Genomic DNA, 133095 nt, shown 5'->3' with positions numbered 1-133095 from the left:
ATTAAATATAAAAAAGTCTCAAATTAATATTAAATTATACCAGTGTTTTATTTGTAACCTTTCATAAGGGTTGTGAGGAAACATATTAATATAGAGGATATTGCAACAATTCTTCTTACAATGATGGGCTTCATTAAAATATAATTGATTTCAGTAATTTCTGCAGTCCCTAGAATAAAAGAAATGGTATGTGATAGGTTAGGGCCCAATATCTGTTCATGTTCAAAAGAAACAGTCACATTATTATTAGAAAAACACATTAAAATAAAAAAAATATTGAACACATCCCCAAAAAACCTTCAAAGACAAAACAAAAGAAAAGCATTAACCTCAAACTAGATTGAACAACTGAAAACAGCTTGTGTGCTTTTGGAACAAATTGTTAAAAAAAAATTCAATCTGTCCTTTCAATATATGAGAGCATTTCTAGCACATATCAAACATATATCCACAAAATGAAATAGGATCATAAATTAGACATAACAATGCATGAACAGTAATCAAATTGGAAATGGTAGGTTGGCAAAAAACATACCTTATTCATAGAGCACCTCCCACAAATTATTCAGTTCATGGCAGAAATTAAGTATATTAAACTTCCGCATTTTATCTTGCTTGGGGTAATGATAAAGAAAGTACAGTCTGAAAACTAATTAAAGGGAAAGTCTAAATAACAGCAAAGCCTAATCAGTTTTAAGCAGTATTCACAGAGAAGTGTTGGGGGAATTTTTCAAAATTTTTAATTTAACATGTGGACAGTGAAACTTGCTCAAAGGAAATCTTGTGCCCAAACCAAAAATTGGATCTACATCCTCTAATACAGAAGCAGCAATAAATCACAGTAATTCCCTTTTTAGTTATTAGCTCTACAACTTACACTAGCAGTGACAATCCTAGCAAACACCTGAGCAGTACAAGTAGGGCTTATTGTATCACTCATACTGCAGCCATGCATCACATGCATCTCCTCCTCCAAATTTGAGTCTTAGATCCAGCTATTCCTGAATCCCTGATTAGACACATCAGGGGTGTAAGCTGGTTCTTTGAGACACTCTCCTTGAATAAAGCCAAAAGGTCAGAGCTTGATTTGTCTTGATAACAAAATATTGTAAAAATGCCTGTTGCTTTCCAACCTGGTCATGTTTTGAACTATGTTTAATCCTCTTAATGTAGAGGATTGTAGGAGGACCCCTAACAGTTATCTGAAGGAGCAGAACAGATAAAGGTTCAGATATGATGTTTCAGCTGTTTCCTGTGTCTATTCTTAACACCTGGAGGGAAGTTTCTTGATGCTGAAAAAGGACTTAGAAATGTCTCTTCTTCATTCTGAAGAGTGACATTAGTTTGTTTTCTTGCCCACTGCTCAAAAACTAAATCCTTATTGTATCAGGCAGTAAGATTCAAGTATCTCTTTCTTTCTTCAGAAAATGTCTGAAATATTATCCAGGAGGTTTTCTTCTCCTTGGGGTTTCAATACCCCAAGCAAAATGGAAACTTGGTATGAACCCAGGCTTCACTGCACGTCTTCGAGGTGGCTTTCATACCCACCATACCCAGCAGGAGTTTCTATCATATTCAGATGCAGAAAGCAAAGGCAGAGTGGGAGTGGAGGGCAGAAATGAACCTGTGGGTTCCAGTTTCCCTGTGCAGAAGAAGAAATGGCAGAAGTGAACTGGTACGGCTTAGTAATGGTTAAAAAAGAGTGCTTGTTGCTGCCAGAAATGTTAATGGAGAAAGATCAGGCATCAATATATGACTTTAGAGAGGAAGTTCAGGACTTTAAGTGATAAACCTTTGAGGTTACCCAGAGACAGACATAATCCCCAAGTATTTTTTTTATCTGTTTAACTCCTCATTTCCTGCTGTTGGCTGTTGTGGACCACCTTTTGAAACATTTATGTTGTTTGTATGTGGCTATCTAGCCACAATTAAGTGACTTCATCAGTGGATAAGGGAAGACCTATGGATGACTTTTACCTAAAACATCTGTAAGATCTTTGATATGCTCCCTCACAACAAAAAAATGAGGACTTATAAGAGAGCAGGTTCAGTGGGGGACCACAAAAATGATCAAAGGACCGGAACACCTCTCCTATGAGGAAAGATTGAGAGGTGATTCTGGGTAGATCTTATTGCAGCCTTTCAATACTTGATATGGTCTTATAAGAAAGACAGAGAGATACTTTATGCCAAGGACTGTAGTGAGAGGACAATGGGAATTATTTTAAATTGAAAGAGTTTACATTTAGATTTGATGTACGGAAGAAGTTTTTACAAGGAGGATGGTGAGACACTGGAACAAGTTTCCCCAAGAAGTCGATGCTACAACACTGGAAGTGTTCAAGCTCAGGTGTGGGTGAAGCAACCCTATGTAGTGAAGCATGTCCCTCCCCAGGGCAGAGGACATGATGAACTTTGAAGGTCCCTTTCAAACCAAAATATTCTATGATTCAATTACTATATTTTTATATGCAGAGATAAGGCCTGTATCCAGGGTCAGGTGGAATCTCTCCTGATAGCAGAGCATCTCAAACCAGGAAGTATCTGAAATGGACTACATATAGCCTTGATCTGCTAAATAAATACAGAAGAAGTTTATGAAATACAAATTTTTTCCTATTTCAGTTTTAATGTCTCCTACCATGAGTCACTAACTCAGTAATGCTCCCAAAGTTATCCAGAGACCATGTCTTGATGTCCCCAAAACTTTCCAGACAGATAAGCTAGTCCAGTGCTGCGTCTTTTCCAGGGAATCAAATTTCCCTTTGTACTGTTCAGCTGTGCATCAGCTGGATCTGCAGCCCTGGGAGTCTAATAGGACATAGAAGAAAAGCTATAACAAAATGCAAAACATCATTCAAGCACTCTTATGGTCTTTTTTTCGTTAGCTGAATGTCTGTTAGAATTTAGACTCTATGAAATTTTAATAACTTAGGTGTTATGATCAGAATGTATTTCTAACTAATGTAGAACAGAAATAATAGATACCTGTCCATCACTGTTCGCAACAATATTTTATTCTCCTACTGGTCTCATTCGTTATACCAATTCTGTGCTCTATTAATTTATAGGCTGTTGTCATAATTTTAATTCTTTGTACCAACCATATTTTAAATGTAGGATTTTAACTTTCATAGTGTGTCTTCAATTACTGAGTAATAATCTCATGATTAATTAAAATGTGTGACTATTATCATTTACAAGATCATCTGGAAAACATACTGCATTTAAAATGGAATTGTTTCTTGCCAATTTTGCATGATCCTGGATAACTGTTCTGTTCAAGTTTCTCAATAAAGTTTAATTATACTAGCTAAATATGTAATTTTCAAAAGCTTCATTTAACAAAGTGTCATGAATCACCTTTTTCCTGTTCAGTGCAAGAATAAAACTCAAAAAGCTCGGCAAGTGGAATCTTTCATATGACCATGTAGTTTGGTGTCATGGGTGGTTTCACAGAAGCATGTCACACCCTCTAACATAAACAAGTCTGACATATTTCAGCACTAAATTGTCCTAGTCATGCAGTCAAACAAGCGTATGGCTCCTTGATACAATATACTCCTTGACAAGAGGTTTTAATTTATTTGATTTTTACACATCTGCTAACTCTCGCTGTGGATGCTTTATTTTTTCTTCACCACCAGAAAACTACGCCTCTCTGGGTACTGAAAGTACAGTGTCCATCCAGGTAGCCAAATCACAAGTGGCTCTTTCAGTCAGACAACAAGATGTTGTTAATAGTTCCTCAATTGTCTGCTAAAAAGATTTACAGTAGCTTTACTGGGTGAACTGAAGAGAAATGTGAAACAGAAATGAAAAAATCGGTAAGGTTTTGTCTTGTCTCTTTTCTACAGCTCCATTTCCTTACAATATGAATCCTGGACTAGCTACTATAATTTCTCTCTTCTTCATCTGAATGGATATTAATATCAATACAATTAATTTCTTAAAATAAATCTTATCACTGATTTTTCTTTTCCAAATTAAGGTTTCAAAATGTTTTCCCTGTAATTTGTGAAATAATACATTCAGAATGTTTGCCTAACTGTTCTGTGGTTTTAACAGTCATTGTCAGGAATAGCAAGCAGAAATGTGTGTACTCTTATATGGAATTAGGATTAGGCTAAAGTTCGCTCCTATCATAGAGGGCAAAATAAATACAGCTCAGTTATTTATTTGTTTAAAAAGGTTTCAGTTGGCAGTGAGCAGAGATCTACCTGAATAAAAATCACTGTTTGCAGAGGATCAGCACAGGACATACACAACACTTAAATTCATGTCAAGACTTTAAATGGTTTTAATACAGATTTAGCACTGTAATTGAGAAATTTTTATTGGTTTTGACATTTTCCTTGTTTCTTCTTGTATCTTTTTATTTGTGCTGCTGAAAATGCAGTGTCTGTTTTGATATGCATGCTATACTGTATAATCACAAAGGCCACAATTGACAGAGGCAACAACAGTTAGATTATTTTGAATCTTATAACATATTTTGTACCACAGTCATCATAGTTGTAAAGTCGATCCATGTATATAATTTTTCCTTTTTAACGTAATGTAAAGTAAAGTAATGTTTGCTTGTTTGTTTGTTTGTTTGTTTGTTTTTTAATTTAGGAATCAGTTTTTGTTGGGTTTTGTTTGGTTTTGCCCAATAGATAATTTAACTAGGATTTGGCTAATTGACCTAGGAAAAGTAATTTCTAATATTTAATTCGTTTTGGGGTAATTACATTTAAAAATCTTTTTTTAGAAAATAAAAGAAAGAAGTATGTACAATAATCTATGACATTAGTTATACAGTGCTGGTATGATGTCTTTTTAAGTTCATCATAATGATGGAGCAGACTCAGTGGGAGAACATTGCTATCTAAATAATGAAAGGCTGGATCTGAAATCTAGTTTTGAAGGCCACCATAAATTATTGAGATGCTTGTCTGATAAGCACTTGCACACAGCAAAAATACTGGGATTGGCCTAAAAAGTGGTTGTAGACAGATTGATTCAAAGTCAACTCTGTGAAAACATTCCTGCAAAGGCTTTGCTAGTAGGCATGTAAGTGATCACACTGAGGGGATTACCTGGCATGACAAGTTCTTTGGTTTTATCTACCATCCATTTCCTTGGCACTGCTCATGTGCTTTAAAGCAGCCAAAACAGTTGCAGAAGGATTTGAAGAAGACAAATTTTGCATATATTTTCGCTGAAATAATTCACTGCAATTCTCCCAAGCTCCCCAAAGTTCGATGGTTGAGCTCCTCCTGTGGAAGAAACAATTCCAGTAATGTCTTTCTACTGCTCTGCATTACAAGGATAAATTAAATATGTAAAAATATTTGTGTGTATTTAAGAAATCAGTCACCTTTGAACCATATGCATAGGCATGTTCCTTGTTTGTCTACATGGACACTAAAGTCAAAAGAATACGCCCAGTTTAAACTTTAAAGACCATTTTTTTTAAATTGGTACAGGCCCAGTATATTGCACAAAATGTCAAGCACCTAAGTTGCTAATTCTATTTCAAACTGTGAAAATCTCTTTTTCTGACAATTTCTTCTTTCCTGGGAACAGCTGAAAAGTGAATTATAAGCAGTCAGTACCAGTTTGAAATAGGGACAGATGAGTGTGGGTGCTATAGTTTTGCTCCAGTTTTTATAGAGACAGAGACTAAGACATTCAAGTAGTATATTGCTTTTCCAATTCTTTTGCACAGTAAATAAGGAAAGATGTTTTTTATTTCAGTGCATTGTACAGTGTCCTAAACAGATGTCTTTTTTTCTTTTCTTTTTACCTGACTGTACTGTGTATTGCTGACGTGTTGTGAAATAACCTTGCTTCTGTATCATACTTACCTTTTCTAATAGCTCGATGATTCACTGGCTAATGGCTGGGTTACAAAACAATAGGCAAGAAGGGACATCAAAGAATTAGGCAGCCATCATCATCAAAGATATCTAAAACATCAAAGATATCTAAATTTTATAATCTAAAGCTATAAATTTAATCTGTAAAATTTGATAAGATTAATTATCCAAACTTTAAAATATATTGTTAAGGTATTTATGAGTACTCGCCTGATAACCACTGCTTAATCTACAACTTGAAACACATGCAGAAGCCAAGACCATTTTGTACCTGATGCACAGAAACATTTGCTTTTCAGTTCCAAATGTTGATAAAGAGTCTAATGTCACAAACAATAGAGTTGTAGGTTAAGAATATACAATTATACGTTACATCAAAAAAGAATAATCCCAAAAGTGTATATATAAGGAACTTACGAGAGACTTTTTAATTTTTTTCCCTATAAAGTTATAGAAAGAATTCAGAGAAGGAAAGGAATCATAATATCAAGTAAAAATCATAGAATCATAGAATCAGCCGGGTTGGAAAGGACTTCTGAGATCATCAAGTCCAACCCTTGATCCACTACCACAGTGGTTACCAGACCATGGCACTAAGTGCCACATCCAGTCTCATCTTAAAAACCTCCAGGGATGGAGAATCCACCACGTCCCTGGGCAGCCCATTCCAATCTTCATTATTGAATCTCACAAGCCCCAGAATTGCATAGGATGAGGTGTTTCTTCCCATTTGTCCTAGTAGTTGGTATTATAAAAAGTAGATCTGTAAGGGCTTGACAGTGAAGGTACTTCTTTACTGTGTAGTTTTTCTTTTTCTTCTGGAGAATACAGGCATAAAGCTAAGATACCAATTTTGGATAAGAATTTTTCATGTTTATTTTTTAGCAGCAGCATCTTGGCAGACAAGCAGTTTTGTTGGCAGCTCCATTCTTGTCCCTTGGTGTATCTATTTTAATGGGTTGAGTTATCCTTCAGTGATGAATCTTTTTCTTTCAGGGAACTTGCCATGTTTCCTTTTGTAGATCAACTTTCACAGAATTATCTCCGATATGGAAAAGGCCAGGAATGTCTAGAACTTTATGACCAGCTGGACTCATATAAAACCATTTAATCCCTATCACTTTATTAGCATACATTTCTGAACTTCTCTTTCTCTCTCACCTTCAAATCTCACATGAAAACAAATCCTTTTTGCTCTTCATATTATTTTAATGCTTTATCTCAAATTTTGTTAACAGGTTGTAAAGCATTTCATACAGAGCTTGCCTGAAAGAACTGCCATGAAATGTTTACATGTATTATAAAACTGCAGTCTAATTTTTTCCCATTCCACCTCAGTAGATGTTTTTATTTGCATCAGATTTCATGTTATTTAAATCCCTTTATACCTGCATGTTAATACATGAGGTACTTCTTGCTGTGCCATATTAATCAGGGAAGACTTTTTGGGTCTGACAACTTCTCTTTCTCTGAGTATTAATGCATAATTCATCTTGGAAAGTAAACAATCTCTGACCTTACTAACCTTTGACCTTACTAACCTTTGAAAATGAGAACAGTTAGAAATCCCACACAGGCCTGGGATCATGGTGAATATTTAATAACCACTAGATGATGGAACCAGGTGAGTTGAAATAGTCTGTTAGCCTCCCTTGCCACTGCTTAGCTACTGGAAAGAAGAGAAGGTGAAACTGCCACTTACTGGCAAGTTGTGTAAAGAAAAGTACAAAATCCATTTCTAAAACCTTGGGTTTAGTGGCAAGCATTTATTTAGTTGTAGAGAGATTAAGAAGTGAATAATGAATAAGATACAGATTGACCCTTTCCTGCTGAACAGATAAAATATTTATAAAATAAGAAGTTGCTAGCTTTCTCTTTTCAGTACCATGAGTGAACCTGTCATAGACACTTGGGAAAGCTCTCAGCAGTGGTTGGTGATCCAGAGAGGCAGGAAGAGAAAAACACATCTGTGCCTGTGTGTGTAAAAGATTAAGGAGATGGCAAGCCAGCTATGTCTAATAAATATCAGAAATATGAAATCTTTCTGCATGGTTGCATTCGCAAATCCCCAAAACCTACATATTGCACAAGAAAATAAAACACTATTTTCAGAGGAACCAAGAGTTCAATTTTTTAGAAGAATGCATTCAGTCAGTATGATTAATACTTATCATGTAATCACAAGTAAGCAAAAAAGGGAGTTTCCTCTAGCAACTTTACTGGCTTCATGAAAGAGAAGTCAGCCATCAGTGAGCATTATAAGACATGACTTAGGTGCTTCACTCTGGAGGGAAATTTGACTGTGAATCCCCATACTAAATAGTCATCTCTCACAGTATTTTAATTCAGGAGGAGAGAAATGGGAAGGTGTCTTGCAAGTGTTTAATTGTTGTAGAAAACACTGCAAATAAACATCAAATGGCTCACCTTGCAATTTTGTCACTCACAATTTAATTGCATGCATGTTGTTAAATAAACTGACAATTTCTATATGCACCTCTCATTGTTCTACATGCCTTTTGAAAAAACTATTCTTTCAGAGAAGGCATCTATTTTTCCTGATTTTCTGCAAGCTAAAGAAATGTCCATACTTGGTTCTATGCAAAAAAAAAAAAAAAAAGTAAAAAACCCTCAAAACCAAAACCCCACAAAACCCACCACCACCAGCAACATCAGCAACAACAACAAAAGTAAAAAAAATGTACATAATTCACAGACATGAAGAGACTCCAAGACTGTATTGCACACATCTAATCATATATCCCACTATTCCATAGGAAAATGGATTCTGCAAGCCTTTTTCCTCTTTTGGAAGGGCTTTCCTTTCTTTTCCACATTTACAGGAAAATAAGGCCCATAATTTGCACTCACTGCTGGAGCCCGGCTATTATTAGCAATGCCCAGGCAGGATTACAGGACACCTTGGCAAACCCCCCCAGCCCAGCCTGCTGTTTTTGTTTCTATCTCTGTCCAAGGACACTGACAGTGAAAGTTGTGTTTCAGTGTCAGCATAGATGAGGGCTTTGACAATGGCTTCATCTCAGCAAGATTCCCAGTGTGGCCAGGATTGAAAAGCATGCCTGTGTTCATCAGCACATAGCTGCACACAGTCCCCGAACTGTCCTCCAAGCAGGAGGGCAGGATTCAGCTGCTGAGGACATGTTTCTTGGGCCATGTGGGAGTCTATGGGGAGTAAAAGGAGTCTGCATGGCCTGGCAGACACAGCACAGGTCTTGCAGGTCTTTGATGTTGCCTGATGTTTGCTATGTTGATGACTAAATAGACAAAATCACACATATAAGCCACGTGAAATTGATAAAATTGCATGAAGAATGTTACACTGTTTTCTTTTTGTAATGTGTCACAACATCAGTACTTGAAAGTTTATAACTTCTTCAAGCTGGACTCTCAGAAATCTTTAGCAAAAGCCAAAGTGAATCACACATTCAAGAATATGCCATTTGTGTTTTGATAACCAATATCAAGACCTTTATATGCTCTTGGGTACACAAGAACAGATCTTTTTCATCATTGAAATCTGAGTATTCAGAGTTGAAGGACCTATATCACCTATTCCAAGTATAACACTTCTAAAATATCAGTCCAACCCCCTACTTTTTAATCAATTCTTCACTCCCTAAGTACAAGGCCTCTGAAATCTGTTACTGAAGACCAGGATTCTTAGATCTGCCTCAAGGCAAATGGAATAAAAATACTAAATGGTGATGCAGATGTTGAAAGAATCAGCACAACATTTGTAAACCCTCACATATTTACACACGACAGTTGAAGCTGGGCATTCACAAATACAAAAGCTTGCTCAGGATTGTGTCCAAACACACTACTTGTCTACCTCACACACCAAATTTACCATCCAAAGATTCTTTGCGGACTATGGCACTTGGTCACTTAATATAGTCCTATTCTTCCTGGGTTTTATTGATTAAGAATTAAATTATTTGTAGAAGGAAGTCTTCTGAATTTACACTTGGAAATGGCTGTCCTGGAGAAGCTTGCAGTTATTGCTTTAGACCAGATTTAGCAGCATCACGTGGATCAGTCACAGACACAGATGACTTATTGATTCATGAGAAAACAAACATTCTTGCCAGGGTCATGCAGGGGTTTGGCTGATTGATGACCTGCTGGCAAACACGGAGGATCAATTAAAGGTTATTAAGTTGACCATTACCATGGAGATCATAACAGCCTGTTTCTGTCTGCATAAGCATGTTACAGAGCCAAACTAAAAAAAACTCTGTATAATACACCATGCCATGCTTTCCCAGTTTTCACACTCTCTGTAGGCAGCCGTTTTTTTCACCACCTGAGGATAATGCTGGAGGACATTGGACAAAATGGATCCTACACAGCTGCACTGACATTCATCCATACACTTATTGAATCATCCCAAAAGACAAAGCACAACAAAACAAAATTATCTTTCCCTGTCATTCCTTTCTTTGCCTCACAATCATTCCAAATTCAATCTGAATTCCTTTATTCTAATTCCTTTTCCAAAGCTTTCAATAATAAGGACAGCCTCCCACACCCTCTTCCTTTTCCTTTCTTTCTGCCCTGGGGTGCTTTATCAGCCTTGAAAACACTTTGCTTTCATTTGTCAAAAACTAGGGAAAACATGGGATTTTTCCCTCCCTTCCAATCCAAAAGATTACAAGATACACTTCACTCAGTGCTCTCCTTTCCCAACCATCCTGCATAGATTGTTACTGTTCTACAAATCTGGATATTCTGCTAGTTAGCCATCTAGACTTCATGTTCTTTTATTCATTTGATAACCTTTTTTCCCAAAATAGGCAGGTATGTGTGGTGTCCAACAGTGAATAAATGGTTATGGCCCCTCACCAACGCCCACCTTGGGACCTGAATAGTACTGAACCATTTTTTTCCTTGCTTAGCCACATTGCTATGACCTAGGGCAGGTTAATAAAACAAATAAACCTGCAATGGTGACAGAGCAAAGCACAGCTGAAATCAAAATATGTCTTTATTGGATAAAGAGTGCTAAACTAAAAAATTGTAATGTTGAAGGCAAAAAATGGGAGATTTTCTGACCAACAGCAAAAGGGTCACGCAGGAAAATAACAATCATAGCAGTGAAATCTCTCGATAAATGAACAAGAAAGAGAAGCTATTAATAGAAATGACTGGTTACTAAAAATCTGTGGAATCGGAGATACAAACCTCTGGGGAGTTTTGTAAAACATAATGAAAAATGAGGATGTTTTACAATGTAGCTCAGGCAATGTATCTACTTTATCCAGAAGAGTTCTATTACCAGCAGACAGAGGTCCTCTGCACAAGGGTTACCAGGGTAGCTCTTGGATAAGTAGGGGAAGCAGGAGAGTTATCAAAAGTTTTGGCAGTGTCATAACGACACATTGCAATGCAGTGTTGAGGTTTCTGCCTATTCCTGAGCTTCCTTTTCTTGCAATCTCTATGATGGCCTTTATCATAGATATTGGCAGGAGGAAGGGGCCAATCTGTTCTGCAGTGCCTGTCAGCAAGTATTTCTTAGTTGTCTTTTACCACTGACTTGGTGGTGCCAGGACTGATGTCTTACCATTTGAAGAATTCAGGGCACAGAAAGCATGTCTTTACTAGTGCCTGGGAACTCACAATATCTGGTACTGTTGCACAAATAAACAGATAATGCCAAAATCCCCTTTATGAATATATCTGAAGATGTCAAAGCACCGGGCAAATGGTTTACAGTATTCTTACTTTTTTTTTTTTTTTGGCCTTGGCCCTGGAAAGACAGCAGTGCACCTGTGACTGCAGCTCCTTTGGGAATTTCTCCATAAACAAGGGCTTAGAAGATCAGCAGGAGGCAGATAAGTGATATGGTTGGGAATAACATAACGTACAAAGCTGGTAGGTTATTTGAAACTCTTTAAAATTACTTATCAATCAAATACGGTGTAATTTAAAGAAAAGGGGAGGGAAATAGACGTAAATACACTGCTAAAGCTTAACAGCACAATGGGCGAAGGAAAAATGCTAAATATAAAAATCTGTCTCTAAACTCATGCTCTGCATTTATGTAAATAAGATTTAGGCACGGAGAGTAAAACAGAGTTTTTCACCCAGCTGACAGTATGACCTCCTGCCCATGCCTGATCTGTTGGAGTAAGGTGCTTCTGACTGTTGGTGCTAGAACTTTTAAAACCTGCAATTTTCTGGGCTCATGGACAGGTCCTGCCCTTCCTCAGGGAAACCATGAGCAAAACACCACCAAACTGCTGGACAGAGGGAAAAGAAACAGGTAAACATCCTCGAGTGTGCTTGCCAGCATTTTCAGCCCTTTTTGCCCATGAGGAGGGTGAGACAAGGCATCCCCGTGAATAGATTTTTTTATACTAATATCATGACTTGCAACAAAACTACAGGAAATGGAACCTATAAATACATTTAGGAACAGATCGTAGAGTAAAATGCTGGTGCAACACCAAACTCATTTATGGAGAATCCAGCTTGTGACTGCCTATTGCCCTGACAAAAGATAGGCAGTCGCACTGGAATTGACTATATTTGTGAGAATTTTACTAAAATGTCTCAGGCTGACACTTAGAGAGTGAACAAAACAATTGGGAAAATCAGCACATGCCAGAGCAAATGGCATTTCATATCTCTTAATGGCAAATGCAGCTTTCACTGACACAGTGTGTACTGACGCTGTCAGGAAAAAACAATTATCCTTTTTCTTTAGTGAAGTTGAGTAAGTGAAGGAATTATACTTTTTTGCTTCTACAAAGGGCATTTCTATGTAAATTGTGGTGGAATGATGTGTGCCAACACAGAAATAAAGAAAGCTGGGAAATACAATTCACTAATGTCAAAATGAGATGGAATGTGTAAAATTGGCAGTGTCATGGTACAGATTATTGAGGCACCACAGGGAAATTTGGAGCGAGAAAAGACTATTTACAGAAAAATACACAGATCTTAAAGAGAAAGTCTTCTCAGATCCAATACTATCTCCTACCTGTTGATTTCACTTACTTTTTTTTTTTTTTAAATAGATTTTTATGCCAAACTCTTTCTGATATAAGGAAGTGGAAGTGTGCAAAATTTCCAGCAAATCATTTTGCCTTCAATAAAATACATCAGTATCTAAGACTAGTAAAACTAAAATCTGCGGTAATTTTAGCATTCATAATTCATCAGTCTTCATATATATCATCAAGCAATATAGAGGCAGGCTACAGCCCTAATAGACAACACAAACAGCACTCAGATATTGGATGCAATTTAACAAATCTAAGACAAGTCTGCTGGTTAGCAGTAGTACACAGTAGGAATGCTAGAGATACAGTGTACCTCTGTGATTATAAGCAGAAATGCTTGGACATAGCTGAACCTGTAAGGAAATCACTGACAAATGAGAAAATTCTGGATTGCTTTCTCAGACAGTAAAAATCAGGGTGCAGCAAACATTGTGCATCTGACCCATGAATTTAAAGAATTTTTTTTTTTAGATTATAATTGTTGTTTTATTTCTGCACAGAATGCACGACAAAGGAAAAACCTCAGTAGAGATATAGCCACCTTCATACGGTGTTGTTACAATCCTCATATCGTAGTTACTCTTTTCGCTAAAGTATAATCAGCTTGATATTTATCCAGCACTGTTTCAGCTGAGTGCTATTTAGAGCAGACTCATTTAAACCTCTTGCAGAAGTGGACTTCCTTTTGTTATCACCAATTTTTTTTTCTCCCCCCCTGATTCTCTGTTTACAGTATTTTTCCTCAGAAACATATCATGGAATCATAGAATGGCCTGGGTTGGAAGAGACATTAAAGATCATCTGATTCCAACCCCCTCATCATGGGCAGAGACACCTTCCAGTACTCCTGTGGAGTCTAACCAGAGCAGAGTAGAAGGGCAGAATCACTTGCTCAACTTGCTGCCCATGCTGCTTTTAATGCAGCCTAGGCTGTGGTTGGCTTTTTGGGCTACCAGTCCACATTGCTTTGTCATGTTGAGATTCTTGTTCGTCAAAAAAACACCCTTGAGTCCTCCTCATTGCTGCTCTCAATCCATTCCATTTATAACTATTTTATTTGACTACTTAATCAAATGCAATTCATACTGACCCCCCCAAACCAACCCAAACCAACCCCAAATCACTATACTTTCAAGAGCATCTTAATCCAAACTTTCAAATGGGTTTCAAAACCGATTATTTTCAAAGGGTGAATAAACTTCAATTTGCCTTTGGCAGTAGTAATTTTCAGACGTAAGAACCTACATGCAGAAGTCCAGAGAAGGGCTTTAGGGGCAAATGGAGCATGAATTGATGAGAAATTAGAAGTAGACCACATATTCAGGATGAAAAGCTCTTCACCATCTGATCTGAAATTATGTTCCTGAGTTTGGGCTTGTAGATTCTAAGTATTAATCCTGGTTCTGAAAAAAAATCCTAGCTGGGGAGAAGCTGATTCATCTGTTTCTTTATTTCATATAATTTGAAACCAGTGAGTTATGAAAACATTGTAAGGAAGCATCTTACAATGCTGCTTTCTATCTCATACATTTTATTGGAATAGTAAATAATACTTGATTTCTGTTCCTCAAAACCAAATAAGTCACATATATCAATCTTCTTGAATCTTAAAGTAACTACAGATGAGAAGATACTACATAAAAATATTTGATAAATTGCTTCTTTCTTCTCATTTGTTCTTAGGTGATCATTTCTTGTAAGTCCTTTGCTGTGCTTAGATTTAGAAGGAGGCTAAATACTTCCATCTGAATTATGCTGTGTTTAGTGCTGAAAGTACTGGCACTGTCAAAGATTAATATGAGGTTCCCTGAGTACAGAACTCTCCAAACATGTTTTTTAACATTATCGTAAACTCGAACACTGCCTTTTCTCCATGGAAACAGTTCTTTCTTTTTTATAACAGCAGCCACAAAAATTAGTAGAAGTGACTTATACAACAATTTTAGACACCCACACTAATCCCTTATTTCCCTAAAAGTACATCTTTCCAATGACCTTTACAAAAGTGTTTTCCATAGTAGCAAGACATGTATTAAGCAAATGTCACTATAAGGCTGTATGGAAAGAAGTTTGTCTAAGGCGAAATTTCAGCTTAATAAAGGCATGTTTGACCAAAACTTTGTTGTTGTAATAAAAGAAGTTATCTCATAAGAAAAACTCCAACAATACTTGGGAAGGGAGATAAGGTATCACATTCATGTAGTGTATTCATAGTTCCATTACCTTTTCAAAAAGCTGTGTATCAGAATGGTTCAGTCTCATTAAATTATTCTCAGGATTAATTTCTTTTTTATTTTTGCTTTTATGTCATTTTGATGGCGGAGCACTCACCATTTACTGTGCGCTGTAGCTACTAAGATATAACTCAAAACCAATCATTCAGATAGATTTTATCAAGCATTTGCTATATTGGTTTTATTACATTTGTAGCTTTTAGTTAGTGTTTTATGTTATTGTCAAATAACATAACATTCAAATACATCTACTTGCCTGTCTTCATTAAAATTGTTATTTAAGCAAAGAATAGGATTATTTTTGTTTGAGAAGACCCATTTTCAATATAAGAGTATCTGTTGAATTAAATATTTATCCTTCAAACTGTTTATTAAGTGATTTTTGCAAAATTGTCTTTATTATTTGTGTGGATTTCTGTAGCCCATCATTATTTAGATTATCCTCTTTCAGTGTGTGGTGATTTTTTGAGTGGTTTTTTGACTGGTTTTTTTTGGTTGGTTGGTTTTGTTTTGTTTTGTTTCTTTAAAGTCAACATATTTTTAGTATTTTCTTCTTTTTTTGGGGTAAGTCTCTTTAAAAGAACTTAGCTGCCAATTGCTCCAGCCCAGTGATTAAAGAAATATTTTTATTAGTTTCACAACAAAGTACATTTCCCAAGGATTACTGAACTTCATATCGCTGTGATATCAAATCATCCTCATTCATAAACACTTACAGGAGAAATAGCTAATTTTTTTTAAGCCTTGGCAACCTTTCCCTTTCTGTCTGATAAATAACAAGTTTCTTCTTGAACACGGTAAACTTCTAAACTCCTTCTCCCTATCTAGCTGTATAGGTTTAGCTCCAATTCTTAACTGCCTCAGCAACTTTCTTTATTACAGAACTCATCCTTGACAGTTGCCATTTGGCACCAGGTTTCTTATTGATTATACATTTGCCTTTAATTATATATTAAATTGTGATAAATTATACCATATTGTTTTTAAATTTCTGATTCAATTCACAGCTGACCAGAGATGGCTTATCACCAAAATTTCTTGATTTAATATTGAGAGGAGTTAGACTTCAACATACCTTGTAAAAGTTTTCAGCAGGCGCTTTACTTTGTTGTGTTAAGAATTTAGGAAAGTAAATCAGGAATTCAAAACTGAATCTATTTTTGAAGAAGATAATATGATCTGAAGGAGTGATTAAGCAGCTAAGACACAAAATAATCACTCAAACATCTGGAGAAAGTCATCCCAGGAATGCATATAGCTGATATCCTCACTTCCTTCTATACTGGTCTCATGAAGCTGCTTTAACTAGTAGCTGGCTGAGAGAAAGACTGCAATTTGTCATTACACAGTATTTAAGTACTTTAAAAGTGAATTAGAGACAAGGGAAAAACTAAATGACTATCCAAATTGATGATCTCTATATCTTAGTTAATGGAGTTAATAGGTGATTAAGAAAATGATATTATGGTTCAGTGGAGTTGCAGTGAAGGAATACTGGAGAATATCTACATTCTCCAGAATATTTTCCAGAATAAACTGTAGTTTTTGAACAAAAAATGTCTAAATTAGTGAAAAAAAAAAGATTGAAATTAGATGGATTAGAAAATGAAAGCAGGAGAAACAATCTATCTTCTTGACTTGCTGAAGGAATGGGGAAAATAAGAAAGAAGAATTAATATATACCTCTTCAAAGAAATGTTTATTGGAAATTTTATGGCTGCATTCTTTGTCATGCAAAGAACAGTGAGCAGAGTACCTGTTGGTCTCCGCAGAGCAATGATAATAAACTTCCTTAATTGTAGTCATACAGATAAGCTGTTACAGCTGGCTAGACTGAATAAAAGTCTGATTTATAATTCAGATAAGTATTGCTATTCCTTGATTGTAGTATGAAGATACAAAGGAAGCAGAATCCATAGAAACTGAGAGGAAGCTTTGGGATTATAAAATTGAGTGCTTGTTTTATGATGCTAGACTAGAAATTTCACTGGTGCGTGAAATCAGGCTGTTTCTTTTACAGTACAGAAAGATTATCAGTCTTGATTTAAACAAGAGGGGAGTAAATAAGATCACCACAAAAAAGAAGAATCGATATTCTGAATGTCCCAAAGTCATTTGAACTCAGCTCTATGAGTTTTGCTTCTGAGAAAGAAATCTACGAAGCTATGACAGTACAAAGCATCACAACACTTAATCCTTTCTTGGCATTTGATCTGGGACCTTCACAAAATTGTAGGGAGGCAATTATCAAGCTGTTTTAACAGTCTCTCAGACCAGGCCCTTGTATGTTCACAAGCTGTCTATTATTCTCATGATAATATTACCTCTTTCAGGTATAGGTATTTCTTTTTGCATTTTTATTTAAGGTGTCTCTCTAAGAATAACACAATTTGAATAAAATACTTTACCTTGAAATAAGCTGTGGAGTAAGTCTTTTATAAATATTCAGTATTGCTGCTTTTCCTGAGGAATCTTTTCGTAGGGTGTTAATGGGTAGAACGTCTTTCACTCTGGTAGCTGTGGCAGTTCCCCTGCAGGTATAAAAGCTGGAAATGCGATGAGAGATGTATCTGAGCAATTTATTGTGAGCTTTGTCCTGGCACGGAACTAGGTACCACAACTACATTTCCAATCTTTACACCTTATAATATGTTAAGCTTCTCTAGGAAGCAGGTAATATAATAGTCATTATTAATCCCTTCTTCTGCTTCCTATGTTCACAGGTAAATTGATAAAAGTCTTCCTATTTACCTTAGAAAAATAGAATTATTTCAATTATATAGAAAGAATTTTAAAACAATAAGTCCATACTGTGGAGTCGGAGGATTGAAATTTTTTCACCTCAAGGACTGGTGTAAAAATTTGCAAGCACTGTGAACAATTGCCCATGAGGATTTTTGTTCTTAAAAGAAAAATAAGAAAGCAAGAGGACCGGTGAGCAAGTGAAAGCAAGTGGAAGTGTCTACTACTAAAAAATCTTCCTTGCATTCCTGTCATTTTGTTAAAAACTCACAACTCCAAGGACATAAGCAGATAAGCAGATTGAAAGGATCAAAGAGCTGGACAACCTTTGGAAGGGTAGGTAGCACCTTGCATCCCTTGATGGGCCTGCAGAAGATCCTGAAGAAAAAGGAATAACCTTATTTACAAAGAATTTCCACTTCTGGAGGTACAAACTGGACTAAAATGGCTGCATAGACATGATCATTGCAGCCGGGATAGAATGGTCTGAAAGACGAACAAAGCTGAGTTCTTCCATTGAGTGGGAAAGCAGCTCAGAAGCCTAGAGAAAACCTTGGAAAACACATTCCTCCAAAATATATATTCCAGATTGGCAAGCATAATACACCCCAGATAGACTGCAAATTACAGAGCATATTAGCAGGCATGCAAGTCATTTTGAAAAGGAGAAAACCAAGACAGTGATGTCTTTATGTGACAATACAAGTTTCAGTCAGAAAAAAATTTAGTATTTGTGAATCAGATTAACACAGATACTGTAATGAATAACACTGTATTGTTTGTCAATTCATGTGTATTTTTGTACCATATAATTCCTATAATCTGAAGTGTGCGAATTGTGTTTTCAGTCAGATACACAAAATGTTCTTGAGGAATTTTGGAGTTTAGCGCTGTACCAATAAGGGAAGAAGGCTCAACAGACCCTTAAACATTGATAGTATCATATTATATAAATGAAAAAATCAGTAATTGCAGAACTGTGGTAAGCAGCGTTCGCTGGAAAGCACAGAAAGTCTCACAGATCACTGAGCCATCTCTGCTTCCTCTATAAGCTATTTATTATGCTGATCCTAAAATACACATAATATGCTACAAACTGAGTGTTGGTTCATGTCAGTTCATGCTTTATGCATTGCCTTGTAATGAAGCAGAACACTAAATCTAATGGCTCTGTTACTGTACATTCACACAGTGAATTTTCAGTAGACAACATACTACTGCTTTTATGCTCCAAGAACAACTACCATATAAGAATGTTGGCAGTCTATTGAGATAGAAATTTTAGCTATAATTTCAATAAAATGGAAGAAAATATTAATCATATATCATCATGATCTGGTCCTAGAAGACACTGAGGAAATGCACTAGAAACACACCAGCTATTTTAATTATCACTTTTAAAACTTCACTAGTTCTTTTATACTTTATGCTTAATAAGCTTTATAACAATTCTGTAGTATCGCCATATTAAATGTTTCTATTTTTTTCTAAAAGCTATGAAGTAACTAAAATATTTTGATTCCAATATACAAATATTTTTTAAAATAATTCTTACCATGGTATTGTTCATCTGGATAGCTAATAAACAAAAAGAACCTCTTCCACAAGACCAGTATTCCTAACTTAGTTATCTTCAGCTCTTGAATATAAATAAAAATTTGTTGATACTCTAAAATCCTGAGGAGTTCAGAGACCTTATGAGTTAATGCCTTGAGCAGGGATTGGGATACTGCAACTACTTCTAATATTCATCTGAGATGACATGAATGCTTCTATGCTTGGTAAAATTCCTCACATTGTTTTTATTTTACGTACTCTTTCCAATACCTGCTCAGCAACAACAGCGGAGCTTTGCAGCAGAGATTTTCTCAGAGGTATTCTGCTCTTTAAATGAGAATGTGCTTCAAAAATGTTAAAAAATTAAAATGTTAAGAGAGAATGCAAATGTGGCATATGTACTTTCAGGCAGACTTCTGTTTCAGGATTAGATAATAGGAAATTGCTAGTTTCTGAGAGTACTGCTTTTACAATTCATGATAGATCACAAGTAAATTTGTCAAAAATCCTGAGTTGGAAGGGACCCACAGGGATCATTGAGTCCAGCTCCCAGCCCTGCACAGGACAGCCCCAAGAATCACACTATGTGCCTGAGAGTGTTGTTCAAATGTTTCTTGAACTCTGTGAGCTTTGGTGCTGTGACCAGTTCCCTGGGGAGCCTGTTCCAGCGCCCAGCCACCCTCTGGGTGAAAAACTTTTCCCTAATATCCCTAATATCCTCCCTTGACTCAGCTTCATGCCAGTCCCTCAGGTCCTGTATCTGGTCATCAGAGAGAAGAGATTGGTACCTGGCCCTCCACTTCCCCTCATGTGGATGTTGAAGACTGCAGTGAAGTCTCTCCTCATAGAATCATAGAATCACAGAATCAGCCAGGTTGGAAAGGACCTCCGAGATCATCAAGCCCAACCCTTGATCCAATACCACCGCGGTTACTAGACCATGGCACTAAGTGCTCATCTTAAAAACCTCCAGGGATGGAGAATCCACCACTTCCCTGGGCAGCCCATTCCAATGCCTGATTACCCTCTCTGGAAAGAATTTCTTCCTGATATCTAACCTACACCTCCCCTAGCAAAGCTTAAGACCATGCCCTCTTGTCTTACTGAGATCTGACTAGGAGAAGAGACCAACCCCCACCTGGCTACAACCTTCTTTCAGGGAGTTGTAGAGAGTGATGAGGTCTCCCTTGAGCCTCCTCTTCTCCAGGCTAAACAACCCCAGCTCCCTCAACCTCTCCTCATAGGACTTGTGCTCAAGTCCCTTCATCAGCCTTGTTGCTCTTCTCTGGACCTGCTCCAGCACCTCAATATCCTTCCTGAACTGAGGGGCCCAGAGCTGGACACAGCACTCCAGGTGTGGCCTCACGAGCGCTGAGTACAGGGGAAGAATCTCTTCCCTGGTCCTGTTGGCCACACTGTTCCTTATCCAGGTCAGGATGCCCTTGGCCTTCTTGGTCACCTGGGCACACTGCTGGCTCATGTTCAGCTTCCTGTCAATCCAAACTCCCAGGTCCCTTTCTCCCCTTTCTTCCCTCAGCCTCTTCTTCTCCAGGCTGAACAAACCAAGTGACCTCAGCCACTCCTCATAAGGTTTCCCCTTCAGACCCTTCACCATCCTCATGGCCTTCCTTTGGATCCTTTGTAATAGGTTTAGATCTTTCCCATATTATAATGCCTAAAACTGCACACAATATTTAAGGTGAGGCTGCCCCAGTGCAGAGCAGAGTGGGACAATCCCCTTCCTGAACCAGCTGGCAATACTCTACCTGCTGCCCCTCAGGACACAGTTGGCCCTCCTGGCTGCCAGGGCACTGCTGACTCATATTGAACTGGCCATCAACCAGGACCTCCTGGTCCCACTCTGCAGCACTGCTTTCCAGTGTCTGTACATACATCTGGGGTTGCCCCATCCCAGGTGTAGAATCTGGCACTTGTTTTTGTTGAACTTCGTATGGTTGGTGATTGTTCAGCCCTTTCATTTGTCAAAGTTTCTCTGCAGGGCCTCCCTGCCTTGAAGGTGTCAGCAGCAAACTTATTTAGTATGCCTCTGAGTCCTGCACCCAAGTCATCTGTGAAGGTGTTGAAGAGCACATGCCCTGGAATGGAGCCTGCAGAACACCACTAGTGACAGATCATGAGTCTAATGTTACCCATTGACTATTACCCTCTGTGTCTGACCCATGAGCCAGTTGCACATCCATCACATGATGTGTTTATCCAGCTGAGTCCTGGACATTTTTCCAGAAGGACACTGTGAGAGACAGTACTGAAGCCTTTACTGAAATTCAAAAAGATGATTACATCAACTAGCTTCTCTTGATGAACAAGGTGGGGAACCTTGTCATGAAAGGAAATAAAGTTTGTCTAGCAGGACTTTCCCCTTGTGAATCTATGCTGGCTGTGACTGATGTCTGTGTAACATCACTTCCTTCAAAACTATTGATCAAGATTTATCCCATGTCACTGAGGTCAACAGTTAAGGTTTTAGTGAATTCCCAAAAGTATTCCTTGCCAAAATTATTTTCTGATCATTTCTTGTTATTATTTTATATTTTCTTAAAGCATCTGGCAAAATTAATATAATGCTATTTCTTATATATCATAAACACAGTCACAATGCATACCATATATGGATCTAAAACTTGAAGAACATTGAAATAAAATAATGCACATATCTGCCAGGTTCTTAGGCTTGCTAGAAGGCATCCAATTCTTCAAATGTCTTTACTGCTTACTATTACTACTTAGCCATTCAAAGTTTGGTGCTAAAAGTGACTTAGATGGTAACAACTGTATTTTGATCATTCCTAAAGATGGTAATAATCTAAGATCTTTCTCCCATCTAGAGTTGTTTAAGCTTCACAGACCATATCTTTCCGTCCTTATATGCAATGAATTTTATACTCCATTGGACATACTAGCTCATAATTAATATGTTTTGGTTTCACTGCGTAGCAAGAGAGCATTAATACTTTGATGAAGAACGCATATAGATGAGAAGGGTTTGCCTGTCTTCTGCGTATTAATGTAGAGGAGACTCACACAAGAAATGAAAGACTTCAATAATTGGCCTGATAATAGTCAGATTTCCCTATTTCCTAGGGATCCATGTGGGCGTTACAATCTAGTAATGACATTTGGAGCTGATTATAGACTACATTATGGGCCTATCAACAAACTTGCAACCGCAGACATTACTATGAATCCTATGGTAAAGGCAGCCAGGTAACTTCTGTCCCTTCTTCCACAACTCTTTTGTTCTACATTAGAAGCTTTTGCATAAAAACTAGAAATAACCAGAATTAAACCATGACTGAAAACAAATGTTAGGCTTTCTTTAGGATAGCTTCACGACACTGGTAGAAATGCAAGTATCTGCTTCAATTTTCTGTGGCATTTTTTACTTCTATCTTCATTCACCTGTTACATGAAGTCTGGACAGGAAGGTTTCTGTAGCACCCACCTATAGCATTACAATAAAGGCAAAATAGCCATAAAAATAAAAGTGATTCTGCATTATTTTGTTGGCAAATGCTATAATTCAGTCCTGTATAATCAGTAGTTTTATGGATAACATGTCATTTCGAATAACAAAATACTTTAAGGGCTTAAATCAGAGTGGGATGACATAGATTCTTCCCCTGTACTTGGCACTGGTGAGGCTGCACCTCAAGTACTGTGTCCAGTTCTGAGCCCCTCAATTTAGGAAGGATGTTGAGGTGCTGCAGTGTGCCCAGAGAAGGGCAGTGAAACTGGTGAATGGTCTTGAGCAAAAGACCTATGAGGAACAGCTGAGGGAGCTGGGAGTGCTTAGCCTGGATAGGAGGAGGCTCAGGGGAGACCTCATCACTCTCTACAACTACCTGAAAGCAGGTTGTAGCCAGGTGGATGTCAGTCTCTCAGGTAACAAGTGACAGGACAAGAGGACACAGTCTTAAGCTGTGCAAGAGAAGGTTTAGGTTAGATATTTCTTCACAATAAGAGTGATTGGCCATTGGAATGGGCTGCCCAGGGAGCTCGTGGAGTCATCATCTCTAGAGGTGTTTAAGAAAGAACTGGGTGTGGTACTTGGTGCCATGGTCTAGCTGACAAGGTGGTGCTGGGTCAAAGGTTGGACTTGATATCTCAAATGTCTTTTCCAACCTAATTGTTTCTGTGTGATTCCATGCAAATCTGGACTGATTTGTGTGTGCAAAGAGCACAGATCAGGCTCTCCACAAATTTCCATCGACTTCATTATCTTCTTTTCTACTTTTAAAATGTATCATTTTTCTAATTAAAAGAATATCTTAGCTAAAGCCCTGTCCCTGAGTTTGATGTTCAGAACTTTCCTGGTCTGCCTCAAAAATGAAATCATGTTCAAGAAATGCAAAGTACAAAATTCATTCAAATACACTGGAGTCCAAGACAATCTATTTTGGATCTACAAATTTTAGGTCCTTGGCCACTGTGACAGAAGTAAAAAACTGTAACATTGAACCTGTTATTTCTCCAACAGGGTCAGAATAAGATATAAAACAATTCATTAATAGTCTGTATGCTTTTTCCTATATGCAAATAGTATAAATGTGACCTAAGACTAGTTTACTCTTCCTTGATTATCACTAGCCGATATCACTGCAGTCAGAAACACACAGTTTTAAACTGTAACCCAGAGGACCAACAGCAAGGGGAGATTTGCATTAAAAGGCCCTCAAAAAGAGTAGTAATTATTTGGACTCATTAAATCTTTTTTTACTATCTTTCTCTCAGATGAAAGCTTTTAAAATCCATTTCTCTGAAAATGAATTTTCATGTAATTGAAATAACAGTCATAACTACCAGGAATGAATCCTTTATGTTATCTGTTTCTTTTTGATTTCTTTAACTCAAAAGGAAACAGATTGTCGTAGTCAAGGAACACATGTGCTACCTTTTTCATTTAATTGGATTATTCTTGTGATGAATAGAGCTGTCTGCAAAGCCTTTTTTGTGTCCACTGAGAAATGCAAACAGCAACAGTAAAGATGGCTCTTTAGTAAAAACAATAACTCAAACAAGATGAAGTATTTTACTAATGTTCAAACTGCCATTGTTTCAAAAATGATACTTCTTTTTCTGTTTTGAATCTTCTGCTCACTTTCATTTTGTTTCTATTATCTTATAAATAATAACACATAGAATGCAGAAATCAGAAAAAAATAACAATCACAATATGATCTGGATCTGCTTCTGAGAAATGTGTTTTAGTTTCTATCACAGTTTCATTTTGTAAGAAATATCTTCAATTCTGATACCAGAAGTTCCAGCTATACTTTCAGTCTTTCATGGTTCTTGTTTTTTCTCTGAACAAAAAAATTCACTTCCCATATATACATATATTATGTAGATAGATAGGTAGAGATAATATTGATGTGCGGACTGCTTAACTTCTTTCTTTCCTGGTGTTTGAGATTCTACCTCCTGGGTCATCCAGAAGAGGAAGGAAGGAGGGACATAGGCTTAGCAGCAAGTGGAGAGACTGCAGACTTTATGCTTGGAGCATATGGCTTCCAGCCTGCTGCACTGTTATCCTTGTCTGACATATGGTGCCATGAAACCTTCCCAATTTTTTGTTGTTTGATTTTGTTGTCAAGACACAAGTCAGTAATGCCACTGTGGAAAGTCTGGAATGATGAGGTGGCAATGGAGACCAAGGGAGATTACAGTATACACAAGTGGTACACTTTTCTCCACCTGAGTACAGTTACCTTGAAACCTGCAGCATCTTTGATGCTACACTTTCCTTCCTGGGGATTGGGACTATAAGAGTCAGCACACTGGAGCCACGTAGACCTGCAAATCCCCTTAGAAAGTACCTGGCAGTAACATTGTCTTCTTCTCTGGGAGCAGAGCTATTCAAGGGGTTGAAACAGATGTCTTCAAATGCTGTGCAAGGAGAGGATGGTGTGGTTCCCTGTAGCTGTACCTTTAAATGTGGAAATGTTAGGTTATGTGATAAAAACTTAACTGCACACCCACAGAGAAACAAAGCAGGTGTAGAAGCCCAAGAACACGCTGCCTTGCCTATTCCAGGCCCTTCACGGGACCCATCAGCATATCAAATGCCCATCTTCACAAGACCAGAGGCAAAAATACAAATGGAAACCCAGGGCAAGGACTCTGGTTTTGCTCCTCCCAAAGCTGTCCCAGGAGAGACACAGCTGCACGAAATTCTTTGTTGTCCAGGCACGAAACCCTTCAAGATAATCAGTTACAGAGAACCTTTCAGACTTCATGGCCACTGCCTGAGGGAAATGGGACACATTACACCATGCAGAAGAAGAGAATTTTGGCACAAGTCTGCTTATGAGATATGTAAGGCAGGAACCAAAGGTAGTAAAAGGGATGAATTTAAGTGATTTGGGAGAAACAAGAGTGAGAAAACAGAGAAATAAAGTGATAAAAAGGGTCAGTTATGTGTAAATAGCTTGCTAGGAGAAGTGCGGTAGGAAACCTACTGTATCACAGATGTTTACACGCAGATATATTAAAGGTTCAAAACAAGGTTCAAAACAAGATTAACAAAAATTACCATATATGATTGTAGTGGTTTGAGACCCCCAAAAATCCAATTCTTGAGTCCAAGTCCCCCTCCCACAACTCACCCCAGTGTGAGAGGGGTTTTCCAGACACAACACAAGACTCAGTATGGGGGAAAGGGAATTATATTACAACTATTATACAGATAAATATTATAATACATTATATACATAATCCTAACTCTCTCTCCTATGATAAAGCAGTATTTACATTCGATCAAATCTATTTTCCCTCCAATAAAAGTCCAGAAGGGAAGAAGGAAAGATCCTTTCCACGTTCAGGGCAGCAGTGTCTCTCTTCTTCCATGCAGCAGTCGTAGCTGAAGTTGTAGCTGGATCTCTTCCCATTACACACAAGGTGGTCTTCTCTCACCCCTCTCAGCCCCTCGTCTCCGAGCGAAGGTCTCTCTCCTGTGGACTGCGATAGCCAGGACAAAAGCTCGCCTCACCACGTCATATCATGGGGTGTAAGACCCCCATGAAGTTCCCTTCCTTGAGGGGTTGAGTTCCCTCGAGTCAGAACATTTAGGGCAGCTTTCAGTTCAGTCCTTTCCCTAAGTGTTCTATCAGAACTCCTTTGCTCTGTCTCAAAACTGCCAGCGTGGCAGCAGCGGGGCGGCAGGGGGGAACAAGGCCACTTCCCCCACATTCCATCCATCTGTCCCGGTCCAGCTTCCAGGATGTCTTGAGCTTTTCAGCCCCTCTCCCTCTGCTGCATGTTGCATTTTAGGACTTCCATCCAGTAGGAGACCCCTCTTAGGAGGGGTCTCAAAAGTGGTTTTGGGGGACTTGATTCAGTTCTTACCCCAAAACTGTCTCTGTTGAGCTTTCTCTGCTCTGTTGCCAGCTCTCTCTCTCTCCTTGCAGGATATCTCTCTGCATTGCTGCATGCCGTCTTTGCTGCTTGGTTTTTATCTTCTTGGCTTTCAGTCATAGCCTTCCACTCAGTGCTGCCTCTGCTGCCGCTCCTGCTGCCCACTCACAGTGGAGAAAGACTCCCCCAGCTCTTCAGTCACAGAACCCGGTCCAGTTTAACACTGGTTCCGAGTTTCTACGACCCCAGCCGGGGGGCTGGAGGTCGTGGCCCCCAGCGGGGCTCCTAGCTCCTCTCTCTCTCCTCGTGGTCTCAGAACATGGCTACTTCTCCTCCAACAACTACATCATCCTTCTTTTCTGATTTGGTGTGATATGTTTAAATTTTGCAGTGGCACTGATTGGGTCAACAGCAAGAGAGACATCACTCCCTTGGGCGTTACCATTTTTTTAACTCCCGGGGGGAAAAACAGGATAATATAAATATATATTTTCCTATAAAATGGGGGAGAGAGACTGTACTGGTCTTATGAGTTACTCTGTCTTGGACAGCAAATGCTGCTTCTATAATCCACCTCTTCCATTCACCACCTTGTATAAACAAGTGTCTCTTCTTTGCAGGGTTAACTAAGATGGTTAACTGGTTTCCCCTCTGAGCCACTTATCTTTTGATAAACTCTGCTTTGTGGATTCCATATTTATGGGAATATTTATGCAAAGAGAATGCAAGACCAAAGCAACAATTTCTAGAGCCTTCACTAAACTCCCACTGTGTTTCCAGGAGAGAGAGCTGTTTTTCCACAGTCTACGAACAAGAGATCAGGACAGCTCACTCTGTGGCACAAAAAACCAAGGAATACACCTTAGGAACAGCAAGAGGAAATTATAGTACCTGAGCTAATCTAACAGATTGCTGCTGCTGTAAAGGATGTTAGATTGGTTTAACCCATGTGGTGTAATTTTATCCCTGATGTAATACATATGCAGTAGCAATAAAACTGGCCAACTGTCTTCAGTCAAATCAATGCATCCAAATTTATAAGAGAAATGAGAGTCAGAGTGAATGGTATTTCTTACAATCCATAGCTTGACTTTGCTGAACTTTGTTCTAATACTTAAAAGAGACTGGTGGTTTCAAATTCATCAGTTTGCAGACACAAGTAAGACTGAGACTTTTTTTCATGTTAAGATATTATCCCATTTCCTTTCATGAAGAAATAGTTTGCTGACCAGATCTTAATACAGTCCCTTTGTGGGTTGCAGACCAAGCTCTGAAGCACACTTCAGGAGTTTTCATCATTTGTTCATTGTTAAACCCATAAAGACACATAGAAAAGCAAGAACCAAATGCCCAGAGCACTTAGCATTATTGTCTACCACTATGTAATTTTAGGCAGCACAAGGCTTTTCATATTAGATATGCTTATTGTGGATTTTGCAAGCTCTGTAAGCCACAATGATGTTTCAAAACTGAGTTTTATGGTAATATAAATATTAATTATTAAGGTAAACTTTACATTCTTGGGGACATTCTACATCTGCTTCTTCTTCTCTAGTTGTTCTTGTTCCATTAAGCTCAACATGATGGCACGAAGACATTACTTTTGCACTTCCAAGGACAAATCTGGTAAACTTTTGTGTGTATGCATTTATTACATCATACTGATTTGGATGATACCACAAATATCAGTAATATCTCATAGACCAATCACTTTCCTCACTTCATGACAAGAATGACCCAGATGCAGATGACCTAAATTCTCTAGTTTAAGCATTGCAAGTTGGTAAAGTCCCTGATGAGCCCAGGAAACACCATGCTGAGGGATTTAGAAGGAATTTAAGCTACATAAGACCAAGAAAATTTATTTTGTCTTGCAACTGTTGTTTTTAAAATCTTTTTGTTGGCACCTTCAGGGACTTCAAGATTTTGCTAAATTTGGGATTTTTTATAATATTTATGCTTCTCTTCACCTTTTTTCACTTGCAAATATATTACAATGGCTCTCCAGTCTACAGAGATATATTTATACTTCTACTATTTACTTGACATGCACTTCTTGATCAGGTACTTCTCAGTCCCTTACTCTTGCCTTCCTGGTTCCTGCTGTAGATATTCTTCAAACAATGTCAATTTTCCTAGAGATTTACTTAATTCTCAGGCAAGATGTGTTTTCAATATCAGATGTAATTTCCAAATGCAAGCTCTTGCATCACATGAAACCTCTCTTCCATCACACTGGTGTTTCCGCATCATTCAGATAAGCACTGGTGCAGGAAGTGAAAGAAGGAGAGAGACTTTCATTTCTTCTATACATCAATGTGGAAAGTCTTTTTCAGTCTGATATGAAACTGTGACTTCTCCTTTCATTGTCTTTTTCTTGTCTTGGAGAAGAACCAAAGAGGACAGAAGTGAAGTGAGTGGTGTGTCATGGGGAGAATGCATATGGAGATATTAACTTCAGCTGGGGAATGTACCCAGGCTGAAGGACTGCTCTGTTTTGAACAAAAATGTAGAGACAAGTGGCCTTGTAAGACTTTGCTTACAAGGGACATGCTTGCTAAAGTTGGAATAACTGCACTATGGTGCTGTAGACAATGCACAGATAATGAAGTATCTGTTAACAGCCAATATCATAAAAGGCTCCCTTTTTCATTGCACAAGGGGATTCTCCACTCTTGATTACGAAAGGAAGATAAAACTAAGAGGGAAAAATAATGTGATTAATTAACTGAGAAACACATCAAAATTTGTCACTACTTTATAAGTAATTAAAAATCCTGAAAGAAATATTATGTGAATTTCAGTATTTTTTATGTATATATGTTTATTTAATATATAGACATTTTTTCCAAAAGGTTACTGTTATATATATGTATCTATTTATCTGTGTATGTATATGTTCTAAACCTATGAAACGCAATAGGTGCAAGTGAACATTCCGGGTCAGTAAAGCAAGAAACTAATTCTATGTCAATTGGGAATTAACAAAATGTAGAACCTCTGGGCTAAAAATAAAAAAGAATTTTAAAAGTCTTCTCTTTGTAGAGAACTTAATCTGAAACAGACTAACATTAGCAGGAAGTCAATGGTTTTTCTAGTATGTCAGCTTCCTAAGATTAAAAAACATTAAATATCTTCTTAGCTATCCTGTGTGTACTATACAGACCTGTAACTCCCTAGCAGATGGGCAGGAGAAAAAGCAGACCTTAGAAACTCAGTCAAGTAGTCATGGATAAAAAGAACAAAGAAACAGTAGGCCACCCAAACACACAGACATGACTTAGTCCCATCATTATTTGCCATTATAAATGTACAGAAATAAAACTCTGTGCTTATAGGGAGTGATCATCTTCTGGTTCCCCCAAACTTCCATTTTTTCCTTGAAATATGAATGCTTTAGAGGTCTGTCAATTTAGGTTTTATCCCATTTCACTTTACCTCTAGTGCTATCCATACCCTCTATATCCAAAGTTAAGTTCTGGGACAAGCATACCAGCAGATTGTAGAACAGAATCCTTCCTGTCTAGATGGCCATTTCTCCTTATCACATTCCATATTTTAGAGTGTTATTTCTGAATTTTGAGAGTCTGTGAATTTGCAGAAATGGAACAGTCTCACTTTAGAAGTTAACACCTTTGGTTACAGGTCCCTGTACAAGGTCTCTGTTACAGTCCTAAGTTCATGCATGTACAACCAAAAGTTGAGCTGACAAAGTATAAATAGGATATCTGGTAACTGAAAACAGAAGTATCTTTGGAGTGAAAACTAAATGCTACTGGTTTCAAGTTTTTGTTTGTACTGTCTGCTTTTGAGCATATTTGCTGCCTATCTCTATGTGAATAAAATGCTACACTTTGTGAGGAAATAATGATCAAATGTAATTTGTTAAAGTTTCTGCACATTTGTTTCATTTTTTTTTTGTACTAGGTGAGGTCAAGGTGATGACGACCTCTTTCCGTTTTGCTGCAGATGTGTTAAGAGGGGTTGGAGACTTCAGAGAGAGTGTTTAGAAAGGCTTTTAGCCCTGTGAGGGTGAACATATTTCCTTTCTTACATATGCAGTTTGCAATGCTGTCGTTCATCTGAAGAAAAGTCCTTTCCCCTTCCATGTGTTTCGGCTTATGCACATACAAAATCCACACTAAGTCTGAAGGGAAGGGGAGCACTTCCACTCTATATTGCTACCTCTTCATTCCAAGGATGTTGTGTGATATAGCCCCTGCTGTAATTTTTTCCTTTCCTTGGCCTCTTAGAAACTCCATTTCTTCTGACATTGTAATCAGCCATGTTTAGTCCAGGTCAGAAGCACACACCAGCTGCTGATGCCAAATGGCTACTTTTCCTCCTAGCAGTGAGATGCAGGATCCCTTTTTTCCCCAAATAGCTTGTTCCCTTTAATCATACTTTGCCTTGTTTCTTAGGTCCCAGTGTTCATTACACCTTCCTAGCAGAAGTTCTAGTCAAATTTGTGCAAATCAACTAAACTGCAAATCATCAGTAGGAGCAAATATCAAGATTACCTGGTAATCCAACCAAGTGACCTCATCTGAGTACTCAGCTGAGAAAGTAATTTACTTTGCTGCAAAGCTAAACTAGTTACAAAAAAGCAAAAGAGAATTTATATTTCAGACACAACTTGAATTTTAATAAATCTTCTAAATATTACTGTTCAAGCCTTACTTTTTTTATGTAACTATTACTTCTCTGTTGTTGTAGCTAGTTAGTAAAATTGAGCTGAAGAATGGCTTATTCTTTTTTATATAGTCCTTGGGAAAGAAAGAAAAGATAGAGCCTGAACACATTCATCTTCCCCTTTAAAACACCATTCCTTGTCAGGAAGGTTTATTTAAAGAAAAACCAGACATACAAAAGTTAAAATAGGTTAACACAGGAAGAAGAATGAACGTAAGGAGATAGATCTGGAAGGGAAAGAATAAAAAAAAATTACCCAAGGAAAAAGAAAATTAAAAAATAGATACATGATCACAGACGATTCTTGCATGATATCACCTATATATCTGATCATACAAGAGGCAGTTATAGCTTCTTTAACTAGATCATCAGTTAAACAAAGAGCTTGTTGAGAAGAAAATAATTTTCTCTATATATTGGCAGAATATGTTTTTTTCAATTCATGGAATTATCTAGATAATAATAGCAAGACAAAGAGATGTCATTTTTAGAAGAATCTTTGTTTCTTAAAGTTCATACTATTATCTAAATACAGTTTTGTTCACAATTATTCCACAGAAAGAGGATCAAGTTAGAACACAAAATAATTTGTTAGAACAAAAAATAATTTGTTCTAACAAAAAGGAAATCTAAGTCCAAACTGTTTACTTTGTAAATATCATTTACCTTAAACTAAGGGCAAAAGAAGCAGCTTTTCTAGGTGAATTTTCCATTTCATTACTTTTGTGTGAGATGGAGAGAGAAGGAAGTAGGTCTGGGAGTGGGGAGAGGGGCAGAACATGAGGGAGAAAGGACCAGAGACAGGTGTGAGAGAGAGTAAGAGAGAGAAATAGAGAGGCAGCATGAAATGAGAAAAGGGTGAAAGAAAGAGGGAGGGACGGACAGATAAAAGGAAAATTGGGGGTGGGTAGAGAGAAAATGTGCATGAGGAAGAGAGAAGCACAAGGGACAATTCTCTTTTATTTTATTAGTAAGACTGAGAAGGATTTATGACATCTAATGAAATGTAGACATAACTTCTGAAGAAAATTAAACTTTGCTTTCCTGCCATAACTTTTTCTATTTTTCTGAATTGGATTTCATCTTCATTTTTAAAATCTCCCTCAAAAGCAAAACTATTCCACTTTTTGACATCAGTGCCAACCAGCCGTAATCCCAAACCTTACATCAACTCCAAGGTGTTGTCAAGGGACCTGATCTACCCTGAGATGGTAGATTTGTACTAGAGTACTGCAAAGCTGCAATATCAGATGAATTTTTTCAAAAATTCCTTTCTACAGGTAATCAGGTGAGGACTTGTATTGCTACTCCAGGCACTGTGATCTACTCAGCACAAAAGCAGTACCTCTGTAAAACACATCTGACGATCATTCAGTATTAAACTGGGATGACAAGAATCAGAAGTTTTATTGTAATTTGAACCCAGAGTACAGAAGCAAGAAGGAAAAAACCAAAAATCCTCACAGATAAAAGCCCAGACCAACCCCCATATGTCACCTGCCAAAGATTCAGTCTGAAAGAGGCAGTTCATTATATTCACTGTGCACACTAAAAAAAATAATCTCTTCTGATTAAAATGAAAACAGTGTTTTAATAAGATGTCATCAGCTGCAGCACTTCAGCTGGGCTATCGCTGCTGTCTCTGAAAGACTTTGATTTGCTTCATCACAGGCGTTTTTTCAGGATGTTAACTACAGACTCCAAGCAGAACATGTTCATCTCTGATGGTGCCTTGCCATATGCAGTGTGGAGTAATATGAATGAAGGCCTAAAAACTGTGACCAATATGGAATTGAAAGCCTCTGTCAGAACAACTGTACATTAGCAACAGAGATGTGAAGGGTTATTGAACACTTCCCGGTGAGTTGTCACAAGCTCTGAGCAAGTGACCCTAAATTAAATGCTCCTTCAATAATTTTATTCATGTGATTTGCATACTCTTTTCTAAAGGATTTCTCTGATTTCATCTTAAAATATTTGCAAGGCTGAAAGCAGAACAGACATGCAAGATGCCCTGAAAATGATAAAGAGATCATATTCTGCTTTAATCTAATCCTATGTCAAAACATGGTTAATAAAAATGAAAATGGGACAATTTCTCTGTCAGTGTTCATGTACACCTGCTTTCATCTTTGTAAGTGGATGCACAGGCTATTCTGGGAAAAAGTCTTCCCACGTACAACTCTGCTACTGCTCTCCATGTTGATACATCACAGCAGCCTCTGAAGAGGCAAGGATGCAAGAGACCCATGATGCTCAGGCAGTAAAGCTTGGTTTGCTGTCTGTGGTTTATCAGCTCAACACTGCTTGAACTTCCTCTTCTCTGTGCTAATGGTGGGGGAAAGGAAAAGGGTGTGGGGTTACAACAGGGGCTGTGCAGTATCTTATCACTTGGATCTTGCATCATGCTAACCCAAACAAACTTGAAGTCCAAAATAATCCCCACATGAGATTAATCTTCCAATTTTTTTTCTGTATACTATTTCAGACAAATTTCCAGTCAGGAGGAATGTAAATTTTTGAAAAACATTGATAAGAATTAAGTATTTTCTTGCAAGCAATAAGAAGCATCAAGTCATGATGCATTCCTATAATTCTTACTAGTAAGTATGGTTATTTTAAAAACTACAAGAATGCCTGTCATGTATAAACCTGACACATTCACCTACAAAGCACCATGTTAACCTGAGGGCATTTAATGTCATAAATGTTTAACCCAGAAGTCCACATCCAGGTACTTTTCAGAAGATATTAGGTCTCTCATGTTAGCAGTGCCAAGCGTTTTCCTATAAGTACATCCATGTCAAAAGCAATTCACACTGTAGGTAGAGAGATCAAGGATTTTTCTAGGATTTGCCCAGGCGGCTAGCTCTACAAAGATTTTACTTATAGCTATCTGTTATATTTGGGTGATATCAGAAAAAAAAAATAAAAATCAGGTGTTGAGTTTTCCATAGTGGTTCCCAGTTAGTTTATTGCAGATAGAGTGTGCACAGATGACAGGATTTCTTTTCTTGTAACAGTTCAGTGACTGGCAGGTCTCTCAAGGCCACTTCAGCTCAGCACAATTCTAATATTGTTGAAGGGCCACTCCACAGATAAGACAACACAGAGATGGACAAATACAACTTTACAGTTCATTGCTTTTATCACGCAAACTGAAGATACTTGAGCTACAGCCATCCCATTAAATTATGTACTTTTGAAAGTTATTGCCTTCTTAAAATTTGCATAAACATTCCATGCATATTTTATAGAAAAAACTGACAAAACACTTTTAAGGAGTAGCTGAATAGTTTGGGGAAAAAATACGCAGACAAATTATAATCACATTCACCTAATGATATAAGATAATGAGTTATAAAAGTGGTGATACAAATGTTATCTGCTTTTCAAGGACAAAGTATGAGAAACCCATTAAGTAGTTTTTTCTTTTTTTGTAAGACCTTCAGAATAAAAAAGTTACAATTTCCCTCAATGATAATTGTTTAAAATATATATGCCTTGTAAGGACTATATTTTTGCCTTTTCCTTGTGGGTTTGTATTGTTCCTTGAAAAACAATCAAACATGTACAGCTTTACCCCACTGTCTTCCCTTATTCATGTATAAAGTAAGGGTTTAGAATCATGTTTTTAATAAAACGCAAAATAACATACCTTCCACCCTCCACCTGCTTTTGATTATGCAGTTAAGTACTGGTTTGTTACTTCGTTCTTTAAATACTCAGAAAAATGAGAAGAATGTCAGAAAACATGACATTTCACAGGTCTTTAAAACCAAACTTTATTTTAAGCAGCACTTGAGTAACAAGCTCCCTCTCCATTGGATTTGAAGAATTTAATTAATTAGTCATTTGCTTTTTTGCATAACCTGTGCTAAAATATGAAAGAAAAAAACAGATTTTACCTAAAATATGCATTAACAGCCAGAATGTATGTCTACAATCCTAAAGTGGGGTTGTTTTACTTCCCCAGGAATGACTACTACAACAGCAGGAAGTGTTTTACATTCCTCCCAAAGATATCTCACTTTAAATATTGCTACCATCAACACACCTCTGTCAATGTGTGATTTGTATCTCTATTGGCAAAGTCTCTGTTACAACTCCTCTAGAAGGCAGATAGGAATGCAGGACTTGCATTTAATTGTCTAAATCCAAAAATCAGAAGACTCTCCACTCAAAACCCAACTCAAAACACCTTACCTTCCTACAGAAGGAAACAGTACAGAATCACACTGCTCAACAAACAGAACACACTGCTTAGGCAGATCTGGAGATGCTTTGTTCTACAGTTGAGCATATAGTGGGACAGCATGTCAAGGACAGCTTAAATAAATTGGATTGGCCAATTTTTGGTATCAATCTAAAAAAGAAGGGTAAAGGATTAGGGCAACTGAGGTCTTAAAGAGAGCCTCACTCAGGATGAAGCATGTCATTTTTAGACATTTCAGTGCATAAATTACAGTTACATAAGTGCTCAAGACTGCCTAGAATCATGTCATATTCTCACTTTATAAAAGGGCTCCCTTCACCAAAGCGGAGTTTGACTGCTGAAAAAACAAAGGATTCGGTGGTTCGTTCTGGGTCCTATGCTGTGACAGTATTCACATTTCTTTCCCCTATCATTGTTAAAAATAATGCCACCATCTCTTGTGCATGTTGTTTCCAAATATCAACTGCCTTTACATAGAAGTTTATTTATATTTTGCACACAAGCAGTACAAAATATACTCATATGTCTCTTCACACAGTAAAATAATTCTTTGTCAGCAATGGGATTCTACTTAGCAGATGTTAATTTCGTTTGATTACAGATATAAAAATAGATGAGTATACAGAATTTTCTGAGAACTTTTTATTCATCTACAGTTGCTTTGAACTAAAACTTTCATCAGTCTTTCTCTGTGGAAAATCATCTGAGGACATGACCATATGAAAGTTTGTTTGGCTCATATTTTCAGCTAAACAGAAGAAGCCTGCAGAAAATCAAGTTAATGAATTCTCCTTAGAGGCAGAAGATACTAATGGAGCAATGAATTTAAGCTAATGCAAGGTTTGAGGTTTAGGCTGAAATTTGACTTGGATTCTGTGCACTCAGAAAGTGGGTTGCAATGATGTAATTTCTAAAGGGTCTCTTACATTTGTTGCCTGTGTATTAGGGCAGTTATTCTCTTTGTGAAGCTTTTGCACATTACAAATTTAATCCCCTTGGTGCTGAAAGTTTTTAACCACTGTAGAAGATCTTGTAAAATATCAGTGCAGAGTAGTCACAGGAGTAAGACCACAGCAGCCGATGTTTCTCATGGAGCTCTCAAGATGAAAGAACTCAGCAAAGCTATTTGGAAAACATATTAACTGTCATTTTTCATTCTCATTTAAAAAAATGTGTAATGTTAATTTTTTTTATAACGGTGGTAATTTTTCTGAAACAAACTAGAGATTATGGTTACGTTATTCTAGGGTGTTCAGTGTGATGGATTTTGAAAAGTCTGTATTTTTCATCCGGAAATGACTCATTTATCAAATTCTGAAAAGCACAACTTTTGAAAACATTTCATCTTGAATATTAAACTTCTGTAACTGGTCAGTTTGGGAATATTTCACTTTGAATATCTTTCTACATGTGAGTTTAAACATCAAAAGTTTTCTTAATTTAGCAAAAACTATATACTATATGAGTGAAGTGGAATAGACTTTGCTAAGGCCTATGAGATTCTTCTAAACCTCATGAAAGTCTTATTATGATTGACATATTTTTCTTGGGAAAATAAATGTGATCATTCACTGTTCCAGACAAGCATACATGTGGAATGATAACACTTGAAAGAAAAGAGGAAACAAAAGAAAATACAGAATGCCAAGGATTATATGTAAAAATAAGTGCAACTTTACACCTGAAAGAAGGAAGACAAACAAGTTTTATGTTGTAGACACTTATTTTCAGCAAGTGATGAACAACTTTGCTGGTTTTCTCTGCTGACCATTTTAGTTTGATAACTACTAGAGAGAATTTGTTTTAAAAGAATGTTTTAATCCAAAAAAGGGAGACAACCATATATTTGGAGAATGCCAAAAAGGTTACAGTAACTTCTTACTTCCTAAAATTAGGAGCGAGATAAGCCTCCCATCATTATTTATTTCACATATATTTGACAGCTAAATAGCTTAACATATTGCTCTTTTACTGAAGAAATCATTTGTGTAGGCTTACAGTATTATGAATATAAGAAGCCTGAAAATCTAAGTCATTGACCAATTAATCCTTGTCTAATATCTGGGAAAGTCAAAAGGATCGATGAAGATTTTACTAACTTTTGAGCATTAAATGGTATCTTTGAAGAGATGTTCTATCTGCAACACAAATTTCATAGCAGTACTTTGCTAATTAGAGCTATTGTCTGAGACAACTTGTAAACCTGTCACATGTTTCCATGGCTCTTCTTTTCAGGATACAGTTACCTATGCCTTCTCTGATTTACCTCCCTGGCTGAAGCATTATTGGGCATGTGCATCTGGAACTTCATCACAGACCAGGTCAGACACCCATTAAAGACTGTTGGGCAATGGAAGTTACTCAAAAGCTCCAGTGCAGTAGCTTTAAAATATTAGTTCCCAATTTGCAGTAACTTTTGCACAATAGTAACACTAACAGTAACATCCCATGCTCTGTAGTAAATCCATCTTATACACATGTAAGCTCATGAGGATTTTTGGGAAGTTCCCTTAAATGAAAGGGCAAGAATTTGACCACTGAAATTCGACCACAGAATTGTCTGCCCATTTCTCCTTCGTAAGTCAGATATGATTGGGGAAAAAAAAAAGCAAACATCAAAACCCCCGCTTTATCCTCCTGTGTATACCTATGCAAATTAAGAGTAAATATTTGCATATGTATATGTACGCAAATTGAGTAAATATGCTTCCTGAACACTCTAAAATTCAATCTAAAATGGCATATTTCATGATGGTAAGTATTTTGCAAGTTCAAGATCATTTGTTCTCTTAACTGAAGACTAATACGACATAAGAAATGTTGTATTACATGTAAAAAATATTCATAAATGTCATAGCATCATTCACTCAGAAATTTTTCCTAATACAGATTTATTGGAAATTTACCATTAAATTAAAATGCTGTATTTCCTTCCCCTACCAAACTCACACTGAGTTCAACAAATACAGCTTTTAAAGGCACTCAGGTGACTTGTGTTTCTAGTTCTAAGATAAAATTTCAGAGGGGACTGAAAAAAAGTAGAAAGAGAAATCACTTCAATATTACGTCTGTAGTACTTTAGAGGTGGGATACAAGAGGCTGCTGTTAAGCTCATGGCCCACTCCTAGTCCTGTGAGTGACCATGTAGCCCAGTAAAATCCCATTGCCATTGGAGGTAATAGGCCATTTGTTTTGTATTGAGCCTGCAAGTCCTCAGCACTGTGACTGTGACTTTTCTCAGGCTTGCTCTGTTTGAGTTCTCTTGACCTGCCAGCAGCTTTTTTTTGCCTGCATTAGCTATGGCAGCAATTACTCCAGCTGACAAGCTGTCCATGGCTAATTTGTTCTAACTGTTGTTTTTCTTTGCATGGCACAGAAATATCTTTTATATTTATAGCAACTAGCAACAAGCAGTCATCTCGTGTACCATAAGATTCTATTCTGACATATTGCGCAGACCAGCACTGGTCTAGTACAGCAGGGAGTTGTAGAGAGTATGTTTAGATTAGATATTAGGAAGAAATTCTTTACTGTGAGTTCCTTTTCTGTGAAGGTGGTGAGACATTGGAATGAGTTGCCCAGAAGCTGTGGATGTCCCATTCCCAGAAGCTTTCAAGGTTAGGTTGGATGGGGCTTGGAGCAATCTGGTCTAGTGAAAAGTGGCCCGACCTACAGCAGAGAGGTTGGAACTGATGATCGTTAGGGTCCCTTCCAACCTGAAACATTCTACAAGCAGCAGAAGCTTTGCAAAGTGGAGGCCCAGGATCTGGCACAGTAGAGTTTGTTGAGAGATGAATCATTGGCTTGGCTCTGGAGACCACAACAAACATCTCACTTGTAGTCAGTTAAGAAATACAGACTTGAAACTGGAAATAAAATCTGATTTTAGGGAACAAAGAAATGGTGAGCAACATACACAAATGCATCCAAAGTATGTATATAGTAAGGTTGAGTGTAACATGGAGCTGAAAAATAACGAACGAAAGCAAGATGTAAAGATGTGTTAGCACATATAAAAATGACCCCAAGTGGATCCTTCAGTGAGAAAGAAATGACTAACATAATCAACACATTCCTCCTGGCAAAGGATACTGAATGCTGACTCCTATAACTTACCATGAACCTTGAGAATGAACACATTGACATTAACCCAAACGGAGCACAGAATGGACAACCATAGCACCAGAAAAAAAACCCCAAACAAACAGAAACTAAGTGTGTGTATTACAATTTAAAAGGTATTCTTACTTTTACTAAGGGTTTTTTTTACTGTTTTTTAAGTCTATTGTTATTATTATTCTGTAATAGAACTAGACTAATAACGGTTCTTGAATTACATTGTTCAGATTTTGGTGATACTAACCATAAACTCTTGGATTTATGTGCAAAGCATATTTCCTCTTTGCCCATACACAAGATTTGAAAGACCTTGTGCTATCATATCTCTCAGCTGGATGAAAATTCAGGAAATTCAACCAGCAGTAAAAGTTTCCCCCAAAGACTAGAAACATGAGAACAATGAAATCGGAACTACAGAGGCAAAAAAAGGCAAAAAAAAATAATTGTGAGAAGCCCCAATGATTGTGAAGACTTATTATTACATAAAGTTTTCTACTTTCAGATATACTCTGTTGATTTTCAATTTTATACTACCTATTAAGAAATATTTGACTTAATGTTAAAAGGGACATTCTTAGAGCTGGTAAACCAAAATTGCGTTCATCATATGTTCTAGTTATGAACAGTAACATTAGTTTTCTTTCTCCTCACACTCATGATCTGTTCCTAAGCTTACTTTCAGCACTGAAATGGCATTTTTTTTTCCTTTGAGAGTAAAGCAGACAAGCAAAATGGTCAAACAGTCACGACAATGTAATTCAGTGCTTTTTATACAGCACTGGCAAGTGACCTGGCTGACAAGCAGGAGATTTAACATGTTGGCTTCCCAAGCAGCTTAATGTGGACTGAAGTATGTTTTAGTGATCATTGCTTGGAAATGCTCTTTCCTTTTCAAGTGTGTTCAAATCTCTAGTCCACTAACTGTGTTGGGTTTTTTTTGTCTTTTTCTTTTTTTTTTCCCAACACTTATAGCAAAAAAAATGTTGTTGCCATCAGGCAAAAAATTTTTGTCACTGAACCAACCAGTCTCAGTATTTCACAATATTCAGGATCTGTTTAAAAAGTACATAAAGAAGTAAGGCTGCTTTTCCATCGCATCTATTTCCTGTCAGACTGCAATAGACATACAAACTGTCCTCAAGAATAATTTATTTTCATAGAATCATAGAATCATAGAATCGATTGGGTTGGAAAAGACCTCCGAGATCATCGAGTCCAACCCTTGGCCCAAATCCAGTCCATTTACTAGATCATGGCACTCAGTGCCACGTCCAATCTGCGTTTAAAAATCTCCAGGGATGGTGAATCCACCACCTCTCTGGGCAGCCCATTCCAATGCCTGATCACTCTCTCTGGAAAGAATTTTCTCCTGATATCCAACTTAAATTTCCCCTGGCGGAGCTTAAGCCCATGTCCCCTTGTCCTATTGCTGAGTGCCTGAGAGAAGAGACCAACCCCCACCTGGCTAGAACTTCCCTTCAGGTAGTTATAGACGGTGATGAGGTCACCTCTGAGCCTCCTCTTCTCCAGGCTAAACAACCCCAGCTCCCTCAGCCTCTCCCCATAGGACTTATGCTCCAGTCCCTTCACCAGCCTTGTTGCTCTTCTCTGGACCCGCTCCAGCACCTCAATATCCTTTCTGAACTGAGGGGCCCAGAACTGAACACAATACTCAAGGTGTGGCCTCACCAACGCAGAGTACAGGGGAAGGATCACTTCCCTGCTCCTGCTGGCCACGCTGTTTTTGATACAGGACAAGATCCCATTGGCCTTCTTGGCCACCTGGGCACACTGTTGGCTCATGTTGAGCTTCCTGTCAATTAGTACCCCCAGGTCCCTTTCTGCCTGGCTGCTCTCCAGTCACTCTGTGCCCAGCCTGTAGCGCTGCATGGGGTTGTTGTGGCCAAAGTGCAGGACCCGGCACTTGGCTTTATTGAACTTCATCCCATTGGAATCAGCCCATCTCTCCAGTCTATCCAGATCCCTCTGCAGAGCCCTCCTGCCTTCCAGCAGGTCGACACTCCCTCCCAGTTTGGTGTCATCAGCAAATTTGCTGATGATGGACTCAATCCCCTCATCTAAATCATCAATAAAGATGTTAAACAGGACTGGGCCCAACACTGATCCCTGGGGAACACCACTAGTGACCGGCCGCCAGCTGGATGCAGCTCCATTCACCAGCACTCTCTGGGCCCGACCCTCCAGCCAGCTCCTAATCTAGGAGAGGATACACTTGTCCAAGCCATGGGCTACCAGCTTTTCCAGGAGTATATTATGGGAGACAGTGTCAAAGGCCTTGCTGAAGTCTAGATAGACCACATCCACAGCCTTCCCCTCATCCACTTTACTTCTTTCCATCTCAAAGCTTTTGCCTGTATTCTGGTAATATAAACAGCTTCAGCATCATCTCCTGTTCTTCAAGTTTGTGTAAGAAACTTTATGTCATAGGCAGTGAACTGTTTCAGAGAGCATGCAACAGCAGAATTGCTTTTGGCTACCCATTTTCTGAATTATGTCTATACTGAGGTGTCGCTGGGTACCTGTCGAAAGGTCTCGGTCGGAAGGGGGAAGAATGACACACAACACACATGAGGGTAGTGAGACAAAGAGATGTCTGCCCGCCACGCTGAGCAGGCAACTTTTTATTTAGTGCTAAGTTCCACTTTCCCACACACACACACTACAAACATTTTCCTACAAAACATGCAACACCTGCAGTTTGTTAAACAGCTCGCCCTTGCACTGTCCAGCACTCAGGGCTGTTTCCATGGGAATGTGCAGTTATCTCTTACTTTTCTCAAGGGAACGGTCTTACTCCCTTTAACGCCTCAAGCTCTTCTACTTCCAGGGGGCCCGGGGGTTCCATGGGCCTGCCATCTCCCCCCACACTGAGGTCAATAACACTTCAGTATTTAGCAGTCATATTCCAGAAAACACCATGAGAAAGGGAGAAGACGACACAGAGGCAAAACCAATGATGCTTAAATTTAAAGGAGTTTTTCTTTCTTAAATTTAGAGGAGTTTTTATTTCTTAAATTTCAGTTGTGTGTACACCCTTGTCCAGAAGTGAACTAAAATTACTGTTGCTCAAAAGCTAATTTTCCCTGTCTAATAAATGTACAGCCACCGGCTCAATACAAAACAAAGAAGGGTAGGTAAAAGGGGCTAGGAGACATTTCCAAATAATACAGTTCCGTGGCCCTAAAGCAAACCTTTAAAGCTCACTTCTCTGGGGAGAGACCTCCACCTCTCTGAGGGGCAACAGCACAAAATGAAACACAAAAGTTCCATTTGAATATGAAGAAAAACTTCCTTACTTTGAGGGTGACATAACACTGGAACAGGCTGCACAGAGAGGTTGCAGAGACTCCATCTCTGGAGAGATTCCAAAGTTGCCTGGACACAATGCTGTGCAACCTGCTTGGGATAAACCTGCTTTAGCAAGAGGGCTTGACTAGAGGATCTCCAGTGGTCCTTTCCAACAAACCACTCTGTGATACTGTGCTGACTAACTACCTATGCAGTTGGCAAGCTCTGTTACCACCTGAGTACCGTAAAGGGACAACTAAACTGGAAGAGGAAATTACCTGCCTTTAGTGACAGTACTCCTTTTGGCAGTACTCCTTGGAGAAGCACTCTTGCTTGTTAATCAGGTTTCTCATGGCAGCGCTTGAATCCCATTAAATATCTTTGAAGTTTAGCAGTAAGAAAATGTTGAGAACATCTCATTGATTTATATTTGCATTTATTTTGGTACATAAAGAACCAGCAGAAGACAAAAAGGCATAAACTGAATACAGAAAGGAGAGGCTGCTGTCAAAGGCAGCAGGAGAAAGTATGGCTGAATACTGCCAGTGTGAGCAGGTCTTCATTACAGTGCAACAATTTTTCATGAACACAATTACTGCTCATCAATTATATGTTTATATTTTTGCTGTAGTAAGCAATCAAAGACTGCACTTTTCCAATAAAAGTGGATGGCAATTTAAAATAATCTAATTAATATTACAGAGCTATAAGCAGAATTCAGCAAAATCTGGCATCTTTTATGTCTGAGCCATGAAAAAGAACACAGCTCAGCAAAATATTGACTGTCATAGAATTTTCAAAGACACACAAGCTCCAACAGTGTGTGAAGACAGAAACTGCAAGTATAGATTAAAAATATCAAATTCATTATAGAAAAGGTTGGGGATGATGTTTTCTAGTTTCTATAACCAGAGTGGAGTTTCTAGTTTCTATAACCAGTGTGTATTTACTCTTGCACCATGGCTAGTAAAGGTTTAGAAATCTATTATTGATAAAATCATGATACCACTGGATTTAAATATATTTAAATAGGTTTTAAATATACTGTACAGTATTTGCAGTATTATGTATGATTTCTATGTTCTTTCAAGCAATTTTCAGGTGCACCCAGAGATGAAGCTGAGCACGTGTCCCTGTGACACACAGAGACACACACAGAGAGGACACCAACACAGCTGGACACTCACGCTGGCACTGAGGAAGCTCTGCCTCTGGGATCACCCCACAGAGGACTCACAACCACCGGGGCAGACAGCCCAGCCCCTTCCTCCTCCTGCGCTGGCAGGCGGAAGGCCCCCAGTATGGCACTCATGGAACACTCTCCAGGTCCCCCTGGGCACACCAGCACAGACCCTTTCCTCGTCTGAGACCCTGCCCCAATGCAGGGTCCCTGACTAGAAGTTTGCTGGCGATGACACACACACACATTCCAAGCACAACGGGTTTGGAGTGGGGGGAACACAAACACTCTCCCCCCAGCAACCAGCACCACACACATGGGCTGTGACCCGTGGTCCTGCTGCAGCCATCTGTACTGAGCCCTTGACTTCTTCACTTATGCTGGTGCTACTCAGCAGCTGGTTTTGGGAGCACCCAGCATTCCCCTCCCATGACAGGACGTTAAAGACCGCCATTTGCTCCAGCTGCTGGCACTGAATCATAAGGTTGGAAAAGACATTTAAGATTACTAAGAACAACTGTTAAACCAGCACTGCCAAGTCCATCACTGAACCATTTCTGTCAGCATCATATACACACATCTTTCAAATATTTCAAAGGATGGTGACTCCATCACTTTCCTAAGCAGGCTGTTCCAATGCCTAACGACCTTTTCAATGAAGAAATTTTCCCTAATATCCAATATAAACCTCCCCTGGCACTACCTGAGGCCATTTTCTCTTGTCCTGTCCCTTGTTATTGGGAAAGGAGGCCAAAATCCACATTGCAACCCCCCCCTTTCAGAGGGGAGTTGTAGAGGGTGACTGAGACCTCCACCACTTGAGTCCAGCAGCCAACACCACAAGCCAGTGGTATCCACATCCCTCATCCGACTAGCACAGCTGGCACCCACTCTTCTCCCAGCTACAGTCACCCACTGTCTGGTACTGAGTCCTTGCAGGATGCACATGCATGGGACAGACAGTGAGATTACACAGAGGAGGTAGTAAGAGAAGATTTAATAGGGAGTTAGGACAGACTGCAGCAATCAGTCTCAGGACTCTACCAGACAAGCATACTGAGCTGCCACGGTTTACACACAACCGGCCCCTTTTCTGTCTATTCCTCTTCTTTTCCTCCCCTACGCTTTGCCCCATCACTTTGTAAAGTCCCACTGCCTCCCCTCCAACATTCCAGACCCCCAGTCTGCATCCTTATCAGTCGCAGAGTTCTGTTTGTCCACAGTTTCCTGGTAGCTGTTCAGTGTGACTGATGAGGTTGGCTTCTTGTCCTTGTCTCCATTATGATTTGCTTGTCAGGTTTGGGTCTTCACATACATGGTTTCCCCCTTTTCCTTAGTATCCCATTTGACAAGGTCCTTGATCAGAAAATCTTACTGGAATAAAAAATCCTACATTGCACATACCCTTACCAATTTATGTGACTGATCAGTTTTGGTTCTCTTCTCTGCCTCTCTTATTTTTGGTCAGACAGATTTGAGTCCTTCTATTCATGTTTATGGCTTCCTTCTTTTCTTAATATCCCCTTTTGTGTTGAGAAAGTCCTTAATCAGACACCTTAAGGAGCAGACACTCTCCTTCCACATAACCTTACAAGTAGCACATGATTGAAAAAATTAACCAAAACTATGTTACAAAGGAATATTGAACAGAATATAGCAGAAAAAATGAAAAACCTTCTTTATTTTACAATTATACAAATAAAAAACAATCCCCATAGCCGTACTTGAAATAATATTAACAGTGTCAAACATGACGATTCTGACAGAATACATATCAATACTTTAAACTACACAAATTGTATTACATACACTCAGTAGCAATAGTACTGTGCAGGAATGAAGCTCTCTGTAAACGCTCTTCCTTTATTTTATCTACATTTATAACAATTGTGCTTTTCCCTACACAAAGTAACAGTGCTCTTAAAAATAAATAATGTGCAATTTCAGAGTTATATTCTGAAATATGCTGATCTAGATCCCCATCTAAATCCTGGACATGTCTCTCCCAGGAAAATCACTGCAAAAAATGCTCAGCACTTTGCTAGACCAAACACTAAAAAAAAAGTACTGAACCTACGCCTGATTTGCTTCAAATTGCAGTCAATTAGAGAAAAGGTACTGACCCCAAGCACACGTTGCTTATACTGTTAAACAACAGAATGATACAGTCTTTATTACACATCAGACTCTAAACCAGACAAGATTTGAAAGGTTCAGTAGATGTTATAACTGGAGAGTGGCTCAGAGCTGTGGGAGAGAACTGTCCCAAAGCTGAAAAGTTAACAATCAAACATTTATCTAATTTTTTAATGAAATATGAAAGACTCTGTCACGGAAACATTAACATGTATCTTAATAAACAATTTACATAAATTTATCTGAATGAAATCAAGTTGTTTAATGCAAAGCTGCCATAAGATTTGGAAAAATATACATGTTCTGCTGTATTGACGTAGTTCCCAGTTCTTATTTCTAACATACATTTAGGAACTATAGGTGTCAATCAATATGGCTGATGAGAGGATAAATCCAAGGAACACTGAACAAAACTGACTGGCATCTCTCAGTTGTTCCTCACCAGGGCAGCTATTACAATATTAGGGATACTTATTTTTATTTTACCTACTTTGTATTAGTTGTTGAATGAATATAAATCAACAGAAATCATCCAAGGCAACTATGGAGGCTTAAGTTGTTTATTGACTGCTGAAGGACCACAAGGTGAAATCTGTTCCACTCTGAAGTCTCTATACAGCAGCTAAGCCTTTGCTGCTATGGTCTGGGTCACCTTTAGGGAAAAAGTCACACAGTGGAAGTGCGTGACCATTCAGGACCTGAGGTGGCTCAACAGAAATGCGCCAGGAGCCCCAGGAGGTACAAGGGAAAGGTAAGAAAGGGTGTCTGCAATGACTCCACTGCTACAGCTTCCCAAGAGGGCAAGGGCTACCAACCAAGGCCATGTAACCTAACAGGGAAAGTCCTGGGCATTCCCACCTCAGGTCACCCTATACTAACCTGTAGTTGGTGATCACAAACCACCTCAAAACAGACAATTTGTAGCACAACACATACCAGGGAGCCTCCCAAGAGTGTTTGGGAGAACTCCACACGGAGTTCTTATGCAAGAACAGTAGAGTAAAATGACTCCTAGTCAGTATTTGTGAAAACCTGCACAGTCAGAGACCACAACTGCTACTTACCTCAGAGAATGGTCTGAAACTCACCACTCACTACATCACACCTCAGCTCAGGATACAGTGAGACAAGAGGTGTGTTGGTGAGGAGTTGTATGGTTTTGGTAGGGAGGCACACGTGGGTGCCTGTTTGAGGGAAGAGGGCTATGAGGATGAGTGTGGATGACGGTACAGAGCCGTGAGACCATGGCTCATGGTGCCAAAAGTGTGCAGTACTGAAGGTGGAAAACCTGCAGGACATGAGTTTAAGGCCCAGTTTTGAGAAGGTATAAGCAAACACTGTTGTCTTGGAAGTAGGTGCTATTGTCACGTCTTGAGCAACACCAAGTCAGAGAAACTTAATGGTAAAAATCTGGCCTCCATGGCTTGTGTATTGAAGTTAACTTTACTCACAGCGAATCAAATGTGAAGCTTGCAAAACAACTCACATCAAGTTTTTGTCTGCTGACTTCTAAAGACAGATTTTCTCACCAAACTTTCTAACTGCGTCATTCTTTTCATTTCTTCAATTACACAAATAAGTTTTTTTTACTGCCACAGGAATTAAGTGTCCCCACCTACTTTGCTGTCAGAAACATAATCAATTGGCATATTCAAACCTTCCCTGAGGCGAACAGAATCACCTGTCAGTTAATATAGTAGTCTCCTTGAACCTGCTTTTTGTTGATGGGCTGACACTACAGAGAAGAAGACATTTCCAGAAGAGAAAATAAATCTAAGCAGATGTTCCTCTGAGCTTCTGAGAGACTGGCAACTGTGAATTCTTTATTTAATAGAAATTCTGTCAATGTATATGAAATATGTTTTAGAAGATCAAAAGCAGCAAAACCCTAACAACAAGAACAGGAATATGCCCACCTTTCATCAAGGAAATAATCTTGTCTTAAAATGCAAGTGTACATAGTGAACAAATAACAACCTCTGGCTTATCAACAACAAATTACAAACATTCCTCTCTGTATGGCTGTTTAGTTCCTTGTGATACCTTGGTTTCAGTGAGTTTCATGATAGGACCATATCCAACATACTAGCATATGGCGAAAGTAAACTGTCCTGGGTAGGAGAGCCTGGTGAATAAGGAAACATGCTACTGTGTCTTAGACATAGCAGAACTGACTCTATTCCCCATAACTTTTGGTAAAACTGTCTGCCAGGCAGTGATTTAGCTACCAAATTTGCATAATCCCAGATCTCCAGTCATGCATGATAAAATACATGTGAATTTAAGAGGAGAAAATGAGTAATAAATGGCATTTTCAGCAAGTAAGTGTTTGTGAGTGTGGTGATACATATGAAATTGCTGAAGCTAATTCAAAATTCAGTAGAATATCATATTTGGAGATGAAGACCTAACATAGAGATGAAAGTATAACAAGAAAATACTCATACATTGTATCTGCATGCCTCCTCTTTAGCAAAGCATGACATGAAAGACATGGAACCATGGTGTTATTCATTTATGTGCTCCTTTAGCACTAAGACATACTACAGGCAGACAGGTTTTGTTTCTTGGTGTATGTTGTACTGGCACTAGACCCTCTCCTACCCTCCTCTAATTTCTTGTTCTCCTTTTTTTGAAGAAAAGGAAGTAAAAGTGAAGGAAGTGAAAGAACTCTTGGTTTTGTGGATAAACAACGATTATAAAAAGAAGACTGTGAGATAATGCAGCTCTGTGTTATTTCAGTCGATTACATATCAGAACATCAAGCTGATACAAAAGAGGTATATTAGATAAAGAGAGCATCCAACAGCATTAGAAATTTACGTTTTAAAAGAACTGTGTTATCTGCAGTCCTTTTATTTTCCATTTAATTGGCTGGTTTTTTTTCTTTAGATTTGTTGCCCTGTCACCTGAGTTTCTTTAGACTGTGTTTTCCTTTCTACTAGGAATAAAATCGTGTGTATTTACACATATATATTTGAATGTATGAAATAACTTCTTTACTTCTGCAGATTTTTATGAAGAATTCTATACGAGAAGTCAGTAAAGAGGCTTTTCTTTGAGATGCTTAAAAATGTAAATAAGACTTTGTTCCCTTGAGCAGCAAAGAAACATAAGACTAAATCTAATTCTATGGTTCTATGATCTACACAATTTCTTCAAGGTAAGGAAAAAATGTGTATAAGAGTAATCTTTGGCACCAAAAATAAGGGCACCTTCTTGTATGTCTTCAAATCTGTACACGAGAGAAAAATTCCTCTTTAAAAATGAATCAAAACGATCTCAGAGTGGTTCAGTGTAGTGGGTACTGACAGTGGTAGCTAGAAGAACACTTGGGATGTTAAGGGTTGTGTGACAGCAGGATACAACAAAATAGCACTAGATAAAATATTTGATGTTCCCCTCTACCCTCTCATGCTTATGAATCTTTTTTTCTTAAGACAATTCCAAACAGATATACTTTACTCATAACATCTTTAACATCCTGTAAGGGCTCCAATACTTAAAAGAAAAAAACTCCAACCAACAGCAGTAAGAAAAACAGCAACAAAAGCTGAGGTTATAATACAAGATCAGAAACAGTTCTCTGACTGAAGGCATTTACTGATTTGTTTGATCTTCCAGACTTCACTTTCTCTACTCAAATCCACCATGATCTTTTCTGCCAAAGCCTGGTTTATCTGCTCAAGAAAATGTTCCATCCACTAGGTATTTCTTCTGTGAGCTGTCTGACCACAGTTGCAAATCAGCAGGCTCATTTTATTTCTTCAATTCATGATGAATGTGTCACTGAATCCTGTAAACACTACTGAATATACATTCAAGCTTTGTTCTTAGTGAAAGTGGCACTTACTTGAACCCTTGCAGTCAAGATAGCTTAGTTATATAGCACTTTACAGGTATAATAGCTGGTTATGTACTTCTGATAAAATTCCTTTTTCCAATGGCTTAGTGGGTATTAAAACAAATCCCCACTGTGGTCCCATTGCCATTTCACATCATCTATATGATGAAGTGTGTATTCTGTATTTATTGTACTTTACATGTGCTTTATTGCTGTATGCATTTCCCTGTTGTTAATTTAAGTGCTCCTCTATTATGTAATACATACAGTGTTTTAAACTCTAATGGCATCCTATGAGGACTGGCATTAGAAAAATACCGATACTTCAGGTCATCGTAATAGTGATATTTGACCGGTTTTCCACGTAAATCCTTTGGGAATGGCCAAAATCCATATAGGTGAATTTCGTCACAAAATCTGGTGGCAAGTGTATACATGAGGAGACCAGTGCTGGGTCGTTTAATGTGGACCTTGTTTGTCAGCCAATAGCTGCAAAGAAAGAAAAAGTACATTAAGAAACTATCATAAAACCTCACATGAATAAATCCTGTGAACTTATTTTATCTACTATGCATTGATTTCACACTATGAAAGATGAAAATTTCATTCTTTTCTCTAAACCGTGATCGTAAATGATGAGACTGTCCTGGTGCACCTTTATTCCTCTTAGAAGAGGATAAGCGAGGCATTATTTAACATAGTGCTGAAGAAAAGCTGGCAAACTAAGGGTTTTAAGTTCAGTTTTAACCCTAAACAGAAGTCATGACGTCTGCAGATGCTAGAAAGCTGCAGTTGACCTTCTCAGTCAGACCAGGGAACAATCTCTTGCTACAAACTCCAATCCCTTGCGATATCCAATTCACCTGATCAAGTCAGCCCCACACTGAATATTTGATCAGCCTAGTGATTATTTCACAGATTGCTTGTCTAAGTAAAAAGCAAATGGAAATAATAAACATAACACTTTAAGAATGTAACTTTCACAAGTAAACAGAAGAGAAGTTTTAATTACTTGCTTGTGATTAAGCACATAAAGCTTCCTGGTTGCTACCAGCAGTCTTCAAAAAAGCAAAATCTTACACTAATGATTTTTAAAAGTCTTTGTTTTGCACTTAACAGGTCTGACTGAAGCTTCAGGACAGTTTCCCTGAGCCAGTAACAACATGTCTGGTTATTGGTTGAGAAGCAGCAGAATGTTTTCAAAGAGGAAAATGGGAACTTATCTGGATTGCATCATGTAGCTCACATTGGTACCTTCAAAATCTGCCACCAATACTGTTCTACATCCCTAACCTTCAAAAATAGAATCACATTAAAATAGTGTCAGCCTATTATTGGTAAAACACTTCTTCTAAGACTGATTCAATATAAAGTTTGTTTAGCATTTTTATAGAAATAAAAAAGGGTATTTAGATTCTTAAACACGGTCGTTCTGTTGGTTCAGACAAACAGCAGCCATGCACATGGTTGAACTGGTCAAACTGTGAGAATGTGCAATGCCAAGTAAGGGAGGTAAGCATTACACAGTGTTACCACACAAATGTAAAATTATTGCAATGTGTCACCACACTCTTAGTTGTGGGCTGTGAATGGCTTCTACCATAGTCTAGAAAGGGGGTCAAGGCAGATAAACCTCATCAGACCAGAGTTAGCCTTGCTTAAACAGGGTTACAATAGGTTGGAACTTAAAGTATACAAACACCTCCCCGCCCCCCTCCATGAGACAGGATAGCAAAACTATGTCTTTAATCAAAGTTTAAAGTGTCCTAAAAGCATCAGATAATGTGCAACAGTTAAATTAACCATCCAATTGAAACTGGCCTTTTTAGTCTCACTGTTTGCCAAAACCATAGCCTTGAACCACAGATACCTATGTATGTGAAAGCTAATTTATTTTTGAAAGCTAAGGGCCTCTGCAAGCAAACAGCAGTTCTAGGCTGAGTGATTGCTTCTCCAAAGTGAAGATAAAGAATGACTCAGAATTTTGCTCGGCTGTAAAAAACAGGATGGTAAAAAGCATATTTAAGGAACAAATGCAATTGGAAATGGTTAGGAAATGGAACATTTGTCACTGTCTTAAAAAAGACAAGTTTTCAGACACAGGATGCTAGGTAGTTTGCTTCTTACTCTGATAAACTGCAACACTGTAAAACAAGCCAAAGAAGAGACTCCAACCCTAGAAAATAAACGTTTACTTATGGAAAAGTTATTGAAGAAATCTGAACACTTTTAGCACTTCATATCACAGAAACAGCAAAACAGATTAAAAGTAAAAGCTAATGGTTGTGGCTGCTTTAACTAATGAGCACTTTTGTACCTGTTTTCAGTTTCTGGAGTCTTATTATAACTTCAGCTTAAAGCCTAAAGGTACTCTTCTGACTTATTTTTCTGGGATGAGCTCATTTTCTGTATAACTAAGATTACAACATGAAGGAAGCAATTTACCGTGGAACCACATGAGAATCTCTCTTTTGACCAATTCGTTGTTTTCCAGCAGGATAAAGAAATAAGCTTAATTGAAAAAGGAGTAGGTGCATCTTACCATATTAGAAAATGGGCATCACTGTGAAGACTATAACTAGAAGGCTGCAGCCACACAGCCAACCACTACAAGTGCTCACTTGTTCTCGACACTTTGTGCTAAAACAACTAATTTGTGGGGCCTGAAGGCTGAATTTATTGAAGATTTCCGAATTTATCAAAATGTGCCAGCGCATAAATACACTTCAATTCTATAATACTGGTGACTTGAGGTTGAATAGCTTGAAATCAAAGAGATTTCATTTCAAATTAATTTTAAATACATGGCTGATGGTAATGCAGTAGAAACACTGGCAATGTGTCATGACTTTCAGCTTAGTAGTAAAAAGTTAAAAACAAACCTCCAGGAGTAAGGGAAAAACACAGCAACCCAAAAAACATAAAAAAGCCCATGCAAGAATAGAGAGTATGTTGAACTATCTGCAATGAAAGGAAGGTCAGATCAGTACTTAAATAGGTCCATGTATTGGTTTTTTATAAAACTAGACTTGATATATATCATGTTTGGAACAGGTGACTAAAGAAACCCACATGGTAAGATTAAAGCTCACCCTGCTGACAGCAGGGGACTCCTAAAATTCTCTCTCTCATGAAAAGAAGGTATATTCAAACAGGTACTGGTTCTTCTAACAGTGTCCTTCTGCTTCTACTCTTTGTTTGGTTTTTTTTAACATCATTCTGTCTATTTTCACCTCAGCTCCTCATCCCAAACCCAAGCATCTTGTATCTCCAAAACGTTTTACTTGCCTCAGACATATTAGACTATGGCACACAGGTGAGACCTTCTCTTTCAACCAGTACAACATGGATCTCCTTTCTGTAATCTTTTCTTTTACGGGGTATACACACTTCAAATAGATTTCACATGATTTTAAAATCTGAACAGTGATCTCTTGCATGTTTCACTATGTTACAGACAAAAGGGAAATAATCAAAAGACAATGTTGGTATTTCTGGTAAGACTGCAGATAAGTACTGTCAATAATGGATTTGCACCGGCATTATTTTAACACCTTCTGGTGCTTCAGAAATAATATTTTTTTCCTTCCCTTTTAATGCTATCATCTTAATAAAGCCTAGCTCTTACATGCAGTTCCACACCATGAATAAAAGACTTAGACATTTTAAAATTCTTTATGTAAAAATGTAATTTTTTATGAAAGACTTCTTTGTCTCTACCAAATAATACCAAAATCTATAAAAGCTATATAACAAAAAAATTGATTTTAAATGGAGACATGGGTACCAAAACAAAACATCTCAGTAATAATGACTTTTACGAAAATCATGAGATCATTCCTATTGGAAGGGACATCAGCAGATCTCTAGCCCAACTTCTTTCTTAGAGTACTGTCCCTCAGCCCCTGCTGACTGGGCCTGTGCTCCAGCCCAACCTCCTTTGTAGTTCCCAGCTCAACTTGCTTCAGTTGGGCAATATCTTTCCTGCTTAGGGGGGCCCAAAATAGAGCAAATTTCTCCAGGTGTGGTCTAGCAAGTGCAGAGTAGAAGCACTTGACCAGCTACAGTCCTGCCAATACAGCTCCAGATGGTTTTGTCCCTTTGCTGACAAGGACCACTGATGGCTCATGTTCTTGCTGCCTGCCAAGATGTTCAGGTTTCTTCCAGCAGAGATGATTTCAGCCACTCAGTCAGCCCCCATCTGTAAGTCTGCATGGACTACTGCCTCCCAGCTGCAGAACTCCACATTTGTCCTTGTTGAGTTTTCTCCTGTTAGCCTATGTGTCCTGCCCCATTATCCAGCTAGACTCTGACATCTAATTGTCCAGTCATCCAGACCACAACATCCTAATTTGGATGCAAGAATACTGTGGGAAACAGTGCCAAAAGCCTCGATTACCACTGAGACATATGACAATCCATTATACTCTCCTACGCACAAAAAAATGGACACAATTTAACAAATAGAAAATCTAAGTTATGAAGAGAAGAGCCTGTCAAAGTTGGTAAAAACTTTTAAAGTGGTACTTGTTCAGAGACACATGCGGAGGTTAACGTTGGCAATTTCAGGTATTTGCATGCCAATTCCTGCTCTCCCAGAGCTTTAAGAAGGTCTTCCCTTTCAAGTAAAGAAGCAGAAAGCATAAAAATTCTCTCTGTCATGAACATCAACTCCTGTATTTGCTGTACCTCCATCAGAACCAATGGGATTACATTGGAAAGTAAGAACGTAAGAATTTGTTTCCGTTGATGTCTACAAATTCTCAGTCTACTTGAGCTTTGGAATTCTAAATATACATTTGAGTATTTTTTTTTTTAACATTTTTCTGTGTTTTCCAAAACTCACAAACATTCATCTTTTCTTAACTTCAGCTGACCTCACACTATTTAACTCAACCTTGCATGAAAGAAATTTTTAATAAAGTGAAACCAAATGAAAAACAGAGTGTTAACAGTATATAATAGAAAACATTCCTTCTCTGGTCAGCAGTAATCTTCTGGCAAAATCATTGTCCCCCATAACTAGTACAAGACCTCAATACTTGTAACCAACTCTTTGCCACTGGGGTCCAAAACAGTTACAGGTTTACAGATCAGGTGTCCTATGCACTGCTCTTAAGCCTTGTGTCAGCAGTAAAGTGGTATGTTTTGTAACAACCTGGAAAAATAAGAGGAACCACAAAGGGACAGAGCTTTAGGGGAAAACTCCTTCCACACCTGAAAATAAGCAATTAAGGTGTCAAAATCTGCCCTGATAAATATGAGATACATTTTTTAGAGCCATAAGCACTGTTAAAAGATTGCTTTGACACTTAAATTTGTCTTGGCGTTTACAGAATTTCAATATTCTGGCCTACAAAAGCACTGAACCTGCTTCTGCCAGATCAATATATCACCTGTGGTTTAATACTCAGTCAAATGCACCCTAATTTCACCTGTATCTAGCTAGATAACTTTACATTTATGAAAATGGAATGTTCTACTGTCAGCATGACTGCAGAAGAAATGTTAATTGAATAGCATGTTGCTACCTGATAATGACTTCCTGCAGTTATTGACAAAAATTAAATTCAAATAAAAAAATAAAAAGCAGACATCTGTTTTAAAAATAGTTAATGTTAAAATGATCTTCTGAGAAAACTCTAATACAATGACAAATACACACAACAATTTATGGTAATCATCATACCCAACTGGATACTGGGGAATTCAAATTATAATTGTTTACCCTGCTACTGGAATAGATGACTTCAGGCTAGATTAAAACATGAGATGTGCTCTCCCATTGCTGTACTCAAAGTGTCATCTCAGACAAGGAAAAACAGATATGATGGGTTACATTCAAATATCAGATATTTTACCACACTCAACATCTTTATTTGCCATATCTACAAATTCCATAAGATGTTTGTGCATAAATAGACAGAATCTGGTTGTGTATATTTCAATGGATTTTTAACTCCTTTCTCTGGACAAGGCTGAATCTGAGGAAAAATATATAACCCTGAATAGGTTCAAAAGATTATATACCAAGCTCTGTTCCTTGACTGGTAAGCTGATCTCCAAGTAAACCCTCTCAACACACTTACTTGTCACTCAAATTTTGTTCCTTTTACAGCCATTACACAAAGCAAACATTTTTTAAAAGAGCTTTCTGAGAAATCTTACATGATATTTGAGAAGTTAAAATATTAGCATTAAAAAGAAGGTAAGGGAAAAAAGATTTTGAGAAAGAAGACAAAACATTTCAGAGTTACTCAAGAGCATATGTGGAAGTGTAAGAAGCTAGAGGATATATACTCTCTTAATTACACTTTCTCAAAAGTTACTTTAGAACAGGACAAGACATGGAGTAAAGCAACACAGGTTATCAGAAGAATAAAGTGACTTCTGTATGAGGAGAGATTAAATAGAGTAGCTTGAAAAAGATACAACTAGGTGGGAAGATGGCAGAAGGCTCTAAAATTATGTAGTGTGCAAAGATGGGAAATAGGGATTTAATTACTACTTTAACACAAGCACTGTAACACAACAAACCATTGACCCAGTGAAGTCATTCATTGGTAGGTCTGAAATAAACAGATGAAAGCAATTTTTATACAACACAACTGGGAATTCATTGCAACAGGATGTTTTGGATGCCAACAGCGAACTGACTAAAAAGATACAAATCTTTAACGTTCACAAACACCCAGTGCTGGTGAACCTCCTTCTCAATGGTTTGCTAAACTGCTCGCCATGAGTGCATATATCAGAAGGTAAGCTCTTGAGAATTTCTCTGTTTCTAACTTTTCTTCTAAGCCTCTGTGTTGGCACCCACCACTAGTAAGACCACAGGCTAAAAAGGGATCTCTTTAAACAGTCACTTTTATGTACTAGGACTCAGCATCTGCTTTCTCTGGAAGGTGCTAGCGCAAATATCTTCTTCAAACGCAGGTAGAATAAAGCCTTTCCTTGTGCTTGCTTGTCTTCAATGGGATTAAAAACACCAATGATATGAAAAATTCTTCAACTGACACTCTAAATTTATGTCAATATTTTAATTAAAAATGCACTATTTGCCCTTTTCTTACTGAGACACGCTTTGGGCAGAATGCTACACAAGGAATCTAGAGTGTGAAAGAATTAAAGTGTGAAAAACAATACTGAGAATGTGATGGGCAGCACAGAAACACCAGTAAGTGTTTATGCAAGATCTACTTGATAGTTTTCAACACACAATATTTTGAAAGAGCATATACAAAAAACTCTTTTCTTTAAAGGAATAATGCCCTTTATGAAGAGCTGAACCACTCCCAAAAATTGTCATTTACTTTTTATCAAACTTAATTCACTACTTTCATGTTAAGTGTTGGTTTTTGTTTGTTCATTTTTCCTTTACCTCTTCACCTATACTGTCAAGTGAATTAAAATTCTTACTTATAAAGAAGATTTCAAGTACCACTTGAAAAATTGGTCTTCATCTGGCAATCTTTCTTCAAGAGAAAGAAAAGACCAGTGATATCAGTGGTAGATGCAGTCATGTTACATATTTTCCAGTGCCACAACTAAGTGAGAGCATGGCCAGTAGGCTGCTCTACACTGTCACTGCCATGGCAGACAATTTTAACCACTGTGAGCATAGCCTTTACTGGCTATGGAAAAATAATTAAGAATATATTAAAGCTCACTTTCACTTGTCTTAAAATTGTTTAGCTTCTCTGGTGTAGGAGACTACTCTGCTTTGCACCATTGTCCTGGGATGATCTGCTTCCAAAGGTGCTTTAGTCAACTTTTGGAAAATCACCTCTATAGGAAAACAATCCGCTAAATACAAAAAAGTATCAAAATAAACAAATATTGCTCTTAAGAAACACTTGCTAAAGTTTAAACTAATTAAGCTCATGAACTCTTCTAATACATAAAAAGGCTTTAGTCTTTAAATGTTATGCCCTACATAACATTTAAAAGGAATGGTAGAGTGAGGACTATATATGAAAGAGAAAGCCTTCAGAGCTAAGTAACAAGATATGTTTAAGTCTGGGAACAAGTCTCAATTTCTGTCCCACTTCTGCAATATTTCCAAACTATCAGAGTACTTTTATTTGAACCCACACCAGCTCCTTCTGTTTTCATCTAAACAAACAGAAATTATTGACCTAGGTTTAGAAGGAGAGAACAGGATGAATAAGTCTCTTTAAGTATTGGATAAAAGCATTCACCGAAAAGAAACGACCTATGCTTCAATCCTTGATAAACCAATGGCAACAGTTTTTTATGTTAAACCATCATTAATTTCAAAGCATAAGATAACCATGATCCAGTCCTAGATCCTTCCTTCATAAACACAGACTTTCAAAACTGTCCACATATTTTTTTTATTTTTTTATTTTAAAGTAGAAGCATCCCAGCAGGACAGATAGATGGCATCCCTTTCTCCAGAAAGGCCCCCAGCAGATACGAGGCACAATATTATGGCGGGAAATGCGGGGTTTGATCTGCTCAGGTGGGGAAGAGGACAAGTTTAAGACTGTGCAGGTGCTGTGTACTCTGTGCTGCAGTGCAAAAGTAGAATGAGTGCCATCATCTTCCATCTGCTGAAAGAAAACAGTAGTGCAACTGTGTGAAAACTGACTGGTAATGGGCACAGGGCCTCCTACAGAGCACACCTACAAGACCAAGCTCTTCTCTCAAGCTGTCCACACCTCTACAAAGCTTTGCTAGCAATGAGGTGCCTGGCATCCTGCTCACTGCCACCATGACCAAGGTATTGCAGAAGAACTGCACATTCTGTAAGAGTTAAACCATGTGACCAGAATTCCAAATTTTAGCAAAATTCAAGCTGTTTCCCTGAACACATATGGCCGTATGTAAACCAACTTGTGCACAATGTATTTCAGCTGAGGCCAGATCATTGTCTTCACTCAGCCATTAAACACTGGTAAATGCTCTTTTATTTTCACACTGTTATGAGGTACACTATATCTGTGAAATTGGCTAATGCCCACGTACCCGAAGGGATATAGAGCCATTCAAAACTAACTAAAATAAGTAGAGTGGTGACTCAGTCAAAAAGGAAAAAAATTCTAAAAGATGCACTGAAATTTCAAATAAATGTTAAGATTTTTACTAGAAGCACCCCAACTGTTTAAGAAGTTTAAGCCTTGCTTGGTTTGTCCCAGAAGCAGATAGTAAAGACCTGCAGAAGAGACTTTAAGCATCAGGAGTTGCAAACCTTACAAAACAAAAAAGAAATGAAAATGAAATAAAGTTTAAGCAATAAACAGTATACATTTATTCCTATTCAAAACAACACAATCCAACTAATTCTATAAAGATCAATTAGTCCACGTCCCCCCGTCATGGGCATGGACATATTTCGCTAGACCAGGTTGCTCAGAGCCCCATCCAACCTGGCCCTGAGCAATTCCAGCCATGGGGTACTCACAACTTCCCTGAGCAACCTGTTCCAGTGTCTCACTATCCTCATCGTAAAACATTTCTTCCTTCTGTCTAATCCAAACCTACTTTCTTTCAGTACAAAACTCCTTTCCTTTGTCCTATTTCTACAGACCCTGGTAAAAAAAGTCTTTTCCTCTCCAGCTTTCTTGTAGGGTCCCTTCAGATACTGGAAGGCCAGAACGAGGTCTTGCTGGGGGCTTTCTCTTCCACAGCAAATAGCCCTGACTGTCTCAGCCTTTCCTCACAGGAGAGGTGTTCCATCCCTCTGATAATTTCTGTGACCCGTCTCTGGGGGTAGATTTCTTTCCAGTGCTGTGGATCCCAGAGCTGGATGCAGCACTGCAGATGAGGTCTCACCAGAGCAGAGCAGAGCAGAGCAGAGCAGAGGGGCAGAATCACCTCCCTTAACCTGCTGCCCACATTGCTTTGGATGCAGCCCAGGATACACCTGGGCTTCTGGTCTGTGAACATATATTGCTGGCTCATACACACATGAAGATATGTTAATGTTTCATTCAGGTTAAAAAATTCTGACCTGCTCAAAAAACCCTTTTCTGTTAATCAATTTGTGGCCATAAACTAGAACTCATCAGTGATAAATAATAAAATTGCATCAATTTATTTTTCTTCTACTCTCCCCCATTATAAATTAATGAACTACTTTCACACTTATAAAAGGCAGTCTGTAAGTTCAAATCAATCTATTTCTGATTAATATACACTGAACCTGAATCAAATGAGTTATTTTTTTTGTTACGCATTTGTTAAAAGCTGCTAGCATTACTGGCCTTTTTTTTTTTTTTTACACTTTACACAGTCTCTTTACACTTCCAACAGTTAAATGACTATTGTTTCATATATTTTTGTCTTGCTTCACGGAAAAGTTTAAAAACGTGCAAATATTAAGGGCTAAGATAAAACCTTAAAAAACAGTGGAGAACACTTGAACAGTGTCACCTGTAGGTGTACGAATTGTGATCAGGAAGCATGCTTGTGAATTTATGAGAATTTGAAATGTAAGATGGCACATAAACAGTCAAATCTAAGCTAATATGAAACAAATGGCTGTAGCAAAGTACAGTAGCAATGATAACAAAACACAAGAGAAAGTATTTGATTAACTAGGAAGAAACAGAACCAAGTGGAATACCAACCCATGCAACTATTTGCCATAATTTTGTAGTCCTCCTTTTTCCTTTGTTTCATTCTTTCTGCATAAAATCTCAGAAGATAAACTATATATCTATGTCTATAGATATAAAGTATAGCTGTAATATAAAATAAGCTAAGAAAAAAACTTTGATAGGAAAAGTTGTATTGGATTTCCATTCTGGAAAGCACACTGAGCCCAATCCTAACAAAACAGTTAAAAATGCAGGCAAAAGAAAGCAATTGCATTTTAAGTACACAGGACTACAAATGAAGCATGTTTTAGAGGGAATCAATTGCTTTTTCTCCTCTAGTGTATGTTGTAAATATCACTTATTTTCTTCTCTAAAAAAAGGATACTGGCATTAGTTTGGATTAAACAGAAGCAATGAAGCAAAGGGATGAATCATGAACACACTGAAGATGGCACAAGAATACTTTATTGGCTTTAAAGACTAAATTTTCTACTCAGTAAAATAAGAATACTACCACTCTTCCATACACAGAATCATATGTAAAGGTGGGGGAAATAAGATTGGAAGTAGGAAAAAGTGTCACACACACACACACACAGAAAATGTGTACTGTACAGAAAATACCAGTATTTTCTAACAGCAACATGAGAAGGCAGTCATAGGAGATAGATATTTTACTTCACTGAGATTTTTCACTTTTTAGGACATTTATAGCCTAAGCTTATATTTTGACTCATGACCATGCTGTGTCTGTTTTTGAAGTAGACTCCTCCACTGAAAAAGAAGCTTTGCCCTGAGTGGTAACCATGGCTGGAAAGTTCTTTTCCTCTTCACTCATATTCTAGGGGATCCCTTTCCATTCAGGAGTGGCAAAAGAGACAGCATCACTGTTCCCTACTGCTGGAACATTTCATGGACCTACGGGTAGATCCAGACTAACTGTGATGGCTGGCTGGCTTCCTGGGCAGAAGTCTGGTCTGTGGCATCAGGAGGGCTGGTCAGAGGTCAATCTCCAGTCGAAAGACAGAAACACAAGCTCATTCTGGGACCCCCCTACTGCTGGAGCTAAACTGAGAAATCAGAACCCAAGAATGTACCAATTTCACGTGGCCCATAGGGGTAATTTTAACAGGTAGAGATCAGGCAGGGTGATAAATAGGTTCCTTGCTTTCTACCAGCCATACTCCCTTCCCGAAAGAGGCTTCATTTCTATTTCTCAGAGTAGCTATTTAGGCCCCAGAAAGACCACTGAAGGAGTCAATTCATAGGAAATTTGACAATGGCTTGAGTCAGCAAAGGTACTGCAGGCAAGAAACAAAGTTGACCCATGTTCTGCCAGTAATTTCGTTATATGTACCCAATATTCATGTTAATCTTGAAGTTCTGTGCTTTGTAAACTGTGCCCTGGGGTTCTGACTTTTTTCTGGGAATTAGTGAGGCCATGAAAAAATGTTCATTAAAGATTACCACATGCAAAGCTGTCTCCCATGTAAAAAATGGGCAAATGAAGTGAAAAAGGAATTTGGTTTGTAAAAAGAGTGGGTCTGATTGGATAACGCTCTTCAACTACATCAACCAAGGCTTCCCTGGAAAGCCCTGTTAAATTAGGAACAGGAAAAAATCTTCTGTTGGAATAAACAATTCAGTTGAAGGATAGTAAGCTAAAAAAAGAACTATGTAGTCTTACTACAAAGTTGTAATAGTAAGATGCATCAAACTGGGGACATTACTAAGTGCTTGAAACACGCAGGCAACTTTGGATTAAATTTATAAGATACCCCTTTCAAAAACCTACAGAATTCTTAATATTTTATGAAAGTATTACTATAATTTACAATTGATTAGCATTTTTACCATGAAAATTTCATTAGAATATTACTGGAGAGGTGTAATTAAAATTAGTAACTTGCCCTAATTCTAGCTTTTGCCATTAGATCTAGTCTTTCCTACTGATGTGAATATCTGTTCTTATGCTAATGCCCAGTAGATGTACTTCTGTAACAAAAAAACCTCTATCTAATTTTGTCTCTTTTCAAAACAATGCAAGTGAAGTCATGTTCAGAAAACAAAACAAGAAAAATCAAATATATGAGGAATAAGAATAAAATGCAGCGTGTCCACTATGCATATTAAGGAATTAGGAACACAATAATGGAAGGATCTACCCAAATTGCAAATTCTGCTTTAGTCACTTCAAAAAACCCTGTAATAATTCATTTGTTGCCCAGAACATCTATTCCATAGGTCTGTATTCTTCAGAGACCATTTTCTAACAACTTAAAAATCTTAAACCTACCCTAAAAGGACAAAAAAAAAGTGAAAACTACGGGAAATTCTGTTCCCTGCTATATATTATATGCTGTGTATGTGCAAGGGGGGAAATTTATAAAGATGATTCCAGGATGAGGACTATACCCTCTACTATGAAAGCATTTTATTAATGGCACTGATACTGAAGCTGATGTTGAAAAGTGCAACCTGTGAATCTGAGCATATGTTCAGGATGCTCCTTGCTTATTGGACTATAAGCACGTTAAAACTGCTTTCAGCTTGTGCCCGACTTCCCCTGATATCTGAAGTCAAAATGCCTAACATCAGCTCTGGATAGATATAGTAAAACAACATGTTCAGTGCTATGTTACTTGTTAGACTAAATTCAATAATATAGAAGAAAACTGGACCTCTTTTGATTTAATCAATACAATCTGAAGTTTCCTTTTTAGAGATTATTATAGAAAATATGCATTACAGGTCCTTAAATTTGATCAGTGTAATGAACCAGAGCAGATTAATCAGATATAAAAGCTATTGATTATACCTTAATAAATCCCACTGTTGTCACTGAACTACTCAACCAGAAGAGAGTCTTCAAGCAAATAAATGTAAACTACTTCAGTAAATTACGGAGGCAGAAGTTACTCCTCAGGATCAAGATTATACACAAAACCTTTAATCAGTCAAAAAGCATTCACTGAAGCATGTGCAAGCATGTGTTGAAGAACATGTTTGAAGAGAAACAATTTGCTTCATTACAACTTAATGTAGAGCTCAAAAGTGAGGATTGCCTCAGAAAATCCATTAAGTATGAAAAGCACACTTAAACAACACACTGGAGTCCACACATTGCCATGTCAAAGGACCAGCATCTTCAAAGAATGAATATTGCTCACTTTTCACATCCTATTAAGCTCTAGCTCCACTGCAAACAATGCCAACCAAAATGCCAATTAAGCAGCAGTGGGATGTGATTGGAGTTCTGCCAAGCCCACCAACTGGTTTCACAAATATATGCAATACACCAAGGAAAAAACTGTTTTCAGTCATGGCTACACTCAGTCAGAAACAAATATATGATATCTATGTGAAAGGCTGCATATCTCAGTACTGATTTTACAAGCAATAACTTCCCAAGAGAAATTTCTGTGGTTTTTAAGTAGGAAGATTAATGGATGTTTTTACTCCAAAACGATTTTCTGTCTTTAGCTTGCTTTCCTCCAAGATTTGCTGATGACAGCCTGTGCATCAATTTTTCTTTTTACTATGTATGTCAGAGAGGAGTATGGAGAAATATGACAAAAGACTGTCATTATTGGCTAGTATTTGCCAAAAAATTTAGAAATGTGTCCTCTCCATTGTACAACTTGCTTTATTTTCTTTTTGTGGGTTTCATGCAATTTAAAATTTATCAATAGAGGCATGTAGCAGGTAGGTGTGTACTATCTGTCTACTTTATTATTGCTGTTATAAATAAAATACAGAAAAAAAAGGAATTATGATTATGATAATCCCTAACACAATCAGTTACTTAGTTCACTAGACTGTAAGATTACAATAAAATAAAATCTTAAAAAAGAAAAGAAAAAGAAAAAAAAAAGACCTCGTAAATGCATTTAAAAATTATTTTTAAAGGAAAGGAAATAGTTGTCACTTTCTGAAGTAAAGCCTTTAAACAAAATCTCAACCGTCTTACTGTTATTTACTATTATGCTACCACAGTATTTTGCCAGTGGCTTTACTAAGTTACCATCAACCATGTAATTAACAGTAATTTGAAGTGAGATCTTCAGTCTGAATTCAAGCTACTCAACTTCAAGTCATCAATGGTATAGAAATAAAGTCTATTTACACATTGGCACATTTTCCAGATATTTGCATAACACAAACAAGTTTATAGGATTTGAACATGAACTCAGAAAGACAGATTTCCTCTTCTCTTTCACCTCTGCTTTAGAGGATGATCATACACCAAAACAGCAATGATGTCTCAGCAATCTCATGAGTTAAAGCAAGGAGATTCGATGCAAATGTTGTGCTCTTCCACAGTCTTTATGCACTATCTCCATTGGTGAGAATGTTCTCTAAACAGATTCAGTTGGAAAAGTCAGTTTGCTACTAACATCAGAGAGCAGACACTCACAAATGCATGAGTCAAATCCTCCACTGACATCCTCTCAGACCTGTTCTTCTCTCTCTCCTGAATTCATCCAGTTCACCTTCTACTGAACTCCAGAGCCAGTGAGCATCATCTCTCTGGATCTGCTCCCACCATGAAACATCCCTGGGGGAAACCCACTAACTACAGCAAATCAACTCCTCTATGCACACCCATGACAAACTGCTTGCAGGCAGCAGAAATCCTAATTGCCATCAGGGATCTATGGGTCAAGCCCTGCATTTTTCTTCCAGTGCCAGCTTACAGGTCTCCTCCTAGAGCAGGCCATGCTGCCCATCTCCTGGGCACACAGTCTCCCCAGCAGGGCTCACAGCTGTACTCATGAGGTCTCATGCAGCCACACAGGTCCTCATCAGGAGTGCACACCTTGCTGTTTAGAGGGAATGCACTACAGCATGGAGGGACTACTTTCCCCCTTGACCTCCTCTCTATCAGACCTCGGGGTTTCTCTTTAGTGATTGATTTATTGAGATTATTTTCTGAAAGCTCCTTGTCATTGAGAGCTATGTTCTGTAGACTACCTCCTTCTTATTCTATTTGCTGTGTTCTGACCCTTAAAGACCAGAAGGTGAAAAAGGCAAGGCCTCACCCATAAAGTTCATGCCACACATGACTCTTTCAAAGACAACTGCCCTCTCAGTCCTTTTAACGTATGTTCCATTTCATCTAAGGCTAAAGAATTTGATACAATCAGAAGCTGTACCACCTGCTGGTTTCAGTATGACTATGAAACACCCACTACTGCTTCCTCTCTGCCAACTCTTCTAGTAAGTGTGTCCACACTTGTACTGAAATGGAAAAAACCCCACAAATCAACAAATAAAATCCCCCTTGTGAGCCTCCAGAATGTTCTGAAACCAGGAGCTGCACTTGTTCTCAGTAGGCTCCTCTCTCACATCCTTTTATAGGTCTTCTTGATTACTCATTTACTTTGGAAAGTACCCTGTATCCCAAAGCTAGACAATGAAGTACAACTCAGTGTAAAATGAAAAAGCAAATCTAGAAATAACTTTCTCTAAGTCAATTTTCTTTGTCTACTTCACTAAATATATGCTTCAAAAATGCAAATTATGACACTTTCTCCCACTAAATACAGAATAGAAAACATCAAGAAGCTGTTTCTACAATGCTTATTAGGTATATCAACTGCATACAGAATATTGTTTGAAAATAAAAAAAAGTAGAAACAAAGGTTTACATATATATATATTTAGAAGTAGCTGTTATTCTCTTAATTTTTCCTGTGGCCTACTAATTCACTTGTTGAAGACTGAAGGCTGAACCTCAAAAAAGGATTTCAATACAGCAACCTTACAGTATTGAACTCATAATGTGAATCCACAAATCACACTAACCTCCCATACATGTACAGATACGTCCATATGTCTACAAATGAGCATAAGGACAGCAGGACACCTAAAACAGGATTCACTGGAACAACCTCTGCTGGAAGCAATGTGTAAAACAGAATGCAGAGGGACAGAGACTTCAGTTGCAAATGGGACAGAAATGAGTACTGGTGAGAGACTTAAATCTCAATCCACCCAAAACACAGACACTAGCATCTAACTCAACCACAGTGTGCCTTCCCAACACAAAAGAAGTAGAATCCAGACCTGTTACCTGAATAATCAGTTATTTTCTTTCAAAACACATTCTATGTTTAAAACATCACCAGGTATCCCAGCACTGACCTAACCCTCCCACAGGTCTGAAATACAGCAATGCTCACCCTTTTTCTCACTTTTTAATTCTCTGATGCAAACTGAAAAAGGCTAACAGGCTTCCCTTAGTCTCTGAAAAGCTTATACATGGCTGATGCAGCAAATAAACACATTCCTTCCCTCACATGGTAGTTTGACAGTGCCCAGATGCTTTCCCATTCCCCACCTCAGTGGGATGGGGAGAGAACAGGAAGGGCAAAACCAAGTAAACTTGAGGATCAAGATAAAGAGATAGACTACCTAGGTGAATGATGGCATGGCATGGCACAGTTCAGTTCAGATCAGCTGTGTCCCTTCCCAGATTTTGCCCACTACCAGCCTACTCTCTGGTTTCAGGGAGAGTGAGGGAAGTTTTGAAGCTGTGCAAGTGCCCTCCAGGCACAGCCAAAACACTAGTGTGCTACTAACACTGTATTACCCACAAACACAAAACACACCACCTTACATTTCAGCACAAGTGTTTGGGAGGAAAGTAGCCATAACCTTGGCATTTGGTAACTCCAGACAAAAAATGCTCAAATGCTACTCAGTGCTTCTGAAACATACCAACAAGAATTTGGAGACTTCAAACAAATCCATTAAAGCATTCTTGAAGAAACATTAAAAAGAAAGGCTACAGAAGATTCCAAGCCAAACTGCTCCTCCCTATACTGACACCACCGTAAGGACTGTGCTAGCATATTATTTCACCAAAGCACTATTCATTTTAACAACCCAATAACTTGAACTGACCAAGGGGAAATGCCAAACCATACAGTGCATAAACCTACAGCTTTGTTTACTTATTTCCATGTTACCTCAGTAACTAAGCATTTGATGAAATCCACTACCAGCTGGATGCTTAATACAACTGCTCCTCATCACAAAAGCTCAGTAAGATCAAAACTAAATGCACATATCTTTGAAAACTCTTGGTAAGCATTACAATCAAAACAAAAAAACGTAGAATTTGTATTATTGTCTTACCTTAGAAATATCACTTTAAAAACAGGAAGGAAACCTAATAGAATTTTCTCATGTACACATGCACCGTTCAGAATCAACAAATAATTCATCTCACACATCCAAAAAAACCCCAAGAAGCTACTCTCGATTCTATTAATACTATCTGGCCAACATGATTCCCTATGGACTCCAGTCCTCTCTGTTATTTGTTCCTCAAAGACAGACTACAAAAACTGTTTCTAGTTTACTTCTCAGTTGCACAGATACTGATATGTTTAAATAAGAGTTAATAAACATATTTTTATAGTTTTCAGAAACACAGATTTTATGTAAGGGATGATAAATTAAAAAGAAAAAAAAAACACCCAAAATTGAAAAATAATAAGTAGCAGAATAGTTTTCATAATAAATACAAATCTGCAAATACATGGTATGAATAAACTATGTTACTTATTCCCTGCATAGCTGCTAGCAGTCATTAGCATTAAGTACAGTGCTGTTGCTCGTAGTTAAACTAAGCAGCAAAACTTGAAAATGGGAAATTTCATGACTATTTTTTCTTATGACTAATCCTGTTGCTCTCTGCTAGTTGAAACCTGAAATTCAACCTTAGAAGACTTTACTTAGTAGTCTAAAGTATACACATTGCTGATAATAAGGAACAAAACAGTTGCCACAGCAAAAGAGTTGAAAAATCTCTCCTCAAACAAAAACTCACAAAATTTTATTGTTAAAAGGTAAATAAAAATAAGAAAGATAAAAGAAAATAAAAATAAGCATAACGGTTCTCTTTCTACTATCATGATTAGGCTTTTCATGGTCTACCTGACAGAATGGACAAGGCAATGAAAAAATATAAAAAGCAGTCAGTTTAGTGCACATTCAGTTTCCCCTCATGTCCTCCTTTACTTCAACTGTATTTGCCTCCATTGAAAATTCACCCCCAAATAGTGAGACATTCTCTTGACAGACCTCGCTAAATCTTTCAGAAACAGAATAAAATAGGAAAGCTTGTGCAAAGAAGATAAAAGCTTATCCTGAGAAACTCTGAACGAGACGAAGGGGTACTCTCAGGAGGTGCAGGGGTGCTGCAGCCCTGGTAATTAGCTGCTGGACTGAAAGATCAACCCTGGAGTGTCTCCACTTCAGGAATGGGAGCATCACTTCCTGCTCTCCTCTTAGGACAGAATCCTGGCATAGGAAGAACAACTTCACACAATAGATTAAATTCTTAAAGTCCAAACTAAGTGGTATCCAATTTGTTTGCATAACTTCCCAAACAAACCCAGCTCTAAGGATATGTTAGGGTACTATAATGTAGAACTTCTATTTTTAAAATCCATATATGTAAAAGGATTATACTCCACTGAAAAGATGGGAAACTAGTGCAAACTTTTTCCCAGTATTTTGAATATTTTAATATGTGATGCAAGAGGCATAGTCATTTCATATTTAGAATTCTATTTTTAGCTTAATTGCCATTTTTGTAACCTTTTATTTTTTGAGGTGATTATTTATTCATCCATGTATTGCAAAATGTCTTTTCTTCAGAAATACATTTTAGCAGTAAAGAAAAAAGAAGAGTCTGTTAAGTAAAATCTCTTAGCAGTAAGAAAAGAAACAGAAGTGTTTACAATATAGATTGCTCACGGTAGTTGTTTTCTTAGAACAGAGCCGCTGGAGAACTACTTGATTTCTGCATGTCTGAGTTTCTGAAAGTATTTTCTCTGTAATTCCCAGAGTAAAGGACTCTGGAATCGTGGTAAAGTTGTGCAAAAGGTCACTACATTCAAAGAACAGCTGTTTGCTCCTACTAATATAGAAAAAAAAGACCCTGCACTGAAAAGTGACCATAAATAGGCACAGCATACTCCTTACATAGGCAAAACCTGGAGCTTTCAGTGGGAGTTCTGCCACATCTAATGCAGGATAACACTGCTCTTTTACAGGCAGTATCAAGGAGGAAATAAGTGGAGCACAAGCAAATCCCACAGGATGTCCACGCAATTGTTCCATACCCAAAAGATGATAAGGAATCTTACGTTGAGCAATTTCAGTGATATTGCTGGTGAGTGACTAATAGTTCACAGGATGGTTCCAGTAGGAAAAAAAGCCAAGAAAACATTCTCACACATACAGATGAGCGTGAGAACTTCATTTTGCGGAGTTAGAAAAGGAAATAGGAGAAAAAATTAGTTTACTGTAAGACTGTATTGCTTGGCAGGGTAAGGAGGTTTCAGCCCCTTCAGAGGATGCCTTCAGATATTCATTAGCAGACGCACAAAAAAAAAGAGCTGTGCAAGCCTCTGGGAGTTAACTCTGACCTCCACCTAATGCACCAACAACATGGTTAGTCTTAGGAACCCTCTTTAATTCCTCCACAGAACCGCAAGGGGGAATCCACAGCAGAACGTGTCTGCAGATACTACTTTTAAGTTTGGTTGTCTGCCACCACTGGAAGTAAACAACATGATCTGGACTCTAATCTCATCAGGCTCAGTTCCTGTTTGTCTGCTGTTTAATCCATATTCCATCACAGTTCTGCTACTGAGACATGACTCTGTACAGACACTGTCCACACCTCAGAAAGTATCACTTCATTTGAAAAATATTATTACAAATAATCCTAATGAAACAGTTCAGCATTAAATCTCAGGCTCAAGTTGTGTTGTTTGCTCATTATAATCACTTTATAATTAAACTTCTTGGCAGTGACATTAGAGAGCAAGTAAATCCTTTTAATCATTTAAGATTTTAATTTATAGATCCTAGTTCCACCTTGAACTCTGTTACGGATTGATTACCTCAACTATTTTGTCAATAAGTGCACAATTACATTAAAAGTTCTGTAAATTAGAGACGCTTTCTGAAAAAATCATGCAACAGCTCCCAAATCACTTCTCAAATCTACTTTTCAAAACTTGTTGATCAAAAAGTGAAAAAGTAAAATAGAGACAAATATTAGCACATGAAGCCACTTGATCTAAATCTAATGAAGAAAAAAGTCTGAATCCAATGGCCATTTATTTTATGCTACTGATTAAAAAAGTAGTTATCATGTTAGACTCTGGTTTTAAAACCTAAAATCCTTCTGAGATTTTAGAGGAGTGGCCATGACTTACAGAAGTTTAAGGCATGAAATCTGCAAAAAAGTAGTTTCTTTTTCCAACACCACATTACCTTTTTTTTTTGACCCCAAAAATGTACTAATAAAAAAGTTTTAAAAAATTACCTCACAATGCAGTCATTATCCTACTCTCTGATCAACTGCAACTCTGAAATACTACATACTGCTCATAAGGTTTCTTTCATTAAAAGAGAAGGGAAAATATGAGTGAAAATTTAAGTACTGTATGTGATTGCAGCAAAACTGCCCATTATTAGATAAAACAAATTCTAAATTATGTATATTACAAATATAGAATTTGGCCTCAGGTAGATCAAAAGTCTAAAAAACTTCATGTTCTGCTATTAGAAACTGCCTACACTGTATGCTTTAAAGACTAATGACGGAAAAATTTGGCAGTGTGATATACACAGAAAGGAATAGAGACAATACTTTCCAAACCTTGAGGATGTCAGCCTGCACCCTTCAGCATTAAATATTCTTTATTTGTATTTACTATGTCAGGTTGGAATTATGAACTTTACTGATAATTAGATACTAAATGATTTGTCCCACAATACACTATCTTTCCATATTTTAATAAAATTTTAGATGCATTAAATGAAAGAACTCTTGATATCAATTTCAATTTACTCTGGGAATTTGTGTTTCCAAAAACAAGCAAACAAAAAAGATGACTTTATGATTGTAACTTTTTTAGGATGGTCATCTTCTCTCTTAGGCAGTTATCATTAGCCAAGTGTTTTATACCTTTAAATTAAGAAGACATAATACATTGAAGTGTCAAATAAAAGCCTCATTTCAACCAGCTGAATTATACGGATATGATACAGCCCTGTGGTGTACCACATCTGCAAGTGTATCTGTGGTAAAAGAAAAACAACCCGGTGTGTAAGTCTTATGAAACAGGTTAAAGGCATATTTTAGCCTACTAAACAGAAAATTGCTCCTTGTATTCACCTCCGTAAGAATATGCTTTTGTGTTGCAGACAGTTCTTCAGTAGATCCTCCTGGTATTATGTCTTTGGCATGGTCTAACAAATATCTTATTGTGCTTAGGTTGTTACTAATCTGTGAGGGTTTCAAGATATAAAAAGCACCATATGACCCCCAGTGTCTTTCTTGACTGATTCTCCTATCACTAAAGTCTAATTTAAAGCAGTTTTAGCTATCTTCATATAAATTATTATGTAATAAAAATATGCATATTCAAAGAATTAAACCAGAATTATTTGGAATTATCAAGGCAAGAAACTGTAAACTAAAGGAGTGAATACTTACATGTATGGAGGTTAAGAGTAGTTTGGGGATGTTACAAACACTAATACAGAACAGTGATTGGAAATGGTACTTGTCCACACGTCTGCTCTAAACTTTTATGGCATTTGATGAAAATCATTAGCTACATTCAAGCACAAAGATATAACTACCTGAGAACACTCACAATCTACAAAACAAAGGTTGCAGATGCAAGTAATTCTCCTGTGTAAACTAAGACAGTTTAAAAAACCCACTTCCTGTAGTTCACCTTTCCTTATCATGCTTTCATCAACAAACCAAACTCCATCTCCCTTAGACGCTTAAGAAGTTGCAAGACAGCATAAGCCTTGCAATCTCAGTCTAGCACGTTTTAGGCATCCTGTCAAGGAGACTAGATGGTCTGCACAGGTCTTACTGTGTGTTTTAACATACAGGTTTCATGGGTAGATTTCCTGCTTTTGCTCCTCATTCAATTAACAGCAATCTTCACATTCTGTTTATTTTATCCCTTCCATTTTGCAGCATCACAGGCCTCAGCTAGGTCATCACTGTTAACTGCCACAAAGGCTTCAACTTGCAAGTGGAGAGCTTGCAAAGGCATCAAACATACAAACAAATATATCAAATATATATTAAAAAAATATACAACAGTTGCTCAGATTCATAAAACAAGGAGTGTTTTGTAAGAATTCCTTATTTCTCCAGAGACTCATACATCGTCAAATTGAATTTGAAATAAACATAAGCATAATAGATAGAATATAATATAATGAAGATTTTCCTTAAAACTAAGTATGTAAGTTGCATACAGTTCTAAATGGCAGCAGACTTAGCTTCCATTACTTTCAAAATGAAGTTAGCAGCTGTAACTTGCTTAAACTTTCACAATCTTACAATTCAAAATGGACTGATTTCATAACCAGGGTATGCAGCTTCACATTTAACTTTATTTTCTAAGATATTTTTCTTATTTGTAGAAAATACTAATTTTTATCTCAGGCACACTTTTCTTTAAGAACAATTTTTGCTTACTGGATTCTCCTACTACCATAGTATTCCATTTGATGTACAAACCTAACAGATCCTAGGAAGATGTAATCCTACCTGTAAAGAGATAGTATTCTTCCCCAAGATGTTTTTTACTTTACTGTAATACAAAGCTCATTATAATGGGCTGGTATCTTTAAGACTGCCATGTAAGACATCTAAGGAATATTTGTTACAAATGTGTTACTGCTAACTGTATCACTTCCAAATCAGACTCACCAAGACATACCTGCCACATCTTTATAAAGTCAAGAGTTAGACCTAAGCTAAATTGGACTTCTTGTTTTGTTTTTATTCAAATTACCAAAAAAGATCAGTAACTAAGATATTAGGTTACTTTCTGAAAGAACAAAATGGGAATGCAAGTTGATTAAACAACAAGGTTTGAAGTGGAGAGTCTAACATTTACAGCACAGATTCAACAACTGGACAAATTTCTGCAGTCATATCAGATGACACTGCTAAGTATAATGTAAAGTACAGCACTGTCTAATTCAATTCTGATGGCAGAGCTTTTGTTGCCTCTTTCAGAGAGACAATGCAGGTGCTAATTCTTTTTTTAAGACAAAGCCCCCTAAAGAACCTAAAAGTTGGCCAATTTAAAGACTGCACATTCTGAATTACCATCCACATTTGATATTTTTTCCCAGATTTAGCAGATGGAAATTAGAGCATCTGTTTGTAAACTGGAAGCAATTTTATTTATTCAGATTTATACACACACACACACACACACAAACCATTACACCTACCCAAGTGCTATGGGCATGTCGAATACGTGAAAAGTCAACACAATCGAGGCCTATAAAATAGCTAAACTGTAACTCTGTAACAAAACTGAGGAACTTGGTAAAAAAATAAAGGATTTCCAAATGATTTTCAAATTTTTCCAGTGCCAGAAGTGCACCACATGGGGAATGCAGCAGTTTATCTATTTGAGACATGGCAAAAGGAGAAAAGCATATTCAAAGTCCTAATATCCTGAAGGACAACTTATTTTTAAGCTTTATTCTCATACTAGATTGAGGTAACATTTTAAACATCCCTTCTAAACTTATCTCAGACAGTACAGTTCAAGGAACTCAAGCTGAATACTACCATATTGTCATAATTTGCTGCACAAACGCATTGCACCACCATCTTCTTCTGAATCTTTTTCAGGCACAGGCATATACTCTTACTTGTAGTGACAAAGATATTGGAGCCTTCATCTGACAGTCTTGTTTAATTCTGGGGTTAAAAAAAAAATCTCTGCAACAAAGCATGGATGTGTTTGGTTTTTTTAATAAGTGGTTACATTAATGTTTTCAGTGATTCTGATCAATGTTTTTGAATTGCCCAAGCATCTGGCCAAATTCAAAAGGAGAAAGATTGCTACAAATCCTAGATGTTGTATGAAGGAGCTCAGTATTTTCAGATCTGCCAGAGTTAATTATTTACATGGTTGCTACCTTACTCCCCCATGCTACTTAGGTTGTATTTTTTATCTCCATAGTCTTGACCCACAGAAGACATGTTTCACTTTCACTGTATGGTGATTTGATAACTCCCAGATATTCTTTAAATTCACACTATTTTTTAAATTAGCTTATCACTGTAACGATGTTACATTTTTACACAAAAAGTGCAATTAAGAGTTATTGTGCTAATGCATTTAAGTTATTTGCATTAGAGCAGGCTAAATGAGTGGATGACATTTATTACTGAACAAACTTATCATAAGTGCAGTCCATTACATCAATAAGCGAAATATCAAATTCCTTTTAACATTGATCTTTTTTTTTCTGCCTGCTAGGAATTCTAGTTATGAGTTTCATTGTGCTAAGGACAAACCAGTCTTTTCCATACACTTACCCTCTGACAGCATGAATAAGTCTCAGTGATGGATAGGCAGTTCGCACTTTCAATTTATTCTTAAGGATTAATGCATTAACCCACTCCACATGCTTCTCTCCGCCTTTGACCATGAAAGCTGGGATCCAAAGGACACTGTCATTCAGCATGGATAGTCTATGGACAAATTTTTCTCTGTCACTCTCATTCCGAAAGCCTCCAAATGCTCTTTGTACAACTGATGGGTTCATGGTAATAAAATCAGATTTAGTTCCCACATCGGCAGCAAACTCCACCACAGGAGCTAGATTGCACCTGAAGAGGAAGAAATTAATGGAAAAATGAAAATAAATATGAAACATTAACTCAGAAAAACATGTGCATGAAGGGAAAGCTGAAAATGAACATGCAAGTCCAATTCAATTTAATGTGAGAAAAAAATACCAGAAATAATAGATGTGATAACACATAGCATTTTACTCAACTTGGACACTAATCAGACAAATTTTTAAAGACATTAAGTGTACCTAATGCTGTGAGTAAAAAAATCCCTCTCTGTACATTAGAAAACCATGTCATCATGCTCTAGAATGCATCAACAGCTGAAGCAACATTTTTGAATAAGGATACACTTTCTTAAACCTATTACCCCTCATTAATGTTCACTTGTCATGATGCTACCAAGAGTTCACACAAAGAAAGCCACGGTAGTCAAATAAGGTATAACTTATACAGGATTAGTCAATGCATTTTTCTTTTTTTTTTTTTTTTTTTACAATGTAGTATTTAAACATTATTTACAAATAACATTACCACATGTTTAAATGAGTTTTTGGTACTTTGCTTTTTGGTATTATCATTGCAGTTGATTGGATGTTTTGAAATTAAGTATTTTTATTTGACTTAGAACTGCAATTTTTGGGAAAATGTATCAAATTTTCAATTTTTCCTTCATATCTCATTTTGAAACCTTGTTTAATTTTTCAGTACCTTTGTGTTTTTTTTACGGCCTTTGTTCAGCAGATTTTTACCTCAGTTATATAAATACATATATATGTAATCACAGACATATTGAACGCAGGTGACAAAATATGATTCAGAAATCATTTGTGATTTCAGTGCCCAGCATTATCTGACTGAAACAAATTGTCTCCACAACATCCTCAATGAATTAGCCTGTAGCTGGTGTGCCCCAAATATGTATCTTGACACCACAGTATTTTCATAATTTAACAGACTGCTCTGTTAAGATAAAGGACGCTAAGAAGCAATGTCAGAAGTAGCTCCTTCAAAACATTTGCACATTACTATAAATATAAATAATATAAATAGTACTCCATTAGTTCTTCAATTTCTATTTTTTTTTGTGCAGTAAACATTTTACTTAAGCTTATCCACCAGCTTCTTCTAACAGCCAGATGTCCAATGACATATAAAAATAAGTCAGCATTGCTTAACACCAATTGATGTTGATGTTGATGACTGATACTATGAATTACTCAGAATATCATTTTCATTCTGGAATTATCAGCTAAAGAAGTGGTCCTATCTTCTTCAGAAAGAAATGTTCTGTAAAGCCTGTGTATTCCTAGGAGATAAAGAAGTACAACTTTCTGATAACACGTGGGCAGATGTAGGCTTTCTTAGGAAATGGATTTACATTCTTCATTATCTTCATACATCTATTCCATAAACAATCTGCATGCATTTCAGGCTGCTAAGAGAAATAAATGGTAGGTAGGGCACAAAAAATACTTCCACGGAATTCAATACTGGCTTTGAAAATTGTTTCTGAAAAGCTTAATGCATGAACCTGTAACCTGTAATTATTAAAAGTCTGTTAAAAGCTAAAAATAATGATAAAAAATTCAAACCAAGTACTTAAAATCAACCAAACAAATTCATTGAATTACCGCTGCTCTTGAAAATACCTCTTTTAAGGCCAGACTGCACAACATAATGAAGGATTCTTGCAAAGCAGGGTTTTTTTGGTAGTCACATATACGCACATGATGACATCTATTACTTAAAAATGTAAGACAGATATTGACACTGCAAATCCTGCTTCCTCTGAGAAGCAGACCATGTATGTAACAACACCACATCATTTAAAAAGCTGTACACCATATGCACAGTGTGCACACATAACATAGGTCTTACGGTTCTAATTTGATTTTATGCCTTTTGACAGCTCTTTTCTGAGCTGCCAACAGCATCACTGCCTAACCTCAAGAGCGTAGTTTTAAACCAGTTCATAAATGTAATTTCACCTAAATCCTGGAAAAAAATCATCACAGGCATACTAAATACAAAGTCTCCTACTTTGCATGTCATTAACTGCTACATCAGTTATATACTTAAATACTGTATAGAAAAAGGTATAGAGAGTAAGCAGTTCAAATACTTAGCATACTGTATATTCACATTTTTCAGGTGTAACTTCAGAAAATAATGAGCAATAAAATGCACTCAGTAACTGCGAGGTTACAGTGTTTTACCACCCTCATTGTAAAATTTCTTCCTTAAATCTAGTCTGAATTTACCCTCGTTCAGTTTAAAACCACTGCATCTTGTCTTATTGCAACAGACCTTGCTAAAAAGTTTATCCCTGTGTTTCTTACGTGTTTCAAGGCTCATAAAACTAGCTATGTGTATTTGTATATGCCCTGAGTATACCTAAATAGCTTTTACCTGTTTTGAAGCTTTTACTGAAACTCTAAGGCATCTTTATGCTATGCCTCAGTTTCATGCTGTTTTTAGAATTTTTAAGTTTATTTTGTGAGCAAATGTCAATGATCTCATCAATTACCATGACTCTTTCAAGAAAACTCTGCATTCAGACACACACATAAACATACACTATTTTCTTTACAGTGAAATTAAGAAGCCTATTAATTGAACAACTTCTAAACAGTAATTGTAATACCATTACCTTGTTGTAATCTTTAATTCCAGCTAATTTGGCATAAGGTGCAGAATGCCAAGTATTTTCACAGCAGAGATGAGGAGGTGACAGGGATTCTACACCAAAAGCTTTACCATTATGCGCCTAGGGATTTACACACCATAAATGAAACCATATTTTTGGGGGGTTTATTTCAGGAAGAATAAATAGAGGATTGTAATTTACTGAATTTCCCCTTCCTCACATGCCACATTATTGATACCTTGAAACTATATGCCTGCTTAAAATTTCATTCCAAACCACAAACTTCCTGCTTCATACCATCAAATGCCATTCCTTCTAAAAACTCCAATGTTGTCTTCACGTTAATGTGCAAGTAAGCAGGCTGCAGGTGGAAGGTGAGCAAGATAAACTTGCTGTGAGGTTACTGACACCGAGAATATGAGAACAGATTGTAATTAACAGTCACACATAGCACTGAAGATTGACTTAATAATTAAGCAAATAACTGTAAATATGAGCACTGACAATATACCACATTAGAAAAAGGTTTGTAAACCTCCTTCTCCTGAGATCAACCTATTGACTGTTTCCAGAGAAAATGATAAAATGTGTTTTGCCCCACAAAAATAATTTTATTAAATAATGGTTTTCATGAGTTCCTTTGTCATTTTTTTCCCATAAGAGAATCACTTTAATTATGTTATTTGAAACAAAAATCTTATGGCTATTTTTTTCCTATATAATTGTGCTTAATCAGAAGCTCTACTACTTCATCCTTCCCTTGCATTAAACTAGCAAATAATTAGAGTTATTGTTTGCTCCCTTACTACTTCTAACTGCTTATCTACAGCAGAAGTGTTCAGAAACTGGTGTCATGAGACAAAGATTTACACATTTGGGAGAGGGGGTTAGAAAAAAACCTAAGTGGAAACATTCATAATTGGTGATTAGTAGTATCTTAGGCAATAATAAGCAAGGTGCCTCAAATCAGTGCCGCAGTCCCTGTTCTCCCCATGACATCAGACCAGACCATAGCTAAAACCTCAGCACAGACATTTAAACAGGTTAGTTAGTCTAAACTTAGTATTAGGCATCAATTATATGATTTAGGTAATTGGTAAGTTTATAGGGGCACCTAACTTACACAGTATTTGTGTATAACCGTGATAGTGAAAGGCACACACACACACACACATATATATATATACATATAAAATATTAATAGTAAAAATGCAGGGGCTCCTACAAGCGAGCTTTCAGTGCAATAGCAGGAAGATTTGCAAAAGGAAGATGCACTGCAATATTATCACTAAAAAGAGCTCTGGGACAAAAGGGAAAAAGTAGATAATGTCTGAAATATCACGTGGTATTTTGGACACATGTAGAACAACTGCAGTGCTAAGATACACAGGTCAAAAAGTCTCAGTGATTGAAAACCCTCTTCTTCCACAACCATCTGTTGCATATATTAGTTACACTGGGACATTTTCAGAAAAAGCATAGGGGGAAAAAAAACAAACTGCCAATGGCTGGAGTTGTATGCCATGAGAAAAGACTGAAGAATGGAGTAAGCGCTCCTATACCACACTTACATCAAACTAATCAGCCCTAGGTTTGCTGTGACATCTTTATGGCCCAAGCACATTCATAATACACACAATCTTTTGGAGACCAGAGCCTAACAAGAAAATAATGAAAACATAGTCACAAAAATAAACTCAAATGAAAAGTCAGTTATTCCACAGAGATTCAGTTCAACTTGCTTTGTCACTAATAAACATACATATCGCGTATATGAATGCCAATGTCCAATACAATTCATAGATAAACTTGCTGTGAGGTTGTTCTTTTCAAGTTAATTTTAAATAAAAGCCATGAAAATTTCCTTGAGTAAAAGTGACTACCATTTCCATTTGACCTGACATTGAGAACTGAAATAATATTCTACATACAGTAACAATGCAAAAATTGGCCATGAATCTGTACACTTCTTAATCCTCTAACAATTGGTACACTTGAGGATTACAAGTTGAAATAAACACTTAGAAACCACCCTGAAAGGCTGCAAAAAAGTGCTTTAAAACCATTCATTCATTAATATCCTCTTTTTGTAGAACAAAGCCAAAAATATCAGTCACACAATATTAACCACATACAGTCTGAGAAGCCAAAATATGAAAATCAGACTGTTGCTGGCAGACATATTAAACCTCCCTGAAACATAAGGCATTACCTAGACTACTGTCAATAATACATAGTCTCTACTCAGCCTACATGCAAGAAGCACATTGCCCTAATTCCTGTGTGCATGCAGCTCATCTTCTAATGTGGCTCTTCAAATAAAGGTGTGCAGCAGTGCTGTGATCACTTTCACACACACCCAAAAAAGAGAGATTTACAAAAAGAGCCATGCATCAACTTCCTATATCCCCTGAAAAATCTAATAATAAAATGTACGGTTCTCATATGTTCTGCATACTTGTTTGGCTACTGAAAAGGCTAAAGTTGCTTCAAATTAACCACAGGGATCTGGATTAGCAGAGAATCCCCTAACATATTCCACTTCATCCCAGTCCTTATCCATGGCATAACAGAGAATGTCTCCTGAGAGCTGCAAGCCTAGAGGCTCAGGTACAGCGTTATAGATTCTATTCACACACAGCAATCATGGCTGCTTTTTAAGATGTGTCATGTAAAATATAACATTATTGACCTGATATCCCCTTTTACAACAAAAGTCCACAAGAATACTGAATTTATGATTGATTTCACTTCAGTATGAAGATGTTTTTTGTAACATCACCTGTTACTAAACTTCATTAATTCTTATTGTCTAGACTAGAACTTATACTGTTAACATGAAATTCTTTCTTCCTAGCATCTTCTTTAACACCAGTGACTGAAAGGCAACTTATCATCAACTGATATAGCATAGTGAACTGCCAGAGAAAGCCTAAGTGGTATTTTAGAAATAGTGGCAAAACACATTATTGACTGTGTGTCCTTGCTGCACACGAATTAGAGTTTTACTGTTCTTCCCAACAGCATTCCTTTGACGGTAAACTAAAGCAAGGAATTTCTATCACTGAAAGTTTGTTCATATATATTAAAAAAAAAAGAAACCACAAAAACTACAGCAGTGAAATACTGAGAATGATATTTTAATGCAAGAAAAACTAAGAAATGGAACTTAGTAGTATCCTGAATACCTTTGCCTTTTTATGTGAAAATACTTTACACATTACTATCTATAAAGAGGATATTCTATAAGGCAATTATCAAGATGCTGTAAAAGTGTTGTAATTCTGATAAAGAAAATTTTAGAAAAAATCCGCAATATTGTGAGGACAGAAAGGGTTGAAAAACTTTTATTACTCTTGCAATAAATTCAGACCAAATTATAATTTTAATTGTTTTGGAGAAGCACTTTGAGTTCTTAGTATGGAATGTAGAAAGAAGCCGTAGTTTGAATATTCCAAAATGGAGAACAGCAAAAAAGGCAACATCTAGGCTAAAATTGTTCTTAATGTTGTCACCTCCCAAAACAGTCAATGCACAAAAAAAGAAAAAGTTTTCCTGAGTTTGCAGCTATTCAGAAAACTACTAAATTAAAAGCTCCGTATAATCAACAGTAGGAGTAAGCAACTTTAAAATAATTTTATCTTTTTATAGATAAATTATCATATTATAAAAAGATTCAGGCTAACCCCGTGTGCCCTACATTTGGATGCTCACAGGATACTATTTAAGCAGACTCTTTGGAATCCTTGATCATTTGTATATGGGTGTACGGAAATCACTTTTACTGATATTTCCTGAGCCTTCTAGACTTCTGTCCTTAAATATCCTCCATAGGAATTAACTTCCTTTAAAAAAAAAAAAAAGAGTGGCCACAAAAATTCAGGCCTTCTCAGAGGCTTCCCTGACGTGGAGACCACTCACATCTAACTGAGCAATTGGCACTGAAGACCTACACTGCCACTCCCCTTTCTCAGATACCCAAATCACCGAGCAAGAGCATTGGAAGATAGTGGCTTTGTTCTTCTTTCATTTCAATGTAGTGTAACAATTTTTGGGAAGAGACAGAAGGCAAAAAATAGAGCTGCCACATCTGAGATCTGAAAAAGGTCTAATGAGCTAGTCATGATGTATTCATATGTTATTTTTAAGGGAAGACTCATGTTTTAAAACATGTCTTATAAATTGGCAACTTTGCTTTCTACAGATCTGCTGTCTCCAAGCATTCAGCTCTACTCAGCACAATGGCTATCGTCCAAGCAAGGGGTACTAGAAAACATTTGGACATAAAAGCTGATACAAATTTAAAAAAAAAAAAGTTCCAGAATATAAGTAAATTAATATTCTAAATATCTTTATTCTGCCAAATGTATGATTACTTTTTTCCTATCAGCTGAAGGAACAACACAGATTAAAGAAGCTACTACTAATCTCTTCTCAGTAATTTAAATTGCTCTCCTGAAATAAGCAACCACAACTCCATGGTATGGTTAGGTCTGTCCTTCTTCCTTACCATATATACGCTGTCTTCTGCTCATACCACATATCATGCTTACTTCTGCATATCACAATTGTCCACAAAAATCAATACACTATGGAAAGAGTCAAAACAGACTATCCTCCTCTGTGCAAAACAAGACATTTATTAAAGGACATATTCTTCCTTTCTAAAAGAAAAAAAAAAGACTCCAAGTTTTTCCATGTCAACTTCATTAACCACAAAAATTGTCAAGTTAAAAAATGAAAGTCAAACTACTTGGGAAAAATAAAGAGCTGCATTTGCACAGTAAAATTTTATCACCACTGATGGCGATATCAAAATATTCGATTTGATTCCTAAATGCTGATACAAGATAGCAGGAGAAAACTCCAGTGAAAAAAGAAGAGTTGTAACACATAAACTAGGCACTTCAATTCAAAGAACGAAGCAATTAATATCCTCTCATGGCTGCTCCTTGTCAGAGCAGCCGTAAACTATTCAAACAGCTTCACTCAACAGGCCTGTTCTCCACACAGTCCAACTAAAATGAAAGGGACTTTTCCAGACATGGTGTCACCACAGGAAAATACACAATATTACTTACTAGGTCTTGGTTTGTTTGTCTGGTTGGTTTTAACCAAATAAATCCAAAATTAAATTGGCCTCTGCTTTTGAATACTTCTCATCAGGAATATTGAATTATATTAATTAAAAAAAATTAAAAAAAAATTTATTCTCATCTTTGACATTGCTTGAATTCTGAACCCACAGCTGAACTAAATTCTTTTTGATACTGATTAGCTGCTAGAAGTAATTCCAAGTTATTACTTGGCAAGGTTTGGCATTGTTACTTTATACTTACCTTAAAACACAGTTACATTTTCCAGGAAGTTCAATGTCGCTACTGCATTTCAAAACATACCACTTTCTATAACAAGTTCATCTGCTCTGTAAGATGCAACAGCTAATTCAGCTCTGGCATGAGAATTTCAGGACAATGGGGGAACAAGATGTACTTACTCATCTTTCCAGAGATTTAGGAATGCTTGAGACCCTCTCTGGGTCTCAAAATGCAGGATGCTTTAGCTCACTGCAAGAGTAGTATATGCACACAGTTCAATAGTTACTTAAAAGGATATAAAAGCATGAGAGGTAAAAAGGAAAAGAGTATGGGAAACAGGAAGTAGTTTATAGTTGCCACAGTTCAGGATTTTTTTAATAGCAGAGTCTCCTTGTTTTGCATTTTAATTAGATCGAATGCATTTTCTGCTGTCAAAATAGGGATGACTTCACTAAACTTCTGTAACTTCTGTGCATTTGTTTGTTATTATTAACACCTTCATGTTACCTCTGTAGGCTATTGAGTTTATTGTACTGCAAATACTGTTAGATATCTGTTGTGTCCTCTTCACTTTCACAGACCTTCACTATCAGTTTGACCATTAAATTAATGGTATTGTTCGTGTTAGCTCTAACATTAGAACTGCTGCTCTAAGAAACAATCAAAGACACAATTTCCCTTCAAATTTCAAAAAAACCCCCCAAGAATACTATGAAAATGACTGTATAATACATTTACCAAAACAGTATGACACACTGTCACAGCACATAAGCATAATGCACTTGGCATCAGAAGATTCTACAAAAATGTTGTTCACCAGCCTACACAGCTGGATGTACACAGTAACTCCTTTTCAGAACAGCACCAGGCAGCAAATAGAGTAAGTGCATTTCACTTCTGAAGAGACAAGCTGAAAGCAAAAGTATTAACAGAGTGTCATGGTACGTTTTAATACCAGAATCCTAACAGCAATAGAGGTGAGTACTTACGAAGTTCACCAGAACTTCATAATTACACCACATGATTACATATTGCTTTACATATAACTTTCTCTAAATGGAGGATGAGGAATGTGGCAAACTGTAATTCTGAAGAATGTTTTTTTTCTTTAACTTGAACTACAAACAAATTATTGCTATTTAAACAGATGTTATGCACATATGCATGCATGGAGACTTACACAAATAAATATCATATAGTTTAACTTATGAGATATATGATTTCAAAAACATATTAACTTTGATTTGCAAATGAAAAAAAAAATAAAATAACTGTGTTAAAATTCCCTACAGGGAGCAGGGCCAAGCATGTTATTCCCAGAACCTTAGAGATTATTAACCATGATACTGTCAGACTAACTAATTGTTATTTCAATCACTTTACTAGTCATATACCATATAAGAGATGTTTCATGGACAGGTTGCTAAAAGCCCCGTTCAGCCTGACCTTTAACACTTCCAGGGATGGGGCATCCACAATTTCTTTGGGCAACCTATGCCGGTTTCTCACCAGCCTCACAGAATACCCACATGTTTCTCCAGTATAACTGATTAGCAACAGTAACCTCCTACTACTCCTATTAAGCTTCACCAAATATTTAGGAATATTATCATTCTTCCACATAGCTTGAATAAGTTAAAAGCTATCAGATATCATCACCTAGTTTCATGGTTAGTTAAAACATCTGGAAGACCATGGGGACAACTTCAAAGAAATTCAGCACATGATTTAAATAGAAGTATGTACCCTGCCTTCTGAAAGAAAATTTTCATCTAGAAAATATAGTATCTAAATTTTTCTGTAGTCCTGTTAAATTAATCATATTTAATCTCAGAGAGAGTACAAAAGCATGCCATAGGCTAAATGTGGTTTAAAAATGTGGTAATTATTTTTGGATTCCTTCTGCAGTAAGGATGCTAATTTGAATACCTAGTGGTACAAGTAAAACAAATAAGGAAAATGAAAGAACAATGTGTTATTGCTTCAGTTGCAGCTTGCTGGTACACCTTTCAAATGAAATACAAGTCTCATGTATATCCTGCTTGATTTATGTACTAAAAACCTATAATTTTTCTTTTCCATGTCCTTTTGATATTTTTTTGCCACCATCTTTCTTTAAGGTGAGAAAAGAAAAAGCAAATAACTTACAATGACAACTGTTTCTATATTGTTTTCTGTTACTACCCTCCTGTTTTCTGCCCTTTCACCCTCCTCAAACCAAACCAATTGCAACTTTTACTTCAAAAGCAGAAGACCTATCTCCTGCTCAACATTCTCTATATAACACCAAGCTGTCAAATGAGGTCAGTTTTCCCCTTTGATATATGAAATCCAAAGGTATTCTACTGTGCATGTTTGAAGTATGAATAAAAAGTGATACATATCAACATTTTTGTCCAAACTGCAGAAATGTGTTATTAGAGCAATGTGAAGGAATATAGATGGGTGGCTTCCAACTACCTTAATGGCAGCCTGGTTCAGCATCAATACATCACATCAAAATTTTACTCCATGCTGCACATAAGTAATAAAGTAATTTACAAAAGGCCATCTGTATTGACTAAGAGTTAAGAAAAGGTATTTTTTGAGAGAGAAAACATTTTGCATTTATTCTACCAAGGCGTCTGTAAGAATATTTACTTTGTCTGGAATAAGAACAGCAAAAAGCAAAAATAAGCAGCACAAGCTTCTCTCTTTGGCCCTTGTTTTATTTTCACTGTAAAAATAACCTTGTCAATAAAATGGGTATGTATTTAAACATAAGGAATCACACAGTGATGAGTATTGTTTCAGATTAATTTCAGATAATGCCTGCAGTATACACCTGTGATTAGAACATTTCTCCTAGCTTTTCTCCAAGAAACATATTAGCCAAGAAACGTATTTCATCTTCAACAGCAGATGAAAACTTACCTTATTACAAAGTCATGGCTATCAATCTCTTTTCCACAGCCACTCTTCAGAAGGATACCAGAATTCCCAACAACTGCACATGTTTTAAATCGGCGATTCTTCATCGGGGAAACTTCAGGGAGAAGGCTGTGCAAATCCTGAGAAATGTTTAGGGTGCGACGCCTGTCCAGTACATAATGAATTACATCTCCTGGCTTGAAGCTGGTTTTGACCACTGAGACATCTCTTTCAGCATCCAAGAACTGAAGAATGTTCTTTCTGCGTTGACAGAAAAACGCACAGATAAAACCCAACGCTCCCTGCTTGAACTGAGTTTATCTAAACAGCAATACAGACTGTACAAGGTATACGACATAAAGCAGAGGGGAGGCAGTGTCAGTCATACTAAGGTCATTTCCCATGCTCTAGGATGGAGTTAGAGAAAAGCTGTTAGGAGGGAGTTCAGATCATGGTTACAATATAACACATAAATACTACAGAAATAGAGCTTAATGACTTCTACAGACAAAGGCACCGAGAGACCAAGGGAAGATAACTTTGGAAATTAGAAGGGATAAGGTTTTTGACTATCTTTACAAAATTCTGGAATAAACACATTTTTAAGAAGGACTGTGGCATTTGCTTTCACAGAAACACAGTTGAATATATGAAGTATTTATGATTTAAAAAATATTATCTCTTAGAAATCAGCTTGGTTCAGAAATGGCTGTGTCTCTCATGGATTCTTATTTCACCATAAGAGGAACATACTCAGTTAGCATAAACTTCCTCCTAATTAACTGAAGTTCAGCTAAAGTTATCCTAATTAACTTGAAATGAGAACACCCACAGTCTTTGTATCAATTTAAACAAAAATTAAACTAAAATTTAAACTGCAAATTAAACTACTGCCGCTCAGGGTCTAGTCAAGCTGTTAGATGAACTCAAAACCACTTACAAACTCTTCATCACTTTGAACCATTTACTGTGCTTCTCTGCAACTAATTCTTTCAACTGTTAGACAGGTTCAGACACATGTGACCAAAACATGTTGTTTTAATAAGCTACCATGGATCAAGTGAACTATGGCAATTAAACAGTTATATACTAACCAGCCTAGAGCAAGTAACAGGTCAAGAATGGCTGCTTTTTTGTCAGCTGAAGAAGTCAAGTCATGGTAACTGTACCTGCTTATGGGGCTAGTGCATCGGGACGCTCTGCCTAAGTGTGGGTAAAACAGCTCATACTTGACTCTAATTGCAAAAGTTATCAGTAGTGGATGGAGAAGGGTGGATGACCCTACTTTTGGTTTTGAAGAATGCTGAGACTGCTCTGACTTGTCAATTCTAAAGTTAAACATTTTGGGGATGTGAAGAATAATCTTTCCTGACAGAAACTGGCACTGGTGAGGATGCAGTAGACAAAGCCACTGATAAAGGAACGAACAAGCTGATAACTCACCTAAAGCTGCTGAGTTGACACACCTGGCCTGAAGACGTATGACTGACAGTTAATCACTAATACTACAAAAGCCCATCACCTCTTTTTAATGGTAGGGATTTCTAACACAGCCCTTCTTGGAAAGTGTGTGGAATTCGTCCTTCAAGTGGAGACCCCTCTCAAGGTTACTTCTCAAGACTGAGCAAAAGAGACTTGCCCACAGTCACCGGTATGCGTTGAGTACCATCAATTTCTGCTCAACAGTTTTGCTAGCTTTAGCATCATTGCTTCAATATGGCTTCAACAAATAGTGCACTATATTAGCAGGTATAATTCTCTATATACTGTGTCACAAATAATTCTGATCAAAATATTTTAATCTAATAATTATCATTATGATCATCAATACATAATTAATTTTATTAATGTAAGTATATTTGGGTTCTTATCCTTAATCCTGTGGAACAAAATTAGGTAAAGGTTCAATTGCACCTATACAATCCTTTAGACATAAACTGGTGACCAAGTCTGGGGCTAAGACTGAATCCAGCCATTCAAAGCTTCCATTCTGCCAACGACAGGTGGGTACTGGCACACTTTTCATACATAAGTTCAAAAGAGGTACTTAATAACTGCAATGGAATGACTAATGTACGAGATGACTAATACCTGCACTGACAGCACTGAGCAGTTTTCAGTATACACTCGACATAAAAAGCTGGGAAGGACCCCAGGCCAGAGCTGCAAGAGCCACTGGCAGCTCAGGAATAATAAGCAAAGCCTTACACACTTGTGTCCACCCTTGCTCTGTGAAGCATGTATGTGTGTGAAAAGACATAAGACCACATTTGAACACAAGTACAATACTCTCAAGGAACTGAGCAGTGCTGAGCTGGGGCAGGGTGTTCAGCATGTGATAATTCTTACAGACACTTTTGCCTCTGCAAATCCAAAAACTTTATATTTTCCACTGTTTTCAGTAAGTAAAGTGGAATTTGAAAGAGAACAGATATTTTGTTAAGAGAATGTTATTTTTACATATTAAGTTTTTAGAGCAGAACTTCCTTAGAGAACATCAAAACAGGAAAACATAACTAGAGATGTCACTCTAGCAGTTGCAACACTCAGTTACAGCCATAAAGGGGAAATAATCCCCCACAAGTTAAAAGGGATGAACTATAGAAACATCCATGCTCACGAGCCAGGTCTTGTGTCACTGCCTCGAGAAGGAAGAATGTCTGAATCTTGCAAGCAATGACACAAAATACTCACCATGCAACAGATCTTAAAAGCCACAGGGGAAGTGAAACACGATAAAAATATTTTTCAAGTGATTCTTCACATTTCTTAAACTAGGGCAGAAAAAAAAACAGGAAAGAATATCTGGTATATCTTGGGCTATCAGTTACAGCTGTCATGTATGAATGACAGTATCAGAGCAAAGACAGTTTGTACTTAGGCTCAGAATAACAGAGCAGGATAGGCAAATCCTAAGTGTTGCTTTTGGTAAGACGAGGCAAGGTATTTCCGTAAAAAGGAAGATGACTCAACTTCAGCCTTTAAGTTGAATGGGCTTAAAATCTCCATGGGTTTGATAGCTTTACTTAGTGGGCACTCTGCAACAGATACATGAATTGCTACACAATGAAAAACAGCAAGAAAGAAGCAACTGCCCAATCTAGAAGTATTAAAATCTACTAAAAGTATTCATTACCTAGGAGCAGAGTTACTATAGCTGGGTCTGTAAAGGATATGACAAATGCATCAAAAGCTATGAGTAGCATCACCTAAGCTATCCAGAGACTCATTTCACATGCACTCTGACTTGAGAAGGGGTGACCACAAATGAGTCTCAAAAAGCAAAAAAATTACATGAAGTGTAAGAAACCTAGAGTTCTGACTACAAAAAGTCACATGTGATCACCAGAAGATTCGCTTTAGTAATTTAAAGCACTCATCCATGACACCCAGAATGAATGGTCCTAAAACTGTTTCTTGATAGCAAACAAGTAGCAATGTTTGTGCATGAATATAGTATCCAATGTATTATTTAAAAAAGAGGAAGGCAGTGAAGTTATGTAAACAGTGCCGAAAAAATAAAAGCACCTTGGCTTCCATTATTAATTTGGTTATTTACATTCAAAACTTGTTTATCTATATGCTTACAGAAGTCCTCCAAAAAGAGTTTCACGTGGACCTGAATTAAAATCAGATAATCAACCACTTACTTAAAACAGATGAAATTTCTAAAATGTCTAAGGAATTTATTTTACAAAAAAATTTTGAGATGGGCAGAAATCACTGAATCTTAGTACCTTCTCATATTTTTAAAAATGTTTTCTTATCTGAAGCTGTCATTTGCATATTCAATTAAAAGTACACACAGGTATTACAGTACACAATAGAATCCTCATGTAAGAGATTTGCTAACATTAAAATATTTTTATTGATTTGTCTGACTCTATCCAGATATCTTTTAATACTGAAAGAAATATGATAAAGAATGCAGAGTTCATGCTATTGTTTTAAGTTCCTCTGTGCTACTGACTCATCTGTACTGTGGGGATAGCAGTACTTCCCATTTTCACATAAGTGCTAAGAGGAAAAAAAAGTCTAAGGGATGTGACAAAACCTGAACACACGTACATGAGTGTTTCAGTCAGTCTAGATGCTGACTAATAAAAAGAACTTGTTTAAACGTCTGTTCTGTCTCACAGAATAAAAAATAGCACAACAAGGTTATTCTTATTAAACAGACATGACAAAATAATGTCAAATAAGTGCTAATCCACTTCAAGCTGCATATAAAATTCAAAGTAACCTCAATTCCACTAAGGAAAAAAACAGCATGATTTTTAGCAAACCTTGCAGCAAAGGTGTTCTGCAACCTTAAGCTACGATGTATAAACAAACAGTTTTATTTGAGGTCTCCAAGTTTTGTTATGACAAATAAAACTCTATCATGGGTGTAGCCTGAACCCTTTTGTGGGCAGGTGAGACAGATGTGGCTTGCTCTTATTTTAAGCCAAGTAGTTGTTTGCAACATCTTTACTTGACACACAAAAACACAGTGTCATAATCTGTGGTTGACCTAAAGTTTTATTTCGACAACCAGAAACAAATTTTCACAACATTTAAGTATGTACTTAAGCTCCCAGTTATCTGATAAACTTCATGTAACAGACAGCAATGTCTCTGTACAGCTTTCCAAATATTGTAGTATTGTATTGCTCTGGGGCAATATGGTGATATTTTTCTCCTTTTCTTCCTTTTTTTTTAGTTTTATTTTGTACTGTAGCCTTTCTACTATGAAATTGTTGTAATGTCAAACTATTCTTCATCTGCCGCAGAATTGTGTGGATTAAGGAAAGAAAATAAACCACTAAATCATTTGACTTTTAAGATTACAAATAATTTTATATTTTTAGAAATTCTCAAGAAGATTGATGTATGACCTCCAATGCTTTTCCAGGGAAAATCATTTCTTTAGAGGAAGGCAGTGCCAGAAACCCTTGCTGCTGGGGCATTTGGGCTCATCTGGACAGTAACCATGATGGGAAGCCCCTAAAAGGCATCCTCAGTGCCCAGGAAGCTGGGCTAGATCACCAGCAATCACATTATGGAACTAAGTGTTTACCTAATCCTCTCTGTGTGCACTGAAGATGTGCCTCTATCTACAAGTCTTCCAGACTGTGTTTATCTAATACGTTCCTAATAACCTTTTGTAGCGGGGACTTGGCAAACTCCCCATGCAGCCTGCATCAGTGCTTCCCTAGCCTTATCAGAAGCACAATACTTCTCATGCTAGCACTTCTCCCACAGTAACTTGCCTGTGGATGGCAGACTACACTCTTGGCAAAATCCTTCATTTACTTGAGAATAAGAAACCACTCAAATTTTTTTTTAAACTTTTATTTTTCAAGCTGTGCAGGTCACACTGTAGATTTCTGATTCCTCTTCTTGCTCTCCTGAAGACTTTCTCTGACTAATTCACACAAGTCTAATAAACAACTCAATTTTCTAACCCTAGTAAGTCCTGACACTGCTTCATGCTCCCCAGCTGGAAGGCAGAAGGTGGGTCTCAGCCTTTGAAATCACCAAGGACTACAGCCTAGATAAAGCATGCTTTTTGTCAGCTAAATTAGTTAAAAAAAAAAAAAAAAACACAAAAGAATAAACTCTGTGGTCACAAAAGGTCACAGCTTGCCCCTGTAGATGGCTGCAGTTCCAGCTCCTGTTGGCTTCCTGAGGACGCAGTGGAGACTGTGGGTGTTTGCACCTGTTGGGTTTCGCTTTAGTCTGACTAAAAGGAAGTTTAAAGAAAACCTCTTCAAGGAAAGCAGATTTAGAATCACAGAATAGTCTGGGATGGAAGGGGACTTGAAAGGTCATCTAGTCCAACCAACGATTTGGATTCATTAAAAACACACCTAACTGCAAATAACCTTGGGACGATTCCTGGCAGCCCCCAGACAACAGAGGCCACACAAACAGTAATGCTGGAGAGTGGGCATGCAAAAGGAAAAGAGGACTTTTAAACAGACCATGATTCAACTTAGGCTTACCATATGCCAGCTTTTCATGAGGATAAGCAAGGTAGAGTAAGACAGACAGGCAAGCAAAAATCCCCTGAGGTTTACTATGACTAAACCAGAAAGCCCCAGTTCGCATGCCATCTTTGACACACAGAAGATCTGAAGGAAACAGTGCAAATGGCCCCAAAATGTTGCTCCAAAAGCCTCAGAGCAATTGTAGTGCTCCACTGCCAGTTCACTACATACTGCTTGCACTTCAGGGACTTATCGTAGCTGCTTCGTGTAAATTTGAAAGATAAACAATGATAACAATCTGAACCTTTCTAAGGAGGAAGCTGCCCTTATTTTTTTCTTTAGATGCTTTTAACATCTTACAAGTTCTCACACTTTTCTGACAGGAAATTTTCTGTTACATTGCAGAGATAAATACATCCTCAATGTACTTCTTTTAAATTTTGCCTTCCTGCAATTCAAAACCTTCTGTTCCTTCCAAGAGAAGTGCCCATATTTAATCAAAAATAAGTGTGAGAAAATCACACACTGAGACATCAGACTGTAGTTCATTTCATATAGGTCAGAGATGTGCTGGCATCAGCCCTGTGTGGAATTCTTCCCCAGATAGGTTTGCACCATTTCAGACACATCCCTCCTTTCTGAAACTATGGCTTCCAGTACAACTGAAGCTTCCTTATTTCCATAACCATAAGGAAAGCCTTCACATTGCTACAGTGAGTAGAAAGGACTTAAGACATAAGACCTTAGCACATGATGGATTCTCTTCCTCATGACTGAAATCATACAGACAAAAAGGGAGCCAAGAAAGCAATCTTCCTTCCCTAGACAAAAGAATTATCTATTATTCTTCAAAGAAGTTGTAAGCAATCAGAAGGTAACATCAGTTGGAAAAATCACTCGCCCACCAGACCAATCATGATTGGCAAGGCATCAAATTTCCCACAGTCTCAAGTAATTAATAATACCAATAATGTCCTCTTCAATCACAAAAAGTCTAGCTCTTTCTTCTTATGTCTGCTTAACATCTCCAAAGGACTGCTGCCCTCCCAGGAGAGCTGCTACACTCCCCAGACTGCCTTTTCTGGCTGCAAAGTCCCAGAGCACCAGAAACCAAGTGAAAGCTTCCCATCCTTCCATGGGGTCCTGATAAAGGAGCTTTTTCATTCATTGACTCCTATCTGAGCCTGGCCTTGCCAAGAATTCACCTTTGAGGCTGATAGACTGGTCACCATCCTAAGCAAAAATAAGTGGACGGAGGTGATGCCCACAGTCAACAAAACAAATAGCAAAGTATAATATTCTAGATGTCAGCCAACTAAGTTCAACATACTATTGACCAACAGTCCTCGCACAAAGCAAGGCTCACTATCAAATATTTTCTTCATTCTAAAATTGTTAATGCAGGTGTAAAGCTGATATAATACATAAAAGTAGCTGTCATTTATGGGTGATTGTAAGTTTTATGAAATATCTTTATGCTGTACACTAATGGTTTTACAAATTATTTCCCCACTCCTAAGAACTGAAAATGTTTTATGTATAATTAAACAGGCACTAGCTTGTTTTTTGTTTCTCTCTTACCGTTACTTCCTACGGTCAACCTCACACCACAAGACCACCAACCACTGTTCATGTTAATAGTTGCAATAATAAAGCTTGAATCATCTTCATGGTCTACACAGTGCACGTAATATACCTTGGAGGGCTGAACAGTTAGTTAAACCACAAGAACACTCTAGGACTTCACTAGACACATTTGAAGTTAGTCCTGGTAGGTGTGTAAGTGTAAAAATACAGCCAAAATGCTTCTTACTGCTTTAACAGGGAAGAAAGGTGTATAGCAAACCACCTGTAAAAGTGAGAGAAAGCAGATCATTTAGTCAGCATCAGATTGAAACACATCTCACAAGGGGCTGCATGTGGCTTCCTTAGTGAAAAGCTTGCCAAATGTCTCTCCCTCACTGCTGAGCACCATAACTGAATATGCCATGCTATGTCAGCAAAGAGGATTTCTGGAAAGACTGTGACTGGCTGGTAGCACTGGTTCCTTTCATATAGTTCATGTCAACTTTTGGCCCTACATCACAATAATTTAAATTCTTTTACTGGTTCAGTTAAAACACCTGCTCTCTGCCTCAGTGTTCATGATGGTAGCTATTTCATCTCGAAACAGGACTGGCAGTGTGGACATAACCTCAGCTTGATGCTCTCTACTATACAGAAAATGTTAAGATACAGTAGAACCTCTACTGCTTAAGTTAGTGTACAAGATACACTTTTTTCTTCACTGTATTTATGAGACCCTCCCAAAAAATTAAATCCTTTCCTGCACAATATTTTTAAAAAAACATATTATCATGTCATGATGCTTCTTAAGTGCACAACGGTAATTTATTAAATGAATGTTCCCCTTCAGCCAACAGTAAAGAAAAAAATTATTTTGCAACTTGTGATTTTAGTACATTGAGATGATACACATGTACTAACAGGCTGGAAAAAAAATCTAAACCATTCTCTATTATTTTACCTCTTTGCCTGAAGGATGTATTTTGCATCTGAAATAGGTGGAAAATGAGCATAACCCAAGCTCCATTTTATGTCTTAATTTTCATAAAAAAAGTTATTGTCATATTTTTACTTTGTTGTTTGGCTTGACCAGCAAGGCAGATTGGATTTACATGGTTCTGAAATATGATACTCAATTTTTCAACAAAATGACTGAGAATAGTTATCTGTTTCTACTTATAGTCACTCAACAACTTCCAAATCAGTTTACTTCACAAATAAAAAACAGTTGTTTTCTTCCAGTTGTCAGACCCATAGCCTATGAAACAAAGTTTCAACAGTATTCCTCTAAAGTTACTTAATATTTCTCCAACATAAATTGTCAGTTATATGCATACAAATTTTAAATACCATCACTGATGTTTACAATCTGCTTATCTTTCCTAGACTGTCCTGGAGCAGAAATCAGCCTTTATGGAACAACCATACACTGGTCAAACAGGCTGAAGGATGGTTCTGGATCAAACTCCATTCCTAAAATGCACCTCAGATGCATTTCAGAATGTCCACATGGTCTTCATCAGTAGGAAACACAGCTAAATGACTGAGGTCCTTTAACCTAGGCAGTCAAGGAGTGGGGACTCCACAGAGCACTTACCAAGCAGCTGAGTGACAGCTACATCCTCCATAGTATTAATTTTCTGCCTACCCAAATCCTGCTATGCTTTCCATCCTTTATGCTGCTCCTTGGCTTTTTGCAATGGGGGTGCACTGCGTCCATCATACCACAAGGCTTCCAGAACATCAGTCCTTTACTACAGCTCCATACATTTCTGAGCTACCTTTATCTTCTATGTGTTTTAGGATTAGGAACATAAAATAGCAGTCATTAAAAAAACCCTCAAGTTCCTCATTCAGAGAAGCCATGCTTTCGTACACGGAAACAATGCCTGTTTAAGGAGTTAGGAAAAAGTCCCTTAATTTACAAAAAAACAATTACAAAACTTAAAAATAAGTAGAAAGGGAAATCACACAGAAACCACATTTTAATTAGACCAAATGTCTATTCAAAATCTTAACATTCAGAAAATCAAGTCTAGTCTGCTATGTGATTGTTGCTAAAAATAGTTATTTTCTCTCATTTTTCACAGAATGCAACATTCCTAGTCCTCCACACTGCCAAGTCACACTGCACATGCTTCTTTCACTGGCCACCTTCCTGATGAAGATGGGGAAGGTATGACAGAACAACATTAAGAGGCCTCTGCTTGTTCTTCTCTCAGGGTGCACAGACACACTATGAATACTAACACATATCAGAACTATCCACTCACTCTAACTCTGCTACTGAGTTGCCCCAGCAGCAGCGGCCTAAAGCTCTTTTTGGCCTTTCTGACTTCAAGAAAGAAAACTGCCTAGGACATGGATACTGTCAGTGCCTAACCTGCCATGTGGACCAATCATGGCCAGTGCTGGATTCACAGCACTTGATGCCCTGGCTCTTGACTCCTATACCTAAGCTGTCTGTCTAAGCTCCCTCTGTAGTCAAGGGAGGAAAACTGCTATGTTCAGGATACTTTCGGCTGTTCTATTTCAAACCTTTAGGATAAGAGGAAATCATGTCCTAAAAGTGCCAGATTCTCACCACTGACTGTGGAAGAGTTCTAAACAAGCAGCTTAAATGTGGACATACATAATGTAGAGGCTGATTGCACAGGTCTGACTGCCACAGCCAGATGAAAATATTTTATTAATTCTTACGAAGGATGACATGATTTCAAGTCTAATGCAATGCAACTGCATTTAACACTGAACCTAAATATATACAGTTATAAACCATCCACCTGCAACTGTAAATCAGATTACTGTTTCCAGACCACAGAAATTATAAGTAACATGAATGAAAATATGAAATGAACTGCTTTTCATTTAAGACACTCACCTGATTTCCATTACTAAAGAAGAATTGATTTTCCAACCTTCTACAGCATTCTGGAAGATTGAGGAGCCACCCTTTCGAATTATCTTATCAGAGCTATTGATCATTGATCTGCTCAAACTCAGTTCACCATCTCTGCAATGCAATATATAAAAGACACAGTTACACCCAAGGCTAACTCCAGTTTTAAGTAACTTACATCCCAAGCATCAGCAATATATCCTTTTATTCACCACAAAAATAAGCAATTCTCTCTCTGCTTTCTAAAGCTAATGAACTGTAACTGTGAAAAAAATCTATGGGACAGCTATATCTAAGAGTTGAATATGCAATTTAAGAGCCTAAATATGTTTATATTTGTAATAAAATAGACATAAGAAAAACTACAATAAGCTACAAATTGTGAACCTGGATGAAACTTTATTATGTTTGTGAGGCAGATTCTGCACTTTTAGGTTCCAAATTTCTAGTACTAAACTAACAATTAAGTGCTAACTTTCAAGCCTTTGCCCAGCAATTGCTGCAAATCTGCAATACTGGCCTAATAGATTTTTTTTGCCTCCTGTTGAGGCAAAAGACTTTTAAAGACTTTTATGGACAAAATTCTGGAATTTAATGGCACACAAACCACAAAATTTCCCCATCACTTCCTGAAATTTGTGTGCACACATCCAAACCACCCCAATTGACTTATCATGTCCATCAGTCTTGTAATATTCATAACTTTTGGCAAGGTAACCTTAAAAAATAAAAAACTACAATAAGTAGTCGGTGAACCACTGAACACCTGATGAGCTATCATAATGTTATCAGTTGAAATATTAGCCAGTAGGGTCACACAAATGGGATAGAGAATCCAAAACACTGCAAGAACGACTTAAGGTGTTAGCAATAAAATCCATTTTTATCTCCATATGTTTCCATTATCTTCCATACCACTCTCTTTTAGGTGCCAGAGCAATGTTCAGCTGAGTTCAAACACAGCTATTAATCATAAATATATCAAAGTTGTTGAATATAACATTCTACCATGTAGAATGTCTTGTAACACAGGAGTATACAGAACAGTAACGCAGAAATCTCCTTCTCTGTTAAATCAGCATGCTCTGAAATACTGCCAATAACCATAACTTGCAAACAGAACTTCTGACCACAGCCCTTCAAACAATGAAATGGAAAAGATGTGAGACTGTAAGGTTTTCAGGGAATTGCTGACTCTTGTCTTCCTGTGGCTCTAAGTTCTTAAAACAATTGGATCCCAGCCCTCAATAAGAACTACAGCAACATTACTGCAGGATATATAAAGCAGTAATAGCTGGCAAACTATATAGCAGGCTAAACTCAAGCTAACCTGCAATGGGACATTAATTAAGCTAAATTCAGAAAACTGGTAACATGCAGTAATTTCTAAAAAGATCCATCATTGCGAAAGCCTCTATAAGTAACAAACCGGTGTTATACACTTCACCAAAACCAGTCCTGCATTACACACGGCTCTTTCTCCCTCACCATCCCCTCCACCAACACCCCGCAGCCCTGTCATCTCTCCGATGCAGATGTAAGGCTGCCACCTATCGAAAACCTGCAACTTTAGGTACAAGACCTGCGGCAAATTATCTAAATACCACTAACTTGAGAGCACGGGAGGATGCTGCGCAAGTCCCTAAATTATTAATGAGAATGAAATTTATACTTTTTGCTATATTAAATTTTTTTATTCCCTAAAAATTTTTCCATAATGGTTGTAATAATATATATTACATATATACTCCTGCATATATTTTCTAGATGCATTGAGTGCACGCATCTAAAAGAAGATTACCAAAATACATCCAAGTAAAGTTCTCAGTCTAAAGGTACTTCAGAGATGTCTTTAGTTTATTCTGGGTTAAATATTATTTAGCAGACACTTGAACATGAGATAGTTGACAACAACAAAATACATTGCCAACACTTAAAGCACCATAGCATTTGAAATGTCGTTTTCTTCCATATTCACAATTTAGATCTGTAGTGAGCTATATAGCTTGTACATTAAAACAGTGTTAAAGTATGTTCTTATGAGCTAAAAGAAGGTCCCAGGCACTTTGTGTTAAAGTACTACTATGAACACAAATGTGCTCACTTACATCCTCCTCTCCCTTTTATTGGCATTGTTCTATTTAATTTTCACTTAAAGTAATATTAAATAAACTAACATATAAAAAGAAAAAAATTTCTCCAGGTAACTCTTCATTGTGTAAATAACTGTGAAATAAAGTTGAGTTACTTTGTATCTTCTAGAATCACTGCAAATCCTGTCATGTAAATGAAACAGCTGCCATAATGTGACAGCCACTTACAGCTTACAGTGTCAGCCTTCACTCTGAACTACCTTGCCTTGGCGACCAATCAGACCAATATCATGAGACAATCTCTTCTCCTGAAGATAGCTCATTAAATAAAGTAACTTCCTTCAAGCATATTCCATATCAGTGGAAGATGACATTGTTTAAGAAACACTGCATTGCACGCAACGCCCGTGTTTCATTACTTACTTAACCTTTAAAGGGACATTACTGTCTGTTTGAATCGGGGGGTGCTTTGCAATTATTGTCCTAGCAAACTTTGCTACGGAAGCACACGGTTTAAGGTTTATCATATAATTTGGAATTGCATATAGTCCATTTTGGAATATCTGGAGTTTACCTGAGGTTTCACTGATAACCATAAAACGCACCATCCTGAGCATTCATAGTTCTGTATTACTGGTACTTCTGAAAGTAAAGCATCCCGCAGAAAAGTGACTTTGCTCGCCCATATGGCCAGTCAAAAATAACCAAATGTCATGAACCCCTAGTTCTGGAGAAAGGCAAGGGTAACACCAATACTGGCAGCAGATAGTAGCAATACACTTAGGAGTTTTGTTCTGCTTCAGACAGTAACGAATGGGATGACAGGCTGTGAAGAGAAATGATATTTCAACAGCGAAAGTGACTAGCATCATGCTGTACAAGAAGTCTCACTGATAACAAAGAAATAAATATATCACTAAATCATCTGGCAGAAGTACATTACATTACATTTTAAAGTGTTTGTTAAGAACACACATATTATGACAAATTACACTTATTTTCTTTTATTTAATATTAAAACATCAGTTCATTTTAGTACCTTTTCAATTGTGTCAAATCACGTGCAGTAAGCTGGAGGGGGCTTTTTCTTTGCAAACTTATATATGGTAATTTCTGAATAATTTTAACAGCTACCTCTAGTCCAACAGGAAGGAGTACATACTAAGAAACATGGGTATCTTTAATGACAATTCTGCCTCACACACTGATTTTCACGTGTGTTTTCACACACCTATAACCCCAAAATTTTAAACTTCTGTACATCTCCTAAGTCTACAGATAGCTTTGTGGCAGAAGCCAGGGTTACACCCAGGGAAAGATACCAGCGAGTTGTGAAAATCTTGAATAACATGGGAAGCAAACAATGCACACACACAAGTGAGGCAAGCCCCTGCTCCCGGGAAATCCGGGGCCACTGCTGCCCAGCTGTGCCCAGCTGCCTGTGCCCCGCTATCGCACTAGACTGCGTGAACAGGGAGGAGTGATGCACTTTCTGTCTTTAACTCTGGGGCCAAGCGGGGACTAAGTAGGCTATAGTTGCCGCAGCTTCCTCCAGGTCTGTATGGGTACTTAGAACCTCCTTATGCCTACTCCTCAAATTAAGGCAAGGGCTTACAAGAAGATGAAAATCTGCTGTGAATGGCATTCTCCCCCCTAGTCGACTTGCAAAAGCAAACAGAAAGCGTGAGCCCCTACTCAGCTTTTGCTGGTTTCATTAAGCGATCAAGACATTTATGAAACACTCCAGTGAAAACAAAATCTTATAGTCCTCCAAGGAGAAACCCAGCTTGGCTGAAAAACCAAGGTCTCCATAGGATAGCTGCAAGTTGGGAGAAAAATGACGAATACTGGCATTCACATACATAAACACAACGACCGACAAAGAGAAACCTGAGGTGCAAAGAGAAAAATGGCAAGGGACTCTTCGCCTTTTGTTTTCAGCCGAAGACAGGCAGGAGGGGGAAAGCATGTAACGGACGGTTTCAGCGAGGGACCAGAGTTTCCAGCAGAGGAACCTCCGGAGCTAAGCGGAATGACCCACACCCTCCCTGCGCAAGCATCCCTGAGGAGCACTGAAGTTATGTCGAGCTCCCAGGCAGAACTCCAAGGACGGAGGCAGGAGTCACCTGCACCCCGGCAAACTCGCACCTCCCCGACAGGTTGCAAGGCAGGAAACGAGGCACAAGGCGCTCCGGACCGGAGGGCGCAGGGGCATCTACCGACCCCGGCGGGGACGCGGAGGGGACCGCGGGCACCGACACGGCCGCGCTGCCCACTCGGGGAGCCCTCCCGGCGCGGCGCCCCGCAATTACCCGGCGAGAGGTGCCTCTTGGCGCTCCTCGGTCCGCGCTATTTCCTTCGTCTTATAGAAGATGAGGAGGAGACTTATGGTGCACACAGTCCACCTCTTCCTGACGGAACGCATGTCTTCTGCGAAACGTGGGCCCCCTCCCCCTTTTCCTTTGTTTGTCAGGGGTGTGCGGGGAAACAACTCCTCATGCAGCAAGAATTGCCAAAAACACGGCGATGCCTGGGGGTTTTTTTCCCCTGGAAATAATTACAGCAGAAAAAAAAAAATAAAACCAAACCAGGCGGGCGCAGAGCCTGGGGGGCTGTTCGGCGTTTAGTTTGTATCTCTTTCGCCCTGTCCAGCAGCCGGGCGTGCAGGCGGCGGCTCGCTCGCCTTGAGCCGGGGAGACGAGCCCGCGCCGTCGCCGCTGCTGACCCGCCGAGCCGAGAAGAAAGCTCCGCTCCCGCTCCGCGTCCGGCTCCGCTGCGGCGCCGCTCGGGCCCGGGGGCGCGGCCGGTGCCGCCCCCGGCTCGGCGGGGCGGGCGCGGGCGGAGCGCGGCCAATGCGCGCCCGGCGGGGGCGGTTCCTTGGGAGCGGCGAACAGACGGCAACTGCGGGTCCGGGGAGCGATGGTGAGTACAACCGGGTAGCTGTGTTTGGGGGAGGCGCGGCTTCCGACCCTGGCACATGGCGGGAGTACGCCGATGGCCTGTTGGGCGTCAGAAAGTTCGAGCGGAGGAGCGCCAACGCGGTGCCGATGGAAAGGTTTTTGTTAATTTTTAATTTTTTTCCCCTCTCTGCCCCAATGGACGGTTGGAGGTTGAAAAGGGCACTGGAGGGAGCCCGCCTTGGCAGCTGCCCCAGCCGCGACAGGAGAAGGTGGGCATGCGGGAGGGGAGCGACGTGGCCCCCGCACACTCCCTGTCGGGAGTTCCGGAGCCAAATCCGCCGCCCGCGCCCCGGTCCCCGGCGTCCTGTTTCACCCACGCGGTCTCAACATATCCATTATTTTCCCAACTTCTGCTGGGGCGGTTTCTCTGCAACTCACAAAAAAAACCCCGAACCCCAAACCGAAACGAAACAAAAAAATCTTAAAAAAGCATAATGCAACCTGAAAAAATAAATTATTAGCTATATCCGCTTTTCTCAGTATTGTTTTGCTCTCTTCAAAGTGACTAAGCTGCCCTGGAACTATGCTTGTGCTCTGTGACAGGGAGCTGCCCACAGCTCTCAAGTTTGCATTTGTGTAGAAGGCAAGACCAACATCACTTTTCTCCCACGGGGATCCTGGAGGGGTTTGTGACAAATCTAGTGTGACTTCCTTTTCTTGGCTTAGGTTAAGAGCGGGAGCTCATGGGATGACAGAACCTTCCCTGGCTCTGTTTGCTCTGATATCTTGTGTCCAGAACTGTTCAGTAACAGACATTTCACAGAAAGATGCAAGCAAATTTGGTGATGTGCAGATTTTTCCATCCCAAGAGAGTATTCCCTCAGAGGCATTAGAAGTGAAGAAAGGTTAGAGAAGTTGCTGCTAATAGTTGTTATGTTCTGAAAATCAGTTTTGTGTAGTAGGAAGGGTTTAATTGAGCTTCAGTGGAATGGAATGAAAACTGCAATTTCCTTCCACACAAACCAGATCAAGCTGGTCTTTCTATGCTTTTCTCTGCTATGGCTCTGATGACCTAGTGTCAGAAAGTGACCTCTAAAAGGCATTAGCAGCAAAAGGAGAAAAGGCCATTTTATCTGTGAGAGTGAAATTCAAATTATAATATAATTATACTATAATTGCTGACGTACATTCTTTTCTAGAAAAAAAGTGATTCAATGCAAAACTCTGTTTAATACTACTGTAAAAATGCATCACATGTTCAGCTGAACACTTAGGATTCCATCAGTGTTGTTAAACCTGTTGAGCATCTGCAATACACTTTTTTATACATTAAATAATTTTTTTATATTAGATTATTTTTGTAGTTAGATGGACTCATCATCAGTAGATGTTGAAAATGAGGATCATTTGGGATACAGAGGATCCCAAATTCACCTCCCTTCAGAGGTGATTTTGCTGGGTTCCACCCACAGCTACCAACGGCAGCTTACACTATCAGCTACAGCAGCCCTTTGCCAGGCCATGTGCACATTCAGAAAGCAGTGTGCCTTCACCTTCTTCTTCTCCACCTTCTGCTGCACTTCCTCCTCCCTGAAGATTAAAACCCAGCTCCCCTGTTCCTTCCTAGGAGCTAATCCTCTTCCCACACAAGGAATCTCTGCCTGCATCCAAGGGACTTGAGAACTGATGGCAATGGTGGTCAAGAGGTGCCTTGCCCAGCAGTGCACTTTTCTCTCTCTGCTCACTCTGGTTGCAACCAGTCTAAATGAATGTGACCTCCATTACCCATAGGGCCCAAAAAAGTTGACTTCAAGCTCCAAACCAGCAAGACTCTAAAACTTTTATTCAGTTACTGGAAAGCAAAACTATCTACGCTTGATTAAAATATGGAGAAAAGCACTTCTCCAAAAGCACAATGTGCTCAATAGCCTGTGGCATTTTCCTGAAAATTCGTGCTGTTCCCATGCCTGTCCTTCTACTATCATGAAAACAGACTTCTGGGTCAAAAGCAGATGTGGGATCCTGAGGGAACCCAGATCATCCACTGCAGTGATTCAGCGTCTTCACCTTCTGTGTGTGCTAATCTAAGCTCTGAGGTTATCTGCATAGCAGGGTCCCAGAGTCACAGGAGTTGCTTAAAAGTGGATCCAGGGCAAGTTCCTAATTTCTTCATTGCTCTCTGAAATTAGTACCAAGTTTTAATTCAGGAATAACCTTACAGCTGTTACTGCAGTGAGGAAGATCCCTCGCTTAGCTGCTCTGTCCTCTCTTAGGGTCATATTCCTGATATAGTCTTACATATAATCTCTGTAATGTACTCAAGTAACAGGCAGACACATATAGTGTATAGGTGTATACATTTCATTTGGTACATTTCATTTGTAATGATTAAATTTATTATTACACAAAATGAGTTTACTGTACAGAGAGTTCAAACATTCATCTAGTGCTTCACCAATTCCTTTAATTATCTTTCTTTAATGCATCATCAGCAGCACTTCATAACTCTATAACAGGCTATCTAAATTATGCCTTGAAATTATTTCCTCTCATACGGTCTAATGATATTTAAATAATGAATGGCATTTATATCAAATAGTATGGTTTATTTCACATAAATTGGAGGAATGGTTTAGCTCTGTGAACCCAGAAACATGTTCAGTAAATACTATTTCATGGCAGCTGGTGATGACAGTAAAATTTCTTTCATGAAGACTACTGGAGGAGCAAAAATGTGAATAATAGAAATAATCATGCATTTAAGCATTTCAAATTTCAGAGTGCTAATTAGTTCCTACGGCAAAGAGTTCTTGAAAGGCTGCATTTCATGCCGAAGAAAGTACCTAGAAACTTGAAACATTTACATTTGTTAGTGCATATTTCCATATAAAGTCCTTTTTGCATTAAGAGTATTTCATGTTGTTTGTGGGTGCCCAGAAATATCTTCTGAATTACTTCAGTCTTTTTTTATCACTGAGGATAGAGAAACTCTGGAAGAGGTTTGCTGGGGAGGCTGTAGCATTTGCATCACTGGTAGTCTTTAGGAATAAGTTGCACAAATCTCTGGATTTTTAACTAAAGGAGGAAGGATGGATGAAATAAATTTTTCATCTCCCTTCTAACTATTTTCTTAATGTATAATTTTAATGCAAATCTACTCAAATCACAGCAAATATAGCTGATTCCTATATAGTATTTTTTAACAGAATGCTGAATCAACGTTGTGGAATGGTCATAAGTTTATACATGCTTTTGTTTCAGGAATAGGCTTGGTTGATGCGCCCTTCTTGCATTTGCTTAACAATTTTAATTCTGTATTTAATAGTATTAACTATTTGAATTTTTTTGTTAAGAAAACCTACTTAAAAAAATGAATAATACTTTGTCAAATTTTTAAGTACTACTGCTACTCAGATCTGTTGTCATGCAGAGATCAATATCCTCCAGTATTTTCACTGATGGCTCAAGAAAAGGCACCGGACATCCCTATTGTTACTGAGTGTTAACATGCACAGAACACTAAAACTTTGCAGAATTGCTCTTATAGCCCAAATTTGAATATATTCTATGCTTCTGTTTATCATAATCTATACATACTTTCATTAAAATGTATTCCTCTTTGAAATATTATCTAAGTCAAATATTACATTTTTAGCAATACTGTCATTCCAAATAGCAGCATTTCAAATACTTCGCCTTTATAGGCAACAGAATTAAAGATTGTGCACTGAGCTGCAGTTTTGTATAGTTACTCCACCATATAGGTGGAGGTTGGTGGTAATTAAATTTCTCTTGATGTTCAGAGACACAAAATGCATGTCAGAATCCATATTCAGATTCACCTCCCCTTTCATTTTTGTGACTAACATCCAATGATGACTTGGTGTTTGCAATTGCCTTGCAGAACAACCACAGGATGAATAGTATGGAGACAGTGAAGATAAGCTTACCTGAATCTCTCAGCCATTTCTTGTGGGAGACCAAGAGAAGTTCAATTATGAAATGTGGAAAAAAGAAATAGATGTCTGCAAGGAGATCTGCGGGACTCCCAAAAACAATGCCTTTAGCACAATTAAATGACTGCTTGGACTGTTGTGATTCTATACCCAAGTTTATGTTTTAAGGACATTGTATTTCTACCCCCCGTTTTACCCTATTTTCCAATTTTCATAAAAATCCCGATTGTTCTGTATTCCCTGTTATTCCCCTTTTTCCTTATTGGCTGCTCAGTGCTGCATTGCAGCTTTTCCTTAAATGGCTATTCTTTTCCATTTGCTAACCTGTTGTCTATCTCCCCATCAATCTTACCATCCAAGGAGATGAGGCTACCTAGGTAATTGATGATTATTCCTTTCCATTTATGGTTATGTCCAACCCCTAATATGTATCCTATTAGCATGCTCCTCCCTAGCTCCACCTACCCTTCCAGCACCTTCCATCCTTCCCTTATGTAAGCCGGCGCTGCCTTTCAATAAAGGGCCATTTCACCCTCTAACTCCAGAGTGGTAGAACCCTTATTTCCCACCGGACTGCGTCAATTTCTTGTGTGCCTGTGTCAGGAAGAGAGCATATTTTTCTCCAGAAGAAGTTTTACGGCAATTCCAAAGAAAGTGTTAGAGCTAAATCCCAATGAAATCAAATTCTCTGTTTTATATTCTTTTGTGCAGTATTGTATTTACTCAGTGCACAGGTGCCCAGATATAGTTGCAGTGTAACAGCAAGGAAAAATGTTAATTTCGGTGCATACACCATTGCGTTTATTGCATTGCAAATTTCTCTGATCCATGCACACTTTTATATTCTAGTAAAATATAAACTATGTCCACATTTCAAGCAGAGTTATCGTGCAAGTAGGGGCCAATCTAAAAGAAGACATTGTCAGTTGTCATGATCTTCTCCTTCCTTTTGTGACATAGGATATTTCAAAAGTCCCACAAACATTCGTTATAAAAATGCTGATATTATGCTAATACAGGATGGCTCTCAGCTACTGTGCCTTTCAGGAGGGCTAGAACCTCACTACTTTAAATCAAAATGTCTATTGTCTTCCTTCCTAGGGACTGTATGTGTGAAATCTGTTTCCCATAGCCTTTTCATTCAGTCTCAAGACAATTTGCCCTTAGGAAAAATAGCCAACCTGTATCTTTTGCAATTGGGATGAACAGAAAAAATAGGGAACAGAAATAAGGGTTAGAAAACACTGGAAAACTAACAGAAGAGAAAGAAAGAAGAAAAAGTAGATATAGAAGAAGGATGAGGGTGAAATGATTAAGGGATTGGCAGCTGGGAGAGATGGAAACAACTATACCTAGTCCAACAAAAAAAGGGGAGAAAAAATTGAGAGTCCAGAAAAGGTATAAGAAACTACTTAAATGGAGAAACATGCCTGAATAGCCTGAGGTAAGAAATGCATACAGCTGTGTCTCCTTTTTGTCTCAATTTGTCCGTCCTGCGAGAATGAAATCCTCGTCTTCCTTACGTAAATGAACCTGAACCTATGTTCAAGTTCTAAATTCACTTCATTGTTCAGATACAATTCTGGTTTGGAGTCTGAATGAATAACCCATCTTTCTAGAACATAAAACATGGCTCAGCTAGGAGACTGCTTTTTACTTAGATGTTTCTTTTAGGTCAAATGAAAGAAAGTCCAGTCAATTTCTCGCCATATGTCCATCCTTGCAGTTTAATGATTTGTAAGTTGTAAACACATCTAAAACATAGATGGATAGATGATTGCAACTCCAAAAAGCAATCCTGTTTCTGGTTACACCAAACCTCCAACTCCTCTCTTCATTAGGCAACAAGGTGCCTTTTCCTTCAGACTTTGAAATTAGCCCTCATTGTTTAAGTGTACCCTGGTAACACTGTTGGGAATGAATGAAGAAAACCTGCACTACTATCCAGCCCCACCTAGGCATTCCTTATGAGTCATAGGATATGACTGAGAGTTTTAAAGGACTGTGAACACCTTCTTGTGATGTTACTTGAACAGGCAGTGGGTAGTGGGGTTAGTTCTGATTTTTTCGTGCTTGCTCATGCCTGCAGTGAAATCTTGGTCCAAAGTGGCTCCTCTTAGGTTTTGAGGTTGGGGGTTAGGTTTGGGGTGAAAGGTTAGGGTTGGGTTTAGAGTTAAAGTTAGGGTCATTGGGATTAGGGTTATGGCCATTACAGTTTAGAGTTATGGTGGTAGGGTTCAGTGTTAGGGCCTCGGGGTTGTGGGTTGAAGTTGGGAGTAGGAGTTGTGTTTCAGATGAGGTTTAACTCAGCTGCATCAAATCTGTTCTGTTTTCAGGTGGCCTCAGATCAGTGACCAGTAGAGTTCCTTACTCCATGGAACATCAGAAAGACCCCAAATTGTTTGTCCTGTATACTGGTTTATCACTCTTGAGGAGAAATCACTCTTGAGGAGAAAAGACAACGCAGAAAGAATCATGTCTTGCAGAATATACCACCTAAGGAGTCTTTCTGCTGTGCCTTTTGCAACCGGACGCATCTATCTTGTATTGGCCTTTTTAGTCACCAGCGCGCTTGTAACAAATGTGGGTAGAGCCCTTCCCAAATCTTCTTTCGCGAAGCCCAGCCATGATACTGGTTTTGATTGGGGTAGAGATAATTTTCTTCACAGTGGCTGGTATGGAGGTGTGTTTAGGATTTGTGCTGAACACAGTGATGATAATAAGAGATGTTTTTGTTATTGCCGACCAGTGCCAAGTGTTTTCTGCACTGCATACTGCCACACTCGCAAGGAAGTTGGGAGTGTGTGGGAAGATGGAAGGAGACACAGACAGGAATATTACAGACCATATCTGACATCATGCCAAGTATATAAAGTGAGAGAAGGGGGGGGGGAATGTTTGGAGTGATGGTGTTTGTCATCCCAAGTAATTGTTACATGTGATGAGGCTCTGCTCTCTTGGAGATGTCTGAACACCTGCCTGTCCATGGGAAGCTGTGAATTAATGCCTTCTTTCACTTTGCTTGTGCACATGGCATTTGCTTTACTTGTTAAACTGTCTTTATCTCAAACCGTGAGTTTTCCAGCTTTTACCCTTCCAATTCTCTCCCCTGTCCCACAGAAGAGGGAGCGGCTATGTGGGCCTTGGTGGCTGCCCGGGTGTAAACCATGACACCCTGTATTGGTGCCATGGTGTTTTCAATACCCCTCCCGAGCTAGGGAGACCAGACTTAAGCACATAATTCTATTCTTGCAAATTCATTTAACATAGCACAAAAAGTCCAGGTTTGTTTTTTTTCTTCTGTATTTTAGGCAAGCTTCTAGAGCTTAAAGACCTGGGAAGTCATAATAATACTTGCTTTTTATCTATTAATGTAGAGCTTGCATGTTGGTTGTTTTTTTTTTTCCAAGTGAGTAACTGTGGTTGTAAAAACAAGGGAGAGACAACATTAAATGACTATTTCTTTTATTTGGAGGCTATGTTTTAGTTTCATCTATTTATAACACTTTGTAACTCATTACTGCATGCAGAGAAAATGTACTTCCTAAACACGTTGTAGTGAAATTATTAGAGATTACTTCATGAATTTTCCATGTCTGAGAGCTGGAAAGAGATTTTCTGAGGAGCTAAATGGTGGATTGTGAGGTTTTATTATATTTTAATAACAGTGAATGGCCTCCCAGTGAGCACCATAATTTTACTAAAAGTTTCCAGCAGGATACCCACTTAGAGTATATAGATTTGAAGATGGGGAAAGAAGCTTTTTGTCTGAATTCAAACCACAGCAGGAACCACTCAGTCTTTGGGAACTAATTCCCATTTTTATTATTGCTGTTTTTAATTTTGCTTAATTTAATGGTGGTTGAACTGTATAGTTAGACACTACAGAATTGCCTGGCTTTTATTGCTTTGTTTTTGATAAAGTCTTACAAAGGGGGTTCACATATGCCTTCAGCTGTATTGTCTGACTTATCTCCTTGACAGTTACATGCCATGACCCGCAGGGAAAGGAATGGGATCGGGCACTGCAAATAAGGGGTCTTGACACAGTGGAAGTCTCGGGAAGCAATGCTGAACTTTATTGGGGGAACAGTAACTTATATAGGGTAGGTTTAAGGGTGGAGTTTGGGCTAGGGAGGAGCATAGGACTGGCAACTCAGGGATGAAGGTGATTGGGCAACTGGGTAAGGAGGGGAGGAGTTAGGGTGTAACTAGGGGAATGGGCCAATGACAGCTACCTCTGCACTGCACCAAACACTAACCAATGGCAGGCAGAGGAGCGGGAAAACAGGGAAAAGGCGGGAAAACTGTGAGGGGAATATGGAGGGTGATTTTAAAACAACAACTGGGAGCATACATAACAATACAACAACACAGTAATGAACTGGGGAGAACTGGGGCAAAACTGTCAAGTCCATGGGGTGTCACATCCGGTATAAAAGAGTCCAGTTCGGTATACAAGTGTCCATTTATGGGTTATAGATCTTTCTCCATGCTTCATATCTTTGCCATTCTGTTTCATCTCTTCCAACAGTTACACTTGGAGGCATTTGCTGAGTGTGGCCACATCTTGTTCAGAATTTTTTTTCCTCTTTTTTTTTTTTTTTTTCCGAAATGAAATAGCATAATTCAACATCACTTTTATAGTATCTTTATAAATTTCAACAAAAAGAAATCTTCTCCATGCCCAAAACTGAATTTCTAGTAATTGGGAAAAGTCAGAGCTACCAGTAATTTAGCCTGTTCTGCACTCACCTGGCATACAAAGGATTTGGACTCAAATCCCTGTTGAAGAAAGGATTTATGGCTGTCTTCATAGCAACTTACAGACCTTGTATGGGCAGATGAACAAGTAAGCCCTGTTTGTTGACAGCAAAGATACCTTAACATAATCTCATATTTGCTGCAGACAAAAGCATGCATGCAAACTGTTACTACCTAACAACTAACAGATGCTTAGTTCACAGTATACCCTCTTTTGTGGTAAATTATTTGTGAAGCCATATTCTCAGCCTGCATTGGTATGATCAAGTTCATTTTTAATGACTGCTTTCAATGGAGTTTTACAGTATAAGTAAGACAAAGTGGTTTACAATATGGCCTAGCACTTAAAACAGAAGCCCCCCCATCTACCACGTTCCAAGAAGGCCTGTAAGTAGTAGCCTCTTCAGGACAAGTCATCTCTAAAATGCAGTAATGTCCATATATTTTTTCTTTTATACCTCTGAAAACTGTGGTGTAGTATTCCAGTCACAGATGATCAGGGTCCTAGGTATTTAAATTCCCATGGGAAAGCCTGCCTCAAAAACTGCAATCCACACAGAAAACACCAACCAGGGGAAGAAAAACCTACAAGGAAATTACATTTCCCAAGTGTCACCCAGGTCAGTGGGCAGACATATGAAGCAGATCTAAGGTTGAGTTTCTGACTCTACTGAAGGTGGTGTTAAATTTTGATTGACTTAGCAGGGTTGGGTTATCGCTTCCGGTCACGTAACTTCCAGTCCTATACTCGAGATAGGCAGACCTTAAATGTAATAGACATATCAAGAAAGATATTTCTGAATTTTACTTGGTATATTTCTTTAAATCTCTTAGACTAAAAAGTTTAAAAAATTACAAATAGTGAAAATGTGTCCTATAGAAATTGCAGTAAAAATATAATCCTATTAATAGTGATTTCTCAAAGATAGTATTGAGGGAAATAATTTTTACCATATTTTGATGACTCAGGAAAAGCATACAAAATCTTAACCAGTCACAGTTATAGAAGTCCTTTAGAAGCTTTTCACTGTTAAGACTTTTTAATTTGAAGAAATATAAACACTGTATCAATTTCAGAGACTTATTCTTTTGAGTGTTAAAAATACGATTTGCATTAAATAAAAGGCAGAGAACTTTTTGCTTTTGCTTAGACAACTTTATTTTTTAGTGCTCTTTAAAGGAAATTATGTCACAAAATCAAAAATAGCTATTTTTATAGAAACAAATAGGATAACTGGTTTTATAGTTCAGAGAAAAGCTATGGATAGTAAATTTGATTTACCAAGCTTATGACAGACTGTGAACTTTAATATTAAAGCAAAAGGAATATTTGTTTTTGAAGTAATTGTTTCAGCCCTGACTGAATAAAGCCATGTGTGAAGGGAAAAATAATTGTATATGTATAGACACACACTGTGAAGTGCTGTAAGTCACAAGATGTGAATATTCTCTAATTACAGAATTACAGCAGAAGAGACAAATCTGAGTCTGAAATGCTTGAATAGGAAATTGCTACTTACCTGGGCAGAATTTTTAGAACTTATTTTCACATATCAATTTTTTCTGACTAGAAAGTGTGAAAATTTGTGTTGATCTTAGGCTAGAGACAGGTGTATGATTAATCGAGATTTGTGCCCAGAAACAAGTAATTTGAAATTATTTTTCTCAGCTGCTGCAGAATGCTGTAGTCTGGTTGTGTGCTGTCAAAGGAGAATTTCCACAATGCAAAACACAGATGTGCCACATCTAGGTCTGTACTTCTTCATGTCCATGTCCTTTCCTCAAAATAAAAAAATGCCGAGTAGAGGGAAGAGGAGACAGAAGAGAGGTGTAGTGTACTATGTCAGTCCTCCCTGGCAGTAACTGGAAATTGCTTTGTAGTGAGGTAAGTCCAACCAGCCCAAGCTCTGGTACAGAGCACTAAAACATCCTGTACTCTCAGAATAAGGAAGAGCTTAGGAAGCCCTTTTGTCAACAAAAATATAATATTTATGATGAGTTCCAGTTTTTTCCCCAAAATCAATGGTTTTAGGATTTTATAGTATATTATGGTAGTATCTCTTAGTAAAAGTGCGTTGACACTCAACTTTCATAAGCACCGATGTGTTAGCCTGTTTTAACTCTACCATTACAAATGTGATTTAGCATCACCTTTCTCTGAATCTTGGGCTGGACAAGTTAAAGCTGGACATCTCACAACAGAAGCATTTCTGTCAGCATCTCAGATTGTAAAGATTTGAGCTGTGCATCTTGCAAAGCATCATTTTTAATGGTTCTAGAATTCAGGCTAATGATTTTCAAGAAAAACTTGATTATTTGGAGGGAATCTAGTATTTTTGCAATCTGGGGAAGTAAACAAGTAAGTGATGAATGAGCTCAAGCTGGCTGCAAAAAAATCCTCATTTTTTGCTAGGTTAACTTTTATCCCAGCTGTGCTATTTTGTGCTCTTCCGCAGTGAAATTCTTTCTATAGGGCAACCCAAAAAGCAATTTGATGAAATGAACTTTCTCCAGATGAAACATTGTTGTGTGTTCACAGACCTCTTTCTCCATTGACCGATCCTATACCATACAAATGCTCCCTTTTTTTTTGTCCACAATAGATACATCTTTTCTGGCAGGCTAGCAATTCTTGGCGTTTGTATATAGAATGGGTTTTGTCCTTTGTCCTGACTCCTCAAATCTAGTCAATTACCACTGAATTGCTTTTTTGTTTTGCCTTGTCTGCTATACAGCATAGGGAGTTTTTTTGTCTGATTGAATTGTGTGTAATTTGCTCGGTATCATCTTTATATTTGGCTTAGTGATTGCTTCCTAAAGGCTGGGAAATGTATTCGAACTCTGGTAAAATGAATTTGATCCTTTACCATTCAAGTGAAAGTAGCATTTTGTAAGGTGAAACTTTTATAACCAAGCTGAATAATATTCCTTAACAGTAGAGTTCTGTATTTAAGCATATCTCATTCTTGTATTCCACTAGAGAGATGAAAGTAGAAGAGACAATGCTACATTTCAGCACGCTCCGCAGCAGTCCTCTTTATCCGTAGGTACTGACCAACCCATGCAAACTCTGACATATGTCTTGCATCTTTATTTCCATGTGCCATCTAATGCCCTGGCTTGTGGTCTGTCACAGGCTGTATATCTTCATCTACTTGATTTTGATATTTACAATTCAAGATCAGAACTTTTTTGGTTTAAGCCAACTTGAACTCGCAGTCATTGTATCAAAGTACTGTTAATTCTTATCTCCAAGTTTCTTCTTGGTCCAGTGAGTTTTATTAGGTTTTATCTATCTCTTTGTTTAGTGGGCTGCTCCATACTCCAACTGCTGTCATCTCTCTCAAGAAGGATTATTTTAATCAATTAAGACTGCAAGACTTACTATTTAGTCATTTAGTTTTACTTTTCAATTAAAAACTATTACTTTGGTATGTTCCCCTTTCATTTTAAGTAAAGCAGACCTTCGATTTCTGCCTCAGATCTCAAGTGAATATTAACTGAAGCCACTACTTCAGTCAGCACCTTACAATTACCACATTTTAGGTCTGCTGGAGCTCTTACCTGTCCTCTCCTTCTAGCCACTGCATTTCTATGTGTCCTGTGGGAATGCTCTTCTGTGGGCAGGCAGTCCAAGGCTTCTCTGCCCTTTCTCATGTAAGAGTGACACTGACAGTCACTTGTGTGTGTGTGACTTGTCTTGTGTGTTGATGATATCCTTTCTTAGACTTTCTGTATCTGAGAAGTGAAGTGATTTAAAAACAGACTCTGATTGAAGCAGTTCTTCTTGTGTTTGATCTTCTAAACTGTTTAAATGAGGTTGAAGCAGGAAGGCAGGACTCTCAGCAGCAGCCAAAGTGAATATCTGGGCTTTTTCTTCCTTCTTCTAGAAAGAAATGAAAGGTAGAAAAGAAAATTCAGCTCTGTTGCTCTTTTAAATATGCTTCAATTCCTAGTGATTTCCTTCAGTGTTAAAACAATGCATCCTTTTGGATGATTTTCTCACCAAGCTTCTGAATGATGTAACTAAAGAGATCTGTAGAAGTAGATGTTTACTTCAGCAGTTTTCAGCAACAAAGGTAACACCCTATGCCATGAGACATTTGACTAAGCCCAGAAAATTAGAATTTTTCCTCTTGCTTTCACTATGCCACATTTCCATTACATGGTTTGAGAAACAAAACAAACACTTAGCAAAAGTGAAATAAAGCCTTCACAGTCTCTCCCACCTCTGTACGTCTGAGCCTTTGTAAAGCTTTTTTCTTCTTCTTAAAGCAAATCACAATGTAAAGAAATTGTATGTGTGAAATTCTACACATTTAAAGACTCAGGAACAAATGAAGTGTTCCTCAGGAATGGGAAAAAATGCTAGACCAAGTCATTCAAAATTTAAATAATTCTTTAACCCATGCATAAGATGTTATTTTGGGAGGGAAATGCAAGACGCCCTGTGAAACTGCAGACCTGTCTTTCTATAAACCTGCAATATAGCTAAGTCATACATATTTGAATATCCCAGTCAGAAGTCAGTCACTGATCACATGTAGTATGACATAAAAGGCCACATACCAAGTTAGTGTGAAGAAAGAGGCTTGCTCTGCAAAATTTTGACAAATACCTCCAAGGCTAGCAAAAACCATGCTTCACAAGTGCAAGTAGAGGAAGAAAGAAACTCTACGTAATTAAACATAGATATCATAATCAAAATCATAGAAGGGTAAATCACTGACTGAAACAAGGTGTCTCTGCAATAAATGGTCAGTCCTCAAAGCAAAATGCCTAGTGCTGCAGGACAAGGGGAAACAGATCACACAATCTGTAACAGAGGAATTAACAACATGTGCTATTTAAAAAATACTACTGACAAAAAAAAGCAAAGAATTTGAGATTGGTAGTGATGCAGAAGCATTTTTTTGTTAGGATTCATTGTAGGTATACAAGAAGACATCCTGTGATTATCTCATTTTTTACAGCAGACTAAATATCAAGAAATAGGCTTCACATAAAGACAGCAATAAACTATTTGATGAAAGACTATCCACCAGGGACTGCCCAGGAAAAAAGAGAAAGTGGAGATTCAGTTTTGTAAAATATTAAGAAAAAAATTGACCCATTCTCCTTAACTTAAAGCACCTGTCATAAGATAGTACTATGCATGCCCATTTTAAGAAGTTTTTGACTCAGTCGGGCTTCCTAGGGTTTTACAAAGCAAGACAGTGGTAGAAATAACATCTGCTTGTTAAATGGACAGGGCACATAGACAAGGTGGAGATGCTTAATACTTTCTTTGCCTCTGTCTTCAGCACTGATGAGGGGCTTAGGGGGTCCCTAGACTGGAGGACCAGGTGTCCTAGTTAGGACAGCTGAGACCAGTTCATCACTCGATGAGTGTAACCCAAAACTGTGTATTCTATAGCCTTCCATGCCATTTCCCAGAAACTGTTACCAATGAACCATTTACACTATCTGCACATAGAGCCTGACTCCTCAGGCTATAAACTAGGTGTTAAGAGGCCTGCGAGATAGGAGTTACTCCTGTCCTCACACCCATTAAAGAACCCCCCTGCCCTGAGGGAGGTACTGAGCATTCCTGCCTGGAAGATATATAATCTTGGAGTCTTGGGACCTTTATAACCACTCATGGGATCCAGAGGAAGACTGCAGACTACTGCTCTCAACCAGACTGCAGCCACCACTCTCGACTGGACTGCAACCACCACTTTTCAACCAGACTGCAATCACCACTCTTGACTAGACTGCAACAGCACTCTCACCAATAGGTTTTTTTCCCCTCTCCTTTTCCTTTGGACTCAGGGGGCCCAAAGAACACTACTCTGTTCATGCCTGGTGGTGGGTTATATATTTGGGTTTTGTGGGTTAAAACCAATTGTTTGTCTGTATAATCATACTTACTGTATTATTTTATTAAATTGTTATTCTGACTTATAATCTCTCTTTTGAGTTGAGTTCATTTCCCCTGCTGTTTACCTTTAAACCAGCACACCAGGACTGTGAGAATGATCAACTCCCAGTTGACCCTGAAGTTATGAAGGATCATATGATGGGCTGGATCTACAGGGCCTGATGGCTTCATCTGAGAATGCTCAAAGAGCTGATTGATGTCACTGTGAGGCCTCTCGATGATTTTTGAATGGTCTTGGTAATCTAGAGAGGTCTCAGTTGACTGGAAGCTGGTGAACATTGTCCCACTTTTCAAGAAGTGCAAGAAGGATGACTCTGGAAACTACAGGCTTGTTAATCTACCTTCAGTGCCTGCTAGGTTACGGAGAAGATTGTTCTGGGAGGTATTGAAAAACACTTGAAGGAAAACACCAGCATGCCACATTGGTCACAGCGAGCATGGCCTCATGAGAGGAAATTCTCCTTGTCAAATCTGATTTCCTTTTATGACAAGGTCACCCACCTCAAGGGAAGCCAGTTCATGCAATCTTTTTAGGTTTCAGTAAAGCTTTGGATACTATCTCTTACAGTATCCTTGCGGACAAAATGTCCAGTACACAGCTGGATAAACACATCATGTGATGGGTGACCAAGTGGCTAATGGATTGGGCAAAAAGGATTATAACGAATGAGGTAACATCTGCCCGGCAACCTGTCACTAGTGGGGTTCCACAGGGCTCCATCTTGGGCCCTGTGCTCTTCAACATCTTCATAAATTACTTGGATGCAGGACTTGAAATGATACTAAGATAATTTGTCAATGATACTAAATTTGGAGGAGCTGTTGACCCTCTCAAAGGCAGGGAGGCCCTGTAGAGAGACCTCGAGAAATTGGAGGACTAGGCAATCACCAACCATATAAAGTTCAACAAGGGGAAGTGCCGGATTCTACACTTGGGATGGGGCAACCCCAGATGTACAGAGAGACTGGGGAATAAGAGGCTGGAGAGCAGTGCCGTGGAAAGGGACCTGGAGGTCCTGGTTGATGGCAAGTTGAATATGAGTCAGCAGTGCCCTGGCAGCCAGGAGGGCCAATCATGTCCTGAGGGGCATCAGGCAAAGCATTGGCAGCTGGTCGAGAGAGGGGATTGTCCCTCTCTGCTCTGCGCTGGAGTGGCCTCACCTTGAATATTGTGGCAGTTTTGGGCACCACAGCACAAGAAGAATCTAAAGATATTACAAAGCATCCAAAGGAGGGCTTTGAAGATGGTGAAGGGCCTTGAGGGGAAGCCATATGAGGAGCGGCTGACGTCACTTGGTATGTTCAGCCCAGAGAAGAGGAGACTGAGGGGAGACCCTGTCCTGGTCTGCAACTTCCTCGAGAGGGGAAGTGGAGATATAGGCACTGGTCTCTTCTTTGTGGTGACCAGTGACAGGACCTGAAGGAATGGCATGAAAATGTGTCAGAGGAGGTTCAGGTTAATTAGTAGAAAAAAGTTCTTCACCCAGAGGGTGGTTGAGCACTGGAACAGGCTTCTCAGAAAAATTGTCACAGCACCAAGTCTATCTGAGTTCAAGAAGCATTTGGACAAGGCTCTCAGGCACACGGTGTGACTCTTGGGGGCATGCAGGACCAGGAGTTGGACTGTGAGGATCCTTGTGGATCCCTTCCAACTTAGAATATTGTATGATTCTGTGAAGGCTTAAATTATCTTTTTCCCGGATTCATTTTGCTTTTCCATTGTAAGCTGAACTATTTTATTACTCAGGACTTCAAACTGGTTTAAAATTTTAGGCAAAATATTAGTTCAGTTGAACAGTCCATTCCAATAATTTTTACCGTTGGTAGACCTAAATAAGTTTGCCACACAAAAGATTGAGGACAATGCACTGTTTGAAAAGCACTTCTGTTTATAGGAAATGCCCTACACTAAGTTGTCTTTAATGTGTCTAGGTTAACTTTGGCCCACTGGAAAAAATTAAGTCTCTTCTCCTACTAAGACTTTTATATATACTCAAGCACAGATTTACTTTTGTTGAAACATTTTTATCTGAGCAGTAATTGAATCTCTGATTCTGATGTGGTTGAAATACTACCCTCGTCACCTCAATTTTCTCTCCTTTCATTTTAGGATTCTCAGTTCAACCTAAAGGCAATTAGATTCACTTAAACAAAAAAAAATACTGCTGCTCCCCTGCATACATGCAATGGCTATTAGAGAGATTTTTTTAGGAGTCATTTCCTGATGACTGGCTTTGTGGACACTCTCATCTCTAGGCATTAGATTAAAACAACGTACTTATAGACATGTAGACATGTATCAGACACCACAGTTAGATTTTATATATTGACCAGTGCTTGTGACCATGTTATATGAAGTGATTCGTGTGTCAGTATAAGGAGTGTTCTTTACTGCTGTTTATACTTGGACTATGAACAGCACAATAGTTGCTGTGTTCTCTTACAACTCTGAGTGGTGTTAGAAGTATGTCTTCAGAGAAGACTTCCACACTTTACGTATGGCAGAGAAAATCAGACATATTTAATCTTCAGTAGACAATGTTCTCAGGACATTTAGCTATGCTTACAAAACAGTAAGCACATAAAGTGAGATAGACCTAAGCATTGCATGGCACTGTGTAGTGGACTGCATATATTATGACTGAAGTCGTAATTCATAATATTACATTCATAATTTTTTTTTTAATTTTGGATAGAGCTTTTTTCATCACAAAATGTTGGAGAGGATTTCAGAATAAAGCAGCCCATTTAGAATGCTGTTTAGTTCTTACATATAATATTTGTATTTCTATGTTTTCTTCAGATTCACTGTCAGGGTTTTAGGCCCTTCTGTGTATGTGTGTGTTTTTGGGGTTTGGGGTGGTTTTGGTTTGGGGTTTTTTTGGCGCATTTAAGAACAGATGGAGAAGCTTTTAAAATGGCATAGTTCTGTTCACAATCTAAAATTACTAACAAGGTGCATATGTGGTCCAATATTTATAGAAATAAATACACGTTAAGAAGTGTCAAATGTAGGAGGGTTTTTTGCATTAAAATCCATATTCAAGTTCTTTGTTTCAAAAAAAAATGCATCTAATGCATACATTGGAATAAGCAGAAGACTGCAGCTATCACACTATTTTCAAAGCCTTCACTTTGGAAGGACTCTCACAATGCAGATATTTAAGCAACATTCTACATTACTTATATGGAAAGTTTCAACAAGCTGTTGAATTAATCAATCAAGAATTCAAATTGCCAAAGCAGAGCAGAACAAAGCCAACATTACAGAAGCTACCTCAGTCTGCACCCGTTCTTACCACATGATCTGAAAAAGGCAGAATCAATTAATATCTCACTTGGATTTTACCCTAATGCCATCCTAGGCATCTACTCATCATCAGTCCTGGTCCATTGGCTGTGGACATGCTTTCAACTCCGGGGCTTGAATTAAAGACTCAGGGTAAACAGTGGTCTAAAGCTTAAGTCCTCGCATCTTAATTTCAGCAAAATTCCTGCTAATGAGGAAATATTTGCATTAATCCCATCATCTAAGCATAGATTCCAAATGCAAAAATCACAAAAGTAGACTGTTAATGCGCCCTGGTGAGAATGAGGGTTTGACCACGAAGTGTAAGAGGTGAAAAGTGATCCTTTATTTAAGGGCAGCACTGGCTTATATAGAGAATCGAAGGAAAGTGCTAGAAAAGGCAGAGCAAGGGAGGAGCATGTAAACCAGGGACATATAAGGAAAAAAGGGGAAGGCATAAACTCCTTATATGGCTAACCATATAAGGGATGACCAAATAAGGGAATGCTGCAGTGCAGCAGCAGGGAACCAATCAGGGACAAGGGGATAACAAGGGGTATAGAACCATGTGGATTTTTCAAAAACTTATGAAACTGGGGTACATAAAAGGGATAAAAATACAACTCTTAATAAACAGAAATTTAAGCACTATGTCACAGCAATCTCAGTCGTTCACTTGAAGGTGTGCCACAGACTACCTCATCAGTCTGTTGTCTCTCTTCCATATTTTGTATGCTTTCTCCTCACGGCCCCCGACAGACTGTGATGTTGATGGTACTGCAACAGGATTCTTTTCAAATATAATACTGTATTTTATTTGAACAGCTTTCAGGAGAGCATGCTCTGAGAATATCTGTTATGTCAGATCCTCAAAGTCAGGAGAAATAGTTTACCTTCTAGTATGTGAATGAATTACAAACCTGGCAGTTAAATAAACCTAAGCTCTGAGTAATAACTCAGAAAACATACAGCTGGATGAATTTCAAAGTGTACAGGTGCTTAGTAACTCCATGTTTAAGTAGAGTCTAAACATCATGTTTTAATATTAAAGTGTTTGAACTATTCTGCCAAAAAACCCCAGCTAAGTCCTTTTGTATGTCTACCACACATATGTTTTTTTCAATCTATTACTAAAGCATTTTTGCTTCTTTTTAAATATTATATTTGGGTTTAGTTTTAATGTGTTAAAATTAAACACTTACACTTTTTTTGTTGGTTTTTTTTTCCCATGTAGACCTAGTTTAGAGAATCATTTACATCATAACAGTTTTCTAAACATAGGTGCTTTTTTCAGTCAAGACCAAGAAAAACCCAGAAAATAAAAATGTATTTATTGAATTGCTGAATTCTTTAATACTATCTCTCCCTGTTCTCAGCATGTCTTCCATATTTATTATTAATTCTTCAACCCATAATGAGGAATTACCATGTCACTAAGTTGCAGCCTTATCTTAATATACAAAAAGATTATGTATGTCTGCAGATGATCTTGCTCTTTGAAGTAGCAAAACACGTAATAGAGAAAGGTCTCCCCATTTGTCAGCTTCAGCTTTCTAATAGCTGCAACAAAGAAATTCCATTCTGGTTTTCAATCACACTCTGTGGACTGATTAGACTTCTGGTGGGCCATATCATTCAGACAGTATTTAATCTTTGATGTTCAAGTAGAAAACAAAAGAAAAAAATAGATAAGAAAAAAAAAGTGTATATCCTCACGTTCACTAATAAACTTCAATTTCCACCTAAATTCCCAGCTGTGTGTGATTTTTATTTTTTAATAACTTATGTCTAATGCCATATGACCTGTAGAGCTCTCCTTCTTTTCTGTGCTAAATGTGCTGTAAATATCTTTTTCTCTTCAGTTAAATTTGGAAACATGTCAGTATGTACACACATTGACAAATGGAATGACAGGTTATTTTAAACCTTAGCTGAGAATCAAAAATTAAGTCAGGACTTCACAAAGTCTATTTTAAGTAAAAGAAAAACAAAGTAAGTTTCTTCTTTCAGTAAAGTTAAAATACTATAATTTTGTCAGGAACATGAGTAAAACAGGCTGATCACTTTCAACTTTGTCAGGGCTTCAATTATTCCTAGCTGTTATAGTAATAGACTCTGAAAGGTCTGACCTGCTAAAGATGAAATAAAATTGCTGGTACCTATTTTGCTTTTCATTTATGTGAAAATAATTCCAACTTTTCTGAATTTATTTCAGAAAAATTAACATTATTGAAGTATTAGGGGAGCAATTTTAAACACACAGCCTCAGGACCAAAAGAAAATATATGATGTAAATGGGACAAACTTACTGTTAGATCGATTCAGCCTCTAGAGCCTTTCTTTTCTTGTAAATTACCTTTTTTATTATTATAAGGTTTTTCTCTAAATGACCTACACTGAATTCAAGGTGAAGGTGGATCTTTAAATACCAAGCCCAGGCAATCTGTATACTTCTGATTTATCCGAAATAACCTCTTGTACTTCCTTTTACAATTCCAGGCAGGGATCTCATTCCTTTGCCTCTAGTGCAATTTAGCCTAACCAAATGGACACAGAAACTGGAAACACAGTTACTACACAAAAAACTTTAGCACTGGATCATATAAAGAAACAAAACAAAAAACAAAGCCCCTTTGCTATTCTAGTTAGCTTTGCATGTAGCTAACTCCTTTTGAACTAAAGTAGATACTTAGCAGACTTAAGGGTTTTTTTGCCAGCTACAGGGAAGTCTGAGATTGCGTGAGAGTGATGTGATCAATGAACACATTAGAAAAATTCATCATTGTTACTTACCAAGATAACTGTCTATAAATCGTTATTTTAAACTTCATCGTAATCCTTTTAATATATGTTATACAACTCTCATTTTAAAAACAGATTTACTTCCATGGCAATGTAGTATGAAGGGATTGAGTGCAGTAAAGCATCTGTTAGAGTTGCAATTTGAGAGAATACAGTCATGACACAATTTAATTGCTTTACTTTCATATAACAATGTGTCATAAAGTTAATGTGTTCTAGTTAATGCTCTCCTTACATTTTCATTGAAAGTTACTACTACAGAAACATGACATGAATGTTGAACAGTAAAGATATTCACGACTGGAGCTGAAGCCAAGAGTCCTAACTGTTAGAGATAATGGGTATATTTGGGGGGCAAAGTTGTATTCTATGCAGTTTCCACAATTTACTTTTTTTTCTCTTCTGTGGAGAAAAACCAAAATTTTCAGTCAAATGTAGAAAATTTCAGTTTGTAAATAGTACTGTATTGTCTGATAGGAACCTTTACTTTTCACTGACCAATGCATTATTGTCCCACATATTCAATATCTGCTGACTTGAACAGTGCCTTGTATGTAATATCATACTCTGTCTTCCTTAATCAATGTGTATTGGGGTTTATCCCCAGACAGCAACTAAGTAGCATGATCTCACTCACTCGCTCACTCACTCTTCACAGGAGGAAGGAAGGAAGGAGAGAAGGAAGGAATGAACGAACGAAGGAACGAAGGAAGGAAATTCACATGCCATTAGTAAATACTTTTCATAAGGGAATAAAACCAGCTGAAAATCCAAAAAAAATTTTGATGGAAAATATTCAATTTTACCAAGCTATAGTATTATATTCCGTTATTTTGAAAGAACAGTTTTTTAGAAATCATACAAATTAAACTTCCAAATAATTTTTTTTCTATTTAATTTTTCTTTTTCTTTTTTTTTTCATTTTCCATAACAGAAAAAACAATTTCATAAAATAAGGGCAGGGAAATGCACCTAAATGGCAAGCTGTTGGGCAGAAGAGAGAGAAAATAAGTATAATTTCACTGATTTCCAGGGTAGGAGAATGAGTTCAACAGAGTGTTTTAAGAAAAATTAAACTACAGAGAAATTAAAAAAAAAAACATTGACATCAATTTTGCTGGACTGATGAACCTTAACAACAAAAGACCCGTGAGGTAACAGTTACTAAAGGAGAAGTAAACTTAAAATCAGTGTCTGCAGAAACAGAAAGAAAGAAATGCAGGCAGAGAGAAAACATGAAGGCGTAAAATGTCAAAAATTCAGTTGTGGTAAATGGATGTAGAGAAATAGAAAATGAAAAATGACATAAAAAGAATAAAACTATAGCAGAGTTACAAAGGTAAGAGGGTTTTCTCTCAGAGAAAACAGCATTAATTTTAATTTCCAAAGCAGAAAAATTACAGGTGGTCTAGGAGTTCAGTGGTTTTAAGCTGTGTCTAAGCAATAAAATAAATAATGGTATGAACTGAACAGCTATAATTATGAGATCAACTATCAAGTTAAAAAAGCCTTTCAAGCTCAAACTAACAATTTAATCTATAAAAATGGCCGGCATCAATACCAAGACTAAAGGACATAACTATGGGAAATATAACAGGAAAATTCAATGTAAGTTGCCACAGTCATGATACCAGAGATGCAAAAGCAGTGCATCCAGTGTCAGTATTTGCCTTGGAAGAGCACCACCTCCACAGGGATGAATGTATGTTCCAGTTTGTTACGGGACAAAACATGACAAGTATTTTAGAAGAAAACATGTACTGGCCTTGGCTGTTCCATTACATAGAAAACTCTCATCCAAAGACCAGTGCCAAGAGACAATTTCCTTTGCTGTAGAGTTGGCTGGGATGATGTTTAATCCAAAGAGAAAAATCTATGTGCATGTGGCTGTATATTTATATAATTTAGCTATACAGCTAGCAGAGCTAAACTAAGTGCAGAGATAAGCAAATGGTTTAGCAAGAGCACAGGTGAAAATAGCAGCATGACACTCTCATTCTTACTATTTGTGTCTGCCATTAACTGGTGGAAAATCTGACGGTTACAAGACATACAACAAATGGCTGGGATGAATATAAGTGCTTTAGAAGGTCTACAGATCTTGTTCTATTACATGATATGCTTTTTCTCATGATGAAGTTATCTCTCTGCCAAGCATTAGAGGTGAGAGAATGCAAACTTGAAATGGAAATCAAAATTTGTACTTCGTTGTTGTCATAACTTTATGTGCTACTGCTGCCAAGATTCAAGCAGTTTGATCATCACTCTGAAATGGAATATTTAATAATGATAACTTTAGCATATTTCAATGGAAACAGTGTATTAGCAGGCAAATGAATACAACAGCTCAGTCAGTTCATGTGTTTAGCAATTACTGCACACTAGTGCAGGGCTGTACAAATATAAATATAACAAAATGGCGGGTGTTTACAACTTACATGGTTTCAATAACAGAAAGCTGAAAATTGTTGTTTGATCAACAAAAGGCTAAAAATTAAAGGCAAAACTGAAGGTATGCCTCCTCAACTAAATTACTGAATCCAGATTAACTTGTGGAAATGTACATAGAGAATTCAAAAGATATCAACAGACACCTATTTGTCAGAGTAAGATACACATGCTAAGATTATCAGAGAACTCAATAGTGCATCAGCTTTGAAGTTACCCTGCCACGGCCTGCAGGGAAAGGGAATGGGGACGCGGCACTGCAATTAGGGTTCAGGACACAGCTGAGGTTGGTGAAGCAATGCCGACTTTATTAGAACAAGCAGGGACTTATATAGGGTTGGAACAGGGGCTGGACTCAGGATAGGGGAGGAATAAAGGATTGACAGCTCAGGGACTCGGGATAGGGCAACAGGGTAAAGGTGGGCGGAGTCTGGGTGTCTCTAGGGGAATGAACCAATAGTAGCCACCTCTGCACTTCACCAAGCAGTAACCAATCACAGGCAGAGGAGCGGGAAAACAGGGGAGAACAAGGGGATAAACAGGTTTTGGCGGGAAAACCGTGAGGGAAGAAGAAGACAATATGGAGGACACAAATTTTCAAATAACAAACTGGGGTACAGAGAACTTCACAACCATATAACAATAAACTGGGGTGTAACAGGGGTGAAACAGGGGAAAACAGTCAGTCCAGTGATTGTCATGTCCGGTATACGAATGTCCTTTTGATGCATAAGCGTCCATTCAGGTATGAAAGTGTCTTTTCAGGGATCATAGATTTTCCACCATGCTTGATATTTCTGCCAGTCACTCTCCTCTACTCCAACATTACCCATTAAAAAAAAGTGGATATATTTGGGATTTATTAAAAATAAGGTATGAGTTTTTGGAGTGAAGCTATGTGAATCAAGAGCATTGAAAAACTTATTATGTTGAGTAATATTTATAGAGATAAAACCTATGAAATCAACAAGGAAGAGAAGTCTAAAGTAGATAGGATGAGCTGAGCTTTATTTGTGTCATAAAAGATAAAATGAACGTGCAGAAAAAGATTGAAATTTCTTTTTGTTATCTTGTTTATTCATCTGACTATGTATTGAAAAATAAACTGAAACCTGCTCTTGCAGTCAATACTGTATCTACAAATACATCCAAACTGGAACTGAAGTGTTCCATGACAGATTCTTTGCACGGAAGTAAACAGAAGCTTTGAAATCTTTCTTGGGTATGGTTGGCTCTTCAACATAGTTTTATTAACTGTGTGATTTCAAAGGAAGTGTGCTGATTTACAGTAGTACCATAATCCAGTACTCTCTGACCAGGTGCTTTAGATATTCCACATAAAGAGGCCTATATTTGATATAAAATTTACTTATTTGAAGATGATGTTACCTGGGATTTCTGTTTTCCTAGATAAATTAAATGAAACAAAATGATAAATCAATGAAACAAAATATCCTGAAAACATAATAAAAATGGAGGTTACATTGAGCAAAATACAGTGATTGCAATACACAGTTCAGTTATGGTACCAGTGTGACTCCTGTTGCTGGTCTTGTACATGCCTACTGTCACAGTGCTGGACTTCCCCAGTTGTTGGGAAGGCATATGTGGGCTGAAGCGAGCTCAAGACTATTACTGTCTTGAAAATTCTTTTGATAGTTGCCTAATTTTTATACTAAGTGTTGGTACTGCAATTTTATTTCCCTACTGCCCTCTCTCACATTTTCTGGGAGGAAAAAAAGTAATGAAAATGGAACACACAACTCAGGCCTGAAACTTATCAACAGGAGAAAAAAAGGAGAAAAAGAGGTAAAAGTGGAAGACCATTTTCTTCAGTACTTATATCTTCCAGTGGAATTAGGCTAGGTAATGTTGCTCCCCAATTGTTGAATTTTAAAGGTTGTCACGTCATTTCAGACCATTGTCCAATAACCTGCTTTCAGCAGAGCCTGCTCTCCAATGCACTTACAAAGTGATGTATCTGCTGGTGTTCCTCCTTAGGAGTCAGTTGTTTCATGACATCCTGAGTCAGGTAATTGTATTCATTAGTCCTTGTGGACTTTGTTCCACTACTAATCATTGTTTTCAGATTCATTTACACTTTTGGCATTACAATCTTCTGCGGAAATTAACTTCATAGTTCAATATTAAGCACACTGTGAAAAAGCATCTCTTGCTTTTGTCTTTGCTTTTCCAGGTTTTCCAGTTCCTTTTCCTCTAAAAAGCATGCTATCACTTTGTTGTTACTCTTCTCTGCACTGTTGTGCTTCAGTATTTTGAAGAATGGATTACAATGCATATGGTGTTCAAGATGTGAGTGCAATAGTGGTTTATTCTTTGTTTTCCTAGATTTTTGGACTGCACATTGAACTGCCCACTACCATTACTGGCTTGCAAAATGTGCTTTAATGAATAGTTCTTAATTGTCAAACCAGAGTCTGTGTTTCCTTGTGTTCATCATTGTGCATTTTTCAACCCTGCATTTCGTCTGCCTTGTTATCTCTGAGTCCACTTGTTTCTACACCCATTTGTGGAGATTTTTGTTTCTTGTGGAAAATTTTGGAGTATCAGCCCCCTTAGTCCCTGTGCTGGGTGCAGGTGCCCAGGTGCTGGCAGCATGCGGCTTCCGAGGAACCTCTTGCAGGAGAGACTGAGGCTCCCTGTGCAGTTCCAGTTGGTTCCAGTGGACCCCCTTTTAGGGCATGTCTGATTGCCTCAGCCAATATGGCTGTGCCTTTGTGGAAAGATATTTAAGTAAAGGCAAAAAACACTGGAAAAAGAGAGGAGGAGGAAACAAGGCAAGAGTGAGAAACAATGGTGGGAACACTAAGGTCAGAAGAGGAGGAGGTGCTCCAAGGTGGAGCAGGTGCTCCCTAAAAGGGACTGCAGCTTCCAGAGTATCCTCAACAACACAGAGGAAAACTGCAAAAAACAAGGAGCACCAGAGAGAAACTGCTACATCCTGACCCCAAACACCTTGTCCCACTCACAGCCTCATTGAAAGGACTGAATGTATAACCTGTGATGCTCTCAGGGTTGAGGAGAGCAGTCAGAAGTGAAAGTGAGCCTGGGAATATGGGGGAGTTGTTTTTCTCTCTATGTGTTTTTGATTTTGTTTTTCTTTCTTTGCTATAAGATCTTATTCACTTTAGAGAGTGAATTGAAATGCCAGAGACAGGCGGGACAGCACCCAGGGAACATATATTTGTGAAAGATGACTCTATATTTTCAGCTTTATAATGACTCCTAATGTGTTGTTGATACATAAAAAAATTATCTTTTTATCCTAAGAAAGGTAAGTTTTATTTAACTGTCTTTAGTGATTAATATGTTAAAATTTGCTTTAATACAGGGACAGCACATTATCTGGATACTCCTTAATTGCAACGAATTTTGCTCTTTTTCTGCTATCATTTCAAACCATTTCCCTAGTAGGTAAACCAGACTCAAGAATACTCTACCATCCTCCTAAAGGCCCTTTTTAGGTTGGTGAATATAATTTTGTTTCTGTTTTGGTACTGAGGCTTCATGAAACTACACAGTAGCACACTATGGCTAATACTTCTGCAGTTTCACGTTCGAGTTTCTTTCTTACATTTGAGCGACTCTTCTACTTTGGATACTCAGGATTTGTTACTGTGTGTCATTAATTAAATTGATTTGATTTCATTTATCTGATGGTGGCACTGATTATATGCCATTAGCTGTTCAGTTTAGGATAACACCTTAGACTCTTTTCTCAGAAAAAGTTGTTCCAGGGGGACAGCTTGTAAGGCAGCTCTCTAGATTGTTCAAATATAGAAAAAAAATTTCAGCATCTCGTCCCTCACTCTGATGTCTGTACGTGGTCTCCATTTACCAATCTCTTCTCTAATGCAACATACTCTTAGTGTGGAGAAACATTAGGTTAGACATGTAGCCTGAAATATCCAAGAATGTAAAGATGCCTGTCAGCACACTTAGGAGGACACAGCCCACCCTGGGTTATGTGGTTGGTCAGTTCTTCTGTTCACTGTGAAGCTGAGGGAACATGTCCTGCATTCCTGATTTCTATATTTTTCAGCTTTGAAGAAAAGAAATACACTCCTGCATTATGCGAAGGACAGAAAAGAAAATTCTTACCCTTATTCCATGGAAGAACAATGAAATAATAGTGATTTGTTTTTTTCGAAAAGCTGATAAGCGCAGAGCTTAGTGGAGTCAACAGATGATACTACTCACACAGGCAAGACTAAAATAAAAGGGTCCTACAGCCTGGGCTCAAATTATAAAGTCAGAGTGTTGCAATATACTTGTTATTTTAAAGTGGACTTCTACTTGCTCCCTCATTTATCAAACATAGCTGAATCAAGTCAGACAGGCCTAAAAAGAGTGGCAAGAAGCATTCTCAGAAGGACTATATATCTGTCGAAAAGAAGTGGAACAGTCTCACAGTCAGACCAGACTTCTCTATGCATACCAAGTAAGTAAGACAACTAAATCCAAGAAATTTAAATGAAAAAGGGGCAAATAATCTGACATTAATAAACCTGCTCTAGAACTCCTTGCTGATTCTCACACCTTCCCAAGTTAAAAATTGAAGCAGTGATTTCCGGGCTTACAGAATGCAAGGGTTTTGCAATGAAGTTTCCTTTGAGCTAAAGACTAGAAAGAAACAGATGTAGCAAGTGAGCCCTGGCAGTGATGATGTACTGCACATATGAAAAGAGACTAAAAATATATTTTTAAGAAACTTTTAATTTAATTTTCATTCAACTCAAATATCTCTGAAATTATATTTCAAGAGGAAAATCATGTTATGATGTACATAAAATACATGCACATTAATTTATGTAGAGTATTATGTCCATGTTAGCTTAAATATGTGACTCACTGAAACAACTTTTTCAGAATTGTCCCACCTATTTTGATATAATCAGTCAATGTAGTGTAAATGGAAAAATAACTTAAAATACGTTAAAACCAACACCCAACCATAATTCCAACACATCCAAAGTCAACTGTAAATGTTACAATAAGAGCTTTGAAATCTCTTCCTTTGTTTTTGATTAAAATGGAGACAAATCCACAAAATTAACATGGAGCAGATTCTCTGAGGGAAAGCATTGTTTTCATTAGCATTTTCCAGGTAATGTTGAGTAGCATAAGGTACAACCTATGGCAGTAGCCTATTAAAAAGTGTATTTCATGCATAATTTGACATTCGAGAAATAGTCAGATTTACTTTTGATATTTGTCCTCCGCTGACCAATTATCAACTGAGATCTATAAGTCTAGCAGGCAGAAACATTTTTCCACTGGGCATCCTTTCCTGATGTAATCCTTTCTGAGAAGCATCTAAAGGAGCTGTAATTACAAGAAAAATATTTGTGTAAACAACTGCCAAAAAATGAGAGCATTCCTGCTGCTCAATCTGGACATGAAAACTGCAGAAGTGAATGACCTTTGGTTGTAGAATGGTACTTCCAAAGTTCTGATGAAAAGCCTTAATAAATTTAAAATAACCATTAAACCTAAAGTTCTGCATTAAATTATTTGGTTATCAAGCTTGGTAATACTGCAGTTCCACAAGGCAGGCAAAGTGTTCTTGGAATGGTTTTTCAAGGTCCAAATTAATTTAAAAAAAGACAAACAGACAGAATTTATTATGTTATTTTATATTGAAGATTGACATTGTATTCCACCCACTCTATGCTTTTGAGCAAGTAAAAAAAATCTCATGTGGGCTAAACATACACTGAATGACAAATGAATAACAAAGAGAAGTATCATTTTCCTTTATCGATATCATTAACTTTTGCTTGGCATTTTTGTTTCCTTTTTTAAAAAGGTTCAACTCAAGTTCATATTTTCAGGCTGATTTTAAAATAGTGTCATGGTTTAACCACAATCAGCAACTAAGTCATGTCTGTTCTGGCCATGATGCCTACCAGGTTGTTGTGCAGCTCCTCACTCTCAGAGCCTGAGACACTGACAAGTCCTTGACTCAAGGTAAACACAAACACAGCTGAAACATCAGTGTCTTATCAACATTCTTCTCACGCTGAATCCAAAGCACAATACGTAACCAGATACTAGGAAGAAAATTAAGTCTATCCCAGGTGAAACTAGGACAAACAATATTCAAGAATTTCTTCCTTGCTAAAATTCTTCAAGTACTATTTAAATGGAAGTAAGTTGTATTGTATTCCTCCTACAGCTACACAGACCTATTTACTTTATTTTGGCTTCAATACATCTTTTCATGCTCATGTGTTCTTAATTTTTTTTAACCAAAGTAAGAATTCTAAGTTTTATTTTAATGATGTATGTTCTCCTGTTTGTTTGTTTTCCATAAATTCATTTTTTGTGTAGAATCTAGCAGATAGAAATTAATTAAAAAATGTTAATTCAGGGGTTCTCCAAGGCTTTAAGTCTGGGGCTTTTCCTAATAACTCTGCTGCTATATAGATGCAAAAGCAGAAACCTGGTATTCAGAGAGTACTCAGTAACGCCACGTGGCTGTAAGGTTCTTTCCTTATCTGTTAGCTGAAGACATGGCTACAAAATTTTCATAGAAATTTCCCTTAGTCTAGTTCTTGCTTAGTTTACAGAGTTGTGAATATATTTAAGTCTTCTAATCAAAATCATGCTGATTAATGAAGAACTTACCAAGCATGTGAAAAATCATCCCAGGACAAGCATATTCTTTTTTTTTTTTTTTTTAATGAGATTTTATCCTAAATCTTCATATCTTAAATGAGTATCTTAACCATAAAATTGCTGGTGGTACTACTCCAGAGCAGCAGAGCATGTCAATGTTTTGTGTTTAAAATGCAGTTCATTCTGCAAATAATCTAGGTTTTTAACACCCAAATAATTCTTTTGAAGTGGAAAAGCTATTCTTACCTGTGGTTTTCCAAGCTAACATTCTCTTTATCAAATTTCATTTTGATGAGATTTTATTTTTTTTCTTTCCATTTTTCATTAGGATCATTAGAAGCAGATTTTTATTTCACAAGGATAGAATTTTCTGTATGCATTAAAATTACATATGCATAGAGAGTTTTTAAGAACAGTGAGGCATGCTTAACCACTTACATTTTTTCATTATTTGTTTTTTGGTTTTAAGCCCATTGACCAACCAGCAAGTGTATATTAAGTTGGTAAAACATTATTACTAACTGAGGAGACCACTACCTAAAAAACAGCTAAAGGCCAAGCTTAATTCTTAGTATGTACTGAAATTAGGAGTATTGAAGCAGCTAAATGAATGGCTGCTTAAATCAATGAAGACCCAAAATGTGAATAAAAAACAATCTGCTTTCTCCTAACCACTACCTCTTCATAAATACAAAGAAATTATTTGGTTCTTTAACACTATTGGTTTAACAAGGCTAAATGCAAGCATATACATTTGGGTCTAGGGCAGGATCTTGGAATGCACATTTCCTTGCTGTGTCACAGACTCATGTAGTGGGTTTGTAACCCTCCATGGGAGGGAAACGGAAGTAGGATAAGTCACCTGATGTATATTTTACTATAAGGTATTCCATACCATGTTGTACCAGCTCAGATGTAAAGAGACGAGACGGAAACAACTCCTTCTCTTCTCTTCCGGGACAATTGCGCAGGATAGACAGCTGTTATTTGGAGGAGGAAAACACCTTTTGTGGGGAAGTAGCCTTTACTGTCAGTTTTCCCTGTGTGTATAGTGCATCTAGTTCTCTTTTTTCCCCTCTCTGTGTAAATACAAAACCACCTTTCTCCGGCAGTCTCAGTTTTGCAGGTTTTTTTTTCCTGTTCTTTCTCCCCTTCCCTCCTCCTTTTTCCTCTGTGGGGGGGTGTTGAGCAGAGTCTCGCTGGACACCAGGCATTCAGCCAAGGTAACTGATAACAAAATTGGTGCCGAAACCCGGGAAGACTGCCATGAAACATAGTTTATATAAAAACTGTCTCACTTATCTTTTTGTTTTTGCTAACTTGGGAACATACTAATATAAAACATGGCCTTATGCCCAGCTTTAGCATTTATACCTGTACTTTTGCTAACAGTCTTTCTGGGATGTGGGACTTATCCTTTAAAAGACCTCCAGGG

The 133095-nt window shown here is 37.8% G+C and overlaps 1 protein-coding gene and 1 long non-coding RNA gene across 4 annotated transcripts; one reads left to right on the top strand and one right to left on the bottom strand.

The window, feature by feature from the left end:
* Window positions 1-45295: 45295 nt before the first annotated feature.
* ST8SIA4 (ST8 alpha-N-acetyl-neuraminide alpha-2,8-sialyltransferase 4) lies at window positions 45296-101724 on the bottom strand. Of its 2 annotated transcripts, XM_064642696.1 has the most exons (6): window positions 101249-101712; window positions 96826-96957; window positions 94192-94227; window positions 86410-86667; window positions 75271-75564; window positions 45296-50784 (listed from the first exon to the last, which is right to left on the bottom strand). In XM_064642696.1, the coding sequence occupies exons 1-6, from the start codon at window positions 101359-101361 to the stop codon at window positions 50502-50504; spliced, it is 1116 nt and encodes a 371-aa protein (XP_064498766.1). In that variant the 5' UTR covers window positions 101362-101712; the 3' UTR covers window positions 45296-50501. The 2 variants fall into 2 exon arrangements, with proteins under 2 accessions (XP_064498766.1, XP_064498767.1); XM_064642697.1 differs by lacking the exon at window positions 94192-94227 and having other exon boundaries at window positions 101249-101724.
* Window positions 101725-101750: 26 nt separating this feature from the next.
* Window positions 101751-106331, top strand: LOC135407558 (uncharacterized). 2 transcript variants are annotated; one of them, XR_010426923.1, is made up of 3 exons: window positions 101751-101858; window positions 102046-102105; window positions 105741-106331. It is a non-coding gene; the product is annotated as an uncharacterized LOC135407558 (long non-coding RNA). The 2 variants fall into 2 exon arrangements; XR_010426922.1 differs by lacking the exon at window positions 101751-101858 and having other exon boundaries at window positions 101865-102105.
* The last annotated feature ends 26764 nt before the right edge of the window (window positions 106332-133095 follow it).

The sequence above is a fragment of the Pseudopipra pipra genome, chromosome Z (assembly GCF_036250125.1).
Source record: "Pseudopipra pipra isolate bDixPip1 chromosome Z, bDixPip1.hap1, whole genome shotgun sequence".
Classification (NCBI taxonomy): domain Eukaryota; kingdom Metazoa; phylum Chordata; class Aves; order Passeriformes; family Pipridae; genus Pseudopipra; species Pseudopipra pipra.
Note: the sequence above shows the minus strand (reverse complement) of the source record. Positions and strands in the feature narration are given on the sequence as shown.

What these genes read in the sequence shown, in the direction of transcription:
- ST8SIA4 (XM_064642696.1), bottom strand. Translation starts at nt 101,361, where the DNA reads ATGCGTTCCGTCAGGAAGAGGTGGACTGTGTGCACCATAAGTCTCCTC. An exon ending in CAAGAGGCACCTCTCGCCGG is followed by an intron (nt 96,958 to 101,248) that starts GTAATTGCGGGG and finishes ATTGCATTGCAG; the next exon opens with AGATGGTGAACTGAGTTTGA. An exon ending in CTTATTCATGCTGTCAGAGG is followed by an intron (nt 50,785 to 75,270) that starts GTAAGTGTATGG and finishes CTTTCTTTGCAG; the next exon opens with CTATTGGCTGACAAACAAGG.